The following is a 144,179-nucleotide window of genomic DNA, read 5'->3' as shown; positions in this document are numbered from 1 at the left end:
AAACCAGCTTGATGCTAAGGTTAGTGAAAAGCTTTTCGATATAAAGAAATATATGTATACATGCACAAACACTTTGTATTTACAATGAAGCACTTCTATTATTACAGAAATAAATATGTCACATCCTCCTACTGCAGCTCATGACATTTCAGCACAACTGATTTTGTAGATACCCTTGGCCACTTAATAGAATTCACTCCAACCACTGTAGCTGATCCACCCCCCACAACCCTCCTACAATGAAGGCACTGTAGTAATTAAAGAAGCTAGTAGTAGAAGTTACAGCTATGTGTTAGTGGGCTTCATAATTTATTAAATTTTTAGTACTAAAATAATAATAATAATAATAATAATATTTCTTTAAAAAAGAATGAAGATAGTTCAGTCTGTCAGATTGGTGATAATTTTTAAGTTAAAAGCAATTTGATTGAGTCAACATGGAATTTCAATGCTCTGTGTGTACAACACAGTCCTACCTCTTTGGATATCTATAGCTCGAGCATAAGTAAAAATTTAGGTTTCTAAAACCTAAATTAGATTGTTATTTGATATCCACAAGATGTTGCCAAATTCTCTCTTATCCAGAACCATTTCTTCAACAATTCCAGCAGAAGGTTAAGCTAAGGCAGTTATGGCAACTCACTTCCACCTCAAAATCCATGTGTCAAGCTAGGTCACACAGGTAAGCTAGAAGACATGGGTATGAAAAATTCCTCATACGATCCTAGATCTACTAACAGTGTTGGGCTCAGTTAAATAAAAGTCCACAGTGGGGGAATTTTCTGTTTTCTTCAGCGTTTATTCAGAACTCACAGTTGCCTTATATTTACTCAGTTATGTCTGGATGAAAAAGGATAAATATGTCTAGGTAAAAAGAATGGTATATTCTCAGCCTTTTGCCTACAGGTGCTGCTAGGTGACCCATTAATGCTGCTGTCATGTGGGTTTACTGCCTCATGGTAACTAAATGGATTAACCCAACTCATTTAATCAAAGTAAATGAGCAATTGCCAAATGGTAAAATTTGCATTTTGACCTAACATGACTTTGAGCCACTCACCTGGATATAAAGAGCTCTATGTTCTCCTGAACTGCTCTTGCATATATCTTTAATATCACTCCTCTTTATAAAAAAAAAGTCCTATTATATGTTATATTTTATGAGTAAATCTTCCAGCCATGGGAATTTACAATTAAAATAACCTTCACATTAAGGACATTTCTCTTATTAGCTCTGTCCCTTATTATCTCACTTCTGTGTAAACCTCTTAGATGTGAATTTGAAATGGTTAGCTGTACATGGTAAAACAAGGAAAATCTATTTCCATTTCCAAAAAAGATGAACCTTTCTGGTGTACTGACTGGGACTAAACTCAAGGGCGGTAAATTTGCAGGATGGTATGCAGGGAGTTAGCTATATGACTCATTAACATTAATTCCCATCTGTAAATAATTTTGAAATACTTTAACTAGCAGGGGAGCTATTTCATCTTTTATACTTAGCTGATTGTAAAAATGTATGCAGAAACCATCTGGCCTTAGTGTTTTGTTGGACTTCAGACTTTTAATAGCTAGTCTGATATCCTTCACTGAATTGGGGTTTTCTAATCCCTGGCTCAATTCTCCTTCCAAACCAGGTAATACTGTGTTGCTAAGTTGCTTGTCAGTCAATTCCTATCTCACCAATTGAGATGAATAACAGAGTTGCTATAAAAACTTAGGGAGGCTTTGGGCCTAATTCTCATTCATGCTAAAGTTACTTTATACTTCTCTGGTTGTTCATTTACTGGGTGTAAATGCAATTTACTGCCAGAGCAATATAAAACGACCGTAACATAAATGAGAATCAGATCCCCTATGTTCAAAGCATCTAACAACTTCAAATTGCTGAGTGCTCTTTTCCCACAGGAACGAGTGTACCAGGATTTCAATGCATATAAAGAATGCAACAAGCCAATTAAAATGAAGATATTAAATGAGAAATTGAATGGTTATTTCTAAGGTCTGTTTAGAGACAGTTTTTCTAAACAATGGGACTGATTAAGCCTGGCTGTTAGAAACATGCCAACTTCATCTAAAGTTCAACCTTGCATGAAGCTTGGATATTTGCCACAGTACATGCAATGAGTTCTCCATGTTGCTGGGACAAGGAGGACTGCATTTCAGGGTTGTGCACAGGTCATCCTGAGTTCTCTGATGGTGAGCTGACAGCCAGCCGTTATCAAGTAGTGATGTGCAACAGAATGGGTGAGGTAGTAATGATCAAAGAAACTTTGATAGAAGTTTTTTATGTAACTGTAGTTATCACAAATGTTAAAACAAACACTGCTACCTACCTACTTTCCCTGCTTCTGAAGTCATGTGTTATATTGTTTTATAAAAAAAAAAAAATTGTTAAAATGCCATGTAATGACTATCAGGCTGATCTGTACTTAAGGAAAGCATCTGATGGCAAGGTGACTCTAGAGTGGCCTATTTCAGCTTGGACAAAGGTGAGTCATCCCCATGTTGTTCTTTCACTCCTGCTGTATCAGTCTGAATACCCACAGAGGAGCACTCTTCTTTTGATGTGAGATCCTTATTCCTTTTCTCCTCTCCCCTATTTCTTTTGTTCCGCTAAAGACATTTCAGCAACCCACACGCTAATAAAGAACAGCTCTATTGTGGAAACTACAGGCAGAAGACTGATTTACTAATAAGTGCATTTTTATATGCCATAAGTAAATTGTTCTTTGCATTCTATTCAATGGCTCAGGTTTGGAAATCTTGTTCCTAGTCCACTCTAACTAGCTGCTAATCGGCTGATTCCAACCTTACCTTCATCTTACTGAAGAAATAGGTACCGTCTTAAGTAAAGATCAGTGGCTTTCTGTGGCTGCTAAACAGCAAGTTGGTCATCTAACCTAGAGTTGTGCTAAAGTGTGCATGTTATAGAGTACATACTTCATCTGCTCTATCAGTATTCTTAGGCAATCTAGCATTTTTTCAGTACTCCTCATGCTAACTAGGTCTCCAGGCTGGAAAACCCACACAGTTCCTTGTCTGAAGGCACTCTAGAAGAAGAAGGCATGCTGCTGTTGCATTAAGAAATGTCTGCAGGCTTTGCATTCATCTCAGCATGGAGAAGACTGAGGTGGTGATCATATCAATGCTTGTAAACATCTAATGGGTGGGAGTCAAGTGGTTGGAGTCAGGCTCACTTTGGGGGCATCTGGCAACAGAAAGGGGAGCAGTGGGCACAAACTGGAACACATGAAGTTCCATCTGAACACAAGGACAAAGTTCTTTACTGTGAGAGTGACAAAGCACTGTAACAATGTGCCCAGAGAGGTTGTGGAGTCTCCTCTGGAGATATTCAAGACCCACCTGATTACTTCCTGTGTAACTTACTGTAGGGAGGCTTCTTTAGCAGGGGAGCTGGACTTGATTTCCAGAGGTCCCTTCTAACACTGTTATTCTTTGATTCTGTGATCTCAAGGTGACTTTAGCACTGTTCTAAGGAAGATCTATATCTAAAATTATTTTCGAGTTGTTAATCGAAAGCTAAAAACAATCCTACTGCTCCTGTGCAAGCATACAGCAGGCTTTATGATTGCTAATAAACAGAATCTTCTTATTCTTTGGCACTGAAAACTGTGATTTCAACTGATGTAATTGAGAGTGGAATGCTTTTCTGCTTCCCAGTTCAGCTAAATCATTTTAAGTAGGAAAATATTTCTGAGATGTTGCTTCTGCTGTTGTAACTGCTTATTTTGGTATAAGAAAACAAATCCATATAAATGTTTTAGAGCAGAGCTGATCATCCTACATTACTTGGGCATTTATGATTATTTTTGCATATATTAAAACAGTATAACATTATTTAATGTTGTGAATGCAGGATTTACTAGTGCCATCTATTGTTGAAAAATGTAGACCTGTTAATTTCCATGCTCTACAGTAAAGTCGCATTAAAAATTTAACATTTTACTGAATTTTACTGCAAAACAAAATAGTTTATGTAATCGCATGTTTGGAATGTTTTCACTTTGCATTCTCTGAAATGTGCTTATTGTCAGTGAGAATATACCTGGCTGTTATTTTCACTACAATCTGGCATCTGAAACCAAACTCTGTTTTAGTTTTGGACTGTTCAAGAAAGCCTGTAGTAATTTATTGTACAGCAGGAGGGATACCAAAGCTTTGCTTGCAGGACACAGTTAATTTTTAGTGTAAGAGTTTTCAAATGTACACAGTAATTTGATCCTCAGCACCACATTCCAAAGCATTCCTGTGATGCAGGATTCTCAGTTTCACTGACAGACCGCTTCTCTCACTGTAACTTTTAGAAAGTAAAGACCTTTATTTACAGTAGAGTGATGTGAGGCATACAAGATGTCTATTCTGCCAATAAAGAGGTGGGTAGTTCCAAAAAGATCTCAGTAGACCTAACCAAAGTTCCTGTCTTTCACCACTGATGCAAAAGGAAAACTCAATGCTTCTGATGGGCAAAGTTCTGCTAATGACTACATTAATTGACTACAGGTAAAGAGATTTTTCTCAGTCTCATCATCCATAGGAGCTGTTGCAGCAGAAAATGTTTTCCTAAGAGAAGTGTGAAAGCTGTTTCCTTCAGCCAGGGGAAGCAGAGAACCATAGAATAGAATCCTAGAAACACTGCGGTTGGAAAAGACCACTAGGATTATCTAGTCCAACCATGAAACCATCACCACCATACTCACTAAACCATGTCCCTAAGTGCCACATCTCCATGTTTCCTGAAAACCTCCAGGGATGGTGATTCTAACACTTCCCTGGGCAGCCCGTTCCAAAGCTCTGATTTTTTTTTCCTAACTAGTATTTTCCCCAGCATATGCAGAGCTCTCTGGTGTCAAAGATGCCAAACCAAGTGGAGAATCTTGATCACATTTTAACATTCATATCTCAATGGTGGGTTTTTTTTTGTTTTTTTTTGTTTTTTTTTTTTTTTTGTTTCTTGTTTGTTTTTTGTTTTTTCTGTGCTGCAGGTTTTTACTGCGGATGCTGAACAGCCACACTACATAAAAAATATCTTTTGTGAAAGAAGGATCAGTCATACTCCAGTAGTATTAATCTGTTTCAGTAACACACACAGCTCATCGTCTGGCTGTTCTGGGACACTGTTGTTATTGTCCAGCAAATCTAACTGCCTCTTTGTGTCCCACTGCAATTCCTATGCAGGCAGGCATTCATTTGAACACTTAAACACCCTAAACACACCCCAATTTTTAGACACAATCAACTCGTAATGAATGTACCAGTGTACAGATAGATATATGAGGATTATGTGAAAGAACATGCTAGCAAAGACAAAATAAAGGTTTGTGATTAGTACAATCATATATCATAGTATGACTTGACTGGATGGAGCTTTGGAAGGACCTTAACACCCACCCAGTTCTACCCCTGCTGTGGGAAGGGTTGCCTCCTGCCAGATCAAGCTACTCATGGCCCTTTCCAATCTATCCTAGAGCACCTCTATGGATGGGGAATCCACAGCTTCTCTGGGCAGCCTGTTCTAGTGAGATCACCCAAGCAGAAAGAAATCTACATTTTCCTGAGCAGGCTCCTCAAAGACATAAGCACTTTACATTAGACCATTGTATATTTAAAATACAGGCAACCCTGATCATAAGGAATAAGGCTTTCTCGCCACACTTCAGCAGAGGGCACTGAACACTTCATATTTTACTACTAGGAGTTTGTTTGTTGGTTTTTCATGGTGTTTTTTTTTGGTTGTTGTTGTTGTTTTGTTTTTTTTTTTTTCAATGTTCACTTGATGAAAAGGGAAATGTAAACTTTGAAAAGTTGTAGTACTTATTTCCTTATTACAGGAGTAATTTTAACAGTTGCAATTAATCATGCAAGAAGGAATAGATTTATCATTGAATAATCAAGATAATGTTAAATGAGAATTTATGCATGGAATAATGGCTTTCTTAGAACAAATCGGTATTGCTGTTTTGCCTGTGGCAAATCACTCCATAAGAAAAATACAGCATTTAAATACAGATCTATTTACTCTAAAGTTACAAACAGTATGCTTTGGCTTTAAATGAAATGCAAAATAATCCCTCACTGCCACACAAATAAATAGTTTTTCCTTCAATTTGCAACACAGAAGCTATAACATTTTGGAAACAACACATTATTTTTTCTTACGACCATACAACAAGAATAAAAACCACACAACTCAGTATAGATGAATCTTGAAAAGTTAAGCAGTTTGAGAATTTTCAGATTATTTTCCCCCTAAAGCTGATTTTGCATCAGATATATTGGTGCTGTAATTCTGTTTATTTTACAAAATGTATCTTGAATCGTCTTTTCCTGAATGCAGTGGACAGTAAGAAATGGGAGAGAGTTTTTCTGCATATCTTTCTCCATAAACAATTTTGCTCCAAGTTCTCTGGTTTGGGTTGGTCTCTAACATGAAATAATTAATTTGCTTGCTGTTTCCTTTTCTTTCAAATTTGTTCTTGTTCCTTCTGGCGTACACATGTGCATGCATAGTAATTTCAACTCAAGTCATGTACTAATACTTAGTCTAACCTTTAAAAATGACTTTCCTTTGCTGTCTGCTGTTTATAAAACAACCAGAAATTTAACTGTTTCAGTGTTTGGATTGAATGAAGTCACTGGTGATATTAAACACATCTGCTGTTTAAAATCCACGATCCTCTATCAGTTAAAGACAGACAGTTATAAGCCATTCAGCTTCCAACAGAATAGTGAGTTATGGGGAAAATAAAATAACAATAATTTAAATTTTGCAGTGCATATATATTCGTCCATACATTTTAATGCTGTTAAGGGCAATAGTAATGACAGACTTGAGTGTATACAACGTAGATTAATGATAATAATATTCTAGTTATGCCATGCCACGTTTCATAAAGAAAAGGCTTTTAGAGACAAAAATGAATTCTTAAGTTTGAAATGGTGGAAGCAGGGACAAGTAACCTGGGGAATATAGGGATGCTGCTGGGCTGTGCAGGGGAGGCGTTAGGAAGGCCAAGGCCCAGCTGGAAGTGATGTTGTCAAGGGGTATAAAGAAGGATAAGAAAGGCTTCTATGGGTACATCAAATGGAAAAAGAAAGTCCAGAAGGACATTCCCTCCCTATTGACCAATACAGGGGAATGAGGGAGTAAATGCCCTTCCAGTTTCACATTTGCCACCACCTGAGAAACATGATCATCCATAATCTTTGGCTCTTAATAAGATGTATCCCAGAGTCACAGAATCACAGAATTGTAGGGGTTGGAAGGGAACTCTAGAGGTCATCGAGTCCAACCCCCCTGCCAAAGCAGGCTCCCTACACCACGTTGCACAGGTAGGCGTCCAGGTGGGTCTTGAACATCTCCAGAGAAGGAGACTCGACCACCTTCCTGGGCAGCCTGTTCCAGTGCTCCGTCACCCTCACTGTAAAGAAGTTCTTGCGCACATTCGTGCAGAACTTCCTATGCTGAAGTTTCAGCCCATAAGTCCTGAGGAAACTGACTGACATAGTCGCCAAATCACTTTCAGATATTTGAAAAGTCATTCCCTGGTGACTGGAAAAAAAGCAACATCACATCAAAATTTAAGAAGGACAGAAAGGATAACACAGGGATCTGTCAGCCTCACCTCTGTGCCAGGATGGGTCATGGGCTGGTCCTCCTGGAAGCTTTGCTATGGCATATGGAAGAGAGGGAGATAATATGGGATAACCAGCATGGATTAACCAAGCCCAGGTCCTGCCTGATCAACCTTCTCCCCTTTTATGATGGTATAACTGCATCTGAGCCACTGACAATCTATCTGGACTTCAGTAAGACCTTTGACATGGTACCTCATAACATCCTCCTCTCCAGATTGGAAAGAAATGGATTTGACAAGTGGACTTTTTGGTAGATGAGGAACTGGTTACAAGATCGTAGCCAGAGTGGTGGTCAGTAGTTCAGTGTCTGGATGAAGATCAGTGACAAGTGGTATCCCTTGGGGTCAGTACTGGAACTGATGCTCTTTAACATCTACATCAATGACACTGACAGTGGGACTGAGCGCACTCTCAGCAAGTTTGTGGATGATGTCAAGCTGTGTGGTGCAGCCAAGATGCCTGAGGGAGAGGATGACATTCAGAGAGACCTAGACAGTTTTCAACAGTGGGCCCAGGAGTACCTCATGAGGTTCAGCAAATATAATTGCAGTATTTATAATATCCTGGCAGTATGAGCTGGAAGATACAAGGATAGTGTAGCCCTGATGAAGAGAACTTGGGGGTGCCGGTGGATGGGGAGCTGGACATGAGTCAGCAGTGTGTCCTTACAACCCAGAGAGCCAATCATACCCTGGGCTGTATCAAAAGAAGCATAGTCAGCAGCTTTAGACTAGATGACCTTTAAGGGTTTCTTCCAACTCAAATGATTCTGTGATTCTATGATTCTATGAAATATAAAGATACAATGAACATTCTAATCAAAAAATCAGAACCTTTTTGAACAATCTCTGCAACAAACAGTAACTTGTTTTTTAACATCATGATGAACTCTTTGGCTTTAGTTATTTTCAATTTGTGAACCACTGTTATGCTGGGATGCATTAAAAAGAACATGGCCAGCAAGCTGAGGGAGGTGGTTTTCCCCCTCTACTCTGCCCCAGTGAGGCCCCATCTGGAGTAGCATCCAAGTTCAAGAAAGTCAGGGAACTACTGAAGAGGGTCCAGCAAAGGGCCACAAAGATATGAGAGGCCTGGAGCATCTTCCTTATGAAGAAAGGCAGAGAGACCTGGGACTCTTCAGCCTGGAGAGCAGATCTTATCAATAATTATAAATACTTAAAGGATGGAAGGTCCAGAGGTCCTTTCCAACTCCTACAATTATGTGATTCTGTGATCCCATAATATAGAATAATTGTATTTCAATAATATCTTAAAAACAGATATGTAATTTCAAAAGTGTAAAACTTAACTGTTTAAATTAAAACAACAACAACAACAAACCCAAGAACTTGACTGACTTTCAGTTGCCCAATTTGTTTTATATTATTCTGAGATTGAAGGAAAGTTTGTTGGGAAATATTCTTCACTCTGGATAAAACTAAAAATCTATTAAGCTGTTTCAGATTTTGATAGCTGAAGTTATTAGGTGTTGCTAATTAAAACATGGGTTGCGTATAAGGGCAATAAGGAATCTGAATTTTATGGATGAAAGAGACTTTTTGTAGGGGGAATGCAGGCTCAAAGTCTTGTGCAGTGTTTAATGGGTAGGTGTCTGAAAAAGTGGTAACAGAGGCAAAATTTAAAGGAATCACAGCTCTCACAGTCTCTTTTTGTCTTAAAAAGATTTTAACATGTATTTATCTGTGCACCATGTTGTTTCCAAGCTAAAATAACAATGTGTTGCTGTTTGGATCTTTTTCTGGGCATGAAGTTGTATCTAGTAAGAATGAATAGAATGGAGACACCAAATTGTGTTACAGTTGCTTTCAGTGCCTCAGACATCTAATGGAAGAGACTCTGTGATATGCCAGGCGTGAATCTGTCTTTGGAATACCACAAGGCAGACAAGCAGTCACTTAGAAATTACTCAGACATCTGGACAGTCCACATGACTGGATACTGCATGTGCCTCAGATCCATTAGAGTCACTTCCACATATTATGTAAATATTTTTGACAGGTTTAAAGATACCACTTAAAGATACCTAAGGTAGGTGCCGTTGAAATATCTTGTATAACTAGTGATGTTGTTTGTATTATCTTATAGTGGTATAGTTTGTGCTAGTATCAGAGTTCAAACACATTGTCTTTTGTATATTTGTTCCAAAGCTAAGGGCAGTGTTTAAATATATCACTATCTGATGTCTCAAATTGTCAGAAATGTGGGTGAAGCTATCCATGCAACCACGCTTGATTTAAGGTGATGATGGCAGGCTGCCTGAGCTGCAGAAAGCTACAGGATGATACGGACCACTGCCTTAGCTCTGCTTAGCAAGTGTGAATCACCAGCAACATTTCAGGGACTTATGGACAACATATTAATGTTGGTGTGGTTATGTATTTACATCTCGATAAAGGCTACTCTATGCATACATCTTACAGACTGAACAAGTACTAAGAGCAAGAATTATTTTTCAAAAATTATTCAGGGCAATGGTATCCATTTCCATTCCAGCTCTGTAATGGAATACGAGCAATGAAGAAAACTACTGAAGATAACCTCTGGGAAATTAAAAAATTACAGGGTTTAGAGATAAGATGCATCATTCACTGGAGTGTCCTGTTTTACAAAAGTGGCAAATGAAATCTTTCATGGATCTTGCTAGAGACTACAAACGTTCATGCACATGTTTTTAATAACTTTGACTTTTTCAGTGAATTCATCCTGATTAAAAAACCTCCAGAAACAATATGCTGGTTAACCCTGACTGAGAGGCAACATCCCACCCAAGCACTCTCTCCTCTCTCTGTGGGACACAGAGGTAAAACAGAATGAAAAAGCCCTGAGGATGACAAACAGGGTCACCACTTACCTTCACAGACAAAAGAAACTCGGCTTGGGAAGGACTAATCCAATTTACTGACAATTAGAATGGATTTGCATAGTGATAAACAATTAGACAAACACTAAAGAAGCACCTATCCAGCCCACCACTTTCCCAGGCTCTGTTTCACCCCTCTACTCCTGTTATTCCTCTGTGCTGTGCAGAGAAATTAAGGGATGGGGATTGCAGTCTGCACATGACAGTTTCCTCTCTGCTGCTCCTGCCTTTATTTTCCTTTTCTCCAGCATGATCTCTCTATGGGCTGCAAGGGAATCTCTGCTTCAGCACCTGCAGCACCTCCTGCCACCCTTCTATGAACTTGGTGCTTGCAGGATTGTTCCTAGTGCTGTTTTTCCTCATTCCTTTCATTGCCTCTGTGTTGCTTGTCCCTTTCTCAAGTACATTCCCTGTGGTGCTGCCATCTCAGATGCTGGGCAGAGGCCACTGCAGTCCCCCTGCTGCCCACAACTTTGTAAAAGCAGACCATAAAATTGGCAACAGTCCTACCAAGATAAATCATGTAAGCCTATTAATTAAAAGCCCAGAGTTTACTTCTGCAAGATTTTCATAGAGGGAGATTTAGACAAAATATAAAGAAAAGATTTTTACAATAATAGTGGTAAAGCACTAGATAGTTTGCCCAGACAGGAGGTGATGACCCCACCCTGGAGGCATTCAAGGTCAGGATGGCCAGGATTCTGAGCAACCTGATCTGGCTGTACGTGTCCCTTTTCATTGCAAGGGAAACAGACTAGATGACCTTTAATTGCCCCTTCCAATTCAAGTGATTCTATGATTCTGTGATTATTTGATTCTATATACCTTCTCCTGAGTAAGGCTACAAGATAGCAATGACATTTTATGATCAACTCTGCAGTTCCCATTGTTGAAAAGTTTTTAAGTTAATGAGAGTGGGGTATTTAGAACATGTTACTTCACTGGTAATTGGCACTTCTTGTAATATGGTCTATGGCTTTATTGACAGACATTAAAAACAACAACAACAACAAGAACAGATAGATATTACTTGTAATGAACAAGTGTCTGTCTCTAGCCTAGTGCAGACTTATAACAATTATAGGTGTTACTGGGAGCCAAGAGGGCAGATGTTTGTTCAAAAGCCTCCTGAACACTGACAGGCATGGGGCATCAACCAGTTCCCTTGGAAGCCATTTCCAGCGTTTCATCACCCTCACAGTAAAGAAAATATTCCTAATATCTAGTTTCAGCCTCCTCTGGTATAGCTTTGTGCCATTCCCACACATCCCATGGTGAGTGACCAGGGAGGAGAGAATGGCAACTCTTTGTCCATTTCCCCCCTGCCAGAAGTTGTAGAGAGCAATGAGGTCATTCCCTTTTCTATGTTTCAGACTATGCAGCAATAATGCTGCCCTTGCATGTGGCAATGGATTGTGCTATGGTTATATTCTACAAAACAGAAGATAAGATGATTTTAAATGTGGAAGCTATCTGCCAGGTTGTAGAATTTAATTTGCAAGACCAAACTTCCTCAATATTGTGTTTATGTTGCAGTGTCATTTACTATTTAATAGAAACATTCAGAATGCCCTAGTTCCATCTGTTATAAATAGTGAAGGCTGATAAATACTGTGCAAACACAAGATGCAGCTTTCTGGCAAATTATGCCTCGTACAGCCCCCAAACATAAAGCAAGATTTATAACATTTGTATCTCTCTCTCTCTCTCCCTCTTTTAAAAAAAACAACTGTACAGTAATTACTCTAGAGCTTTGAGCAGACATATAAATAACACTCACAGATTTATATTTAAATTGTGTCCCTGAGAAGACAGGGACAAGTGTATATACACACACAGAGACACACGTACATTTCATACCTTCACTTGTATTGCTGTTCCAAAACCTATTATGGCTGCAGACTTTTTTATACAACTACTTGCAAATGCATTTTTATCAGACAAACACGGTTGAAAGGCAAGCCGCATACTATTTGCATTGCATGAACAAAGCTCTCAGGTTTTGATTAAGAAAATGGAGATGAATCAGACAAATAGCAACAGACCTGCAAAAGGCACTTCGATGAAGAAATAAAGATGGAATTACTTCTATTCCCTGTTCTCAGAGAAAGATAGAATTTTTTTAGCAATAGGGCGAGTCACAGAACAAGGCTGTTAAAAGTTGTGGGTGAGATGTGGTATCAAAAGAAAGCCCCTAATACTGTTGTTTGGGCATGATACTTCATTATCTGCCAGGACTCAAAGACTGAAAAAAAAAAACCCCAACAAAACCCACAAAAAAAAACAAACAAAAAAAACCCCTCAAATTATCCTACATAGCTAAAGAAAAACAAACTTGTGGTTTGAAATAATGAAACATTCTACCAAATCACTTGAAAAGATGCAGTTTAAATAAGTTTATGCTTTATTTTGCTCAAGCTGGATGCCAGTGCGTGAATCATGCATCCAATCAGGAAGTGTAAGGAAGATGTTTTTATTTGTTCTATTTTTTGAAGCAGATATATTTCAAAGGAATTAACTTCACAAACCTTCACTGCAGTCACTGCTGACAGTCTTTAAGGTTAATGACTATTTTCTCTGTGGCAGAAAATATTTGACTTTTTTTTCAGTTGACTTGCCTAACTTTGACAAAACCATACCCTTTCCAGATCGTATCCATACCAATTAAATGTTCTAAATTATCTGAGCAGATCATGTTCTACCTTGGACTTTTGGAAAGCTAAGCTAAAACAGTTGCATTTGGAAAGAGAAGGTGTAAAAACTATATTCCTGTGTTTAATTTCACACATTCAACTTCTCATTTATATTTGAACTCGTAGGAATTAGCAAAGGGAAACTTACTCTTTAAAGCTAAAGGTATATTCTAGAAAACAACTGCCTCCCAGGCTGTCACCCTGAGACAAAACTCTATTCATATCTAGAGCTGAAATTCAGTATCCCACAGCACAAAACCATGACACCCACAGAATACATTCACAGTTTCATTTTGATTGGTTTTTCCCAATGCTTTAATTATTTACTTTTGAAGTCTTTTTCTTCTGTCAATATAAGTATGTGACTTTAATGTAAGCCTCAGAATGCAGAGGAAAATGAAGAGGAAGATGTATATATTTAGAACAAAGCAGCACATTTAGGTACAACTTCATCAATAAACCCTGTTTATTTCTAACTTTTCCCGTAATACAGTGTTTAGTCTGTGTGAATATTAAGTCATGACATATAACATAAAGTGATCATCTGGAATACAGCAAAGTATAAAATAACAAGATTTCTACTAGAAATAAAGGGAACATTTAAAGAATACCTGGGTCCCTTATCCCTCTGGTCATTTTTTCCTTCTATTGTGGAATTTTTAAATGTGTACTCTGCCCATTCTTTGTGACCTTTCTTGTAAGGACAGACATTTCCTTATCTTTTTCTTCCTGGAGTCAAGTTAATTTAATTTACTGATCATATCAAAGGCCTAATTCTTATGTACGTGTATTCCACTGGATAAGTTTAACAGAGTGTAAAAGAATGTTAACCAAAGATAATAGAAAGATCCGATTGAACACAACAGGTACAAATTAAGTTGTTAACTGTATTATATACATTGCATTGCTTATCATGTCCGATAAGGAAGCTCAATAACATTTAGCTTTGGCACATCTTGTAGTCTCATGAAGAGTATAACTTTTTTGTACCAATTTTTAGCAGCAATGAAAGCATAAAAAAAAGCTCCTGATAAAAAATTGTTTTTGCCAATGCTTTCTTTTCATCTCAACTATCTCTCCTGCTGCAATAAGGAGTAAGTATTTAATGCAGCAGCTTCTACTACACTGCTGGAAATTACAGCACTGTCTGTATGAGGAACTTATACTGGTCTATTCTGAAAAACTGAAATAGTTGCTAGTTTAGAGTACTAGGTTGGGCTGCAAAATGAAGTAGTACAGTTCAAGCATAAGAAAGGGGAATGTCCACAAGGAGTATGACGGGACAGATATTCATCTGTTGTCACAAAAACTATTATTTGCTCACGTGCATCCTGATAAAAAAATTGTGTTCCTACTATCATATATCACGTACGGTCTACAGAGAAAAGCCTGTACTTCATGACTAAATTACAACATCATTGTGGTTTCATTATGGAATTAAAATAGTAGAGATCATTAACTACTCAGTGTCAGAGAGATTTAGACTAGAAGGAATCTCCCTCCCTACAGAAACCGCCTGATCCAACCCACCATTTGGAACAGAAGTTACAGGGTTGCTCAAGGCCTCTTCTAGTCAAGAATATTCCCATGAGTGCAAGTTCCCCCACCTGTCTGGGCAGCCTGTTCCCACATCTGGCTACCCTCAATGAAAGTAACCTTTTCTCCTAACATTTTATTGGAATTTCCTTGGCAGTACTTTGTGTCCACTGCATCTTTCCTTTTCACTGTGAACCCTCAAGGTGTGCCCCCGGTGGCACAGTGGTATAAAGTGCTGCTTGTAGCACCGAAGGGCCCGGGTTTGAATCCCCCTTGTGGCGCAGGGGGTAGAAGTGCCGCTTCGCTACACAGGGGGCTCGAAACCCGGGAGTTGGACTCAATGATCTCTAAGGTCCCTTCCAACTCGCACGATACTATGATACTATGATACTATGAAGGTGAATCCAGATTTATCTTCCCTACACCCATTCATGTAATCACAGAATCATAGAATCGCTCAGCTTGGAAAAGACCTTAAAGATCATCAAGTCCAACCACAACCTAACCATACTATACTAACTCTAACAACCCTCTGCTAAATCATGTCCCTGAACACCACATCCAGGTGGTTTTTAAACACATCCAGGGATGGTGACTCAAACACCTCCCTGAGGAGCCTATTCCACTGCTTAAGAACCCTTTCAGTAAAGAAGTTTCTCCTTATATCCAATCTAAACTTACCCTGGCTCTGTAGACAATAATTCCCCTCTAGCTTTCTCAAGACTAAACAAATCCAGTTATTTTAGGCCTCTCCTCATAAATCATGTACTTCAGGTCCTAATCATTCAAAGTAGATAAACAGTTTATCAAAACTTGTATGTTAAACACTGCATAGTGTTTATCTCTTAGAATTCTCATCCTAGATATACAGCAAACTTATCTGTGTGTTCAGGAGCCAAAGAAACCAAATCAAATTACAAGATTTATCCCAGATGCATGTAAATTAGCAGGACAACCTAGTATTTGAAGTGTCTGAATTAATTGTTATGATCCTTAGATAAATTATCAAGAAAATTACCAAGGTCTGTTTGTACACTTATTTGTGGCATGATCACAGATATGAGTAAGAAATCATGTTATTTTCTTTTGTCTACTCTTCAAAATTATGCAGCAAAATTGTACTTGCAGGTTTCTTCAGAATCTTTTTAATTGGACAGAGTTTGGAAAACATACCTTGAAGCCAGAAGCTAAGTTAATGATCTTCATTTAATAAGTTTAGCCAACAAGAAAGTCACTGATTTTTTATCAGTCTATCAGGACGTATACTGGGAAGAGACCTAGATCAGAGAATACATGATTCATTAAGATAACACATGACGTGGTTGAAGACAAACATGTAATTTCAAGATAAAATAATGTAGATAATATTAGCATGATGGAAATTTACAATAAAAACAACTTACTTTGGGAATTAATGAATTTACCACTATGTGAAGCCTTCAAATTATGACTGTGTGTCATTCTAAGAGGTGCCCTCCATCCCAGTCTGAAAGTATAGGTCATGAATTACTGCGAGAGGTATTGTGACCTCCATTATGCAAAAGCTCAGAATAAATTGTCAGCGTAGTTATTGCATTTTTTAACTCTGTGGATCTATAAAGCAGAACCAGAGTGATGTGCTATAAAGTTAATCCTCAGTGGCTGCCTGGAAGAAAACTCCTTATTTTGCATTAGATATGCTCTTCATTTTCCAAAATTCTGATCACTAGCATTCATTTTTTTAAGCACTTGTGCCAAAAGACAACAGGAAGGAAATATGTTAAACATACATATTTTTTTATTTTGGAAATAAGTTTGAATTACTTTCTTTTATGTTTGAGGTAATCTGTGTTGTCCCTCCTATACTAGCAAACAGCTATTTTTTAGGGCTATTTCTGCCCACTTCTTAAGCATAATGAAAATAAAACTCATAAAATAATCTAGGTGGATAAAAATCCCTAATCACGTTTTGCTTTCTGATCCTCAGAATTTACATGTTATTTCTTGGATCTATTGCATATGAGATTCTATAAAACAAACAACTGCCCTCCCCCCATAAAAAACAACCAACAACCACCAATGTAAATAACTTTAGGATAGAATGGAGAGAGCAGAGCTTTCCAAACCTGTGAAACAATTTGTCTCTCTCCTTTTGGCTACGTGTGGAAGCACAGGAAAAATTAAATCACCCAGTGAAGGCTATTACAATAATTATGAGCTAAAATCTCTGCACTTTAAGTCATGTGCCTACTTGGGGGAAAAACAAACAAACAAAAAATTAGTATTAGGCTTCAATTTTCTGAGATTTCCAGATTTCCTTTCAAAAGTCCTCTCTCTTCTTTACTGGGATTCCTTGTGCTTTGCAGAACTGGGCTCTTAGTCCCTGGAGCTAGATATTCCATCACTTTTGTAGTAGCATACCACGCACATCCCTTGGCCTGCTTACACAACAGATTGCAGTAAATCTTCAATTTAATATCCTAAAGCCTCTTTTATGAGGCATAGAAATAAGCTTTCCTACAGTAAGTGATACTTCCTCAGCTTTCCAAAACTACAGCCTAACTTCAGAAACCTAAAATAAATTGTATGTGTGTTCTATAGAAATCTTCTAAACAAATAAAAAGGAGAGACGTTTTATAGCAGTAATAATTTCTTACTTGCAAGTGTTTCAAAAGACTCCCACAGCAGCAGGTGTTAAGGAAGTATCCATCTGTTCTTGTTTCTCTGCGCAGAAGTATATTGAATAGTTGGAGTTTCTAAACATTCAGGGTTGTCATTAAAATGGGTTAGCTGTGATCGTCACTTAAGGCATTCCTGATATTGAAATTAAAATGAAGACTGTCTCTGGTTCTGCTGCAAGTTGAGAATGCGATCAATGGTTCCCTGAAGAAACATCCTGTCAACTGGGTACTTTTTAAATTATCTTCTGAAAACCGCTTCAGTATTCCTCTGACGGATCTGGAAATGCTGCATCAGCAGCATTACTGTTCTCTGAAAATATGGATCAAACCCCAGCTGTTGCAGCTATGTTAATTGATGAATAAGGTTAAAAGATCTGAAGCATTCATACTACACTTGAAACTTATGTTTCTATTTAAATATTGAAGGCTTTTCAGCTTTCTCCTCAATTGCAAAAAGTTCTTGGAGTTGCTTTTAGGTGACTTGAGACTTCAGGGTCTCTGAACTTGAATGCAACAAAGACTGGAGGATTGAAGTTTCGCTGATATAGCCCTGGAGTGAGTGTGAGAAAGGAGAGCTGCCAGCAAAGCAGAGACATGCAACGTATCAGTGTTTTCTGAGGTGAAACAGAAATGTGTGGCACAGTAATACAAATGAATGTATGAGACATCTACATACCTCAAGTTGATATACCTTGGGTACTTATGTTTAAGCTATCACATTGTCACATATGATCAGAGTGCTGGAGCACCTCCCCTACAAAGACAGGCTAATGGAGCTGGGCTTGTTCAGCCTGGAGAAGAGAAGGCTGCAGGGTGACCTCACCGCAGTCTTCAAGTACCTAACAGGAGCCTACAAACAGGAAGGGAGTCAACTCTTTACAGAGATAGATAATGCCAAGACAAGTGGAAATGGTTTTAAGTTGTGGGAGGGAAGATGTAGGTTGGATATCGGGGGGAAGTTCTTTACCAAGAAAGCAGTAAAGAGCTGGAAGAGGCTGCCTGGAGAGGCTATGGATACCTCGTCCCTGGAGGTGTTGAAGGCCAGGTTGGATAGGGCCCTGGGCAGCCTGTTCTAGTATTAAATGTGGAGGTTGGTGGCCCTATCTGTGGCAGGGGGTTGGAGCTTGATGATACTTGAGGACCCTTCCAACCCAAGACATTCTATGATTCTATTATGATTCTATGATATTTAGATCAGAAATACATCTTGGCAACCCGTATGAAAGTGTTAAGAAAGAAAACTCTTCTCCTTAGCATTTTATCCCAATAAAAGCTAGGAAACAAAACGATAAGCAATTTTTTTTTTGTACGTAGAACATAAGCCAATTACAATATTTTTAGAATCACAGCTAAAGTAACAGAGTTATTAAGGTTTTACATTAGGGCATAATTTTCAGTGGCTAGTAGCTTCCATATATAAAAACTGCTAGCAGATTTTAGTCTAATGATGAAGTCTAATTTGTCCATCATATTTTCACTTTTATTTCTACATTCCTCTGTTTTTTTCTTCTCTCATGAAGGCATGTTGGTTCATACCCTATGGAACATTTTACTATTTGCATGTGATGGATTTGGTCTGAATAGCTGATAGCCAATAATTCTCATTTTCATGATGCACAAATCCTGATGTCGTCAGGTGCAACTTTCTACAGCTGAATCAATACGCAAAGTTTCAGGAACTTAGCTTTGAAACTATCCGTTAGAAAAAGTAATATTTATTTCAGAGCTTGTGTCTTCCAAATAATCCTCTCATACAAGTAAAAGCTTGCCAGCCTCCAGCTGGTATGGGATCTTTTCAGATTTAAAATCCAGCCTTAACTGCGGTTACAAATAAAAACCTTGTCTTGGCTTCTTTTTGTGGGTTCTGAATGGCTTTTGGTGTTCTTGTTGACTTTACTGAGTCTTTTTAGATATACCAAAGAGAGAGTAGAGAAAACTGCTTTCCAAGAAAGCGGTTCATTAGGAATCTTGCATTAAAACTAAGAAAATTGCTGTTTTTTTTTTTTTCTTCTTTCCAGAAAAACAAACAAACAAACAACAACAGAGCATACGATACACTAATTCTCTTGATGGGAAAATAGAGACTGTACTAGGATTGCCTAGGTACCAGGCATTTTGATAAGCCACCTGCCAGGTTAAGACATTCTTAAATTGTAACCATGGTAATACTGCTGGCGTAAATGGGAAAGAGTGATTTGCACAGCCAGTAGGGATCAGGCACCTTAATGCATTAACTGCAACCTGTTAGGAAATGTTTGGAAATAAATGTGTAAAATAGGTATAAAAGGTTCTTTTAGATTGTTTACTGTTTTACTTCGGGCGGTATTTCTTAACAGCAGGCTGCCCTGTTTGTAGGACTAAGTGAATGTGGTTGCAAGCACTGGAACAGATAAAAAATTGCTGGTAGAATTTGCTCTGCTGCTTTGCTTTTTGTGCTTTGATGGGAAACAACTGTTTCAATTTTAGCAATAAAAGTATGGTAGCCCTATGCCTGCGTATCTGCTGATGTAAACCTGAGACCTGGAGCAGTAATTGAAGAAAATCTGAAAACAGACAAACCTAGCAAAATTGGAAAGTTTTAATTAGGCTCTGCAAAAACTGTCAGTGAGCTGGCCAAGGCACTGATACGTTTTAACCCTGGTCTCCCTGTTCCATTATTGTTTTCCTATGCCCTTCTCCCACGTTTCCTGTCCCTCTCACATTTGCCTTTCACATGCCCCTCAGTCATGTGTGTGCCTCACACCTCTAATTTGCAGCTGCACTGCTCCACAAATAACGGCTTTGTTTTCTCCAAAGAGGCGATGATCTGATGATATACTGTCTTCAGCATCAGTGCTGACTTAATTAATCTCTACCCCTATGTCAACACAAGTGGTTGCAGGACTGCAGTGTGAATCAGATCAGGAAAGAGACCCCCTTTAAAAGAAAAAAACCCTCAGTATCTTTTCTCATCTGCTCCCCTTTTTCCAGCAAGGCTCACATTATAGCCCCACATACATACACAATTGTAAGCATAATTAAAGGAATATCTCAGTGAATTTTACAGAGGGTGGAACTGAGTACTGATTATTCCTGACTTTGCAGGCAGATGAGGGAAAATGTAAACTTAGAAAATTGGTATTCACCCTCCATGCCAAAAGGCAATTTGTATGAGGAGAAAGAAGGGAGCCCTTAACGACCTATCTGTACATTTGTACGTTGCGCTTATTTTGCTTTGGCTTACTAGCAGCATCATGTGACATATTATTGTTTCATGATAAGAAATTGTTCTGATTCACTGCACCTTATTTTAGTGGACTGAATTCCCACTGACACACATAGCCCAAATCATTGCTCCAGGCTGCAGCCCAGTTATTGCCATCTTTTCTTTATTCTCTCCATTTTAATTGTCTTTCTCTAGAATTTTTTGTTCTGTCCTCTCATTTCCCTCTTTTTTTTTTTTTTTTTAATCCCTTCCTGCTCATTTTTCATGGTGAATGCCAGTTCTCAATGGTTCACTAATTTGCCAGACAGCACTGTGCTTTCTGGAGCGTACTTGTGTCCCCCAGGCTGTCATCTGTTGGATTCTGCATAAAGTAGTTGCTGAATTAGCACGTGTTCGCTTCTGAAGCAAATCAGGGTATTTCTGTAGGCTGAGGAAGAACTGAACTTTTGTATAGAATTAAGGGAGCCATGGCTTTTAAAACAATTGTGTCAACGGGAACACACTTGCAGATTTTGGGGCTATGCAGCTTCTTCTGTCACTGTAGTTCTTTCTTTCTCTCTTATCACCCGAATGTTGTATTGAGTCTATATCTTAGGCAGTCAGGATAAATATCCAAGCCAAGGAAGTTCAAAGAATATCTTTGCAAGTAATGAGAAGTTGCTCAGGGCTCCAGTATTTCTGCTTCCTTTCATTCTTCACCTCAGAGAACAGCAGAATTTAACCTAAAAGTTATCTGAAACATATAGCTAGAAAAAGAATGTTTTGCTTTTAATAACCTAAAATATGCAAGGCTGCTTTAAGGATGATTCTATCCCTCAGAATTCTGCATTCACTCACAATTTAGGGCACAGTTCTCTGTTGAAAGTAGATTAGAAAAGTACTACAAAGATCTGCTGATTCTTTCAAATTCTCTTGGTTTCTTGTGTTTGCAAAGGTGGGAAACAAGGAGCACTGAGGGCAGAACAGTAACTAAAATCAACAGAGACAGAAAAGATATATAAATAAACGCAGAATCAGAAGAGAATGGAATTGAATCATTTATAAGCAAAGGTCAGCAAATAGCATGCCTAGTTATTGCATTTAATTACTGTAAGTGTTACAGAAGTTGATTTTGCTGCTTCTTGAAAGCCGTTAAGAAATGTAGTTATTTTTCCGAACTGTGCAGGTTTGGGACTGCAGACTACAGGAGGAAAGCAGCGGTGGGCAAAAGCTTCCACATCTGAATAGGAAAGATACATGACCCAGTGTATTTTCACTGCCAGGAAGTAATACAAAAACATTCCTGCCTGTTTAGTGTGTGTTCAATCAAGGATAGAAAGTCAACTGCTTAGCTGGAGCCTGACATAGATTTCCAATAACTTGCTTTTGCTCAAGCACAAACATATGACAGCACTTGAGGAAAACCACAGTGCAAATCTTTTATGGTCTGAACATAATCTTTTTAGATTTCTGTGAGAAAACATTATTTATTTATTTGGTCATCTTCTCTCACCTTGCAATTAAGTCAAGTGCTGACGCAGATTGCTGGATCATTTGTGTTGGAAAGTAAACATAACAAGATGATGTCTTCTCTGGCACTGTGGACATAAAAAAGCAAAGTGTTACTTTTTTAGTAGTAACAATAACAAAACCAATACACCAAATTCATGTACAGCTATGTGTATAATACAGCTACGTGCATAATAGGTAGTCACTGTTTCACTGTGCATCTGTAAATTGCAATCTAATTTATGTTAAAAATGAAGGCATTGTCAGTGCACTATGCGGGATATTGGTGCCTGTGTAGGTTGATCTGTGCTTCCACCACCTGCAATGTTTTGGGCTTTACTGACCCTTGGAGGAATGGGCATGGCTTTAACACATATTAGTGAGGGTGGATGGACAACTCTAAGATCTTCCTTCCATGCTCACATCACAGCTGTTTTACAACATCTGGAGAGATCCCCGACATTGTATGAGGCACTCTCTTGCACAACACCTATCTTACAAGGCCTGTATCATGCCTGGGATGGCACTCTGAGTGCTTTCCTTATGTTATTTGTTCATACACATGCTGTGATTTCACCATGCAGTCCTTCATGAGTAGTTCTGCATAGCAGCACCTGTCAGTATCAGCTTCAGTTTCACTAAGACGAACTGTGATGACTTCTGCTCAAATGGCAGGGGAAGCATAAAGAAAGCAGAAGTCCACAGAGAGCACCAGACATTCCCTGCCTGCTCTCCTGCTTAAGGGCATTATTGCTGCTTTGGACACTGAGAGATTGTATAGACAGCAGCTGGCCTTCAGCACTGTCTCCACTACGACTGACTTTAGTACAGTGCCTACTTCAGACATTAACTGGATGCCAGCAGAACACTAATTTCTTGATGGAATAGACCAAGTTCACAGCTCTGGGGTAGTAGCTCTCATGAAGCAGCGTGCATGTTCTGCCCCACAAGAGAAAGCAAGCTAGGAGCTGAGGGTGACAGCAAGGTAGGCAGGGCAGTGAGCTTTCCAGGGGCACAAACCTACAGCATGTCAACAGGCACCAGGCTGGTGATGGGTCAGCCAAAATTCAAGACCACTAAACAGATCTGCAATGACAAAGTGAGGACATAGTCAAGCCATGAAGTCAAATAATTGCTTTGGGATCCACAAGGCACGTGACCAACCACAGACATAGCTCAGGCTTGAGGATGAAGACCTAAATTTCAATGCAGCTTGCATGCAAAGTGCAGGAGGACTCCATGCAGTTTCCCACAGCTCCTTCTCACATAGCTCTTTTCTCAGCAGCCTGATCCAGGGCTACAGCTGCACCTTATCAGAGATGTACTGGAGTACAGGCAGCCAAACCCCGATGAGGGGAGGAAGAAGCTACAGAGCCTCTGGGTGCATGCAGAGCCCTGACAGCCGCATGCTTATTTCCAGATTTCCATCCAGTCCAGAAGGTATCACTCTCTTAAAAGTAATCTTGTTAGAGACGAGGCACAGATGTTAAGGGCTGGGATGTTTACTGCAGCCCAATGAAAGTCTGCGAAGCCATATGCTGTTTGATCCTCTGCTCCCTGGCTATTTATCAATTCAATGTCCAGAGGACCAGTAGGTTGAGCTGTGCCAGCATCACTGACAAACACAAACCCTTCTGCTGGCCCTCTAAGGGGGCTTGCCAGTGTCATAATTATATGATATTGCATTCTGCTGTACTCAGTGATCCATTGTACTCTTGTAATCATTGCAGTGGTTTATCTGTGCTAACGTTCAGATCACAATTGTCCACGTTTTGACAAGCAGCCACGCATAGACTTAGGAATAGCATAATTATGTCATATATAAATGGCCTTATCCTGACAACCACAGTGCCTAGATAATTGTCTTTTGAAACCAGTGATGCTGCATTTCAGACTGACACACTGCCAGCATGGACTATACCTTTAAAATCAACATAACCTGCATGCATTTAGTGATTTGAAGGAGAAAGTGGGGATTGTGTTCAAACCAAATAGATTCAGAATCAAGCAGACAGATGACAAAATAAATTAGAGCAGCCTGACAAAAATGTTAGCTGTGGCCTTAGTGGAATTTATAGCTCCTTCTAACACCACCTTAGCTACACAGCCTGCCACTGCAGATTGTGTTGTTATGCCCAAATTTCATAACTCTTAACAACTTATAGGTTTCAAGATGTGCCTACTGCTCATCTTTTTCCAGCTCCTTTCCAAGCCTCTTCTTCCTTCTTTTTCTTGATTTAAAATTCATTACTTCTGTAATTTTCCCTTATTCTCTTTACTCTGTGAAAAGTTATCTCCTCCTTGCAGAATGCAGCACTGTGATTGTCCTGAGATACACTGGTCAGGGTTGGTTCCTCACTTCCAGTAACCATCTCCCATTTGCTACCTACAATTTAGAGACGTTAATGACAGAAGTACAAGCATAAAGACCTACTGCTGACTACCATCCTTTCCCTTCAGACAAAAAATGAGAAAACCTCCACAAGCAGCCCTGAATATTTTGGTTGAAGTGCAGCAACAATACATGCAGTAAAGCTGATCCTTCTGGCTGCATCCAAATCAGATTAGACTCTGCTCCATCACAGGACACCGAGAGACAGTCACGTTTGTTTACTAGGGCCATTTAGAATGCCTCTAAAGTTTAGCACACTTGCAAGCTCCTTTAAGCTATGGCCCACGGCAGTTATTTCAGAGAAAGGGAAAGAATAATAATAAAGAGGCTCATGAAAACAACTGAGAAACAGCTCTGTAACCCCAGCACAGTCCTAGAAATAGAGTGACATAAAATGAAGGCTGTTTTACCTTCAGGATCCAGATCTTTTGGGCTATAGGTCCAGCCCTGGTAGGGATTTTCTCTTTCTGTGTTCAGTAAAGGGATCTGTTATCTTCAGATAATGTAATGCAGACAGCATATTGAGGAAATAAACTTTGAGATGAAAACAGCATTCTTGTCCTCATGGGAGCCTCCCACAGAAATTGCTGTTCAGAGTCTTCAACACACTGTTGGTTTCAGCACCATCAGGTTGAGGTGCATAATGCCAAACCAGTGTTAATGCTTTCAGTTCTTGCCTATTTTTGGAGGTACAGTCATTATCTTCAACTTGCCAGGTCTGTGGATCTACTGTGGATCTACACAAGGTTGGGGCTGGCAGGAGGTGGAAGCAGGATGAATCAAAACACGGATGGGAACCTGTAGGGTTGATGCAAAAACTGACCACCTAGGTTTTGCTGCCTTGCCTGTTGTACTAGTTCTGTCTGTTCTCTGCCTCACCACTGCCCAGAAGGAGATCCTCAAGCAGACTAAAATTTCTCATAGCATTATAGAAATAACCTCTTTGTCACAGATTAAATTGTCCCTGAAATCAGGAAGTACAGGATTTTAGGCACATATTCACATTCCTGTCATTATTTTCTACTGCAAAAGAAGGGCTGTCTCATCTATCACCATATCACATGTTGCACACATTGTGGATTTTGGAAAGAAATCACAGGATCTGTTTCTTAAAATAAACAGAAGGTAGTTGATATCTAATTCAATTTCCCCTTTCATATTTCTAATAAGTAAGGCAGATAAATACAAAAAACACCCAAATTGCACTGCATAATTAAACACAGCTTAGAGGCAAAGAAAGCACAGAGGAGGGGTCACTATTATTTTGGTCTTACATGAGACTATTGGACATCTTTTCATACTTGCAGTTATATGAGACATCATCTTTCTCCGTTTACTTTCTCTACCATTTTAAATAGCCATGTCATACCTTGAACATATATCACATCTAAAAGGTAAATTTGATACTCTAAAACTTCATGAAACAATTGTATTAAGATCTTATTAAAATATCAAAAAACTTCATGTATAGCACATGGAAGTTATGAAGTACTTGTTATATTTTACTTATTTGACATAGGTATTATTACTCCACATCCTGGCTCCTCACAGTGAGGTTACTGCTGCTGCCTGTCTTGTTATTGCTCTCCACTCCTGGTTTGCCTTCCCCTGAGACACAACCAGCCCTCTCTGCTCCATATCTTTCTGTTTCATACTGAGAAGATCTGGTTGAGGCAGTTCTTAGAATTTAACATAGGTGATTAACACACAAAGCATTCTTGAGTAGGACTGTCAACTACTCATGCACGTGGGTGCATTTGTGCAAGCCATCACAATAACTGAAAATTACCCTTTTTTCCTCTGCTGCTGACATTTTTCAAAGGTACTGTAAAAAGTTATTTTCTATAACAAATTATGAAGTTTCATGTGTAAGTTTAACAATGTTATTCCTCACAGACTTTGTCTTTTAACCTCATGCTTTTCTATAGCTAACACTTTGAAACAGATGCTTGGAAAGAGAAATTGGAATGAGCTTTTCAACTTCACTGAAGTAATATCAAACTAGATTATGGTTTGGACACAAGAAGAACAGTGAGAGAAAGCTATGCAGACACAGAGCCCCTTACAGGTGTGCTGGAGTCTAGGCTCAGTCCCTGTACAGCCTCAAGTACATTGAAGCTCATTACCTTCAGCAAACTCATTTATTCTAAAGGTGATGGATACAGAGATCTGCTCTAAGAATGCTTTATCATGAACAGTTGGTGCAGAGGGTCTTATCCCTCCAATTTGCAGGTTTTTGACTGCCTGGCAGGCATTGTATCACCTTGTGTTTTACAGTGGACCTAATTATTTACCTCACATTGCAACACAGCTGTCAGTAGCTAGGAAAAGCAAAGATCAGGCAGTGCCCTCTGCTCATAAAGAGAAACATGCACTAATGGGAACTTATGTACAAAAAGTATGTGTGTATGTGTATATATATCTCAGCTTGAAGATGACTTTGTTAGAACAGATGCCTGCAGACCTTTATAAAACACAGCACTGGTTACTACATTTACTTTATAGATGATGTTCTGTGCCATGACATAACCATATGCTGGCTTAAATGGTCAGTATAATTGCCTGGTGATTTTGATGAATATTTAAGCAAGCAAAAGTTTCCATGCCTTAAGCTAACATGAGGTAATGTATAAAGTTGGTAATTCTCACTACGCTAGAATGACGGAATCACAGAATCATAGAATATGAGTTGAACAGGCCTGAATTGAAAAGGACTTTTGAGTCCAACTCCTGGCTTCATACAGGACCACCCAGATTTCACATCCTACATCTCAGAGCATTTTCCAAACACTTCTTGAGCTCCATCAGGCTTGGTGTTGTGACCACTGCTGTGGGGAGCCTGTTCCACTGCCCAGCCTCGCTCTGGGGAAGAATCTTTTCCTAATTCCCAGTCTGACCCTCCCCTGACACAGCTCCATGCTGTTGCCTCAAGTTCTGTCACTGTCACCAGAAAGTAGAGATCGGTGCTGCCAAACTGCTCCCCTCACATTGCCCTTGTGAGGAGCTGTAGTTACTATGAGGTTTTTCCTCAGTTTCCTCTTCTCTGGGCTGAACAAACCAAGGGACCTCAGCAGCTCCTTACAATCTTCTCCTCCAGCCCTCTCACCATTTTCACAGCTGTCCTTTGGACACCCTCTAGTAGTTTTATGTCCTTTTTATATTTGTAATGCCCAGAGTGCTCAAGGTGATGTTGCACCAGTGCAGAGCAGAGTGAGACAACCCCTTCCCATGCCCAGTTGGCAGTGCTGGGCCTAATGCATCTCACGGTATTGTCCTTTTTGGCTGCCAGGGCATACTGCTGACTCAGATTCAACTCAAAATGAAACAGAACTCCCAGATCCCTTTCCAAAGGGATCCCTTTCTCCAGCTTCTTTTCTCCCTGCCTGCACATATACCCAGGGCTGTCCTGTCCTGGGTGCAGAATCCAGCACTTGCTCTTGTGTGGTTGGTGATTTCTCAGCACTCTAATTCATCAAGATTTCTCTGCAAAACCTGTTTTTCCTTGAGGGAGTCAACAGCTTCTCCTAACTTAATTTTATTTGCAGACTTACTTACCTAGTATGCATTCGAGTCCTGCATACAGATCATTTATGAAAATGTCAAAGAGAACTGTCACTAAAATGGAAACCCGCAGAACCCCACTAGTGCCTGGCTGCCAGCCTGATGTAACTAACCCCATTTAATATAAACCTCCAAACCTGGCCTGTCAGCCAAGTGCTCACCCACTACATTATGTTTTTGTCTAGTTGTATGGTGGACATTTTGTCCAGAAAGGTACTGTGAGAAGCAGTACTGAAAGCTAGGTCATGCTCCATCCTTTACTAATTGGCACCTCTTTTTGAGCTACAACAATGTTTACAGTCTTTTCTTGATCATGTAATGTGCAGTAAGGTCAGACTCTAAATGAAAGGTTCTTTTATTTCCATTTATTTTGCATAAGTGAATGAACTGGCACTACAATTCAAACTATCTGCTGGTGCTTTTCCATGTCAGCAGCTGCTACTGTTCAGTGTGCAGCACTGCTGAAATGAAGGGTGTGACCCAGAGTGAATCGCTTGCATTAGTATACTAGTTTAATAACTTAGGTACAGGTGTATTATTTTAGCTCTTATTAGTTCTTCTTGGCATTATGCTTTACAAGGCTCATTTCATCTGGAGTCTTGCCGTGATAGAGGACTGTACAATCTTTAGAAATCCCCAAAAGTCATATGGTTATTCAATTCACAAACAATATGGCTGGTTGGGTTGGCTCAACAGAAAACTATGCAGGTGGCTCTGGCGACTGCTACATACAACATACTTCAATGAAAAATGTGTCACTTCAGTTTCCTAATTAACATTTTATTTTTTTAATATGATGAGCACGTGGATTAAACTTTCTGTGAGTGTGATGCCTGTTGCTTTGAGATTTTGCTGGAAGAGACAGCATATGTCAATCTACTTTAAGAAGAGATTGATTATTTGAGGGCTAGAGTATATTCTTCCTGTCAGTGCTCTAGAGCAGAAAATCTTCAAGAGTTATTACATGTACAATGTAATAAATTGCTCACATTCACCTGAACAACATAGGTTTTATTTCCTTCTTCTGTGTCAAACTTGATGCAATTGACTTTAATAATAATAATAAAGAATTTTCTTGAAAAACAGCAGCCATCGGGGACACCATATGTACTGACGACAAAACTTTTGTCTAAGATTGTGTATGATATATAAGAAAATTCAATGTAGCATGAATGAAAGAGGGAGGTGTTGGTCAGTACAGAAAAAGTTACAGCTCGTCAGAAGTAAAACGTCGGAGTGATTTTTATTAAGTACAGCAAAGCCAGGCTTTCAGGTGGATAAAAGAATAAATAGCAAGCTTTGACTTGGAGATGAAAATTAAAACATCCCAAGGATGAGAGGTTTTAAAATCTCTGTATGCTACCAGAGAACTAACATTTGGCATTGACTGGCGACAGAATTTCCTTGATATGACAGACTAATGTTAACCTCCGGTGTTTTTCAGAAAGTAGTTGCACTCACCTGCAGGTGGAAACCTTGAGCACCAAGACTGGGGTTCGTCCTTTCTTAACTCATGAACTGCTCATGTTGAAATTTGGGTTACTTCTTTGAACGCTAGAGCACACAGGAATGGAAATACAGGACTCGTTGTTACTGATGTAGCCCACATGCTTGCAACTGAGGTAACTAGATAACTTTAACAGCAGTAACGTATCACAGAATTGTAGGGGTTGGACCTCTAGATTTCACCAAATCCAAACCATTTGCTAAAGCAGATCCCCTAGAGTAGGTTACACGGGTAGGTGTCCAGATGTGTCGTCTCCAGAGATGGAGACTTCTTCCTTCTACAGAAGAAGCAGTCTGTTGGCCAACACCATCGTTTCTTGGTTGAAACACCCATTAGGGATGTGTGGAGATGCCTTACTCCTCCTGGCTACACTGACCGAGAGGCCCCAGACCTGGGATAAGCCGAGGCAGTAGACATGAGGCGCAGCACCTCAGCTCGGCAGAGTTCTCGGTTCCTTCTCCTCCGCCCTCAGCTCTTCCCTTCTCCACCATGGCGGCGGCGGCTTCCAGGCAGGCGGGCTTTCTCCTCCACGTCGCGGCCGCACAGGGGGAGGGAACAGGGCTGGCGCCGGTCGCGGGCATTGTTCGTCTCTGCGTGCGCCGCCTCCGCCCCTTCCCTCCGCCGGAGAACTGGCCGGGCCGGGTGCCCGGAGAGGGCAGAGGGGTGGGGGAGACGAGTGGGCCCGATTCTCTCCTCCAAGCACCGAGATCCCCGCGGTGCCCAGCCTTGCGTTCAGCGGGTGAGCGGCGGCGGGAGGCGCCATGGCCGACAGGGCGAGGGCGGCGCTGTCGGAGTCGGGCTGGTAAGTGGTGCGGCTGGGCCGGCTGGGCCTCCTCGTCCTGATAGGCCTCGGCGGGCCCGGCGCCATGCTGCGAGGCTGGGGCCCTTTTCTTGTGGGTGCTGGGCTGCCTCGGTCACGGCTGAGAGTTGTGGGTCTGTGTGGGGAGCTCAGGGCGGAGATGTGGGGCTGTGAGGGGTGGTTCTCGTTTCTTTTGTTTGGTTGGTGACTCGCTTCTCGGAGCTCCCAGTTCTCTTCGGTGTGAAGCTCTCACGGTGACATTCTTCCTCCTTACAGCTTGCAGGCAGGAGCCAAACCCCTCTGTGACGGGGCTTTTCCCTTCTTCCCTTGGGTTTGTCAGGAATCCATTTGTGCTCAGGGTGATGGGGTAGGGTCTTTGGTGACCCTGCAGAGTGAGACCCCCACGGGCAGAGCTCCAGACAGTCCCTCACAGCCCTCCTGACCGAGAGGTCAGTGTGGGCTTGGGCTCAGCCCACAGTGGCTGGGCCTCATGTGGTCTAGGCTGGGCCCATCTGTGGTGTGAGCGCAGCTCTGCCTTACGGCGTGTTGTAGGGCTCAGGGCCTACGTCTCCGTGGGCTGTGTTTTGCTGAGATCTGCGTTGGGTAGGTGTCAGTGGGATCCCAACTGAAACGCCAGGAGGGCTGGAGCTTTTTGGTAACTTTGTTACTTTTATTTGTTTTGTACTGTTGGAACCCTTTTGGCAGGGAAGGTAAGATTGAACAAGTGGAGTTAAATTAGGTTGAATACACACTTGAGGCTTGAATCCAAATATTCAGTTAGTCCTAAGTTGGACGTTTTATCTGTTGTGGCGTTGTACTCTCCAGATGCTTAGTGCAATCTCTGCATCTTATTTGCTAGCCTGGAGGTGTTGTGGCACTGTTGACTGGAAGCCGATTTATTTCTTCATTTATTTTACTGATCGATGTGATTCACTTACTAGTTACCGCTTTGTCACCCTAACTACTTGCAGGTCTTTAACAAAACAAAAGCTTATTGTTGACTGCCAAGGTACAAAACAGCTGACTTTGGCTGCAATTGAGAAAAACCTTTTAAAGAGAAACATCGTTGTTTCCAGTGGCATTTTCTGGATACTTTTACTGTGACGTTAAACTTAGTGTTTTTTCTGAATTGTATTTTCATTTATGGCTAATGTGGAAGGCATTAAAACAGGCATTGAGTGGTTTGGGTAGTTTCTACAGAATTGCTTACTGATAATACTAACCAGACAGGGAAATTTATTGTCTTCAGGCCTTACTGGGTGAGTGCCTCATGTTTCAAAAGTCCTGTTCTAGATTCCTTGCAACTGGTGAATTGAAAGAATCAGAACTGTGCTAATTTTCATAATATTAGCTTTCTTAAAGGGAGCTGTTGGCTGTAATTTGACACACCTCTGTTGATTGAGCTCCATAAAAGAGGAAGTTTCCATAAGAGTGATTTTACTTTTATTGTTTATTTTCTTACTCTCTACTATATATCCAGAGTTTTATCACACAGCTTTCAGTTATTAGGCGTCTTACTACTTTGTCAGTTGAAGGAGTGCAATTGGTAAACTGCTTTTAGGTTTGGCAGCCCAAATATGAGGTGCCTCTGAAACTCTGTTACTCCTCAGTGTTTGCCTTTATCCCCTGAGGCATATTCAGTTGAATGGCAATAAACATTTGTTATTCTTGCAGTGCTGCCAGGTGTGAGCCAAAGGCAGACTGAAATATGATCTGGCGAGTAAGTGGGCTGATTTCAGGGTCCTCTGGAGTTGTGCCTTGACCTAGTTGCATTGGGAAGGGGGGGTATGAAGGAAGAGGAAATGAATGCATATATTTCTGAGTAGAAGGAGGTGTAGTGTGTGTGTGTGTGTGGGGGGGGGGGGGGGGGGAGCGCTTCAGAAACATTGAGCTAAGTTTATGTACTTTTAATAACCTAGGTGTCCATGTGTTCAAATGCTCTGCTGCTCTTACACTTAAGGTTTGTCCTTAGATTATTAGTAGGTCTTAAAGTCTTTTAACAGAAGTATGACTAAGCCTTCAGTTGATTTTTAGTTGATTTGTAGTGTGTTCCTGATTAAACTACACTGGTGGATAATCAGTTCTGTACCAAACTGGTTGCCACTGTTGCGATCAACTTGTCACAGTGCTACATTTTCTACTGCAGAAGCAGATCTGAGTTTACAGGGTGAATTTTCTACTCATTTATTGAAGCACCATTCTGCGTTACAAACTATTTAGGAAGCTATCGTTCTTCCAGAGTTGCAAACCCTCGGGTTTGTAAACCAGCTGGATTTTAACACAACTTTCTTAGGCCTGTGAAGGGAAGTTGTTGATGCAGATGCACATCTGTCTTTGTTTCCGCAATTAACTTTTGTTATTTTACCTTCAGATATGAGGGAAAGTTGTTTTTCAAATAAGATAGTAACATAATGTAGTTAAAATGGTAAAATATCTATGTATTTTTCAAATAGCTGTTGTTAAAAGTGCGATCCATTGTAAAATGTCCTGCAGATTTGTACTGTTTGCCTTTAACATTTGCTTCAGTATATCAATTATATGCGTTAAGCTTCTGAGAGATGAAGTTCCCTACATAGTAAATGTAGCAGTGGTATCTAAAGTAGGCCATGTGGCTTTAATTAAAATATATATATATTTTCTGATGGTGGGTAAAGAGCCCTATACTGTGTGAACAGAGCTGTTTTCCTGAAGTGAATGCCTAAACAGTGTGTACTTCTAAAGAGAGCTGCAAGTACATTTCCTTGTGTGCTGCTTTGGATATTGCACCTGAGAATATGGTACTGGCTCCACCTTTACTTTGCAATGGAAAATATAGTCTGTCTTGGAACAAAAGTTCTGTGTTAACTTTTTTTTTAATGCAGAGAGGATTGCCCTGTTGTACTGCTATGGTTCTGTTCATAAAGTTTGGAACAAATTTTCCAATATTCTCATTAAAATATAGGCCTCAGTGGAAACTAGTAATTGAATCCAGGTTTGTTAGCCGTAAAGTCAAAAAGAACTGCAGATTTGTGCCCTCCCTGTGTTAACCATGAATCACAGAGTTTTTCATTTGCTTTTGAAAGTCACACCTAGGTGGCTTTTCACAAGAGAAAATGACAGCCCATAACGTTGTCCGCTAGATAGTTGTGGAAGTTTACAATTTATTACATCAAAATGTGTATATGTTTTTTGAAGATAAACAATATGTTGTTTCTTGCAGTAGATTTAGCCTCTGGTCCCACTGACCTAATTTCTGGTGACTGATATCCAATTGTGGGAAAGCAAGACATGTCAGCTGGATAACTAAAGAGTTTCTTAGTATAGTGCAATGTACAAATGGGTTCCTTGTCAGACAGTACATGTTATTTTTATCACAGTGTACAGTGCCATAAAAAGTAGTAAGTCTGTGGCAAAAAGTACGCAGTCATAAAACTCCATATACTTTCAAAATAATTTAAACAACATTTTGAAAGGGAAAAGATGGCCCAAAGGCTAAGGGATAACCATGTTTCATAGGAGAATCATACAATGGCCTGGGTTGAAAAGGACCACAATGATAATCTAATTCCAACCCCCCTGCTATGTGCCGGATCGCCAGCTACTAGATCAGGCTGCTCAGAGCCACAACCAGCCTGGCCTTGAATGCCCTCAGGGGTGGGGCATCCACGACCTCCTTGGGCAACTTGTTCCAGTGTGTCACCACCCTCTAAGTGAAAAACTTCTTTCTAATCTCTAACCTAAATATCCCTTCTCTCAGTTTAAGATAATTCCCCCGTGTCCTATTGCTATCCAGCCTGGTAAACAGCCGTTCTCCTTCCTGTCTATATGCTCCCTTCAAATACTGGAAGGCCGCAATGACGGCTTCCCAGAGTCTTTTCTTTCTCCAAAGGTGCATCTCTGTTTTGGGTTACTTGACACTCCTGTAATGGTGTATGCACTTTTATGGATTTTGGTTGGTACTATGAAAGCTCGAAGCGCCATACACAGTGAAAGGCTGCATCATGCGTTTTTATTACTCATGTGTATTCCTTTCTGACTGGTGTGACCAGTTTAAGTTTTGCTTGATCAGGAACAATGGGTAGATAAAAACAGAATTTTTTGTTGCTTTCACTCTGGAGGAGCAGAGAAGGTCCAGTGTTGTACAAAGTGTTGTGCCAGAGGTAACAAGCCCAAGAAACTTCTAAAGAAACTGCGAAGTGGTTAATAAAAAAGAAAAGAAAAAAGAAAAAGGTATGCGACTAATTAATTATTGAAGGAAGTTGTTAGGAATTGTTCACAAAGAAGAAAGTAATTGTTAGTTTATTAAGTATGTCAATGGCGTATCCAAATTCTTAGCAGTTCACGTTAGTGTAATCAGCACAGCAAAGATTTTGTAGATAGTGAGAAAGTGAATAAGAGGTGTGGAAGATTCTCAGTGCTAGGAAGATGGAGATCTTTAGTCTGGAAAGCAGAATAATAGAGGGAGAGGTGACAGAGGTCTGTAAATAATCTGCAGAGCATACAGAAATGATGAATAGAAAGCAAGGCAGCTATTTTTCTTAATACAAGAATTAGGTCACCCAGTGAATTAAACCTGCTACTTGATGAAAACTAAAGTAGCTTCTCAAACAATGTGTAATTAAATTGTGGATCTGAAGTGGAACATTATATTTTGCAGCAGAAAAATATAAGCAGGCTAAAATATTAATTAGAGTAAATCAGTTAGGAACTTCGAGGTAGGGTTTAACTGCCAGCTCTAAAATGGCTGGTTGCTGGGAATGATTTGTAAAGCAGCACATATTGAGAGGCGCTTCATTTGTTGCCTGAATCATCTACTTCTGGCCACCCTTGGAGAAAGGGAGCTGTTTTAGACCTTGGCTGGATAAGTGTAAGCGCTGTTTGTGTTCTTATTTTTACATGGTAGGTAAGTACTTTTCATGCTGTAGATTTCTTGGTTGGAAGAGGCGAAGAAGGAGTGGGAATTTTGAGACAAATGAAAATGACTTTCAGAAACAGGATGGAGAGAAGATAAAGCAAGCATGACAGTCCTGTTTGTACCTCATCTCAGATGTGATTTCCACTGTCTTTGCATCTCAGCCTCCAGGTTTTCATTAATTACTGACAGAGTTTCCTTTCACCTTCTTATGCCGGGTATCAAATCAGGTTATACATTTTTGGGGGGAACATAGCCTTTATCTGCTGGTTTCTGTGACTAATCTGAGATGAGGCTGAGGTACCAGCAGATGTCCTGGATTTATAGAATTGTTGCAGTTTAGGAGTTACTGCTGCTGTCAACCCTTTGCTCAATGAATGAAGAAAGGAGGAAAAAAAAAGAAGACTTAAACCTTTTCAGTGGCCCTGCTTTTCTTGGTATAGTGTTTCCCAGGTTGATTCCCTGCCATAAATGTTCTGTAGGAACATGTAGATTTTCCATGGATCGTATCCTTTTTGAAGTCCTTGGTTTCAGGTATATTTAATGTTGTCTCACAAGGTGTTTACATAGTCTTGTAGCTTTTGTACATGGCTTTGCCATCGTTCTGAGATGCAAATACTTTATTAGGTTGATGCCACTTACTGTATTTGGCTAAGTGAAGTAGTAGTTTCCTTCTTTCTGCCCCTTTTTGCTCTCTTGCCTTATTTAATAACAGGACCGTGTTATCTCTGAGAAAACGACTGAAGTTTTAAAATGTCATTTAATTAGGTTGTCTATTGATGAACTAATTTATATCAATACTTGAACAGAATAGATGGGTAGAACTTGTGACACAGCGACCACAGTGGCTTAACTTATCACTTTCTTCCCACAAATCTGACTTCTAAGTGTAAGTGGAATATGCAAAAAGGTAATTTTTAAAGGGGTTTGATGGAAAGACTGGGCAGGATAGAATACCAGCGTGCTTCATTGTTGTTGGCAACAAACCTAAACAGACTTTCTCATGTAAGAATCTGTTAATGAAAGCATGTTTATTTAGCATGTCAGCATTTTCATGATGGTTACTATCTCTTGCAGCTCATGCATAAGTAAAGGTAGGAGTGTTTTGAAGTTACATGTTGCTGGAGATCGAAGTTATTAGTCAGAAAGCCTGCACTTTCAAGAGAGTGGAAATTTGATTAATCTGGACTAAATATTGGGTATAAATGATCCAGGTCTTGGGAGAAAGCTTTTTGCAAGGAATTTGCCTTCTGAGATCATGTTCTTCCAAATCTAAGGATTCTGTGATTCTGTTCCATGATTTTGAGACCCTTGAGACTGATGCTCTATCCAGTGCTCACACTTGCCAGGTGCAGGCCTCCTGAGCAGCAAGCTGCTGGGGTAGCTGGCAATTTTGGGATGAGATGTTGTTCTGATTCATGTTAGTAATAAACTGATGTTCAGTAGGTTTTCAGCTTTGCATATTTTTCTTAATTGTCACTCCTGGGTAAAATATAGCTTAATATAACAATACGTGTAGGAGTACATAAAGATGTGAAGCTCTCCTGAAACTTAATTTAGCAGAATTATGCTCAGAAACACTGGCTTTTAAATATCCTATGCAATCAATTGGTATTTTGTGGACTGCTTAATCTGTGATAGTTGTAAAAATACGAATTAGCCTAAAATCTATATTTATTGTCAAGCTTTTCGTTTTGTTCTTATTTTCAAGAGTGGCACACTTTTCTTTTGGAGGATATTTACTTCCAAGAAAGCTGATTTTTATACAGCTGATGGAAAGAAGGTAAGGCTGTACAGGGGGACTACCAGTATGCAAGTGTGCAAGTGTTTCTGTCTGATTGTATTTAATATGATGCTTAATTGTGTTGTCACAATTTATGAGGACTATGCAGCTCCAGAACTAACACAGAACCTTTGATGGAGCTGCTTAGCACTCATTTGGGGAAAAAATAGAAAAATAAAAAATGAAGGAGATACTGGCTTACGTGGTCTTTGTAACTCAAGAAAGTAGTTGAAGCTTGTCATGCATTCTTGCATTGGTACAATGTTGTGCTTTTCACTTTGAGAAATGTAGCATATGTATTAGAAATGGGAGTAATGGCATTAAGTGACAGCATGAGAAGACTTATTCCAAGTTAGGAAGCTGACTGCTGAACCTGCATCTTTGACAGAGGGCACTGTCTGGGGAGTATGGTCAAGATGAGCTTTTTCTTTCCTGTTGTTTGCCTTGCATAGTGCTCTGGGGTAGTTAGGAGCTTCTTGTGTAGTGACATGTCTGGGTAAAAAAAGCTATTGAGGAAAGCCAGAAGAGAAAAGGCTATGTCTGTTCAGACAGTTTCAAGATATTCTCAGTGCAGTGGCAGCTGAGTCTTTGGCATGAACTCATGCTTATGTGCTGTTTAATGCTTCAGGGTAGCAGCCAACATTTTCCTGAGGAAATATGAGTGAGAAACAGTATTTGCAGCTGTATCTCAGCAAGATAGAACAAAAAGACCAAACCAAACCAGAAAAAAAACAACAACTCACCAACAACAAATAAAGTAAAATAATGGATTTCAATAGATGAAGGACAGTGCTCTTTACACTGTGTCATTTGTAGCCAAATTGCTGTGGCCTGCTACAAGTTACGGAGTGTCAGATCTTCTCAAGGAGCAGAGCGTGCAAGATTTCTTGTCCAGCACATTCTGATTGCAGGGGCTGTTCCTCACATCCACTGTACAGCAGGACTGCCACTTGCTAAAATATTATCATACTGAGGTTTGGAGTTAGTGAGCTTATCTGCGGCACGTCTCTGAATGTTACTTGGTAAGATCTCTAGAAGTAATGTGAAGATTTAGTCTTGACAGTTTTGCATCACCTCTATTACTTCCAGGTAACTGTGTGTGTACTTAATGCTAAGTCTGTCCTCAATTAAGTGGTTGTATTGACTCATGTTAACATTTTTAGAATCTGTGGAAGTTTCACTTTGTTATATTATTTTACTGTTTTAAAATTCAATTTGTAGTTGTCTCAACTTGTAAACCATTTAATGGATGTAAATCAGGATATGTCTTTAAAACACTGGCTGGAAATATGTACTGACTAAGATTCCCCGGGGGCCTTAACAATGTTATTTTCCACACTTTGTGAAAGTAGAAAATCACTTATTTAACTCTGATGGCAGTACACACCACATGGGGAATTCAGCAGCTATATTATCTTCTTATGTATTACTGCTTCATAGAAAAATAGAAATTGAAACACCATTTATTATGGAAGCATGTTGATACTTCTTTCTTTCGGTTGATGCTAAAATAATTGCTGTTAGAGTCATTGTACAGTGGGCGTGGGGAAGGCTTTCAAGGCATCAGGATAGTGTTTACTGGCAGGTTCCAAGAACATTCCTCTTTATTTGTTACATTGTGATCCTGTACCTAAGCTTGTTTTAAAAACAAGGCAGAGGTGTTAAACTCTTAATTACTTTTTAGAATGGTAATACTAATGAATCATGTCATTTTTCAGCTTCTTAGAACACTTTCTGTTTTATAGATGAAAGTACTTGAAATTGCATTGGTTTTCCCTTAGCTGTTATTTGGAGGCGAGAAAGGAAAAAGTCATTGAAGAAAATGAAGAGAAAGTGGGTGGTTTCTGAGGGTCTGGTTCTGGCTATGTGCAGAATACTGATTTCTGAATGAGGCATATTTTGTGTTGAAGTGATGAGCTGCTGAGAGGATGCTTATGTAAAAAAATATGATCCATCAAACTACTGCTCCTTGAAAACAGAATGTATAATGAACACAGCCATGATTCTTGGTTTCAAAAACTTGTTCAGTGGTTTGGTTTTTAATTCAGATGTAATGTACGTATCATATACAGATAGAAATCTGTGTAATACATCATTACTGATAGACTTGAGATTTGCATTTCAGCTAGTCTAAGAAACAGCTTGAAACTCTGCCTTGAGACAAGCACTTCTCAAATTCCTTATTTTTTTCACTTAAGTGCTGTCTACAGGGGTTTTCCTATTTTTTTTGGTATGAAATAATTTTTTTCCTAACTGTGTAAATTAGAGTAAATGAAGGAAGTAGACATATCAAAGTATGCAGTCAGTATTTTACGTGATATTCAAAAGCTAAACCAGTTTGAGCTTGTTTAATAATTAAGCATTCTTGAATAAGGAACATACAATGATTTCAAAGCAGTTGTGTCATTAAATAAAGTTAGGTATGTAAAACCTTTATTTACTTATTTTTAATGTCTCGTGAAATCTATTGCTGTCAAATTGGCCCTAAAACATTTGTTGAACGTTATTCATGGTTTGCTGTTGAAGATTTAAATAAACTGGAGAAAATCCATGTGGGATGAGGAAATGGGAACTTGGAGTGGTTTTTATGGTTGAGATGCTCAAGTTTTGTTAATTAAGTTTTTAACTAAGTTTTTAATTTTTATCAGACATTTGTTACAGAAATTCATTGCTTATTATGATTTTGGATTCTTCTAAGGGCAAAGAAAAATAAAAACAAAACAAACAAACAAAAACAACAAACCAACCAAACAAAAACCCCAAAAACCTCAAATCTCTGTTGAATATTTTTTGGGGTGGAGAAAAGATTTCCTTGGAATATGCTGATAGGTTTTACTGGCATATCACATCCACCAAGTTTGGCAGTGGGAGGAGAAAGTAAGAAGAAAGTTCTTTCCAGTTGCTTCATGACTGTCTTTTTTATTTTCTTAGGTTACATTTTGATTCTTAACCTGACTGTTGCCATATGGTGAAAACATGAATAAATGGAAAAGTTGTAATTCATCTAGAAAAGCAATTGCTGGTCTGCCCTACTCAAGAAACTTTATGTTGCTCTCCTGTTGTGTGTCTGCTGGCTGGCAGTTTAGAAGCATTTCTTTAATATTTCAATGTGAAATATAAATCCCGCTGAAACTGGGACTGTTAATTCAAGCCATATAGTTTAAGATCTTGAAAACTTGTCTTTTACGTGTTATTTCTAAGGATGTTTAAATTGTACAAATGTGAGAAAGTGAGCACTGTTTCTTTTCTTCCTTGTATTTATGAGTAGCGGTGACATGCAATGCAGTTTTCTTCAGTGAAAACTAGGCTTTTAATTATTAACTTTGGACAAGTGTTTGCTCTCGTTAAAAAAAAAAAACAAAACAAAAACGCTCCTATAGCTGCAAACTTTTTAGTTACAAACAATGCCACTAGTGAGGAACAGTATGTGTCTATATATTTGTTCGAACTGAAATTACAAGTATTTTGTTTCAGCTATAATTTAGCTGATCTTTTACAGACCTGTATTTGTAAGTCAGTGGTTAAATTAAGAGTGCTCCATAGCTCATGCTGCTAAATGGATGTAATAGTGTTCTTTCAGCTCTGGAGCTAATTGTCTACAGTGGTTCATATTTGTTCTTTCTTTCATTGCTAGTAAGGCTACAGTTTGTAAATTACTGGTACTCTTCAAGCTTTTCAAATAGTTGATTGGAAACAGTTTTTATGTATGTTCTTTTGCAGTGCTCAGGTATACACATCTATAGGTATGTAGCTGCATGCAAGAACAGTTGAAATCTTGAGTTAAAATTATGTTGTTACTTGTAATAGATTAATATTTTAAGCAGAGATGACCACAGAAGTAGGAAAAAATATTTTCTACTTTGCAGTTTTGGGAAAGGATGTGATCAGGGTGTCCTCAAAAGTTAGGGAATTTGTTAGTGTGTTATAGCCAGTTTTGTAAGAACAGTACCCACTAACTGCAGCGGCTGTTCTTGAGGACTCTGGGTTGGTGATCAAATTCTGTTTTTGAATATTTCAAATAGAACTGAAGGCTTTTGCTTAGCAACTTGCCTTGTGAGTCAGCAGGCACTGGGGATGCTAAGCTTCTATTATTTCTGAAATTAATATGAAGTGTCTTGACACAGAAGTAGTCCAGGTCTTTGACAATGATATGGAAGACATGCTTTAATAACAAAATACCAATTAATAATATTTCCAAGTTTCATTTCGTGGTTTTACGGTTCAGTGCTGTTTTTGTGTGGTAATAAAGTGAGATTTTTATAGCTTGAATTGAGAAATGTTAATTGTTTCCTTCATGAATACAGTTGATAAGCTAAATTAGGTGATTAAAAATGATTAAAATTATATTTGAACTCCTAAAAATATAGCCTTTTCTTACTCATGTACATGAATATTATAAGTTACTTATTCCAGTCTCAGTAAACAAACTGTTGAGTGTCATTACTGGGAAAAATACACAAGATGTTGCTTGGAGAAGGTATTTTGTGGAGTTAGTTCTTAATAAAGATGCCAAGCTTTAGCTTTTTTTTTGAGGTACTCAAATTTATTAAAAACAACACCAGAAAAATACAAAAAAAAAAAAAAAAAAAAAAAATCCAAAACCGAAAGAAACCTAATAAAGTTAAACAACTTGTCTTGGAAGAAGTTTCTGGATAGGTCCCATCTGGTACTCAAGGCAAACTAACTCCCAAGCCTTCTCCATTCAAGCTTTTGATATTAGCACGGTGGCCTTCTCCTTTGCTTAGCCACTCTGTGAGAACATTCTTTTTCTCCCTTACAACCAGTGGGAATTTCACTTATGTCGCTCTTGCATTTTGTTATTTCGTTTTATGTGTTGCCTCTTTAAACCATTTCAGGTAGTGGGAAGGAAAAAAAATTTCCTTTGGCCTTTTCTTCTCCTGACTGTAAAAACACATCAAACTCTTAGTTTCTCCTCTTATGACTTCTGGTCCAGGTGCCCTGTACTGTCTTCAGGTTGTGGGTCTTTTCTCATGGTGGAGAATCCTGAAACTGGGAGCAATATTTTTAAGTGCCTTTGTGCTGGGAGGAGGGGAAACTGTAGCATCTCTTGATATGCTGACTATTATCTTACTAATGCGCCTGATTATGTTGTTAGTCTTCTATCAGTGTATGGAAACACTGATTTGTGTTTGAATTGTTGAATGCACATCTTTTTCTTTGCTTAGTTTTTAAGCAGTGTCATCTTAGTTAATGGTTTTGTACTTTTCTTTGCTGTGTTCATCTAAGTTTTTGTCCCGGTGTTCTATCTCTGATCATGTCCAATAAGTGATGCCTGTGTAGAAGCCTGAGAGTATGACAGATATACAGAGATAATTCCTCAGAATGATTTCCCAGCTTTTAACTACTGGGTGTTGAGGAATTTCCATGTAGGAACGTTTCCTTTCTCTTAAGTAGATTCTGATGTGCGAGTCTGTGCAGTTTTTTTTTTTTGTTTGTTTTTTTGGAAGTATATAAAATTTTAATAGCCACAGAATATTGAAGAATAACTTTATCTCTTGTATTAACAACTCTTTTCCTAAGTTTGCTGAATTTCTCACTTGCTAGTTTTGAGACAGTGAATAACCGATCTCTTTAACATTGCTTGTGACCATACAGTTATGCTAAGCCCCTTTCCCCGTCTTTTCCACAGCGAAGAATTCTATTCTTTGTAGTAAATCTTCAAAAGAAAGATGATCTGTATGTTTGACCTGCTTTGTATCTGTTGAATAAAGAAAGGTAGGTGGAAAACAAAAAATCCTGAAAGGAGGGAGAATTTAAGAAAATAAGTGATCTGAAGAAGTCAAAGAGAAAGAAGAAAATTCTGACAAGTACACTGCAGATGTGTATAATACAATGGCATTATAGTCAAAAGTACTGAAAATGAAAATATGTGAAAACATGACATAGTGCAGAAGTGATGTTTTTCCTTCCCCCAAGAAAGTTAATTTACAGTTTACTAAACTTGATAAATTACATCCAAGTATCAGAGTTGGTAGTGTGTGGCCTTTGAGAGTGTGGTTCCTTTTAGCCCCTTAGGTATTTGAGTCTGGATAGAAATGTGGATGTAACTGTGGGCAGTCATTTGCAATTACAAGAAGCAGGGCGTAGCTTATAGGGGCTTTTGTGAGACTTAGTGATTGGATATGGGTATGTTCATAGGTCATTAAACATGCAGAGTGGGAGATGGACCTTTGTCATACTACTGTTGCCTGTTAAGACCACATACCTGTTCTGTTGCCCAGAAGCTGAAAAGTGTTGTTTTTTCTCAGCTAAGATTCTTGAGATGTCCAGTCTCAGTTCTTGCATGTCTGTCCACATCTGTCAGAGTCCTGTTTCATCTTACACTGTGACTTATATATTTCTGCAGAGTACAGATGGATATTTTGCTGTCTACTGCTCTAGTTTTGAGTCAGAGCATCATGTGATTACTTTTTAAAATTAAAGACATTAATGTAAACTTTCTCCTCTCACCCCCATGACTACCTACTACAAGTGTCATTAGTGCTCTCCAGTACCTGTGTGCCATCATCTATTCCTTGTTACCTCTTCTACCCTATGTTTGTCTTCCTGTATCACTCTGGCGTGCCTCACCATGTGTGTTATGGCTGATTTGTAGCTAAGCAGGTTCTTCATTTGACTAGTTCATGACTGATAATCAAGTAACCAAGAGCCATGTTTTATCTCCCTTTTCTGCAGTGTAACTGCTAGTTTGTGTGTCTTGCTTCTATCTAGCACCCAATTTCTGTGAATTCTGAGGAAACTTGGTGTCTTTAGGACCTCTGTTTTTCTTTCAAATTTAGCTGAAATTTACTGGTCTGACTGGGATTTGTTAATGTGTCATGACTGCTGGAAACACTGTATCAGTATATAACCGGTGTTCTCTGTAAAAAATTGATTCAACTGCATTTTAAAAACTTTCCAGCTTGTTCATTCAAGGAAACCAGGCTTCATGTGAAAAGTTTTGTCTGAGGAGGTTTTTTTTTTTTTCCCCCAAAGCACTGAATACAAAAGCATGGTGGAGAAATATGGCGAAAGTATTTGTTTCTTCCACACACTCATTAGGTCAGCGCAATGCTTTTCTCACCTGTTCTCAGAAAAGGTGAAATGGATACCAGCTCAGAGCTCAGGCTCTGGGGATTTCAACTATGTATTCTGTCTCCTGTGGGAGAGTATTCTGGTGTTCTAGAAGCAGTCCTGTTTCTTTGATGACATTCCACTTCTTGAAAGTAAGCAAACTTCCTTACTTCCTTGAGTTTTTCCTCAAGAAAGCAAACTTCCTTACTTCCTTGAGTTTTTCCTCAAGAAAGCAAACTTCCTTACTTCCTTGAGTTTTTCCTCAGCATCTCAAGTTAGCAAATCTGTCTTTTTTCTTTTTCTTTTTTCCCTTTTGTGTAGTTTTTAACACTTGAACAACTCAATAGAAAAAAAACATCAAAGACTCACACATGTAGCAGTGAAGCAGTGGAAGAGTGCTAGTGTTCATGCAGGGAATCTGAAAGCAGAAGTTAGGAACTTAAATATTCTCTTTATCCTTCTCCATTAGATTTTCTTGCTAGTACTCCTCTCTTTTGTGGCAGAGATCAAGGGCAGGTGTATGCTATGGTGTTTAGCTTTTAACACTTTGGATGGAAGTAGATTGGAATTTAACTGTAAAACTATAGGAAAAGCGGAATCTGAAGTAGGTGATGGTAGAATTCAAAAGGAAGAATTGCAAGTTTCATTTAATGTGCAGTACACTGAAAAAATAACAGGATCATGGGTTTCCTGACACCACGTTTTCACGTTTGCAGGTATATTAACTCCTATCAAACAGCTCTAAAGCGAAACAAAACAAAAACAAACAAACAAAAAAAGGAGACTAGGAGAGAAAAAAGCATTTAATAACAAAAAAGGCAAGAAGTTATCTGACCAAATGACTATTTACCAGCTTATCATAATAAATACTTAGTTTTTCTCCATTCTTTTTGGATATACTTTCTGAATTCTGTTAAAAAAAACACTGGGCTTCAGAAGACAGCCAAATGGTCTTTGTTGAAATGATACCAGGAAAAAGTAGAGAAAAATGTACTTATTTTGCTAACTTCTTGCTTTGCTTTTCATACTTGTATGTCACTTCTGTGTGCCAAAGCTTGCAGTGTTCTCTTGGAAGGGGCCTGTAAGGATCACCAAGTCCAGCTCCTGGCTCCACATGGGACCACACAAGATTCAGACCCTCAGGGCATTCTCCAAGTGCTTCTCAAATGCCATCAGGCTCAGCTCTGTGACCACTGCCCTGGGGAGCCTGTTCCACTGCCCAACCACTCTGGCAAAGAATCTTTTCCTGATTCCCATGATGCAGCTCCATGCTGTTACCTAGAGTTCTGTCACTGTCACCAGAGAGTGGAGCTCAGAACTGCCCCTCCACTTTCCTCCTCATGAGGAGCTGTAGTTGCCATGAGGTCTTCCTTCAGTCTCCTCTTCTCTGGGTTGAACAAACTAAGGAATCTCAGCCAGCTCCTCATTTCTCTGAACCCTTCACCGTCTTCATAACTGTCCTTTGAATGCTCTCTAATAGTAAAGTTTATGCTGTTTGTGGAAAAGCAGTATGGTGTTTAGTTCAGCAAAGAGTCAGTAAAAAGGGACAAAGCCAGTTTGAGATCAGTGCTCTGTGTGATGTGGCTATTTGAGCAGTCTTAAGGACCTGAAAGCTATATTTTTTGGTTGTCAAGCCATTAACTTCTAACTTCTTATGGGTAAATAGCGTAACGACCTTGCTAAGTGCTGGAAGCACTTTCAGACAGTTATCTATAACATCAAAGAGATGGGGACAGTCCTTTTTGTGGAGAAGGATGTGGAAATGCTCTCATGAGGAACATAGTCTTTTATTTTTGAGGATAAATTGAGTTAGAATAAATCCTCAAAAAACAAACAAAAAACCTGTAATGACAAATCATTAAGTATAAAGAGTAAGCGCAGTCTGTATACTGCTAGATAGAATCTCTTACTGTGCTATTTGGGTAGGCATTTACAGCTTTTTAGTGAAATTCAAAGTATCTAAAAGGGAAGTGTCTTACATTTAATTTTTCAGATTGTTTTTCAGAAGGCTGAGAAGTGAAAGGGTAGCAGTTCTGTGTAGGGAGGGTTACAAGCAGGGCTTAAGGAGAACTGGAGTCTGAATTTCCATATGTGCAGTGCTCGTAATTATTGTGCACCCAGTTTGTTCTTAAAAAGCCATAGGAGAATACTGAGTCCTCAGAGAAGAAGCCATGCAGTTATTTGAAGCAGGACATTCAAATCTCATGTTTCTTTTAGACACTTCTAGACAAAATCTAGCTGTGTTTAATTTTGTATTGTAAAAGGAAGGTAATTCCATCTCACCTTACAGAAGCGCTTAAAGGCGGGTTTAATTATTTCATATTTCACTCAGATTCTCTAGATGCCTAATAGTAACAATAATAATAATAATAAAATCTTAGGGGGAACATAATTTTGTATTTATTGTGGAGTACAAATAGCAGCTGTTGAAAATATGAGTGCATATTATGGTTTTGCCTTTGCCTGGAGTGAAATGTGTATGTGTGAGATCCTGAGAAAATGGTGCTATGTCATGAAAGAATAAACCATACATTCATAGGGGAAATGACTTCAAATTTGACCTTAATGTTTTTATTTTCTCTCTCTTCTGGTATAGTCTTTGAAGTCTTAGTGCACTTTGAATACACTTTTTATGTAGTAATGGTTTTAAAAGCAACTTGTAGATTTTTCAGTACATCCCCAATGGAAGTTATTAAGAACCTCATTTTTCTGTTCCTGAATTTTCTTCCTAACTGTGAGAGTACCGTTAGAAGGTTGACTTGAGGAAAGCATGGGAGGCTTTGCGTTATTGCTGTTGTTATCTGACTGCATACCACTTGCTGCAGATTTGGGTTAAGCAAAATAGAGATTCATGTTGGCATCTCTTCAGTGGAAAAAAAAAACAGTAGCATTTTTTGTTGAAAACAAACACCTACATTAGTAGGAGTCTAGAGGCATTACAATTATGTTCATTAATCAGTTGTTATAGATTTATTTCTGTAATAGTTTTTTGTTCCAAGGCAGTCATTCAGTGAGGGCTCATCTGTTTGTAGGGCTTTTTTGTTGTTGTTGTTGGCAGGGTGGGTTGGGGGCAGGTTTGTGTATTGCTTTTATTAGGATTGCTTTGGAAGCAGCACATGAGCAGAAAAAATAAAATCTCATATAGGAGAATAAGGTTTGGAGATACAGGAAACAAACAGGATAATTACTTATGCAAATAATATTTTGAAGTTCCTTGATTATTTTTTATTTTTTTTTCTTTTCAGGATTACATTTCTTGGATTACGTAGATCTATATGAACTCTTAGAGTTGTTATTTCTGGGCAAAGAATTCCTCTTTCCTAATGCTATGATTTTGCCCATTTTGTGGACTGTATCTTATTTTCTGCCAACTGAAAGGGCCTTTTGCACTTGCCTTCAAATACTGGGTAAATCTTTCCTTGGCCTTCAAAAGGCATAGCTCTTGTATAGATGCCTGTTGTAAAGAATGTGCAGTTAGGAGTTACGATCCCACAGCAAACATGAAGTTTAATTCTCTGACCAAATTCAGTTGTCTAAAAATCTGGTGCCCGTATTGAGCTAGTTGCTCTTAAGTCTCGGTTAAATTTACAGAAATAATTACCTCCAAAGGGCCATTCATCTCTGTGTAAACTAGGTGTCCAAGATAAGAAAGATAAATTGTTGTGGTGACTGCAAACAGAGCAGTGAGCAACTCGTTCAAATTCAAATAGCTGGCGCGGCCCCAGCAGCTGAGGTCACCAGATCACATCAGAATTGTATACGTGGTGCTAATATGGCTGCAGACTGCTGCTTTCTGTTTCTAGCTGTGGATATATACAATTTTTTTTCAAAACTCAAGTCAGCCTTTACTGTTTTCTGTGGAGGCTCTGGAGTTTTGGATGAGTTACTGCTGTTTGATTCACACTGTGGTTCTGAAGGCCCAGTTCAGGGGGCCGGTGGTGATTCATGATGTGTTCCTTTTCACCTGATCTGTTTTTAAAGCAGTACTTGTTTTCTGATTTGTTTTGACTGCAGCTAAGATGGATGTATAATACAGTTGAGTGATTTTAGTAATTTATTTTTTGATCACGGTAGACATGAATTAGTTTTGATTTTTAATTATGTTTTTAATTATAGCAGCACGTTTAATTGCTATATGTAATACATTATTTTTTTCTTCTGCTGTTGAGGATCCAATGGTGATGTGGAAGAAAACGTATTTTTTTGCATGCATGATCTTTGCAATGTTTCTGTATGTGAGCTGTAATAACCATGTTGCGTTAGGTGTGAATTAGGATTACACATTTACTCATTAAAAAAAAAAAACAAAACATATTCTGCTTCTGCATGTTTCCCCTCTTCAGATTCAGTTTCTCCTCTTAAGGGCTCTTAAGTTGGTCAGATGAAGGTTTCACTATTCTTATTACTGGAATACCTCAGTTTTTGATGTGTTCTTGTAGCATTTGAATGCCTTGGTTCCCTGAGGGAAGTACAGTCTTTAGCCTGAACTAAAAATGTTTACATGATATCTTTATTAACATTGTCTAGGCAATGCAATATTTCCTTTTAATAGAAAATTCCTAAAACAAAAGCATTTATTTATTAAGAAAGCTAGTTTTTCTCCTATGTAAAAGCCATATAATATTGTTAAAATCCTGGTACATTTTGATTTAAAGTATAGTGGCTTGGTGCTGAAGTTTTTGTACCTCACAGTGTTATGAGTTGGCATGATTGATGTTTCTGAGTTTTATAATGGCAGAAATGAAGGGAAAAATAGTTGTAAATAAAGTAAATAATTGTCTTAATGTATCTCAGTTTACTTTCACAACTTTACATGTTTTTACTTTTTCTCCTGTACTTACATAAGACAACTTAAGACTAACCTAAATATGAAAATGTCACTTTCTAAGTTGGCATAATTGAAGTGACAAACCTTCTGGATGTGTAGTTTGTAGAGGAAAGGTATGCAATGGGTGTGATTATCTGAGAAAATTATCAGATTGCTTGTGAAAGTAGGAATGATTCTCCAAGATTGTGTCTTCATAAATTTGGAGAAATTTAAAGTTGTCTGGACGGTATTGAGGAAAACTCTTTGACAGTGTAGTTCCTATTTCCACTTCATTATGCAGAAGTGTAAAAGTGATGCCAAGATTTCAGGGTGCTATCTGAACGGGGTTATGACAGATTGAGGTAGGATCCCAATAACCAGCGAAGTTTGTCTTTTGTTCCTTCGTTCCTTCTTTGGTTAAAAAAGTTCTTGACTGCAGTCATAAAATTGATCTGGATTTCACATTGAATACTAGACATGAAGCTGAAAGATATGTTTAGTTGTCTTAAAAAGCCAGAGAAGTATTAGGGTCTGAAAAGTGTAGTTCTTTGGGGGGTTCAAATGTTGCACTGCTAGAAGGACACCTGTTTGTGTCTTTTTGGCATATCTAGAGTATTTCCAGAGGAACTCAGGGTTGACTTGAGTTAAATTTCCAAACATACTTAGTTTTCTTGCTGAGAAATATCTAAGCACTGTCTGTTGTGCAACAAATTTGATGCCTCTCACTGTCTGTCCCCTCTTAAAGAAAAGACTGTTTCATATGAACTGGCAGTTGGACTTTTTTGCTTTATCTTGTGTTGTGGTTTTTTTTGTTTTTTTTTTTTTGTTTGTTTTTAATACTCTGAAACTTTGTGTTTTGTCTTTACTCTTTTATCTATATTAAATGTAGCTGTATTTTCTCATCACAATGCATGCACTGTGGAAAGAAATGAAAATCCAGCTAAGTAAGTAATTGTAAAGGATTGTTGCTCTTTGTGGCATTAGCTTCCAATTCAAGGATCGGCATGTTGCTGCCAAAACAAAGTTTTGTTTTTTTTTTTTGTTTTGTTTTTTGGTTTTTTGGTTTTTTTTAGCTTCTGAATCAACCTGTTCCTTTACTTGCAATGAACTGTTTACTACTGGTTCACTGTTAGCATCCATAGTTTGTATGTGTGAAATAACATTTTCATAGGAGGATAAAGCTAATATGCATTTAAAAGTAATGTGAAAATATTTTTTGGAAGCAGATGATCAGTGCAGAAGCAATTCCTGTAGTGTATGCTTGCTTTTCTCCAAGAGGACTCTTTGATACTGCATTATTTCTGTCTAGAGAAATAGTGTTACTGTAGATGGGCCAAGGGCAAAGAAAATAAAGTTTATAGAAAGAGATAATGAATTTGGAAAAAGTAAACAATCTTTTGGTCTCTGAATCCTTTCATTAGTTTTTAGCAGTGAGCAAAGTCTGGGTAAATACAGACAAATGTAGGTACACTTTTCCAGATCAGCACCCAAGCGTTTATACTTCAGGTCTTCTGAGAGAAAAGAGAATTTAGCACCTGAGAGACAGGGAGAGAAACATGGCAGCAGGGTCAGTCTTTCTTTGGAGATCGTGCCTGAGACTTTGAGGTAGGTGATTTATAGAAAACGTTCTCCTTGGTGTCTGGGAGTTTTTGTTATTGATTGCTTGAATTCTTCCTGCAATGCAGTAGTTTAGTTCTGTCTGTAAAGCTTTTCCTCAGTATGGTGAACCTCTCAAATGTGAATATACCTTTGCTTTGTGTGTCTTGGTTTCTGGAATCAGATAAATAATAAACACTACATCTGCATTACAAAAATGGGGAATTGTGTTCTGAAGTGTTTTGCCATGGTATCATCCTAACATAAGAAGATAAACATTAGTGTACAGGTGCAAAACTCCACCAATGCAAGGCTGTTACAGTATGCTGAAAATTAACTTGTGTTAGTCTACTCCTTTCGTGTTTTAGTAAGGTAAGTGGTAGCTCTTTAACACAGCTCAGGCTTATGTGTGAGATCTAGGAGTAAGTCTGAGCCAGAATATTAGATCAACAATGATAAAAAGCTTGGCAAATGTCCTGTAAGAAGTGCATGGCAGTTCGGATCTTCCAGTAAAAATCATTAGCTCTTGAGACTGGGCTTGTGGAAACAAACTGAATTGTCTAATGATCTTACAAAAGTGTTTTTACAAGCTGTGATACTTTATAGTACAAATACACTGCTTTCTTAAATGTAGGAAGGGAATGAATTTACCTTTTGGAGCAAAAGCTTTCTGTGCATGCTTGAATATGACAGTATGCTGCTATTTTGATGGCAATTCACATTATGTCTCCATAGAAAGGATTGGAGCTACCACTGAGAGGTTCCAAATAATCTTGGCCTAAATTTCACTACTACAGATAGGCATAGTGTCATTTCTTTTTTTTCTTCCCTCCAGGGAAAGACACATTCATTTTTCTCTATTGTACTGGCTTAGCCACCTGAATTTGTCATAGCAATAATTTTGTTGTAAGATGCTGCCAGCAACTACTTGGCTGTCATCCTGCAACAAGAATAGCCTGCATCCAAGTTCTGATGCTAACTCCTGTGTAGATTAACCTCTGTAACCCTCCTCAAATAAGCACATGCTGTCTGTGTGGAACAAATCTGGCCTATTTATAGGAATATTCTGCCTGTATTAGGTAGCTTGTGTGAAAGGTATGAAGTTAATGTCCCTGGCAGTTGTTGCTGAGAAGCTTCTTCACTTTGAGATAATGTCACTGAGAAACTACCCTTTGAGAAAGTAAATCCTCTTTTTGTCATGTGCATTAGCAAACAACAGTTACGTCAGTTCACTTTCATCTGACATATGACATGATAACTAGCAACCTTTAAGTGCAAGATGTTATGACCAGTGATCCAGGATGTCATGGGAGAACTGGAAACACTGCAAAGCATACTGTAAGCTATCATCAAGTTAAACATAGGATACTGTACTTGAAAGCTAGCTCTCAGGATAGTCCAGTGATTTTGTATAGGGAAAATTCAATTGAGTGTTCTCCAAAATGTGAGGTGTTGAACAAACCTTTTAGGAGAAACATGAGAAAGTTAGGAAAGTGTTGCTTGCTTCTTTTCTCACACCTAAATCCACTTTAATAGTGAGAAATAGTCTTTCCCTTCCCTTCCCCCCCCCCCCCCCCCCACCAGTCCCACATACACACACACACACACACACAGAACGTTTCTTTGTGTCATCCAGAAAATACGAAGTATCAGAAGGAACATGATAAAGTAGGAGTCTGTATGATGTGCTCTACCTTTCTCATTTAATGTCTTTGATTTATCTATGTGGATTATCTTTGCATTGAAAATTCTTGGCTAGAAGTTTGACAGTATTACCTCTGAAATGCCTTCTTTTCACTATTTGTAAAAAATGTATTTGTACTTTCGTGCTTTTGTGAGCCCAGTGGTAGTAAACATTCATATGCTCTAGTCATTGTTACTGCCTCTTTAGCCTTTTCCATGTGAAAATGAGAATCTTAAAACAGACAACATTATGTTCTGTAAACAGTTTGGTAAGTTTTCTTTGCTTTTACAAACAAGTACAACTGGATGACAGGCAACAGCAAACACAAATTCAAGAACAAGGCATGACAAGTTGTGACAAGGAAAAAGAACAGTTTTGTCTTGTATGTTTAATAAAGCTTTTGTTTTTTTAGGTACTTAAGCGCAAGCATGGCTTATATACAGCACGCACAATTGTTTGTAAGATAGGGGAGTACGTACAGCAAGAGACAAAGTCAAATCTGGACGGTTGCTGACACTTTGAGGCTTCAGGATTTAAAATGAACTTTGAAAAGGATACAGAATGGAAGGGAAAGAAAGGGAATATTTTTGAATAGGTATGTTGCAGATTGTTGTATGTGTGTACATAGGATAGTCAGCTGCCAAATAAGATTCAAAAACAGCAGTCCTGCAAAAAAAAAAAATAAAAATATATATATATTTTCCCTATAGTGTATTGCACACCTTACACTATAGTGTATTGCACACCTTACACAATATGATGTAATATTATGCAGTTGAATGGGGTACAAAACAACAACTGGTTATTAGTTGGTTATGGTACTGATGGATACCGGAAAATGTTCCTTCATTCTGGTCAGTACTGTAAGACATTAACTGGAGTTAATTTGGATGCAGCACTCTAGGGAAGATGTATGGGTGAGGAAAAGGGGAAGAGAGAAAATAGTCTGAGTAGAGAATGAAAAACCCCAAAACAGTATGACCTTATAGGGAAAGGATAAAAGAGTTTGGACTGTATAGTTACAAGGGGAAGCATAAGAAATTTTAAGTCTCCAAATAGTTAAAACTCTTGTAGCTGTAAAATACTTTTAAGGGCAATAATGGTCAAGGAACATACACTTGACTTTTAAAACTACTTCTAAAAGTATATCTGGAAAATATGATTTTGCTTTTAGAATTAATGTGTGACATGAGAGACAAATATAGATAATATTCAAAATGATGCTGGAAAAATTTGGTACTTGGTTCATGTTTGTATTTCTTTTGGAGCTGCTTTTGTCTTGTCCAGGTTTTGGTATGGCTAATGGAATGTAAGTCCTCCTGTTGTGTTTCATGATGAAGTTTGTAAATGTTTCCATTTGTTTTGGCAGAGAACAGATTGTTGTCTGATGGTAGACTTGTCTTTTCTAGGTAGTGGAATGCCAGAAGCGTTACAGCCTCACTTTGTACCTTGCAATAATAATTTAGCATAAACACTATAATTGCTGTATTTACCTTCATTTCGTAATCTAGAAAAACATTGTTATAAATTACATAAATTTAGAAGGCTGTAACATCAGTTTGAGTGCAGGAGGAAAAGAAAAATGGTACTAAATTGATTTTAAAACAAACAAAAATAACCAGGGTGGTTCTCATTCAGATTTTCACATTCTGCTTTGCCCATATTGAATAAGAATGATTTTTGTGGGTGGCGGATTCTTAGCTTTTATGTCTGGTCAGCTTTTTCAATTAAAGCCATCTGAGAGGGTTATTTTAGGGGTGCTCCGTGTCACCAAACTACAAGCTTCTATAATATAGGCAACTAAATAATGATGTGATCTTAGCTTTTGATGCCTGTTAGTGCTGGTAGATTGGAATGAATTAGTTTTTTTTCTATCTGTTATTGAGGAAAACTACCTTAAAAAGATAGCCAAGAAAAAATTCTAAGTATAAATAACAAAATTGCATTTAGTTTCTTAAGAGTTGTTATATAACACTTAGAAGCTGTGCTTGTGACCGATTAAAAAAATAAATAAATAAAAGAAATAAAATCAATATCAGTAACACAAGGATTCAATTGCCTACATTTATCTGTGTGATAGTTTCTTGCAGGTCTGTTTCAGCACTGGAACCATTATTGATTCTCAATTCCTTCCCAAGTCATTAGTTGATGAAAATACATACTAAGTTCCTGTACAGTAAATTACCACTTGATTAGTTCTATTGTACAAGCTCAGAACTGGTCTTGTTTAATTCTTGTCTGGCTTTTTATAGAACGGTGAGCTCTGTAATCGGTCATATAATCAGCTTGGTTACACAGAGGCCATGTATGTCTTGACTGTTTGCTGTTTGTCTCACAAATGTCAGTAAAGCGGGTCATTAGGTTGCAACCCTTTTATAATTTTGGAAGACATATGCCTTTAACCTCTGCTGAGGCAGCAGTATGAAATAAAGCAATTCTTGTGCTCAGAGGAAAGATGGAAAACCTACCACACAAAACTATTAGATGTATTCTGAATGAGGGTTTAGTATCTTCATCTCTTTCCTACCAGTGTCAGAAACTGACTTTTACTTTCTCTTGTACTTAAATGTAAAGTGTACGTGTTAATTACTTGTTAAAGGATTACCAAATCAACCTGAAGAAGCTTTATTGCTTTTGCTCCAAGGTGTGAAAGAAAAAAAAAAAGTGACCTAAATGACTGACATCAACATCTGTGAAATTGTGCCATGTTTCCAGTTGAATTTAAAACAATGGAAATAAAAACAAATATATGATGAAACAAAATATACACTGAAATGTGATTAAAGTACATTAACTGAAATGCATAATTTTAAATTATTTAATGTTAGAATAGTTCATTTGGAAGGGGTCTAGAGAGATCCAGTCCAACTGTCTGACCTCAGCAGAGGTAACTAAAAGTTAATTGCACTGAGGTTATTGTCCAAAAGTCTCTTGAACTAGTTGGTTTGGGGCATCAAACATTTGACTGGGAAGCCTGTTTCAGTGTTTACCACTTTAATGGTAAATAAATTTTTCCTGATGTCCAGACTGAACCCCCTGTGTGCAGCTTTGTGCCATTCCCATTTAAAGTCAAGACTACATTTGCATATTCAAATATAATGTAAATGCAAAATACATTTCCAGATTGATTGCAAGAGATCTTTCAAATTATCTTCATTCAAGCTTTTGTTACGAGTAGGACTCTAGATCAGAGTGGATCTCAATTTACCCAGCTGCGTGCTGAGGAACATCCTGTGTCCAAGGCTGAAGGCTCCACTCTGGGGAGCCTGCACTTCATAACCTGTAGTGGCATATTGTATTGAAAATTAAGCAGCTCATAATTTCCTTTGACATTTATAACTGAACGTTATGTACAGCTGCACTGTGTAATTCTGATTTGATTTGTGTGGTTTTATAATGCCTTGTCTTGTGTTGTTTTGAAAACAGATCCCAGTATTCTTTGTGTGTTTTGGACTGCTGTTGTGCCATGAGTTAGTGTCCAGAAAAGAACAATATGACTGCATGTTTTTTATGAATGATTACTAAGGTAGAGCACAGTACTGAACTCTGCAGTGTTTGTAGTTTTTTCTTCTCTATGTGCAGTACTTTGGATTTATTGATGTTGAAATTTACCTGACATCTCATTGTGTAGTCACAGAGGGCAGTAAGCTTTTAGATTTTGGTATATTCTGGAACTCTGTAAAATCATCACCAGCTGTCACCCTGCTGCCTGGTACTTTGTCTTAATGCTTGTTGCACACAGTGCAGACCAGTGTGATGTATCTGTTGTTAATTAATCCTCTACAGTAGCACCCATTCCATTCATATCCTTCCTTTCCTATATTTTGTATGTGATGACAAAGGCTTCTTCTTCTTCTTCTGGCTTAAGTATTCAATTTTTCTAAGTGCCTTTGGTGGAGGATCTTGTCAAAATCTATTCAATAGTCTTTCCTTTCCCTCCCTCTACCCCATTGTTCTCCCGCTCATTTTCTTCATCCTGGAAAGAAGTCTAGTGTCTGCATGAGGGGCATCTTCCATCTCCAAGAAATATGTCTTCAGCCAAGCGCTCCCGAGCCCACAAATTAGTCTTCCATTTTGTCTACGCAGCATGGTTTGCACGAAAGGGCCTTTAATTTCTAGGATTAAATGTGATGTCTGCTTTAAAAATGCTATGTGACGTTTTAACATTTTCCTTTCTATTCGCAAAAGTGTTGATTTAACGCAGGTCAGCAATTTTGTGTTTGGGCTTTAGTTGAGCTCTTGGGCAAACAGTTTTGTTATTGCTGCTGTTATTCTAAACCCTTTCCTAATGCAGTATTAGTTTAAGAAACTTGCTGGGATCCATGTTTCAACAATAACATTAGTTTGGAAACCTTCCAAATCTCAGTTATAGAGATTTATTTTAGAAGTAGAAAAAACCATTTAACTTCTGTTATTACAGCTCTTGCTTTCTTGATTGTTCCTTTTGCATGTCAGTCATTTATCAACCTTGTCATCTGTCAGGCTTCTTGAATCTCCTTTGAAAATTCTAATTTGTTGTTACCTTTTATCAAATTAATCCTACAGAATATTTTCTTGATCAGTCTTTCTGCTGACTTCTTTTTGTTTGTGCGGTTGGAATGATTAATCTCCCTTTTCCTTTTGAAGCATGTCAGGTTTTGCTTTTTAAATGTATAATTCACTACCACTTCACTGCTGGCTTGGGCAGAATGATAACAATGGTATTGGAATGAAGTTCTTTGGGAAACCACAAAGATGGTAAATACATTTTTCATCAGAAAATGTTTATTTTTCTCAGCTTAAAAGTAATTCTTGATAATATGTTAAGTGTTGTTGTTTTTCAGCTTTTGTCTGTTTCTTGAAATTGATAGAAACTCATTTTCTGCATCTGTGAGATTCTGTTTGTAACAGAAAATGTATATAGCTCTTCACCTTGTTGTCTTCACAATAAAAAGATGCAGCCGCTGGAGCGGAACAGAGTTCTCAGTATGACTCAGATGCTCCCAGCCTTACATACGTGGTTGTGAAATAAGTGATTTCTGTGTCTGCGTTTTGCTGTGATTGATGATTACCTCTGGGTTATGGCACTTGAGTTGTTACCTCCAGTGAAGTAAGTTAGGCTCTGTGTCTCCTGTGGTCACAAGGGACTGAAAAAATGGGAATATAGTCATGTGAGAGAGGCTAAAACTCCTAGACTGATGTTAAGCAGCTGTTGCAGTGCTTCATATGGGGAAAATTCGATTGGGGGAAAGATTCTGTTGTTTTTTTTCCTTTCAATCCATTTAATTCTCTGATAAGAATACTTTAGATTTTGACGTCTTTAATATGAAATGTTCATATGTTGTTGGATAATTTTTAATGTGAACTGTTTGTCATAATATTGATCAGTAACTTCTGCTATAAAACTCAAAATAGCTGTTTATTTACATTTATGTAAGCCTTGAGGGTAGTTCCCTTTGCATATACTAGAAGTGCTGTTCATGCAATTTAGAAATATATCACAAAGCACCTCAAATATGCAGCTCTACAATATATTAAAAGCTATTACATTCAAATCTGACAACTTTGTAGTTTTTCTCCTGTCCTTCAGTTATTTCCTTGCTATTTGATATTTCCCATGTTTACAAGTGTCAACTAAGAGGCTGGCATTACAGCATTTAATGAATGTCTACTTTCTGCTTTCTGAAGGCGTAAAGAAGTAAATTCAGCAGCAGTGCAACTCTTTCAGAGAGGAGCCTGCTTGGTTGTCTCCTGTTCACGTGAGACTTCACCCTTTGCATTCCACCGTTTTGCTGCAGCTCCTTGGAGAATGATGGGGCATCCTGAGACCAGCCTTTTGTAGAGCTGTTTGATGAGATGTTCCAGTTCCCAGGATTTCTGTTTCTTGTTCAGGGCTTTACAAGTGATCATCTTCTCTTCTGTTGGAAACTGAAATAAAATAAAAAGGAAGAAAAAGAGTTGAATTGGGTTTTCACGTTTTCTTCCACAATATGTCTGAAACATGGCATGTGAAATAGATCAGATTTGGGAAAAAGAAAATGTAGAATCTGTGTCTTTAGATAACTACTACGGTGTTGCTTAGTCTTATGTTTTGTTTAACCACAAACTGAAGTTCCACTCTCACTTTTTTACTGTAAAACACTAGTCTGATAGGATATTTTTCATTATATAGTTTTGAACCCCTTCCTTGTTTTAAGAAATAAAAAGCATTTCCAGGAGTAGGAATTTCATGAGGAAACTTGCAAGGATCAGAACATAAGTTCAGATGGCACGCTATGGGATTTACTGTTATAAATACTTGGTTAATACAAGTGTTAAAATGTGTTCTCTGTTGTGGAAGAACTTGGATAAGAAGTGTGCTGAAAGCATGTTTTATCATACTTCATTTCTGGAACAGTTTTAGGGAGGCTATGGATGGAAATGTGCTAATAATTAAAAAGAGTTGTGTGTGGGTCTGGGGAGGTGTAAGTAGGAGTCAGGCTAGGCTAATAATAGTCTAATAGTTCTGTTTGCATGTCAATGATTCTGAATAATTCAATAATTCTGAAGCTATCACTAGTTAATAGAGGTTTTTATAAAATATTCCTTCTCTTTGGAAATGACAGTAAAGCTGGCTAAAAGGGATGGCATAAACAACACAGACTTTGAAGCACTTGACATTGCAGGCAGTGCTGGGGTGCTCTGTCTCTGCTGACCCCCAGCAGGGGTCTCCTTATCACCAAATCCCATCTGCTTGGGTATAAGGCAGCTTTTCTCCCCTCCCATGTTGTAGAAGGGGAAAAAAAATGCTGTTTTTAAGGGCCAGTGGCTATTCCTGACTATACCCCTCTCTCATGTAGGCAGTGGCTTGGAAGTGAGTCTGCAAGAGGAGGAGGTAGGAGCAGAGGTGGCTTAAAGAGCTTCTCAGTGGGTATCACTCACTCAGTTAAATAATTTTTGTGGTATCTGGTAGTGTGAATGTTTAAGACCACAACTCTGAAGTTATTGTTCTTTGTTTTTACTGAAAGTTTTAGGCAGGAGTAACCTAGGATGAAGCTACCACATTGATTTTGCTTAAAGCACTTCAGGCTTTAATTTTTTTATTTTTTTTCCCTTTTGTATGCTCTGAGCTTTCTTTAGGTCATGATTTCATTGGCAAAATAGACTTTACTCTAGGATAATTAAGTTGTGCTTACTTTCTGTGGTGGGGAAGGGGGAATCAATGGCAAATATCTTGCTTTTACTAGATCCTATATATATATAGGATTATTTATAGAATCACAGAATCACCAAGGTTGGAAAAGACCTAAAAGTCCAACCATTTACCTGCTACCAATAGCACCTACTAAACCATGTCCCACAACACAACATCCAATAGTTCCTTGAACACCCCCCCCCAGGGTCGGTGACTCCACCACCTCCCTGGGCAGTCCAGCCTGAATCTCCCCTGCCATAGCTTGAAACCATTCCGTCTGGTCCTATCACTAATGACATGAGAGAAGAGGCCAACCCCCAGCTCACTACAACCTCCCTTCACGAAGTTATAGAGAACTATAAGGTCTCCCCTGAGCCTCCTCTTCTCCAGGCTGAACATGCCCAGCTCCTTCAGCTTCTCCTCATACAGCCTGTGCTCCAGACCCCTCACCAGCTTCGTAGCTCTCATTTGAACGCGTTCCAGGGCCTCAATGCCTTTCTTGCAGTGAAGGGCCCAAAACTGGATACAGTACGTGAGGTGCAGCTGCACCAGTGCTAAGTACAGAGGAACAATCACCTCTCTGCTCCTGATGGCAACACTGTTGCTGATGCAAGCCAGGATGCCATTGGCCTTCTTGGCCACCTGAGCACAGTCGGCTCATGTTCATCTGTGCATCAATCAATATCCCCAGGTCCATTTCCTCTACGCAGTCTTCCAGCCACTCCGCCCCAAGCCTGTAGCGTCGCCTGGGGTTGTTGTAGCCAAAGTGCAGGACCCGGCATTTGGCCTTGTAGAACCTCATCCCATTGGCTTCATCCCAGCTCTCCAGCCTGTCTAGATCCCTCTGTAGGGCCTCGCTACCCCCAGGCAGATCCACACACCCAGTCATATATGTATAATTTTCTGTTTCTAAGTTCTAAAACTATGTTGGCTTTCTTAGATGGTGTTTTTATTGAAAGTCAAACATTACAGACACCTGAAGGGAGGTTAAGGCCTTGAGGTTTGTCAGCTAAAACAGTGAGAATTGGAGCTTCGGAATGTATTTTTCATGAGTGCCTTGCTGGAGTTTCGGCTTGACCTGGGTTAGAGACAGCACTTAGTGTTGTTATATGTCTAGGACTGAAAACTTAGGGAGCTAGGATACAAGTTTAGCTGCCCAGGGAGCCCACGTGCTGTGTTGGCTGTGCAGCAGTTCTATGAATGTCAGTAATGTTTTAAAAGTAGAATTGGTATCAATTCACATGAACAGCAACCTAATTGCAACCGTGTTTCTGTAATTCTCAGTGAGCTTTCTGGATGATGTAAAGAAGTGGAATTCTACTACTAATTTCCAGCCACCCCCCCTCCAATCATTACGGGGTAAAATGAAGAAACATTATATATAAAGTTCATTTACGGCAGTTATATGTCTGATTGGACCATACTAGGAAGAATGGCTGTGGAAGGCTCACTGTCAGAATGTGAGGCATAGTCTAGGTCAGGCTTTGTTTGATACTCTCATTAAGCACCTGAATGGTGAAGCATGAAGCTCTGGGCTTAAACACAAGGTAAAGCTCTGCAGGAATGTGGAGCTGTTAGTGAGCTGTATTAGGATTCAAGGTAAAATTAACAAACTGGAGAAGTGACGGGGGAACAAAAAAAGTCTGGCTAGCAGTGATCGTCTGTGTAAGTAAAGAGAGTAAGGCTCAGGAACTGCAAAAAGGAAAGGCGCAGTCTCTGCCCCACAGATGTGGAGAAAACAAAAAGCAACAGGAGGCAGTGTGGCAAGGCTAGACATTGGGGGAAAAAAAAAAATCCCTTTTCCGGATGTCAGGATAGTAATAGCAAAATTGCCAAGAATGCTACTGGAAACAACAGTGGAGGTTATTTGTCATTACTGACAGATGTTTGCCTTGCAGATGAAGAAGTGTTTCGCCCTAAGTCGGTCAGGAGTTAGGAATCCTTTTCATAACTCCTCTGTTCTTCTTCACCTTCAAGTTCTGTTTTATTTTCTCTAGTAGCTTGCATAATACTGCATCATCCTTTCAACGTCTGGGCTTTTTATTTTAAAACAGAGCAATGTCAGTTGCCTACCCAGCATTACGCAGGTTATAGGGCATGAAGAAGCCTTATTTTTAAACCTGATTTCCATGTTTAGCATAATAATGTTTTCAAATGTGTTCTGTGTTTTTTAAAAAACAGCTTTAATGATAGTGCCTCAGTAAAATTTGTACTACTGCGGTATAATTCCTTTATACAACTGTAATTCGGCAGAACATTTTGAAACCCTATCAAAAGACTACACCACAAGTTTAAAATACGTAATGTGAAGGTAGGGTTCTTTTACTGTGGAGCAATACTGGCACCCACTGGTGGCTTTGTACTATTGCGTGAAGCTCAACTTAGTTAAAATTGTTCTCCCCCTTCGTGGTGTTACCGACTATCAGAAATGCGAATTCTCTCTACAGTGGTTGTTCTTTGTGTGGCGTGACTGCAGAAATCTGTTTTCTTCGGGAAGCAATGGGAAGAACATTTTTGTTACTGCACACACACATTAAAATCAGCCATGTTAAATTTGCTTTAAAACTCCAGAGTTGTTTCAGGTGGATGCCAGAATTGCAAGAAGTACTGTTAAAGCAGCTTGCATTTTTGGTTCCTGTTTCAGTGTTTCTGTGGAGAGATATGAGCATTAAAAAATACACATTTTATTGAGCATGCTTATTAATACTATTTTCCTGCCTCCCTCCCTCCTTCCTTTCTCCTTCCCTCCTTCCCTCTCTCCTTCCTTCTTTCTTTCTCACCCCAAGGGAAGATTTTTGGTTGAATATGGACTTTTAATTGCAAATAGCAAAAACAGACTTTTCAAGAAAGCTGCTAGTAGAAAAAAATAGCATTAGGTAAGTTGTTTACCAGGTGGATTTAATTCTAGAATGAAGCTTTTAATTTAAACACTGTAAAATTTCTACATGCACACATGCACATTTGCTTTCATATGAGGTACTTGATCCAGCAGTAAAGTGCAGGCAAGCACAAATATGCATCTGTCTTTGGTAGCAGGATTTCTTTAATGCTTTAGATGCAGGTGGTTATAGTGTGGCAGTAACAAATCTGTCTGATTAGGGTATGTCAGGTGTAATCTGTTCCTGATGAGGTAAAGCAGAAGGTAAAATGAGATGGCTAGGGACATAGTTGAGACTGGTACTGCAGAATTACAGCCCCCAACAATGGGAAATATCAAAGAGGAGAGTGTGGGTGTCTGTGGGAAACATTCAAAAGTGGACTATTAGGTTGATGTCGCAGTTGATATGAAGGAGCAGTGGGGAAAAAAGCTTTCAGTGTTACCACTCTTATTTATTTTGTTAGGAGGAATTGCCAAAATTTGTTTTTCTTAGGATCTAATAGAGAACATTTTGACAGAAAAATTACAGATTTGGATTTATATGTGAATGGTTTCCACAAAATGCTGATGTGTTACTAGTGGCTTTCTCCTTGTAATACTGCCACTGCAGTGTCTCATTCAGAAATGTAAGAACAGGTGCCTTCTGTTTAAAAAGGAGTTGCTCTTCTGACAAAAGCTGTTGCTAAGAGGATTGTGCTGCTACATTTCTCAGATGAGCGAAGCTGGATGCGTAAGGGAGGAATAGATGAGACAAATATCCCTCGGATTCCAGCAAATATAATGTGGAAGAATTGCAGGAGAAGCATTTATTTTCCTTTCTCTTCTGGTCTACTCTCCCAAGAGAATGATCCGCTGATAAACATCTCAACCTTATGAGGCAGCTTGGAGCCCAATTTAGTTGTAAACCGATTTTATTTCTTATTTTTAATTTGTATTAATGTTTCAAGGCTGCAAAATCCCTGTGTGACTCATAGAGCATTACTTGGCATAATTCCTTTGAAATCGATACAGTTGTCTGATTACTTCAGTTTATAACCTCTGAGATTGTTCAACTCTAGTGAGTATTTTTTTCCTTAGAAACCGAAAATTCTTGCAATTAATGCTGTTACAATTACCAGCTTTCAGAAGTTCAGTCAGTAACATGCACACACACGTGCTGTTTCCTCAAAAGCATTATAGAATAGCTTGGGTTTTAAGAGACTTTAAGCCCATCCAGTTCCAACCCTGTGTTGTGGGTAGAGCTGCCACCCACCAGCTCAGGCTGACTAAGTCCCCATCTAACCTGGCTTGAGTGCCTCCAGGGTGGAGCATCCACAACCTCTCTGGGCAGCCTGTTCTGCCACACCACCCTCTCAGTGAAAATAATTGCCCTGACATCTAATAGTGTAGTATTAGGATGTTTAAGCACATCGTGGATAAAGCCGAAAAATAAGCTGCAAGTTGGAAGCTTAGTTGCCTTCTTTTAAGCCTTTCACTTGCAGGATATCTTGCAGGATACTGTTATTTGCACTGCATGTTAAGAAAATAATTTGTTTCATCACTGTCTATGTAAGAAGATGTCAGTGGTCAGCTGTTGCCTTGCCTTTTGCTTCTTAAAAGCTTTACTGAGATTGGCTTTTCTCACCCATTTATTTCATCGTTTGTATACTTTCTCTTTAAGAACGTATGCATAATTCTGACTTGTTCGTTTAGTGAAAATACAAAGGGAAATTTCTTGATTGTGACAGCACAATGTTCCTGTGCTGAATTCCAGTTCAATGTGCCCCCCCCTCCCCTCCCTGTTCAAAGAAGAGGGAGAAGCTTGGGATTAAGGTGTGCAGAACAAGATCTGTCCCAGGGTACATGAATCTGTACAGTGCTGCCAGCTATGTCTTGGGGATTCTGAGTTCATGAGCAGGTTCCAGCAGTGTAATCTAGTTCATGGACAGCTTAGGAGTGCTTCCCACCCCTTGGCAGTAGGAATCATGTTGGATTAGTGTAATGGGATCACTTTGTAGTTCACCTTTCATTATGTAGGGTTGTGGTAGGTCATGGTATCTTGCAAAATGTGCAGAATAGTTAATGTAGGTGCTGTGAGGCACTTGAATGACTGTAATGCAGGTGCTGAGCTCCAGGGCTCCTCCTGAGGAGGTTTTCTCTGATTTTGGTTTTGGTTCAGGGTCAGATTTTCTTCTTCTATATAATACAGGGGGAAAAAACATGAAGTGTCTTTTGCTATGTGCTGTACATTCAGCACATCACACACCCTTATTAAGAACAGAAAGAGGGGACTTTGAACTTAGCAAAGGAATTTCAGGCCTTATGCCAGCTAAAGAGCTAATTTGGTCTATCATAACTCCCATTTCATGCTTGAAAAATGTTTTGTCTGTACAATTGCATTTATTTTAGAAGAAATTTCTAAGAATTACTGTTTTTTTTTTTTTTTTTTTTTTTTTTTTTTTTTTTTTTTTTTTTTCTTAAATATATTGTGGGCCTGTAGCAGGAAATGTTCATAACTTAGGTGGTTGTTACAGGAGGCAGTATAGACAATAAGGAGAACAAATTTACTTATTTTAAAGAACTTTGCAGAGTTGTGAAGAAAATATGTATTAGGAATACTACTTGTATGAAGCAGCAAGAGGGTTAAATGGTTAAAACATCATTAGCTTGACATGCACTCATTCCAGGCTTCTCTCTGGGTAGAAGAAATGCGTGTTTTGGTTTTGTCTGGGTGTACAGCCTTTTCTAATCACAATTCTTCACTAATCTCCTGACCATTTCTGATGATTGCTTCACTTATATGTTCTGTTACACAGAAACACCACTTGAGAAGTTATTGGAAAGCTGTTTTGTTTTGGTTGGCTTTTTTTTTTTTTTTTTTAATTTATTTTAGTTTGAAGACTACTTCAAAAGCTGTTTATTGTGTCTTTGCTGAGATCCTGTAGTGTTTGCTTAAATCAAGCCAGAAAGTGTCCTCAAACGGCATTTCATTATTGTCACCTCTGTAACATGGATGGAGATTTCACTCTGGTGTGCAATGTTTTTCTTAAGTGCTGTTGTTAGCTGACATACTAACAAGTCAGAAAAGAAAAACCTTTTTCAATGTGCATATGTGTATTTATCATTTTGTCTTAAACCATTTGAAGTATTCAGAGGGAGGTGTCACACAGGAACAGGTTGCCCAAGGAAGTTTGTGGATGCCCCATCCCTGGAGGCATTCAAGGCCAGTCTAGATGTGGCTCTGGGCAGTTTGATCTGTTGGTTGGTGACCCTGCACATAGTAGGGGGGTTGAAATTCCATGATCACTGTGATCCTTTTTAACCCAGACCATTCTATGATTCTATGAAGTAATGAGACAAAGGAAACTATGAAATTTTATCAGCTGTGTTTTAGCCTTCACTTTTAAGTGAGAAATGGAAACACGACTCAGCTGTGAGTTTTATGGTAGCAGAAGTAATCAATTTTATCCTATCTAGGGAAAATTTAATTCTGGATCAGGTTGTTGTTTACTCACTCTCTAACAAATATATTTTTTTCCTGCTGATAAATCTTAGTGCTTGCATCTCAATACTACACTGCGTAGCTCATAATGGAATTGCAGTTCTGCTAGCTTCAGCAGAACTGAAGAATTACTTAATTTGCACAAGAGGAGGAATGTTTCCACAACTTGTCTGAAATTCAGCTTGTGGGGTTTGTATTCCACCCACTCCTGAAACAACCGATCCTCAACTTTGTACTAAAGATTATAGGGTGTAGACTTGCAGATTTTATTACATTTCTCTTTATGGAAACCCTACTGATGTCATTAATCCACAGCTGAGGCCCCAGGTGTGTAGCGCTGCCTATAGGATATACCTGTTCCCATTTCCTCTGGTAGGGAGTGTGATTTCTGTTCTACTTTACATTCCGATTCCAGCTAACAAGTCTGTCTGAGAATTCCAAGTGGGAATTACCACTTGAATCTTCACAGGTGGTGATACCCGAGCTCAGAGGCACTCAGTTGAGAAATCTGCATTCCTGTGTGGACTAACAAATCCTGCCACCTTATTCTCTAGTGTATGCTCCGTATGAAAAAATAGGATCGCTTCTTTCACATTATAATATATTTATTTATTTATTTGTCGAGTTCTGGTCCCTCAGGATTTGCTAAATGTCAGTGTCTGATTTGAACAGCTACACTGCTATCAAGTGTCTGGGTCAGAGCACAACTGGGATCATTAATTAGTCTGGCAACACTGCCAGGGCAACGTTCATGTTAGCTGAGCTAGAATTAAGGTGTATTGAGTCTGCTTTCCTTCAAATCTTTATATAATTTTATTTTACACTTGGGAATGTTTTTTCTTTAAATATTTCTTTAAGTGTTCTGGAATACTTTAATTATTTTATTTTATTTATTTATTTATTTATTTTCTTTAATGGTTATTCCTTGAGGAATAGTGGTTTCTTGTTAGGTAATTAGTACAGGAATGTTATTTAGGCAAGTTCTGTGTTTCATATTCAGGGTCTGACAATTATCAGTATAATGATTGTTGTTGATGTTTTTAAAGAAACAGCAGAACTGTGCAGATAAAGCAGATCTCCATCTACGTGGGAATGAAAACATGAAAACTGAGGGGTTGTAGTGAGAAGTAGGAGGCAAATTGAGCAAAAAATGTCAGTTTCTAACTGCTCAAGTAAAACTTACATTCTCCTTAAGTGTTTTTGAACATGAGAATGTGTCAGCCCTTTTAAATAGACAATGCACATCCTTTCAATGGATTGTCTTCTTTAATTGCCAGGTGAACAGATTTTTTGCATGCTGACAAAATTTTGGCAGGAAGGTGGTGATCCTGGACTGCCACCGTGAAAATCTCAAATGTTGTTTTTCAGAGATGTTCTGTTTCTAAAATTGTTCATCACATTTGACTCTTGGGATATGTGGTGATACAAATACACTTTTACAAGTTATTTTGTAGGTTAGGTGAGCAAGAAGAAAGTCTGTAGAATGACAGTATAATACTTGTCTCCTTAAAGTGTTTGAGTGCATCGTCTTGCTCTTTAGAAACTGATGTGGTTGTTTGTGGTTTTTTTCCTCCTGTGTTTCATAACATAGAAAATGCAAACTAAAAATGATCTTTGCATACAGAACGGGTATTCACCTATTACATACATCATGTAATATTCTAATATGTTTGTTTTTTTTTTCTTTAACAGGTATCTTTCAGATGAAGGAATTGAAACTTGCATAAATTCATCTGAAAAAGTCAATACGAATGACATTATCCTAGTTGCACTTAATGTAAGTTATGATTGTGAACTTTTCCTCTGACAACACACTGAAAACAATATATCTAATGGCTCAGGTGGAAGTCTATAACTCTAATTAAATGCACTGTTGTCTGTGCGATTTACATAAAGGACAAAGCACCTTTCTCCTTCCCAGAATGTATGAGTTATTTCTGAATTTCATTTGGAAATGATGCCTATTCCAACCTGAAGCCTAATGGGGAGAAAAATGAGCATCATTTGCAGTAAGAAGATATTTCTGTGTTTAGGAAATGTAAATCTAAAGTTGAAGTATAAGCAGTACTTACAATGAAATCAGATGTGCTGTGTACGGATATATGAAATTATAGTAGAAAATATGAGCTTACTAGGATTAGTAAAACACCCTTTCTTAAATTGACTTCTGGGTATGCTATTTTTAAAATCCTGATCAAGCAAACATTGAGTTTCCTATGATGTGTACTTATTTATGTAACTACAAGCAGTTGCTTGAATTACTGTAGATATCTTGTTTTAGTAATTATTTCTGCCACAAGGAAATAAACAAATACTTGTGTTGTATTTCCAGCTTGTCTGATAGATAACCAAGATAAATCAGAAATGTTATGAAAGTACCCAAAGCCAATCTTAATGGATCATCAATATTTTTGTCATTAAGTTAGTTGTTTAAATTCCCAGGAGATTATGTTTCCTGTTGGATAAGTAGGGAATACCATTGTGTTTTGAAAAGCAGGATACAGTGAGTTGAGAAGCCAACTGATGTTTTTTTGTGTATTGCTTGAATAGGAATGAAAGAAATGTAAACGTGCCTTCAGTTCTTCAAATGCTTTTATTTTGCCTAAGATCTTGCAAAGGGTTTGTAAAAGTTCTGTCTCCTTCCTTGTTGCTGTGGTTGCAAAGCATCTTTCTGGAGACTTGTCAAATTCTGTACAAATACAGATTATTGCAGGGACAGTTCAAAGGAGTTTCTGTGCTGTTCAGAGGTAAATAACAGGCAAGCGACAGATCGGTTTCCTTGGGTGGGCTCAGTTTGAAAACCAAATGTACTTTCTTATCACTCTGTGGCTATATTGTGCAATAGAAAGTAAGCTGAATGTCTATCCTCTCTTTTGTGGTATGTGCTCTGAATATCTGTAGAGTATCCTTATTGTTGACATTACAGAAGCCCTTCTTTTTCTTTTATGATTGTTTTCTTTGAAACAGGATATTTTAGATTTATATTCTGTTGTCTTCTCTATTAATTTCAGACAGATTTAAGAACGATTGGCAAGAAATTCCTCCCCAGTGACATCAATGGTGGAAAGGTGGAAAAGGTAGATGATATTCACTTCTCTTGTTGCTGTTTCTTTGTGATGACAGTTATCTGTGTTGCATTAGTCTCTTTTTGGCATTATTTCATGTACAAATTAAACTGATATTTGAGGATAAATATGTTAACATATTAGCTTGCACACTAGACTATATAGAGAGGAGTCATCTATTTCTAAATTTTGAAGTCCTTAAACAAATGTGATTGATAGTAGCAGCTTCCTTTATCACTCAGAAACAGTTTAATCTGTTGGATCTTGAGTTAGTATCAAGTGACTTGCTTTTTTTTTTTTTTTTTTTTTCTTATTCACTCTTGTGAGAACAACAAAGCATGTTAAGCATAAAACAAAGTAGCTGTGTGATTATGATACATAATGATATATATTGATAATGCCTTGAATTATCCACTGATAGACATGATATACACGATAATGATCAATTATGCACTGATATCCATACAGACTACTGGATACACAACAACAAAGTATGGATAATCCATGTCAGATGATACAGTGCTTTATAATCTGTATAATATTCTTGTTTTCAAAACTTTTATGTTCCAGATTTTTGATTTATACTGTATCTTTATGTAGTACTTAAGTTTTGACCTCACTGGTGTGCTCTTCCTGTGTTCCTCCTAAAATTCAGTTAACAGATAGGATAAATCAAGGAATCTTATTTTAAAGGTAGTGTTAGTTCTCCATTCAAGTAATTATTCCTACATTCCAAATATTTATGGCCTATATTGATGATGTCAAATTTCTTGAGAAACAGATTTCATTACTCTTGAAATTGAGTATGGCTGTAAATCAAAGGAGAATTATTTTAAGAAAACAAGCTTGATGAGTGAGGCTGTTAAGATCTGTCCAGATTTATTTTTTCTGATGATACTGTTCTCAAGACCAAGTATGGTGAGCATCAGTCCCACTGTTGACCCCCTGAGGGGTACCACTTGTCACCGATCTCCATCTGGACACTAAGCCATTGATCACCACTTTCTGGGTACAGTCTTGCAACCACTTACTCATCCATCGACCAGTCAACCAAATTAGTATCATTCCAACTTGGAGAGAAAGATGTTATGGGGGACCATGTCAGAAGCCCTACTGGAGTCTAGATAGATGATGTTAGTGGCTCTTCCCTTGTCCTCAGTCATAGTTACACCATCAAAAAAAGCAAGGTCAGTCAGGCAGGACTTGCCCTTGGTGAATACATGCATATGCGTACATCCTACAACATCTCCTCTTCCATATGTCTTAGCATAGCTTCCAGGAGGATCTGCTCCGTGACCTTCCCCAGTGCATAGGTGAGTCATAGAATCATAGGATATCTTTGGTTGGAAGGGACCTCAAAGGTCATCCAGTTACAAACCCCTCTTGTAGGCTGAGTTGCCAACTACTAGGTCAAGCACTAGATCTTGGACACTTCCAAAAATGAGGCAATGGCAGCCTATTCCAGCACCTCACTTGTTCATTCTTTCTGCCCTTCTTAAGAATGGATGCTACGCTGTCTTTTTTCCAGTCACCAGGTACTTTACCTGACTGACTTGACTTTTCAAATATCATTGAGAGAGGCTTGGCCGTTACACCAGCCATTTTCCTCAGGACTCTGGGGTGCATCTCATCAGTTTATAGAACTATGGATTTTTGGGTTCTTCAGGTGAATGCCAACCTGATCTTCACTTACAGTGCAAGGGACATTGCTCCCCCAGTTCCTGCCTTCCAACCCATCCTCTTGAAAGGTGTGTGAAGAGCAGTTGCCAGTGAAGACTGAGGCAAAAAAGATAAGTAGCTCAGTTTTCTCCTGTTCATTGTTACCAGCCTGCCCATATTCCTCATGAGTGAGGATGTGCCCTCTTGAACTTTCCTTTTCTGAGTGATGTACCTGTAAAAGCCTTTCTTGCCCTTATTTGCATTCATTGTTAAGTTCAGTTCTAGTTGGGCCTTCTCCTTCCTGACCTCATTCTTACACAGTCTAGCAGTATCTCTATATTCTTCACAGGGTACCTGTCTCTACTTGTATTGCCTGCGTCTTCTTGCACTTTGGTTTGACCAACAGATCCCCATTCAGCTATGCTGGTCTTTTGCCATTCTTCGGGGACTCTGTTCCTTCCTCAATGTGAATGGCAATGCCTTCTCCCCTCCTTCCTCACCTGTCCTTTCTGAACAGCTTGTACTCTTTGATAGCTGCACTCCAATTGTGGAAATCATCCTACCAAGTTTTAGTAGTGGCAACTATGTCATGTCCTTTAAGTACAATGGTGGCTTGATTGGGACAGGAGTGACTTGTTTGTATAATCTGTTGGTAAAGGTAGTCATTTGTGGTTCAGAAATGCTTCAGAAGGGAACAAAAATTACATGCTATAGTTTTTCCTCTGATACAAAATTTCTATCAGCATTATGTATCTGTATCTCAAGAATGTGTGATCTGTTTTCCATCTTGCATGGAAAGTAAATTTATTTTGTAGTATGAATGCAATAGACAAAAATTTTTAGAAAATGTATGGATACTTGACCATCATAGGTGATTGTCATTAATACAGAAAAATCTTTTATCACTCATTTACATCTGTCCTTTATGGCTTAAAAAAATCTATACTACCAGCACTAGCCACAAGATGGCCATATTTGCATAGGATTTAAAAAAGCTGAGCATTCATTTCCATCTAAATGACTGTATACCATGAATATTTGTAAAGCATTTTAAGTGGAATAAAGATGCAAGGAGGCCTTACAAAAAATTAGAACATGTAATTCAGCAGTGATGCTACATTTACTTCATTTTCTTTTGAGTGTATGAGTTCCGTTACAATTTAAGCATTAATTCCTCAAGCATTCAGAAATAAAGCATTTATCTGGTCAGTGAAATCCTGAGTACTGATAAGCTGATGGTAAGCAGTTTAAACATAACTCGTCACCTATTCTAATTATTCTTTGAAGTTGCACATGTGCTTCCTGATTCCTGTCAGTACATCGGTATAACTAACAGTGCTTAGTTGCCTTCTGCTGTCTTTGTGGATGTCTGTTGGTTTCTTGCAGACTTTTTTACTGTAAGGTATGATTGGATTTGTTATTTCGGCTACAACTGGTCTCCATTAAGTTCCAGTCTAGAGATGCTTGCATTTACTGTCCAGTTCTATATCAGACATCCTGCTATTTGGAGTTGTGTATGTAAAAATTATTCTATGTATTCTTTTCCCTGATTTTATTTTATTTTTTTTTCCCAGCAAGGATGATTTTGACAAGGCTTAGTTCTGTCAATGCATGCAGTAATGCTGATGGATCAAACAGAGTAATAGTCATTTTATAGCTGTTTATCAGCTTTAAGTTAAGCTCTTGTCCTCAAACTCTCCTAATGCCTGTTTCAGGAGCTTTAAAGAGTCATTTTCCCACACGTATTCTTGAGGAAAAAGTATATAGCGCTAGCTGTGTTCGGTTTAACCTTTCTACAAGATTGGGTTTTTGTTTTCAGATCATGTTGAGTGTGTCAAAGTAATGCCTCTAGGAAAGCAGTGTCTTGAAAACAGTAGGATACTATCTAGTTGTTATATTGTTATAAATTATTAGACAGTTATTGGGCATTGTTTCAAATGTTACTCTTATAGTTTTCAGATCAGAAGGGAGTGATTTATTAAAAGGTTATGTTCTGTTGCAATCACAGTGATTTAGAAAGTCAGTTGGCAATGGATGTTCTGTTATCCTGTCTTGATCTGGAACATCTCTTTGTTTTTTCTGAGGGTTCAAGCCATTACTTCCATGCTTTGTGTGCATTAGTATTTTAACTGTCCCTGTGGCCAGTATAAGCATTTTTGAAAGACAACTGGTATCAAATACTTACTTTAAGGATTTGCTGGAAATGTTATTGGTTTGTTCTTTGTGGTGTTTCCAGCTGTTGATGAAATAGTCCCCTCCAGTGAGTGTGTAGATCATTTATTTATTTATTTACCCCTGAACAGTATCTGAGGCCCTTATGCTTACTCATGTCGAAGAAACTTCTTAACTAACTGTATATGAGTGAATAGTCTTCCTGAACACAATTAAGTTACATTACCTGAGTATGTTTTATCACTGTGGATATTTGCTTACTGTTTGTTTGTTTTTCTGTATAAGAGTCATGTATGTTCTTGAATTAGCATTGCTGGGTTTCGTGAATAAACAGGAAGGAGTAATAAGTGCTGATGCTTTATACCACATCTATGAAATATAAGTTGAGGAAATCTAGGCTTTGTCTAATCATGGTTTGCTTGATAATCAGCTCTCTAAATAAATAAATACACAGTGATGGAGGCATTGCAAGGTGGTCTGAATTTTACTTCTGAGTGTGATTTTGACAAATATTTTGCTTAAAGTCTCAATAGAGTGGGGGAAAAAAAAACAACATTACTGACATTAGGCAGTAACATCAACAAGAAGGACAATGCATGGAAATAGGGAAGCTGATATGCTCTAAAAAGAACAACCCAAAACAAACAATAGAACTCACCACCACTGAGAAACAGGATCCTGTCATCTTTGCACTTTCTGGATTACTGGTACTTGATTTTAATACAGGCTGTTGTAGAAAACAGTAGCTTACACTTGAAATTCATTATCGCATCAACTTTCAGATATTTCTTTGTCTATTTTTCCTCTTTCAAGTTCACGTGTTCTGTCTTAATAGTTTTCACAGAAATTAATATAAAACATATAGTATGAATATTGAAATGACGTTATATAGCACAATACTATATGTAGTGTAAGATGCTCTTATTCTATTTTTCATCTTAAAAAGCTAAGCAAATTATTCATAATGGGATTAATAATGGCTAAAGCTAGACCTCAGTTTATTTTACTTACATTTTGTACTCGTATATGCATCCTTTAGATTTAGTCATTGAAAGCTCTTTTGTACAACTAGTGGTCTGGCATTAAAAATGCAGTGTATTTATTTTTATACTTATTTCTCTTGACTTTAATACAAGAACATCTGAACTGTGTTTCACAGCATTCTGGCCTTAATATGCACGTTGTTACTTGTCCAGTCAGTAAATGCTTTCAAAGTGAATGTTTTCTTTTATTCAATCCCATATTGTTTAGGTGTTGCCTTCGTTCTTATGGTCCAGGTAGTACAGCTGGAATTTTAGAAAATCATTTAATGAGAACTGCATATTTTTCATCTCTACATTAGAAGTTAGCAGAAGTGCTAGAGAGAAGAGAGAATCTGTGGCTTGAAGGAACTGTGATAAAGCACAGCAGAGTGATCTAGGGAGCTTTTAGTGTTGGGCTGATGAATGTAGAAATGGTACCTTCAGAATCTAGCTGGTACTGGGTTTGATGGGACTTCTTAGCACACTCAGCAAGATCCAGCTACTTGGTAGTTTAAATATTAAATAGCACTTCTGTGTAATTTTAACTTGGTCAAGTTAAAATGGTTTTTACAGGGTGAGTAGTTATGACTCTTTAAAGTAGTCTACAAGGTGACCTGGCATAGGTTGATGATCAGAGGACTGGAGTACCTAGCCTACAAAGACAGGCTGAGGGAGCTGGCCTTGTTCAGCCTGAAGGAGAGAAGGCTCTGGGGAGACCTCATCATGACCTCAAATTACTTAGAAAGCTTATAAGAAGGTAAATAAGTGTTTTATGTGGGTAGAAAGAGACATAACATGGGGGAATGGTTTTAATCGGAAAGAAGGGAGGTCTAGATTAGATGTCAGGTGTAAATGTTTCTCTGAGAGGATTCTGAGGTGCTGGAACATGCTGCACATAGAAGTTGTGAAATATTTCCCCCAGGAGATATTCAGGACTGGGCTGGATGAGGCCCTGGGCAACCTTATCTAATACGTGACTTAATCACAGAATCGCAGAATCGTAGCGATTGGAAGTGACCTCCAGAGATCATCGAGTCCAACCCCCCTGCCAAAGCAGGTTCCCTACATCAGGTCACACAGGTAGGCGTCCAGGGAGGTCTTGAATATCTCCAGAGAAGGAGACTCCACAACCCCCCTGAGCAGCCTGTTCCAGTGCTCCGTCACCCTCACTGTAAAGAAGTTCTTGCGCACATTCGTGTGGAACTTCCTATGCTCCAGTTTCTGTCCGTTTCCCTTGTCCTGTCTCTACACACTGCTGAAAAGAGTCTGACCTCGCCACTTTGCCCCCTACAACTAAGATATTTATGGACCTGGATCAGATCCCTTCTGCCTGCAGAGGGATTGGTAGTAGATGAAGCTTGATCTTCCTTGCAGCCCAAGCTATTGTATGGTTCTGGATTCACCTACAATTTTGTGATGGTGTTTCTTCTTCTGTGGGAAGATTAGCATTATTTTCTGCCATCGTTATACGATCTCATAAGATTATATGAAAGCTAAAATATCAAGTGAGCTGAATTGAGACTCGGGAATGAAGAAGCTCTATGATCCTGCTGAAGTCCATAAAAATAATTTTGTCTTTAATATAGGATGTATTTAAGAAAACCATATACTTCTATTCTTCTTTTACATCTGTTTTTTTGAAATAACGTGATTTTCTTTGTTAAGGAAGCAGACACCATTGTCTAAGCTCAACAAATGTGCAGCTGTGCTTTATTGTAATGCGTGCCTGACACAGTAGATAAGAAAACCTGAATTTATTTGCATATATATTCATAGTTAGCCTAGCCTTCATTTCTTTGCACTCCAGATTTCTAAGGAGTCTATCAAGCATTTGTTAAAAAACAAAAGCAAGAATCCAGATCTAAAATTTTCTGTGTTCTTGTTTGTATGATTTCCTGCTTTAACAGTATTCCAGTGTAGCTTCCCTTTCTCATCTTTGCTTCCTTTATGAAGTTCCTGTTTCCTCATCTTCTTTTTTTCTCCTGTCGCTGCTATTTCTATTATTATTATTATTATTATTATTATTATTATTATTATTATTATTATTATTATTTTGTGTGTGTTTTATTTCTTTTTTAAAGGGAAAAATTGTGGAAATGTGCATTTTTCATCTTTTCTGTTTCCGGGTACTAGAGCAACAGATATGTTTTATTTCTCAGAAGAATCAGAGTGAACCCTACTTCCTTACGAAGTGAAGAAATAGAAAAAAGCTATTGCGACTATTTATTCAGCTGTAACCCAAATGAGAAAAAGTAGTTTTTTATTTCTTTTTTTTGGTTGGTTAGATAAGTTATGCCATATATTGAAGTATGTACTGCATTTTCAGATAGCCAAGAATCTCTCATTTACCTCTAGGTAATTAGGTGTTCCTAGTTGGTGTTTACAAAATTGTTGTACTTGTAGTCCTAATGCACTAAGTCTTCAAAGCTGTTTTTTTGTTGTTGTTGTTATTTGTTTGTTTTAATTTAGAACACTTTGTCTATGAAGACTCGTGGTACAGAATGTAAGATCTTATCTGGACTCCATAGCATTTAGAAGAGACAGTATTTGTTTACTGTTGTTGTTTTGTTTTGCTTTTTATTTTATTTGTTTTTTGTCCCTTCATCTCCCCCTTATCCCCATTAGTCTTTAAGTTCTTGTCACAGGTTACCTAGATCTACCTGTGCCCGTGACACAGGGCAGCCTCCTCGTAGGTCCCCCGGCCCAAAAGGGAAGGGAAAAGGGGAATGGGAAAAGAGAACAGCTGCAGCAATCTAAGGAGGAAAACTTATTTTACTAAATATGATATCGGAATACAAGATAACACGGTATAATACAATATGATTGAGGCTAATAAATCGAACAGAATAGAGAGAGTCCCTGAAAACCGGGAGGCCTACTGTGAGCTCTAGGCGACACGGCTGGAATGCTTTCCACTCTCCAAGAGTCTGAGAGCGAGAGCTCCAGCCTGGGAGCGAGATTATATATGTGTTCTCCTCCCGTGACTTACCTCTGACCGCGAAGTCCTCTGGGATATGTAGTTTTCTTCTGAGAGCTGAGTATTCAGAATGTTGTTATTCCACGGAACTGGATTATGAAATTTTTAATGATCCATACTGCACATGATGTTATGATGTGGAATATTAACAGCAACATTACAAAACCATGACAGTTCTTTTCCATAGTTAGTATTGCAGACATGTATGAAACATTACAGCTGTTTCCCAGAAAACACCATTTTTGTCATATTTTACAACATACAGTATGAGTGATAGGAATTGTAAGTGACTGATAAAATTGCATTTCACGTTTCCTGGGGGCATCTGTTAGTATGTCTTGATATTGTAGGGTGTTTGCTTCATGGTGTGAACTTTTTTGTCTTCTCTGTTTTGCATATGTAGCTGGAAGGTCCATGTGTTCTGCAAATACAGAAAATACGCAATGTTTCTGCACCAAAGGATAATGAAGAATCTCAGGCTGCACCCAGAATGTTACGTTTACAGATGACTGATGGACATACAAGCTGCACAGCTATAGAATACAGTAGCATGTCAAAAATAAGGTGAGCAACTTTCTTTTCAAAGTTTTGCTTTCATACTTAAATGCCCTAAAAATAATAGAATTAGAAATATGTATGGAAAAAAAATCCTGGTTTTTTTGAAGGAAAAATGGAAATGCAAAAGATTTGATTATATTATCTTGTCTATCTCGATCTTTTTCTTTACTGCTTTCTTCTAATATAAAAATTAATGTAGTTTTGCTATCTGACCTCTCTGATAACAAAATACTTGCATGTTCTGCTGTGTCTGTTGCATCTGAAACTCCAATGAAAGAAAGTCTAAGGTTAAGTTGTAGCATATCAGTAGAGTTCTACCTCTATATATTAAATAAGTAAAACCGAACCAAAACAACATCTCATTCGCTTCTGTGCACCTCAGCTTTTTTATGAGGTACTGATTTGTACTCTAGCTGTACCCAGGTATCTAAAAATATATGATGATAAGTAACATCTAGAGTAAAGAAACGTCAAGTGAAATTAACTCTTCTACAACAAAATCTAGTGAAGATGTATGAAACTAGTGAATACTTCAAGTAGTCATAGTTTTTGGTTTATTATTGTTTCCTTCTCAGATTTTTTTATGTACAAGAGAACCTTAAATGTAGCATGTGAAGCTGGAATTGTAATGCAATTTATGGAATTTACAGTACAGTTTAGTCTGAAATAGATAGTGCAAGAAAGAAATTCTGCAGCTGTCTGCTGAGTCAGACTTAACAAGGCAAGCAGGCTTTTTGGTGTGCATGAACCTGAGCCAAATTTCCATTCTTAGTAGATATTTTGTCTGGCTTGGTAATGAGCATATCACAGGACTGATGCACCTAACTTCATGCATCTAGGAATGCTTTTCCCTGACCAAGATTTTAACTTAGAGTTTTTTGTTTGTTTGTTTGTTAGTTTGTTGTTTAAAATGAACCGCAAGAGAACTGAGTATGGAAATTTCTTGTTGTTTGATCATTAAGATGTTGAAAACAATTTCCAGTGTGTAATCTCTGGTGTTATGGCCTATTTTACTCTTAATTCCAGATTCTGTCTTTTTCTGCTGGATGGACTTTTTATGCTTTGTTTTTAAATGGCTTCTTTTACTGTTAAACCGCTCCTTCTCAGTAAGAGACAGTTTGCAGTTCAGAGTAATACTGTCTTAAAAGTCAAGCACTTAATAATACTTCGATTTTAGTTTATGCAATCACAACTTAGAATATCAGATTCCAATATGAATGTAAAAAGAAAATGTAAAAGTGGATTCTAGATGAAGACCTAATCTGAAAGCTTTTAGATAAGATCTCCAAAACATCACAGTTCATCTCTTTATATAGTGTTGATATGAGCTTTTTCCATTTCTATTACTATGTTTTTTTTATTTTCTTTGCTTCTATTAGAACAATACAGAAAATTCGTTAATATTGCTGAGTTTGAAGTCACTAGAATTAAAATTGGCTGACTCCTCTGTGAGTGTTCCTAAGTGTGTGGCATTTTTCTGTGATTGCAGTGATCTCCTTATGATATTTTGAAGAAGTTACTGTCTCTTATTTGGAAAGTTATAGTTGACTCTGTCTTCCTTTGTGTCTTGCAATAAAAATAATTCCAGATTTTGCTGCTTGTCATTGCTTTCTATTAGGAGATATAAATGAGTGATTCTTTTATGCAGCTGCTGCTGTTCTTCTTACAGGGTAGATTCAAATAAAAAGAAGATAGGTGCCTACCTGTGGGAGCTGTCCACAGAGAACATTTATCTGAGTTTAAATCAAAGAATAATGAGAGAAGAAGCACCGCAAGGTGCATAGTCTGTATTTATTCTGGAACAGTCCTGGCTGTTAGTAGTGTATAGACAGCATCTTTTCTAAATACATTTTTGTTTTCTTTTAAGCTAAATGTCTAAAACAAATGAATTGATTAAGCAACTAGAAATTGTCTGTTGCTCAACTATAAATGAGTACTAGGATGAGAACTTAGACATCTGAGTGTGAGACATCTTTTGTTAGGCTAGGCAAATCACATCCTTAGTTTGGTACTGTTAAATTGCATTTTAACCAAACAGATAATTTGCAAACATTCATCTCTGTTAGAATGTAATTTGCAATATGGCATATTTGTATAAGGAATTGGAAGTGTTCCAGTAAAGCTACTGAAAACTGCTGTGCTTACTGAAAGAATTATTGTGAAGGTTTTTGATACTAATCATTCATTAAGGAATGCAACAATGCTGAAGGTATAATGGAAGTGTAGTTTTCTATGCTTTTGATGGCAGAATATTCAATAACATTTTTGAAATACCTGTTTTCTTTCTGCTTCTAGCTTGAACACTCCACCTGGAACAAAAATTAAACTTTCTGGAATTATTGAAGTAAGGAATGGATTCTTGCTGTTGGATGATAGTAACACTGCAGTTCTTGGAGGTGAAGTGGAGCATCTTATAGAAAAGTGGGAATTGCAAAGGGTGAGGTAACACCACTGGAAATGCTTCGTTTTACAGGATTCAAATTCTGTTTAATGTTGTAAAGCATAACATGTTGGCTGTGAACCTTTCTGTTACAAGAACTTAGACTTTACTTTCCAAATATTTGTAGGAATTAAGCCAAATATGTGTCTTATGTATGATGTTGCTGATGAAATTATAATTTGTCATTGCATGGGAACTGATTCCTTAAGTAGCCCGCAGGTCTTGAAAACATTTGTCAACCATACTGACTGCATTATGCAGTAATGGTTAGTCATTTCTCTAAATAGCATTTTTGATACCAAAATATTAGAGAATTCAACTTTTTACAGTTACAGTCTAGAAACTGTATAACTTTTGATGCAAAAAATACAGGAGTTTTATAAGAAGTGTTGAAGTTAGTAATCTCAAGTTACTACATTAAGAAATTATTATTAATTTAAGAATTCTATATAGCAATTTTAGTCAGTGCTTTAGGTAAGTTGTGATTAGAAACTGAAATTGGAGGCTTTTAAAGTCTTTCAGCAAGCCACAAATATTTATAAGGTCCTTTATATGTGTAGCTACTACCTTAATAAAATAGAAGTTGCATCAGGAAAATGACTTGTTGAATTCCCTCACAAATGAGTGGAATGCCTAGGACATGAAGTTGTGGCTGATACAGACTAAGCATAGATTTGTCTTTACCTCTGAAGCAAAGAGTTGCTTCTTATGAAGATGTTTGTTTCTGTATGAAGCACGTTTTTTGATGATACTAAGATTTACAGGTTTGTTTGTTGTTATGCTTAGCTTTCTTTGGTGGTGTTTTGCATTTTAAAGATTTGAGCAAATCTATAAATTGCATTTTGTAGATTTGAGCAAAAAACTTGGACAAGACTGGCAGAAGATATGAGTTAGCCAGAATGGATAGTATGCTTGGCATTTTTTTTTCCCCCCAGTTATTTCTTGTTTTAAATGATACTGTCTGCCTGACTAAAATGAAGGTTCTGCGACCAGCAACGGAACCATCTCATCTTATCATTTTTATTCATATTTAGTAGTATAAATCTTGTGGATTCTCTCTCCAGATAATAAGAACGTGGAATTTTAAGGTTGATAAGTAGGAGAGAAGGGACACACACGGAACTAATACATTTTTAACAATGCCAACTAATTGGAAAGAGAGGAGTCGGTAGAATCAGCTAGCTTTATTATTAATGTTTTGAACAGTCTTGTTTCTATGTTTGTTTCACCAGTGACATTTTTGAAGGTCTGTTTTCGTATTTATTCTACCTGTGTTTCCACAAAGAAATATTGTACTGTAAATACTAATTTGCTTTTGAGGTGAATGTCAAGAAATGACTATGGAATACTTCTTGTTTACAAGAAAGCAAACCATTTTATAGCCATAATGCTGACCAAAGCAAGTTTTTTCAGCATTGAAGCCAGTATAATTGGCTGTGTTTTAAAGAGTTTGTTTTTACTTACTTTTGTTGTTGTTATTAGATACAGTACAGTAACTTAATTGTTCCCTATTGCTATCCTTTTAGTTCTCTGTTTTCATTTTGCAGTTCAAATGGAATAGCTGAAAGGGACCTACAAAGAACAACCAGTCCAACTGCCTGACCACTTCAGGGCTAAACAAAAGTTGAAGTGTATTATTGAGGGCATTATCCAGATGTCTTTTGAACACTGACAGGCATGGGGAATCAACCACCTCACTAGGAGAGGAAGCCTGTTCCAGTGTTTGACCACCCTTGTGGTAAATACATTTTTCCTAATATCCAGTGTGAACCTCTTCTGGCACAACTTTGTGTCATTCCCAAAGGTCATGGCAGTGATTCTCCTTACTCTCTTAAGGGAACTGCAGAGAGTTTGCCAGAGTTTCCATTTATTTTTCTAGCTGAACAACATTATCAGGATTGCAGTGAGGATGTGAACATATCAGCAGCAAAACTGTAGGCAACAAGAAATCATTTTGGACAGGTGAACCATTGCCACTGGAGCTCTTAGTTGCAGGTCTCAGTCTGGACTGACAACTAGATAGATAGGTCTGAAATAAGTCTATAGAAGCCAGATGCTACTTTGATAGTAGTTTACACATGAGCTTGATGTTTCCTGTTCTGGAGGCTTTACAAAAAAAGGAATGACAAATAGCAAGACTGTCAACTCTCAAAGATATTTGAGTAAGGATGTTGCCAGTCTTAATCATGCCAGTCAAGGCTGTGTGAAATACTGAATTGTGTTTGCAAAGAAAGTCAGAAAACTATTGCAGATTACTTGTTTTTGAAGCCAGTTCTTTCTCTCCAATGAGTGCTAACTGGTCTTCTTGTGTAGAAGATGGAATAAGTTGATTTTATACTTGTTTTAAAAATTAGTGTCATTAAATCAAATATTTCTACACATTAGTATTAAAGTTGTTTGTCCACAATTAAATGATTGCCCTGGTACCTGTTTGTCTGCCTCTAGATGCAGATGAATTACTGTTTTGTGTAATTTGATATGACATTGGTAATTGCTCTGGGGAGTAATCTGGGGAGGTTTTAGTAGGAGAAGACTTACACTGTAAGTATAGCACACATGGAATTAATGCAGTGTTATCAGGCAATATAATGTAGTTCAAGTGGAATAAGCGTGATATTCTTTGTAGCATTCAAATTTATTGTAAGGTAGTTCTCACCGAGAAATTTAATTGTAGAGTGTTGCTTTTTGAGTGACAGTGAATAAAAGAGTGAGGAATTGCTGCCATATAAGCTTTTTGATTACTTGGAAATAGAAGACAATATGCCATGGGTGTATTTCGATATTTTGATGAGAATGCATTTGCAATAATCTTTCATGCATAGTGCTCCCAGTTTTCTGGTTGTGATGTTTGTTTGTTTTTTGTTGTTGGGTTTTTTTCTCCTTTGGTATTGCTTTGGCTCCAGTGGCTTCAGGGATTAGCACAGTTTCAGTAGAGCCAGGCTTTGGGTGGCTTATGCTCTAAGGATAGCATTCATTAGGCTAACCTTAGATGATGTCTATAATGTGTCTATTGGATTTAGACACATTTTACAGTCAGTAGGGGGGATCAGGCAGGTTTTAAGGTGTGATGCATGTGGGGAGTGACATAATCCCTTAGAAGATCCCATTTACCTTCTTTTCTGAAAAGAACCTTATGTCACTAACTCAGATGTAGACATTTACATTTTAGATGCTGTAAAAAGCAGGGTGAAATTAATCCTGACTGAAATGCTAGGTGTGTGCTCAGGCACATGAACAGGAGCTTGGCTGTAAAGGCTCATTTTTTCCTTACCTTGCCCATGAAATGCGTGTTGTACTGTGCAGCTTTAGTTAATAGCAACAGGAGTTTACTGCAGTCATCAGCCATTGGTTTGCTTGTAATTCAAAGAGAACACTTAAGTGAACCAATTGGTGCTAAAGCATTAGAATTTTATGCTTTCTGCACTTGTAAGTGCTTTCTTTTGAATAATTCATTGTATATTTTATCAAGCTTTCTTCTTCTCCAGGAAAAAAAAAAAAAAAAAAGAGAGAGAAAAAGAATTTTATTATTTTATTTTCTGCCTGGGATGCAGTAAATGATCACAGATGATTTAGGAAATGTAGTTTGCTTCTGGAATAAAAGTAGCTTACCTCAAAAGAGTGAACAAAAAGCCTGAGTGTATTACAAACTTATTGTAAATAATATTTTACATGCTTTAAGAAAATTTCCGGTAAAAACAGTATAATGACTTAAAATATCTTGACATTTATACTGCAGTTCTCACATGATGGAGTTAAATAAAATTTACATCAAGATTATAAATACATTGAAGAATTTTTTTTTTAAAAATTAATTTTTTAATTAATTTATTTATTTTTTTTGCAAGGGTCTTTGTCTGCCAGTGCAGAGTGTTAAGTGATCCATGTAATCATGCACAACTGTCCCAGTGTTTAAAAACAAGATCAAACAGCACCGAAAAAAATCTCCCAAAACAGATGATAATAAATAGATTCAGTATAGGAAATAAAATTTTAAGGTATTTTAACAGCATTAAGGATCTACCTTTTTTATTTTTTTTAATTTTTTTATTTTTTTTTCCCTCCTGGTTCTGAAATGAGATACATAGGTTGCTCTGAAGGTAATGCCTCCTCTTTATTTCCCTGGAAACTACAAGAAGTAAAAAGAGCAATAACACTGGTTGGTAGAGCAAAGCCTCATCTACAAAACACTACTTTTCAGTATAGTCACCACCATTAGCTACGCATTTTCACCAGTGATGAAGAAGGGCCTGTATATCATGTTTGTAAAAACAAATCTGCATGGCCTTACAGAGCATGTCTTATCTTTCATGTTGTTTTTGCCACTTCTGAAATGCAGCACCCAGCACATCACTGGCCCCTGCTGTTTGCTCTCCATATTCAGTATGTACTGATGAATGAATGTTACTGGGTGCAAATTTTTCCTCATGGAGGAATTCAGTAACGCACCTTTGCTTCATATGCACTTCCGTGTCAAACACCACTGCCCCTCTGCCATCATCTGTCACATGGCCACAAAATGTAATGGAATATTTGTGAGAAGGTTCATTCTCTACTGTTTCATCACCAACATCCATCTACCTCTGAGTTCATGGGCCAGTGTAATAAAATAGGAGGCATTACTTTCAGAACTGCTGAAAGTAGAAGTGTAAGTGCAGTATCTTGTTTCCAAGAGTGGCAAAACAAGGTGTTTTTCTAGGAGTGGACATATAGCCCAAGCCCTTACACACACCTGACATCCAGAATTGTTGTATTATGCTAACTAATCCTTTTCAGCATTTGTATAATTGATGAACCTAAATGTAAACAGAATGTTTGAGGTTATCAGGGACCTCTGGTAATCAGTCATGTGATCCAATCCCTGCTCAAGCAGGGACAACCAGAGCAGGTTGCTGAGGACTACGTTCAGACTAGGACAACTTAGGATCTCCAAGGAGGAAGATTCCAGAGTCTCTCTGGGCAACTTGTACTGATGTTCAGTCACCTTGACTTAAAGTAGCTCTTCCTGGGTTTTAGTCTGTGCCCACTGCCTCTTGTCCTGTCAGTGGGTATTGCTGAGAAGAGCCTGGCTTTCTGATTCACACTCTCAGATATTTGATAAGGTCAATAAGACCTTCCTCTTCTTTAAGCTCACTTTGTATGGACCCTATTTAAACCTGCTAGAACTACTTGTATTTAGAAGCAAATGTCTGCTGCTATAAATAGATATTTAAAAAATTTGCTGCCTATTTGTGTGCTGCCTTATTCTATTGTTGTAGAATTGGGATAAAACTCAGTTTTCTCCATTTGCCATATCTATTGCTTTCATGATTCTGCAATTTTGAGTGTTTTCTTCCTCTCTGTGCCCCTCATTCATCCTTCTACATGCATATGTGAATTGCCCCAGGATTTGAAATGTAAAATATTTTATTATTCATTCTTAAAATATTAGTCTTGCACATTTTATGTACTTTCTGAAACGTCTATCAAGTTACATATATATATATATTTATATTTATATATATAATATATATATATTTGCAATTTCTTAATCAACGACTTTCTTTTACAGAGTTTAGCAAAACATAGTAGGAGTAATATTGGAACTGAAGGTGGCCCTCCCCCTTTTTTGCCTTTTGGACAGGTATAGTATATTTCTTAGTACTTCAGGTATGACATACAAGTTAAAGCCATGATGACATTTAATGAAACAGTCTGTATTAGGATATCTAGAGCTAGTTCCATTTAGATAAAGGCTATCTGGGTACCTTGTACTATGATGATTTACATAAAAAAAAAAAGATCTTGTTTAAAGGGAGAGGAGATGTAGGTTTCAGTCATGATGATTTGAGAGGAAAATATTAAATATAAATTGACTGTTTCAAACTTAAAATTTAGTTTGGTTTATGCGATTTTTGATTCTTCCTGCAATATCTTGGAGGAACCAATAGAAACTCTTAAACGACAAAGCTACTTACAAGAATCATGTTATCTGTTTCATGAAATATATTGTAAGTATTAGCATCATTCTTTCTGGCATCCATGGTGGATGAGTTGCTTTTGCTTTCAGCAAAGGTATCTAGATGTCCACAGTTATCTTTCTAAAGTTGTGCAACTTTAGTGGAATAATGCTTTGAGTTTGTTTGTTTGTTTGTTTTCAAGTGACCGTAGATAAGAGTCAATTAAAGCTTTGCTTTGTGTTGTCAGAAATGTGCGTCACACACACAAGTGGATAGCAGAGAGCTTGATCGCAGAAAGACTCTGCAGATGACAAATACTACAAAACCTGTTGCTGACAATGATGAATTTGAAAAACAAAGAACAGCTGCCATTGCAGAAGTTGCAAAGAGCAAGGAGGTTAGAATGCATTTCTAACATTTTGCTTAGTGTAATTGATCTTTTCTTGTAATTTTAAGTGTTTGTCTCCACACCAACCAGTACTTTGATGTTTGCCTTGTTAAAATTCTGTGCATGTATCTCTTTAAGAATGAGTCAAAAACTGAATCTTTTCAGATTGTTAAGTTTGTTTTTAAGTATGTTTCCAGTATGTATGTTTTCATTTGAATAAAACTAGTAAATGTATCATAATTTTTAATTGTAGATATAATTTTTATTTTGATATCTTTATTATTTATAAATATTTATATATATATATATATGTTTCACCATTTAACTGAGAAAATTAAAGTGCAGGTTATTGAAACTCATTTGCTTTTTTCAGTTCTGAAAACCCTGTGATTTTCTCTGTTCTACCTGATAGAACAACTAGGAAATGTTGCTCTAATGTGGCAGACTTTTTGCCCTCCCGTGGCTTTCCATTTTAGATATAGAAATTATGGTTTGTTTTTATTATTTGCTTGGTAACTCATAAAAGCTAGAATTATGTACACATTTTACAGCCTCATTTGGACATCGGGTAATAACTAAGAAGTCCTACCTAATAAATACATCTTTTTGGTGTATGTTTGTATATCAGAGCTTTACTTGTTGATGCAAAGTGTAATTGTTACAAATACAGCTGCATCAAATTTACTGCACTTCTTGTACTAGCTAAATATTAAGGCTTATTTTTCCATTTGCTAAAATGTTATTTTTATGCTTATCTAAAGACCAAGACATTTGGAGGAGGTGGTGGTAGCAGCAGAAGTAATCTTAGTGTAAGTGCTGGAGGGAATCGAAACAGGGAGCTTTTCCAGAAGGAGAAGATAACAAAACCTGAGGGAAAAAATGAAGGTGTCTACAGAGAACTGGTAAGATATAAGATTTAAATGAAAGCATAAATGTTTCTATTATTAAAAAGCAAAAGTAACAAAAATTAAACCAAAAGAATAAGAGCATTCCATTTGTACCTTCTGAGGTAGTTGAAATTCCACATGTTTTTTGTGAAGTTTTAATGTTCTTTTAGTGTCCTTGCAATAGGAAAGTAGTTTTGTGTATGGTATAGGTCATTACAGTCTTGTTTTAATTTTGTTCTTCAAATAAGCTCAATAGTCTTTTGCTTCAGTAGTTATTAATTCATGTTAGACAAGAGGACTTTCATCTTTCAAGTTTAGTGCATCAAATGGTATTTCAGTGTAGCTTCTGAATTAATATTATAGAATTTTAAACTGTTCATTTGACCTTGAGAAAACTAAATTGTACTTGTGACATTGAAAGTACTGAAGTAGAAATACTTCTGTTGTGACACTTCTACGTAATGTTTACATAGTTACAGATAATGTTTTGAGTAAAGCGAGTTACCATTGGAGAATTTGAATGGTATCTCAAAATTCCAAGCAATCACTTTCAGAGCATTTCATAATTTCATGCTTACTGAGAAGTGGTTTTTGACATTGCTGCATTGAATTAATTTGGTGTAAGATGAGCAGTCATTGAAGTTTGCTTCGCTTGCTTTAGCAATCTATAAATTTGATGGAAGTGGCAGAGTTAATCCCAAGTACGCAATGACAATTAATGAATATGATTTGAACGATGAAAGCAGACTGACTGAAATAGATTTAACAACTTAATAATTCAGTGAACCAGTATTAAAATATTGACCATGGGTGACTATAAATTCAACAATAAATAGCTGAAATGTCTTCCACCTTACTTGACTTTTACCAAAGATTTAACAGTCAGAAAACACTTAAGAACAGTACATGCTTAATTTTGATTGTCATATAGGTGCTATCTCCTTGCAACTTGAAAGATTCCAGCAGTTATCTTCAGTATTATGCTTAGAAATATACAGATGCATTAAGCCTTATATGTAGAATTGTAGAAACATGGATCGTAAGGGATCTTTTAATCATCCTGCTATTTAATATATACTTTGTTATTACTGACAACTGTTTCTACCTAATAGACTTTAAAAGTAAATGGGGAAAACAACAACAACAACAACAGTGCCCCTCTTCCATATAAATTGGGCAATACTTAATTTCTATTTTTCCTCTGAACTGCAGAGGATTTGCTTTACATTGCACTGAAAAATGGCAGTACTTTCAGTATTTGAAACTTAATGTCATTTAACGTTATTTGAAGCTGTTTAAAAGAATATGAACCCACAAAGTCTAGATAGAAAGCCTTCTTTAGTTGTAAATGATGATTTTAGGGCTTAAAGCAGCAGTTAAGGGGTCTTTTTTAGTTGTTTTTAGAAATGTGATATGGAGTTGATTTAATTGTTTATGTTTGTAGTTAATTTGCATGTAAACATAAAGAGAGTAAATGTTTTTATTCCATCTATCCTTGGGAGAAAGTTGAAACACTGTGTCATGGGAGAAGACACAAAATAGTGGTTTCTCCTATTTCTTTGTAGATAGGCAACAGATTGTGCAGATTTATAGGATATGTCCTATAATTTTCCATTCCTGTTTTGTGTAGTGGAACTGGCAATATATGGGCTGTGTAAATGGAGTTGAAGGGGAAATTTCTGTTGTCCAAAGATAGTCTGGATATTCCCTCATTTTTCAGTCTTTGTTTCTGAGAAATTGCTTTTTGTTTGGGTCTCAGGGTGTGACTTCCCAAAGATTATTTTTGTATTCAGTGCTTGAAGTACAAGTAATGTACATATGAGCCCTCACTTCTGGCTAGTCTTTGATGAACATAACTGTTGTGCACAGGATTCCCACCAGTGAAAGCCAATGATACAGAATAAGCTGGAATTTCTTTCCTGGTTCAAAGCAGCTACATACCTTCAACAGGGAGAAGTGCGAAGCAGTCTTGCTGAGGCTGTAGAAAGCAGCAATTTTGTCTGTTGGATCCTTGTTGCCATGCAGAGAAATCTCAGCAAATGGCTCAGATGAAGAACCATTATACTGTTATAGCAAGATTTTATTTAGTTTACTGAAAATTGAATTCAAGTGGGTTGATGATTTCATATAGGCATTCGTGTCATGTTTCATTGCCACTGGATTATGAATACGTTTTAAATGGTATTCAATCTGTGGACGATAATTTGAAGAATACTGTTAAATTTTGAAATTAAGAAGTGTACAGGAAAGCAGTTAACATAACTGTGTTTTGCTCATTATAGTGATTTTTGGGTTTCAAAGCATAGTTTTTGAAGTTCTTAGAGTTGTTATACCTCTTGGCTTACTGAAGTCCCAGTACTAATACATGGACACCAATTCTGTGCCATTTCCCCAGATAGGAGATCTGCTTATAGCTGTTGTCCCAGAGCATATATTGTAACTGAACAAAAAGTGAATGGATCAAAACTTTTGGAGAAGCTGTTGTAGAGCTGTTGTAGTAGATGTATAATTGGCATTGTTTTGCTTGAGTATGGGATGAGGAAGGGCAGAAAGCCTGGCCCCATTTTGTATTTAATGCTTGTCCACACAAAAAGAGGCAGTCCCAGCTGAGGCTTTTAAGGCTCTCTGATTCTTGCTTTGCCTTTTTCTAATCATACTATGTGCAGCTCAGAATAAGAAGGCTTCTATTAATGAAGAAGGAAGTTGTATTTTTTTATTTTATTCCTATTCCTATTGAAACCTTTTCAGATTACATTTTCTCCTTATTTTAAGAAATGTGTAAATGATTTTTGTATTGTTTATAAACGTTATGAAAGGGTTCAAACAGAAACAAGGACCAAGTTTTGTATTAGTGTTGCTTGGAGAGATTCCTTTTATTTTTCATTGAAGAGCAACTATGTTACACTCTGTCAGATTGTTCCACTGTACAATAAAGAAAGAGGCAAAAGAGGGGAAATTCTGCTTTGAATTGCATAATATTAGAATAATAATAAGAAAAAATCAATGAGTTAAGTAAAAATAATTGGAAAAAGAAGCCTACTGTTTAATTGTTGATAATTAAAAGAGAACTGATCTATGAATGCCATACATTAATCTAAAATGTTTATCATGAATGCAACATGGAAAAAAATAGTTATTAATGGAAGCTTAAAGTAATATCTGGTGGTTATATAGAGTCTCTGTTGTAGCTTATGATTATTTGTTCGTATCTTTTATTTCAGGTTGATGAAAAGGCTCTAAAACACATAACAGAGATGGGATTCAGTAAAGAAGCAGCAAGACAGGCACTTATGGATAACAGTAACAACCTGGAGGCAGCATTAAATTTTCTCCTCAACAGCAATAAACAAAAGCCCCTTCAGGGACCACCACCTAGAGGTATAACTTACAATGATGAATCTTAAAACAAAGTGTTCAGAGCAAAGACATTTATTTACTATGTTATTACTAAAGTATGTGACATATATAAAGTATATCTATGTTTGTTTTTTTTTTAAGCAGTTGGAATACATTGCAAACCTGAGAGAGAATACTTTGAGAAGTCCTTTGTGTATTATCCTTTACAAAATTTCTGAATTTGAAATCACCTTTCATGGAAAATATCTCTCTTGTGATAGATTTTTTTATTTTTTTTTTAACAGAATACAAAATTTCTGTAATATAAGTCTAATAATGAAAAATAAATGTGTACGTAATGTTGTTGTTTTTTTTTTTCCTCCTCTTCCCTCGCCCCTAAAAAAGTCTGTTTAATGTTTACAGGTAAAGGAAAGGGCCGAGGCCGAATAAGGCCTGAAGACGAAGAAGAGCTAGGAAATGCCAGGCCATCTGCACCAAGCACACTGTTTGATTTCTTAGAATCAAAAATGGGTACTTTAACTGTAGAGGGTAAGTTATTGAAATTGAAGTATCTGGAATCAATATTTGCCAGAGTTGGTGGATGTTTTATCTTCTTTATCTAGAAACTGGCTTCTAGAAGTTTCACCACAGTCAACAGTAAAACGAGTGTTTGAGAGCTTTTCCTCTCCTTTGAAGAAAGCTCAAATAAATTGCACTGTGGTAGTTTGTGTTTCTGTTTTGGCTGCCAAAAAGCTGATAGCTTCAGGCTCGAGTACCTCGAGGTTAGTAATTTTGAAATCAGATTAGATAAATACCACTTATTAGTAATAGGTTGATTAAATACACTTGCAACTTTAGTGGGCATTCTTGTAATTCAAAGGAAAAATTCGGAACTCCAGTCCTCCTTTCTCAGCTTCTACACAGCACATTCTGCGTGGTGCTCAGTTAAGAGCAGTAAGCTAAGTAGGTTTTTTATCAATCAAACAAACACCCAGCATTTTGCTATAGTATATTAAACAACCTTTTTCTCACAGCTTTCCTGTTTAATAACTGTATGGAGTGAGGAAGGGGTGGTATTTTAGACAGAGAGAAGCCTAACAGTATTTAGATATAGCACAGAAAATCTGGGCTTTTACTTTTGAATGTCTGCATCTTTCTTGAGAAGCAATAAAAGAATGCAGTCTACGAATCTAGACATCTGGTTATGTCTAAATCACTTCATACTTTGGAAGTTTTAACAGACAGATCCATTAGAATGAAAAAAGTTTACACTTTATACATCCTGAGGTCTCTAGAGGCTGCTGTGATATTGAAGTAAAACTCGCAGTAAGCTGAGTAATAAAAGAAGACTGTTTTTTTGTCTTGGAAGTGTTTCAGTAGGCAATGTGAAATTGAAATATCTGTTTCCATTATTTAATGTCAAGTTTTGTGGTGGAGCTGTAATTTTTTTCTCTCTATAAAATAACACTTTATTAAAGAGTGAAATAAAGGTCATGCTAATTTACATGAACCGGTGTTTTCTAGTTAGAGAGTGAGTGCATTTAAGGGGTCTCAGCATTTATATACAATGATTTCAAACTGAGTTTCCAAATAGTCTCTGTTGTCTCTTAATAATGCTTTGTTTACTTTTACTAGATATGATTAAAAAAGAAGTGATGCACTAAAAGATGGAAAAAACTGAACAAAAGAGGTGAAAAGAAAGAAAGAATGAAAATACTTAATGGTGAAAACAGTTATTAGTTTTATTTTCCTATTGCAATGCCCAATTCATTTTTTCTGCTACACATTTTTTTTAAAGAAGTCTTTCAAGGTCTGTTACTGATTATCCCTACACCTGAATGGACAAGATGTAATGTTTCAGAATTAATTTAAAATTTCAGAAATAACTAATGATGCAGTGCAGCCATGTGAGAAATACTAGCAAAAACTGGAATGTTCTAAATGAGATGACAGTTTCATAAAAAAATAACACTGTGGTGACTTACACAGGAAAGCTGAAGAATAAAGTTGTTTCTAATTCCAGTGAAAAAAAAGACTGTTAGCCTATCCAGGACCTTCCAAATGGTCATTGATAAGAGAGATCCTATATCGCCTTTTCCTCTATTTGTAATTTGGAGCCCTTAGTGGTGTTTATTTTTTGTTTGTTTTTAATATGAATCTAGGCTGTAAATTACAAATATCCAGTCAATAACTGAAGATTAGGTGTGTGCAAACCAAACCTTCTTAACAGTTTAAAGGCTGCTAAAATTGTGTGGAAATTGGCAGAGATGCTTATGTTGCTAAAGGATGAGAGTATAGAAAAACTAGGATGGACAGAAGAATACGTGTATAGTAAAGGTAAATCAGCCTTCAGGACTGTTACAACTACCTTGTTCTTCACCACTACTGAGTCTTTTCTGTCTGGAGTTCTGGTTTCTTATGTCACAGATTTAGAAGCATTTCATTCAATGCAATGTTATGTATTGCCCTTTTTGAAAAGGTCATACTGCTGTTTTTCACCAGTATCTACAATAATTTCTTGCAAGGTGTGAGCTCTGTCTGAAAAGAGATGACACAGTATATTGGAATTCTCAGAGATTATGATGGGAGTGAAAATAACTGTGAAATGACAAATACCTGGAAAGTAATCTAGTCTTACACAGGGACTCTCAGGGGATGCTTAATTTGTATTGGACAGAGAAATCACTTAAATATGGAAGAAAAATAGGAATTTATGAAGCATTAGTTTATCCCATTGACTTCTGAAAGTATATAGATATATATGTTGATGTGTGTGCCTGTATATATGTGCATACATTTAATCGTAATAAATGTATATTTATAAATTATAACAAATGCATACAAATGAGTTTGGGGGCATTGATATTAAATTTTTGGTGAAGAGGTTGAAGTCGTTGGCTGTTACAGGTATGCAGGAAATTTCATACGAGGAAAAGCTCCCTTGACCAGTGATGAAAGCATTCAAATTAAAGAACATTTAAATATCAGTGCTGAAACATATTTCAGTAGTGGCTGGACAGGTGAGATGCAGTGGTCCCTGATATTTATTTTCAGAGAATTCTGATGGCATACTTAGCAGCAGACCGTTGTTTTGCAAACTAAGGCTTGAGTTCTGTACCTTAGGAAGACTCAGAACACTTAAAGCCAGTAAGCTACTCCTAGAATATGGAAATGCTTCAAATGGAAAATGTGCTTGGAAGACAAAAAACAAGTTTAAAAGGATGTTTACAGTATCTTTCTAGAAATGATTATCACTCTTTGCTATGTTAACTTGGAGCTATCCATAATCTCCATGGCCAAGACTATAGGACTTTTATTTATAAGAAATTTTTATAATTTACAAATAGAAATAGAAAAAAAAAACACACAACTGTAAAGTTTATACACTGATTCAAGTTAGAGCCGGTGTGTGTGCTTAAAAAGCAAGTTTACAAGTGAATTAACTTGTCCATTTAGCATGGGTGAAAGTGAACCCTTTTCTATGCTTGAATTTTGCTAGAAAAAATGGGAACAGTTGTCATGCACTTGAAATACAAGCAGAACATTGCCACCACTTTGGTTAGTCAAACCAGAAGCATTTTTTCCCCAGTAATTATTTTTGCTAGTTGTTTTTGAAGCTGAACATTTACAGTCACTACTTGCATATGCAGTAATGTTTTGCTTCAAGATGTTTTAATAGTTGTGGAAGCCTGTAGCAATAAGATTTCATCATATTCAAATGAAAAGATGCAGAGAAGTTTAGAAGTTCAGTCTTTGAGACTGCACAGACAATGTTTTCCTTCAAGAAGCAGGAAAGAAAAAAGGACATCCATTTTGTCAAAGAAAATGCGTGTCAGCAGGTGAGCTTAGGAGCCAGTGAAACTACCAGCAAATCCAGAGGTCTCTTGCTAGGAAGGTACGGTTATATGGACTACGAGCAATGTCAGAGTTCACCAAACATTTTTGATGTGCTATGGTTTAAGCTATTAGCAGAAAAGCATTCACTTAATAAATTGTGACAGTTTATAGTTCTTTTGATAGCAAATATAAATTACTATGTAATGGTTTTCCCTGTGATGAGTTTCATTACATCAGTATCTTTTTCTCACCTATAAATTGTGCTTTTTAGTAGCTAATTATTGGTTTATATTTTACTTGGCTCTAGGTCTTACAGAAATAGTTAGTAGAAAGCAAGCAAAAAAGTACATTGGAATTGCTTTACTTAAGTGTTGTTTATGGTTCATTTATGGAATGCATCCACAATCTTATGACTTTGTTTATTAAACTTGATTAGTGGTAGATAGAGCATTTGTATCATGCCTCTTCACTGTATTTTCCTGAAATTTAAAGTGTTGGAACAAAATCCCTTTCAAATACGGAAGCATTCTGGATGTGCAGATCAAATTTTGTGAAATTGTGTTCAAGTAGTAAACATGATCATATTTTTAATAGCATATATAAAAAATTAGGTTAGAGATCTATCTTTTGGCTGCTCATTTTGTTGACTGAAAATGAAGTCGATTTCTGCATTGAATAAAAATGGAGAAATGGTAGTGCTTTTTCCTCTTCCGTAACAGACACTGATTTTCCTTGGATATGTTCTTGGGTATCTTATCTAAGAGATTAGAGAGAAGGTTAGATATTGAGAGAATTCTCTTATGCGTGGCTGTAAGGCATTTAAAGGAAACATAACAAAAATAATCCCTGTGGGATATATGCCTTTCTTATTGTTACTAATTTAACAGTAAGTAGTAGTACTTTACTAAGAACTGTGAAAGGACTGAATTGCTTCTTTTAAAATGATATTGCTGGTGTGTAGCGAGTGTTTGCTTAGCAGGAATTTTATGATTCTTTTGGTTTAGTGTACTTGTTGCCAATGTACTAGAGTGTATTAAAGCGTGGTATTTTTTCATTAGAAAAAATGGTTATAGTAGCACATGTTTTTCAGCTTAAAACACATAAATGGAGACTATAAAGCTAAATACAGTTCACTTTGTGCAATTTTTCCTCTCTTAACTGAGGATAAAAACTTTTCATAAATGTCGTAAGAAAAATGTAGTGCTTCATAAAATCATAAAGACTTCATGCTCAGTTGCCAAAAAATGACATATTTTGTGACATGTCTTGTTTTTTAATGTGGTTTTTTGTGTGTGTGTGTGTGTGTTCTCTGAATGATCAGTGTGCAATTTGGTGTGCTTTTTTTGAGTCATGCTTTTCTGAAAAACAAAAAGAAAACCCACGCTCTGATTACCATTTTTGAAGAGTTGAAAACATTCTTCATTTTTTTTATTTTTATTTTTTCCATAAAAAAATCTCCTTTCTTCATTCTAGAGAAATGATAACAAGTATAATTGTACTTCCTGTTATTTGGAAGTCAGCAGACTCTAGACTAATTGTTTAGTTTCATTTAGTCAGTTCTTATTTTCCTTACTGAATGTGTCCATCCTTTAAGAGCACACCTCTGTTCTTATGCCAGACTTTAATTTGTCTTGCAGACTGCCCTTCACGTACACTTTCCCAGAAATACTTTATGCTTATGCTAAATTGCAGGTGTTTTCTGTCTCTCAGAAATCTTAGATTTCTTTGCCAAGTTTGAGAACACCTATGCAGTCTGAATTCAAACACTTATTAGAAAATCATTTAGTGAAAATGCTAACGTTCTGTCATTTTTATGCCTCTGTTGTCACTGAAAATTAACTCATTTAAATTTTTAAATATTACTTGCCTTAATCTCCTTTCAAGCTGAAATATTGCCATCTCCGTTCAAGCTGAAGTGACATGTGTGTTCAGTGTTTGCAATGTCACAGTATGCCTACAGTGATTATACTTAACATTTTGAATTCTTTCTTCAAGAAATCTGTATCCAAGTGTTTTCAGAAAATGGTGTATATTACCAGCAGCTTTTTCATTTCATTTGGTTCTGTAAGTTACCAGTAGAGATATGTATCTAATCCTTAGTATTAATAAGGTAGTAGTGGTAGAAGACCTTGCCTGACCAATCTGGTGGCCTTCTGTAATGGAGTAACAGCTTCGGTGGACGGGGGAAGGGTGATGGGTGTTGTCTACCTGGATTTCTGCAAAGCCATTGACATGGTTCCTCACCACATCCTTCTCTTTAAATTGGCGAGGTGTAGATTTGAAGGATGAACTTTTTGGTGGATTAGGAATTGGCTTGCTGGACGCAGCCAAAGGGTTGTGATTAATGGTTCTGTGTCAGGGTGGAGGCTGGTCGCAAGCAGTGTCCCTCATGGGTCAGTCTTGGGACCAGTGCTCTTCAACATTTGCATCAGTGAACTGATGATGGCATTGAGTGCAAAGTTTGTGGATGACATCAAGCTGAGTGGTGCAGTCGGTGCATTGGAAGGAAGGGAAGTCAACCAGAGGGACCTGGACGAGCTGGAGAAGAGGGCCCATGAAAACATAATGAGGTTCAATAAATGCAGGGTGCTGCTCTTGGTTTGGGGCAATCCCAGGTATTTATACAACTGGGGGATGATCTCCTTGAGAGAAGCCCTCTGGAGAAGAATTTAGGGGTCCTGGTGGATGAGACGCTAGACATGAGCCTGAAGTGTGCGCTTGTGACCTGGAAGGCCAGCTGTGTTCTGGGCTGCATTAAAAAAGGGATGGCCAACAGGAATGGGCAGATGATTGTCTCTACTTGGCCCTTGTGAGGCCCCATCTGGAAAACTGCATCCAGGCCTGGGGCCCCTAATACAGGAAGGATGTGGAGCTCTTGGAGTGGATCCAGAGAGGGCCACTAAGATGACCAGAGGGCTGGAGCACCTCTCCTATAAGGAGAAGTTGAGGGAACTGGGCTTGTTTAGCTTGGAGAAGAGAAGGCTCCAGGGAGACCTCATTGTGGCCTTCCAATACTTGAAGGGAGCATATTATCAGGAAGGTGAACTGCTGTTGACAGGGATGGATAATGATAGGACAAGGGGGAATAGTTTCAATCTGAGATAGGGGAGGTTTGATTTAGATATTAGGAGAAAGTTTTTCACGCAAAAAGTGGTAATGTACTGGAACAGGTTGCCTGAGGAGGTTGTGGATGCCCCATCCCTGGAGGTACTCAAGGCCAGGCTTGATGTGGCTCTGGGCAGCCTGGTCTGGTGGTAGGCAACCCTGCACATAGCAGAGCTGTTGAAACAAGATCGTCATTGTGGTCCTTTTCAACCCAGACCATTCTATGATTCTGTCAACTGCTATAAACAACTAAATGTATAACATATATCGCCAGGAATTGTGATGAACTATGGAAATCCCAGGCAGGGAAGTTTTTCTGCATTTATCTTGGACATCATACAACCTCCACTGAATAAAGAAGTTTGATTCTTCTGCAGTATTTCTGGCATGTTGCTGTCTGATGTGGTCTCTAAAATGCCATTTTTTTTTTCTTTTTAGATGTTCAGAGACACTCCTTGGGTAGAAACAGAGGTTTCATATATAGTTATACAATGAAGTGTATGTTCAAGCACATAGTTACCTACCTGTGATTCCATATTTATCATCATTACAAGTCTTAGGCTTCTGTTCTTTTCAGGCAGATATTAATTTTTTTTCTATATGGCTCAGTGTCTGCACAGAAGGAAAAACAAAAAGCAATTTTTCTGAGCTGGGATATATATTTTTTTTTATTTCTTTGCAGCATCACTTTTTCTTCTAAAATAGTTTATTTGATGTAGAGAGAAGAATGGTGTCACACAAAGAACATTGATTTACTTTTCTTTGTGCATCTTTCCATGCCGTAGTGTTTCTGTCTGAAACTTCAGTACTACTCATTGTTGAGAACTTCTAAAATCACTTCTGAATCTGCAATTACCAAGCTAGTTACTTCTGTCTGTGAACAAATACATGGGCAGATAGTAATAAGACAAGGAAAATAGTTTTTAACTAAAAGAAGGGGAATGGGGGGGGGGGGAGGTGGGTGGGTCTTGAGGCACTGGAACAGAATGCTGAGAGAAGTTGTGATGTCACATCCGTGGAGGTATTCATGGCCAAGTTGAATGGTGTCCTGGGCAACCTGATCTAGAGGTTGGCAACCTTGTCTGTGGCACAGAGATTGGAGCTAGATAGCTTTTAAGATCCTTTCCTACAGTGCTATTCTGTGATACTACAAAACCAGTTGCTCAATTTGTTGTCATTGCTTTGGTAGGTTTTCTCTAATTTAATTTAGACCAATAAGAAAAACATGTACAAGTTAAAATAGAAAACTATTTGCTTAGTTGTTTAACATACGAACAAGTTAAAATATGGTGTGATAGTCTTATGTACGTTAATATCTTGTGGGCTTTTTTAATTTTCTTCTTAATTTTTTTCAGTTACTGATATATTATTTTTACTTCTAAGTAACTATTGCTGTCAGAAGTGTTACGAGTTAGACTCTTGCATGAACTACTATTTCCTTAATTGTTAAATGTAAAATTCAGTTACTAAAGTAAAATGCAAAGAATTCTTAAAAAAAAGCAACAAACCAAGAAAAAATACACAATAATTTAATACTACAGGTTTATGTATTACTTATTTTTAATTACTAATGGTTGAAGAACAAATAGTATCAAGAGCTCTGACTTAATTAATGAAGAATATAAAATTGCTGAGGACCAGGCATGTTTTCATATACGGTATCTCCCTTTGGTTCTTAGGGACTGAGAACATTTAGATGCTTCTGTCTTCTCAAAATCCAAAGTCACAAAAAACTCACAGACACCTTTGGAAGATTCAAGAAAAGATGAAATTTAACAACTATTTTTTTTTGCTTGTTTGTTTGTTTGTTTTCAATTATTGGTTAGGAGAGTTGGTGATACTTTTGATGCAGCAAGCCCAAATATTTTCCGTTTCAGATTGTGCAGAATTGCCTCCTCAATCTTCCAAATGGATATACTGAGCTTCTGGTGAATGTGTCATGTTCTTGCTATTAAAATGAATCTTCTGAAAAACAAATTACAAAAATAATGGGATCACAGAAAAAGCAAGTGTGAGAGAGGTGGCGTGTCTAGGTAGTCTTTTAAAAAGAACTTGGGAGATGGGAGCAAGTCACAGGCTATAGTCTCTGTTTCTTGTACCAACAGCTAGGCTTTGACTGAATTTAAATGTGTTTTGTTTGTGAGCGCAGGAATACTTGTCTGCAGAAGGTGCATGACAAAAAGGTGCTGACCAAATAGTAAGGTTAATAAACATTTCCTTGAAAGAGTTTTTTTTCTTTTTTTTAATTTTTATTGTTTTTAATTTCTCTCTCCTTTTTGCCCAGAGATCATCCCCTTGTCATTAATTTTGAAATGGAATTCTGTGGTTTTAGTAACAAACTTTTTTGTCATCACAGAATCACAAAAAAATCATAGGGGTTGGAAGGGACCTCCAGAGATCATCGAGTCCCCCCTGCCAAAGCAGGTTCCCTACACCAGGTCGCACAGGTAGGCGACCAGGCAGGTCTTGAATATCTCCAGAGAAGGAGACTCCAGTACCCCCCTGGGCAGCCTGTTCCAGTGCTCCATCACCCTCACTGCAAAGAAGTTCTTGTGCACATTCATGTGGAACTTCCTATGTTCTAGTTTCTGGCCATTTCCCCTTGTCCTGTCTCCACACACTGCTGAAAAGAGTCTGGCCTCGCCACTTTGCCCCCCACACCTCAGATATTTGTAGACCTGGATCAGGTTCCCTCTCAGTCTTCTTTTCTCAAGGCTAAACAGACCCAGTTCACTTAGCCTTTCTTCACAGGGGAGATGCTCCAGGCTCTTCACCATGTTTGTGGTCCTCCGCTGGACTCCTTCCAAGAGATCCCTGTTTTTTTTATACTGAGGATCCCAGAATGGAACACAGTACTCCAGATGAGGCCTTACCTGGGCGGAGTAGAGGGGGAGGTTCACCTCCCTCAATCTGCTGGCCATGCTCCTTTTAATGCACCCCAGTATGCCATTGGCCTTTTTGGCCACGAGGGCACACTGCTGACTCATGGCCAACCTGTCATCCACCAGGACACCCAGGTCCCTCTCTGCAGAGCTCCTCTCCAGCTGGTCATCCCCCAACCTGTATTGGTGCATGCAAATTTTCCTCTCCAGGTGCAAGACTCTACACTTGCTATTATTATACCTCATCCGGTTTCTTACCACCCAGCTCTCCCGCCATGAGTGTCATGTTTTAGCTCATTTGTTTCTTGTGTTTGATCCTCTTTAATTCATTTTGATCTATGACCTTTGGCTTTTCCCTTTAATGTTTCATAAGAAGTGAAAAAATTCACAAGTAAAAGTAAAATATCCACATTAAGTTTCACAGAACTACACGGTCTTCTCCCACCACACAGTACAGTAGAAATTCTACTCATTAGGTCCATGATAATTTTGTTCCACTTAGCATCAGTTTGAGTTCTGAGTCTTTTAATGGTTGCACTTGAATAATTCCTGCTATGGCTTATTGATCACAGTCTTCAGAATTCTGGACTTTTTTGCTATTCCCATCAGATCTTGTTTGCTGTGTTCATTCTATCAATTCTGTTTCTTGCCTTTATGTTAATGCTTAACAGCTGTTAGCAATTTATTTTTACTGGATTAAAATTTTCAGATGACAGCTATTTCTTTTTTCTCCTCATTTTCCTGCCTCTTTGCTTCTTCACATCAGAATTCGTCTTTCTTAAACAATTGCTACTCATTTACTAATAACTAATTTAAGTACCACCAAGACATATGTGTATTTTCTATTAATCGGTAATTGTAGTTCAAATATCTGCTAAACTTCAATGGACAATTTCATCTATTTATCTCACAAGTAAATGCTACTTGTTTTTCTGAATAATACTGTCGCTTTATCATTTAGTATCTGATCCACTATTTCTGTATTATATATACATAATTATTATTCTTTTCTCTTTATAGAACCAAAATTGCAATTTCAACCACCATATCAAGTACAGCCCAAAGTTATGAATACGGAACAGAATGGCATCAAAGAGAATCATTCAAGGCATATTTCTCGCAATGACATGAGACAACCAAGGAATGAGAAGCCCCCTCGTTTTCAAAGAGATATTCAGAATTCCAGGCAAGCTTTGGAAAGTGGGGGATTACCAAGAAACAGAGGTCCTGAAAGGCACAACTCTTCAGAACATTGGACAGATGAGAAAATCAAAAGTGACAGACATTATCCTAGAAATGATAGGCCAAAGGATTTGGGTTATCCCGTAGCTGCTCACCAGAGTGATATTTCGTTTAAAAAAAGAGATAACAATATGCAAAACAGAATAGGAAAAGGGGTGTCTTTCACAGAATTCAAGGAGAACTCTGCTGCTCAAGATACTACAGACAACAATAACCAGAGACGCGGGAAAAGGGAAAATCAAATACACAATTCTGAAAACTTTTGTGATAGGAAAGCACGAACAATAAGTAATGAAACCTTTATGGTAAAAAGTGAGCAACATTTTGGTGTGAATAATGATTACCAAAACACTTGCAGAACTGATAATTTTAATTCTATTCCGAATGGAGATACAGAACATCATCAGAAAGGAAGACGGGTAGGGCCTATCAAGTTGTCAGGACCTAATGTGATTCCATCTTATGATGACAAAATTTTGTATTACAACACTGGACCCAAAAGGAGATCTGGACCCATCAAACCAGAGAAAATAATAGAACCATCAATTCATGCAGAGTACGGAAAAACCTGGAGACCTGGGGATGAATGTTTTGCTCTTTATTGGGAAGATAACAAGGTATGTGTTTGCCAGACATTGAGTAGTTCAAATTAGCTTTCTTATGTACTTGAGGGAGACTTAGCTCACCAGCACAAAGACAAAGGGCTTTGTTCATAGGTGTATGATGCTCTGTTATCCAGAGTAGTTTTTAACTCTAGATATGTAATTCCTTTTGCTAGAATAAGACATCATGTGGCCTTCACTAGTACAAGAGAAGACTGGAGTCTGCAGGGATGGAACTGTTTAAAGCAAATTCCACTCTTATTTCAGTCATTATAAAAAGATTGGATTTTATTATCAATAGTAGTCTCCTAGCTGAAGAAGTTGTGGAACAAATGGAGTGTGATGCATGACAGTTCTGTTTTACTGATTTTTCAAAGCTTAAATTGTTCCCCTTCCAATTAATAAGATTTATTTTATGACAGGAGGCTTTCCTTTTGTCTACAACTCCTTTGCTTTGGGAAAAAAAAAGGTGATTTTGTAATCTTCTGTTCAGGCATTCTGTGTGCACTTCTTAGTTGTTTCTTCAAGTTTTTGATCCTTTCTGGTGACCTTAAATATTACTGTTCTTTGAATAGGTTTTATTCCTACCATTTCTGACTTTTATTTTTTTTTAAGTTATTATTTGTTATTTAAGTTTATGCTATTAAAGTTTTTTTGTTTTTTTTTCCATGTTCTTTTTTTTTGAGGGGGGGTGGTGGTGGTGGAGGGGGAGATGTAGATACTGTTAGCTCAGCAGTGTAACTTTTTCTCTTTTATTTGACTGAGATAAGTCATGCAACATTTTTGATGGCAGTAGCATATAGTTAGTTGATGCTTTAATATGAATATATATCTCAGAAGGAAGGATTCGTTTGAAATAAAATGGCATATTAAGGAATTATTTCCTGTTTTGAGAAGCGCTTTATGTCACTATGAGATGTGTTGTTGAAATTCTAAAAAGCATGAAACTTGCAAAATAAGCAGATACGACACTGCTGCCTGGGAAGTATCCAGTGTGTTTTGATGATGGTTGTTTTTTTAACAGTTACAACAAATGCTGCTGCTTGCATCTAGCATTATTTTAAAATAAAATGATAAAATACAGCAATGAATTTTAATCTTGGTGTATGAAAATGACTTCTATGCGTTCAGAAAGAAAAATATATTCAAAAGCAGTTGATTTCTTTGCATAAATGACTAAAAGAAAGTGTTGAAAAAAGGAAGAATTTTAGAAGGATCTTATTTTATTATGTGGCTAAATAGTTAGGTGTTATTATATACTTAAAATAGTTGTATGTGTGCAAATGCCTTCCAGGCACTTAGACAGTAATAATAATTAAAAAGAAGGTCTTGCATTAGTATTTCTTATATACAACATCATTTGTGTTAATGATTAATTTGTGTTTTAAAAAAGATCTTTTAAATGTTCAGCCTAATGTCCTAAGTAGCATATATTTTCAGCGAGTATTCTAAATACATACAGCCACAACTTTTCAGTCATGGGACATGTAAAAGTTTAGTAGACAATTATCTGCAACAAATTTTACTGAAAATTTAATGCTGACGAAGAACAAGAATGGGGAGGAGAGTGAAAATGAAGAGATTGTTTTCAAGCTGTTTGTAGCACATCAGGTAGTATTTTATGACCTCTGAAAATTTCTCTTTTAAGTTCTACCGGGCAGAAGTTGAAGCTCTCCATTCTTCTGGAATGACTGCAGTTGTTAAATTCTGTGACTATGGAAATTATGAAGAGGTGCTTCTCAGCAACATCAGACCTATTCATGCGGACACCTGGGTATGTGATAGCAAATTGAATACAAAGATATAAATTCCATAGTCTGTACCAAAATACGTAACTTGGCAAATGAATGTCTGTTCCTGCGAAGAGTGGTAATTACATGTGTAGAAAAATAGTTAATAAGTGAATACAAGCAAAATCTTTTAGTTATCTATATGAATCTACTTAATGTTCCTAAGTGTATTATCATGTAGTGTTCTTTATATATAAGACATTTAAATTGTATTGCTTTAAACTGAATACTCTAATTGACCTGTCAGCTAAACAATTTTATGCATACATTCTTTCTAAAATTTTCACTTACCCTATTAAACACAGATTATTATTGTTTTATTTTGTGTACATTGTATTTTCTTCTGTAAAGTTTAGTAAACAGTCTTTAAAATGTATATCCTGAGGACTTATACTGTGTGTGAATGTATGGCTAAACAAATACATCTGTGTGAATCATTTTATTTTGCATCATGATTTTATTTTCTTCAGCTAATTCTTTGGTGAATATTAAGGGGGAGGTTTATGCCTGGAAGTCTGCTTTACAAGATTAAGAATGTCTTAGCCTTATAGTAACTGAATTTCAGGGAGCTTTATTTTTGAATGTCATGGAAGTAAAAGAACAAAAAGGACAAGAAGTACAAAAACATAAACAAAAGAAATAGGATTATAGTCACTCACTGTTTGCTCATGATAGAAAGATGCACAAAAAAGTATACGAATCTGTGCTTTGATTCCTTAATGACAGGCTGATGGTGCTTCTTTTCATTTCTTACCTCTCAGTCATATAGCCATGTAAGTACTGCTGCAGAGGCTGTTAATAGTCAACTTCTGTTTTCTGCCAGTGGTCTTTTAATTTATGTTGTTGCTTTTAAGTCTCAGATGCTCTCATGTCCTCTGAGATGGCCTTTTTATACTTAGAAAGGTCTCTGAAGCACTTCTGAGTTGAAGCATTGCAGTCTATGGAAATTAACTTTTTTTTTTTTTTATCCCACTAGTTGAGGTGCAGTGATAAACTGCTTTTTACTGTATGACTGTGCTTATTTTGATCTTATTTCTAGGTTGTTAAAGCTAGAAATGATTTTATGATTTTTGGTTACTGATATTCCACATCATAACATCATGTAGTGCACTGGGAGTCAAACATTATTGCCTCTTGTCTTGGCACTAGGCATCACTGAAAAGAGCCTGGCTCTGTCCTTATTGCACCTTACCTTCAAGTACTTGTGTATACATATGCTGATTAGCTTTCCCCCAAGCCTCTTCTTACTGAGGCTGGACAGGCCCAGCAGTCTCAGCTTCTCCTTAGAGTTGCTCTTGTCCCATCATCATCTTCATGGTCCTGAGCTGCTGGAGTCTCTCTTGTACTGAGGAGCCCAGAACTGGATGCAGTGCTCCAGGTGTGGCCTTACCAGTACTAAATAGAGGGGAAAGATTACTTCCTTGCTGCTGGTAATACCTTGCTTAATGTAGCACAAGTCACTGCTATACTTTTTTCATCATCTTTGATGATAATCTTAAGGATTGACTTTTATTTAACTCTCTGAAAATTCTCTCTTGTTTTGAGAACTTGACCTGGTGTCAAGACTAAGTTAATCTAATACTGAGGTGCCAGTGTGAAGAAGTGGCCTTTCTTCTTATTTGTGCCAACGCTTATTAATCTCTGCCTTTTGTTCTCTCTCCCTCCATGTTGGATCATCAGTCTAATAGCCACAGGATGTGCTGAAACAGACTGAATGCTTTCTCATCAGCCTTGTTTTATTTTAGAATTTCTTGACATCCTGACACAGGATGGTGGGAGAAGGTATGGAGAGACGATTCTGCCACTGAAATAACATGATTATAATGCAATGCTGTATCTTGGTCTAGTCACTGAGGCTTTTTCAGTTGTTACTCAGGAGAAATAAAGTCCTTCAGTCTATTTAGAAATAAGGGGTATCTTTCTTAAGGTTTTTCTCTGTCAAGAGAACCTAGATGAATAGCTTAGATTCAGACAACTAAGTGTAGATCATTAAAGTTACGTGACAAAAATGCCAACCATTAACAGTAAGCAGAAGTTTTAAATTTTCTTTCTGACTTTTTTTCTGCTTTGCTGCTTAAAGTTCCTTACCCCTATAGGAATTTTCTGGGGGAAAGTTAGTTTGAATCTTGTTCATCCCCTTTATGTTTTTAGATACTATGTGCAGTTTTCATTCTGTGCTTGCAGTTTTTGATCACATGATATTCAAGATTTCCTTTTAGGCTGAACACTGTTGGTAATTTTTCTGTGTGTTGGTATTCATGTTAATACATTGTGACTAGACAACATAGGCAAATGCAGAACAGTTCTCATGCTGCTCGATGACTACTTATATCTTATGACAAAGAATTAACTTCATATTTCCTCTTTACAAGAGAACAAACAAAATTTAAACTGAATGCACTAATTAATTCTCTTTGACCAATGTTATTAGAAACTTGTTTTATTAGATGATCTTGTTCCAGTCTTTTCTTTTTTTTCTCTTTAAGAAGCATTATGCTGAGTTTTATTTCAGTACATCCAGGTGACCGTAGTGAGCTAAGTCCTTAGCCATTTGTATTGAAGACCTGTTGTTATTAATGTAGAAATACATAGTGTGTGAGTTCTGATGTCCTAATTTTCTAAAGCTTTGACTTAAAGGCATGTATTTATTCTTAGTTTTAGCTTATTCTTTACTGCTTTCTCCAGGATACTTTGTAGAACTGATATACAGAACGTTTATCCAACAAATATAAGCTGTTGAAATTTGTCTACTGGAGTGGACAAATATTTTTACTTAGTTATTTTTACTTAGTGCATGCAAAACGTATCTGAGGCATGCAATTAAAAATGTTTCTAACAATAAAATTATATTTGGATTCCACTGTTTTAGAGCTTTTCTACTGCCTTATGTGTAACACTGAAACACTTTGTTCTTCTATTTCTCTCAATGTAGTAGGAGTCACTTAATGAAAATAATATAATCCCAACAACAAAATTCACCACAAAGCCACAGTAGAAATAAGAACTACATATATTTCTTCTTTGTGTGTGTGTGGTTTTTTCTTACTTAAAAAAGATGTAAGATTATAATAACAACTGAAAAGCACTAAAAAACAACATTAAGGCTCTTCCTAACTTACTTAAGTAATCTGTTCTGTGGAAAAAAAAAACGAATAAATAAAGTCAAGATAATACTTTAAAACTAAAGTCTTAATTTTATTTTCTCACTTGTAGGACTTTTTTCCTCTGTAGGTTGACAAAAATATATGTATCCTAAGTGCTTATATTGTGACTTTTTTCCCCTAAGCTAGGTCCTTGCTTTTACAGAGCCTTATTCCTCCATTTGATAAGCCATCTTCCTCTGTTTGTCCTGTGATTATTTTACCATTTTCCATGGTTGCATGAAGGAAGTTTTTCCTACTACATATATTATGGTCTTACTCTGTCCTCAAAAAAAGCTAGATCTAGATTTTTAAGTTTTTTACTTAAAAATGGTAGTTATAAAGTGAAGTCTGTTGTTTAGCTTAATTTTCTCTTCCTGAAGCTTGTACCGTGTTTCTGCTTCGAGATAAAAAAGTCAAAATAAATTATATATAATATTTTTAATAATTTATTTCTTTAAATTATTATTTATATAAAAATATTTTATATGTATGTAAGTAAAAGTGAAAGTATGTGTAATTCCAGTTCTTCTGCAGTCTGTTTTGTCCTGTGGTGGCCTTGCAACTCACCTGTGTTGGACCCTCCAGCAGGGAAGGCATTGAGGAAACAAAGTAGCAGGGAGTCTTGATCTACAGCTCATTTATTTTGGCAGACATTTTATCTTGTTATGGTGATACCTTAAATTTCATAGTGTTGTTTATTATAGTTCACAGAGCTATAAGAGTTTCTAAAAGTACTGAATTCTATTAAATCAAGCTGTAATTTAGGGCCTTCTCATAACCATCCCTCATTTCAGGTAAGTGAAGAAGTAAAGCTATGTGAGCATTATGAAGGTGTTGGAAGCCTTCATCATGGCTATGTTGAAAATAATGGTAAAGGGCTACAGCTCCGTGCTTAAGATAGAGAAGACGTATGCTGTTATGTGGAATTTTTGAATCCATTTTAGTATCTTGATTAATATCAGTAAAATACTTACTTTAAGGTGCTTTTTTCTGTGTCTCTGAGTTCTGAACAGTCTTATCATCACACTATGTTTTTTTCTTTCTTTTTTTTTTAAATGAGTTTTGTGTCAAGCAATAAGTTTTTCTATGTAAGTATTGAAGTAGGTGCAGTAGGTAAACATCGCACTTGGATCTCTTTTATCTAGCTTCTCTCCTCATTGACTACTGTGAAAATGAGGATGTTAAAAGAGAATTGTACCAGCTAATTCTAAGATTACTGTGGAAAAATTGTCCATAATAGCAGCAGAACAAGTTAATATTTCTAGTTGTTTGGCTTCTGTTCTGTAAGAAAACTTCTATAATAATTTTTCAGTTTGTAATTACTGATAAGCTGTGGAGTCTCTTTTTTTTCGTATTTTGGACGATGCTTTGTTTGGGTTGCGATGCTGCATACTTATAATTTTTTTTAAATCTAAAAAGTTATTAAGTTGGTTTTCATGAAAGTTTTGTCCTCTCTCCTTTAAAGCATTTTAGATTTAGGTTTTTATTTTGTAGTGATGTGCCTGATTTTTCTATATTTGCAATACATGGGCTTCAGTTTCCATTGTCCTTTTAGACTGCGACAGAACTTAATAAACCTTAGGCTTCTTTTAATTTTATTTATTTATTTTTGCTTTCTTACATATAATTTTGCATTAAGTTTAGAGACAAGAATTATGATTTTTTTTTTTTGTCATGATGAATCAATAGTATTTTTCCTTAGCACCTTTGAGAAACTAGATCATTTTTCAGACTGCAGTTTCCTGTGTATGTGTTGGAGTACAGATGGATGATTACAACTCAGGTTGATTGTTCCCTTGGAAGTTAACGGCCCACAGCTGAAATGTAATAATGGATGCTTAAAGGTGATTAAGGAAGCACAGTTTAGTTTTTAATAAACTAAAAGCAGGCAAATTTCAGTTGAGAGGAGGTAATTTGCACTAAGTGGACCTAAAACAATGGCTTTACATTTTCTGTCTGTATCATTAGGCAAATGTTTATCAGACATTGCAGGATGTTTTAGTCTCTTATTCAAGTCTTTTGTATTCATTAGACTGTAAAATATTGCAAATTGTCAGATGTATAAATCCAGTTAAAGATGCATTCTTAGAGTTTGTGTAGCTATTATAAAAAGTTAGGACTGATAAAATAGGATACTTCATTTGTCTGCTATTTTTACCTCATGTTGTTAACATGTTGTTAAACGTAGTTTCATACAGTGATGTTTTGGAGATCATGCCATGTGGTCTCCTTTAGTTGTTTATTTTGAGAGACTGTTCCTCACTAACACTGTCTTTTAATCTGACTTGTGTTGTGGATTAGCATGTCTGGACTTATTTTAAGTACTGTATTTTATTCTTTTATGTGAGAAATATTCTTTATTTTTCATTATGTGACTTTCTCTATATTGAGTTTTTTGAGGTTGAACGCTGTTTAGGCACTGTTGTTCCTCTTGAAATATGTAAAAGAGGTTAGTTGTGTAAAAATGGCTGGGCAGTGCTTGCCATCTTTCTTCCTGTTTTAATTTCCCCGCCTCTTTCACATTTCATTGTTCCCAGTTTATCTGCCTTTAAATATTGTTTGAAGGTATTTTAAGAGGAAAATGGAGAAGCTGTGTCTTAATATAGCAATGATATCTTACCTAACAATATCATCAGGGGAAAGACTTGTAGAATTACCTTATGTGCTTCTTTTACTTATTTTTATTTATTTATTTTTTAATGAACAAGTCCCAACATCTGAGTGGTATACCTTTCCAACACTTATGCTGTGTAATCCTTGAAATACTAATCATATTCCTGTGAAAACTACTTTTGTCTATATGCAGAAGAATAAATTCTTATCTGTCCCAAACACAGTTCTTGCAGAAATGTTGCTATATTTAGTAATGCATATTTACTGATAATGCAATTGTCTGTTGTTGTGTGTTGCCATCTGCTGAAAATTGGAAAGATTCACCTAAAATGTCACTGAAGCTCACTGATCTCTTTCTGTTTGGATTTTTGTGGCGGTTTCATGCTCCAACAACAGGGCATAGATAATTACTCATATCACCACTTAGTGGTTTTTGTTTGTTTTTTTTCCCTGAATATTTGTTGGCAGAATTTTCTGATTACATACTACATTTTGCAGAACAGTAAGTGCTGCTTTTCCCCTCCAGAAGTGAATGAGTTGCTTAAGAATGCAGTTAGTGCAAGGAAGCTGAATGCTGAGCATAGAGTTTCAGGTACTCTTTGTGTAAATATGTTTAGCTCTATTACTGTATAACCTGGATAAACCAAACCTTTCTTGAGGTCATCTTTCAACTTTATGTTCTGGAAAACTGGATGGATAGTTTATTTAAAGAAACAAATAAGAGTGGAGGAGGGAAGAACTAAGTGTTGACTGTGGGAAAAGAGGGGGATGTGGATCCCTAATTTGCTGTTATAGTTTAAAAACAAAAAAAAAAAAAAGATTGTTTACTCATGATAGTAACGATTTCATGTTGCTGTGTGTTACATGCTGGCTATTTTTTAAATACATTTATTGTTTGTAGATTTTTTTTTTTTCTCATGCTGAATTGATAAAATTTGATGTGTCTGCTGGGTGAATGTCCTTCCTGTGGCAGAGTTCACTCCAGTATCTTTTCATTTAAAAATAAAAATTTCTTCAAAAATAAACTTTAAATATGCATAGTTGGATCTTCACATTTTGCTCAGTGTGAACAAGCGCTTACTAGTAGAATTTAGTATTTTTTGTTGCTTTTGTGTTATGGTGTGAGTGGCTCAAATATGTTTTTCAGAGGAACTTTTAACATTTATGACTTCTTTTATGTAGTGAACATAATGACAACTTGCATGAGAGGATGTCTGCATCACAAGCCCAAACCTTACAACAAGGGTTACAGATTTATTTTTGTGCTATAGAGAATAAACACAATTGTGGATAATTTGTGCGGTACCCTTAAGGGGAACAGATGAGCTAACAAATTGTCCGTAGGATGATCGTGCTCTAGCTTTACACTATCCTAGTTTTATGGGAATGTAATTGAGATGCAGTTTATTTAGAAAATAAATGAATGTTTTTGAGAATGTCTTCAGAGTTGAAGAAAAGCAATGAATTACTAGGAAGTTCAGATGTCTTAGTCCAAGCTAACTGTTAGCTGTATCACATCCAATATGTATAATTCACCTCCTCATTCATCTGTTTTGCGTTCCTTGATTTTTCTGGAGAATCAGCAATTTTTGCATCATTTGATTATCACATGTTTCTTGATTCACTCAAAACTCAGAACATTTAGTTAATTCTCAGAACTGTTAGTTTATCCTAACAGTATCTATTGAAAATGAGCTGTGTTCAGAGCTCTTCTGATTTTGTCACAACTTAGATTTTCAGCAGAGGAAAAAGAAAATTAAATTCAATTGAAACTTTATTACTGCATTTTTTTAAGGATTTCTGAATCATTTGTTATACCCTTACTATCTTAAGTTCACTTAAGATAAATTGCTTGATCTGAAGTATGCTTCGTAGAACCATACAAGAACTAACCATTATTTGGCTTCTAACGTTTGTTTAGTGAAAATGAAATGAAAAGATTTATTATCATTCATTAATTTACTTCTGTTTTTAAAGGAGTGACTGTTCAGGGAAGTGCCAATGGGAGGTTTTGGTTTTGAAAATAAAAAGCCGCAAATGTTAATGTGTTATTTCCACACCACCTAGTTTTATGTACCAAAGTTAGGAGTATGTTTTCTTTGTTGTCCATGTATGTTCAGAAAAACATGTACCCTCCCAAGGTTTTTATGGGTTCTGTTTTGTTTTTTGTTATTCGCTGACATTATGGCAACTTGATTTTAATTCATTGTCAGTCTTTTTTGAGTTTGGCTGTTCTTACATAATGTAAAACTGAATTTATTGTGTAAAAGATTTTGCACAGGGCTTGAAGGTAGAGTGTAGTGTTGTATTTGTAAAGTGCATCAAAATTTCATCCAATTTAAGAAGAAGAGATGAAGATAATCCTAGTTTAGTATGTTGAAAGGATATGCAAGTGGTGGGCATTCTATTTTACAGATTCTATGCAGAAGTAATACAGTACCGTGCTGCAATTAGCATAACTCATGAAGAAAATTAACAACAAATATGTTGAGTTATTCTGTAATTGATGCTTAAAAAATGCTCTTGCCACACAATAAGTCCTTGATTAAGATTCTTGGAAAATGTACATCAATGGTAATTTCTTTTTTTATTTGTACTTTTCATGCCTCAATTTTTAAAATGATGCCCTAAGGTGCTTTTAAGAAGATATAAGTTTAAATTTAATCTTTTCCTCCTTTTTTTTTTTTTTTTTTTTCTTTTTTTTCTTTTTTTTCTTTTTTTTTTTTCCACAAAATCCTTTTCCTTCTGTAATTTGAAGAATCCATTTACAGATTCAGATAAAGCCTTATTAAAAGCTTAAGGGAATATGATAGACAGTTCAAACAACAAGTTTTCTTCCACATATCAGATACACAATCTATTGCAGTTTTAAAGATTACTTTTAGCTTTTTGTAGGAAAATTGTGATATTTTTTCTTTATGGCTATGGTATGATGGGTTTTTGTTTGTTTTTGTTTTTACTTTGTGTTTTTTAATATATCTGGAAAATCCTATGGTCTGTTTTTGATTGATACAAGCATAGGTAAATAGAAACTACAAAAATCAAGACTTAAAGTACTCAAGATCAAAACTCTGTGATTAGGCAAGAGAAACAAGATTTAAGAAAGGAATTAAACAAAGCAAGCGGTCATTTGATGTGTTAACAGCAAGGTACAGCTGTTGCCAGCACAGTGGGCAGTACAGAGAGGCATAAAATCTGGCCCAGGAAATGGGGGCTGAAATGCAGATGAAAGAGTGTAGTTCATTTTTCAAGAAAGGAAACACTGTGGGTTTTGTACTGATTCCAGCAAGTTTTCCACACATTGAGTGTGTGGGTGAAGTTAAAATTACAGCTTAAATTCAAACAGTCATTTTATAATACTGAAAGAGAAAATGCTTTCTTGGGCTAGTCTCTTCTTTCTCCTGTGATTTCTGTCTTTGTGCTGCTCCTTCATCCATCCTTGTGTAGGCTTTACTATTCATTCTTAATAGCCCACAGAGAGTTACACACTAATTTTATTTTTTTTTTTGAAAACTTCTCCAAGGATCAATTGAAATGTCTTAGCAGAAGAGTGCAGTAGATTTTCTGTTCTTAAGTAGGAGTAGATGGAGGCAGCCTGTTTGAAGACAGCAAACTGATGGAGCTGATCAGCTGTAACTTGCAACTAAATAAACATGAGCAGAACATGAGGCAGTAAAAGCATATGTGAATTCAGTCCTGCTCTTTACTGTTGTCCACATAATTGTTCTTGGAAGTTATACATGCTATAGTAAAAATATATAAGTACACTGATAAAAATATATAAGTACCCTGATTAAGATCTTCCAGTTCTAAGTCTGGAGTTGCTAATTTCATATCTGTGTATAAAGTCATCATCCTCTGAAAAGTTCAAAAGAAGTTGTTCAATAATTTCTTTCACAAGCTTTGAATTCTTATCAGTGTTCAGTGCCAAAGTACTTGTGGATCTGACTCAAAATAAGTATTCACTCCGAGAACGTTATATGTTCATTGAAAAACCTTTTCGTATTTTCAACTGTTCATATATTCATTGAAAAACCTTTTCACGAAATAAAAACCTACTCTACTCAAGTACTGATAATTTTAAAAGTAAATTAGTTTTTAAAGTTTATTAAATGTTGGATTTACAGCTTCATTCTGCAGCGGTGAAATCCATTGAATTTTCAATGTAAAAGTAAGCCTAGCTGATAAAGTATGGTGCAGGTAAAACCTCTTGAGAATACGTGGGTCCAAAATAAAAAGCACTGTGTGTACATATTCTCATTTTACACTTATTAAGCCCTTATGTGTCTTATGAGAGGGAATTAAAATAGCATAAGCATCAGCAGATTGTTTTGGCAAGCCTTTGAACAGAAGCTGAAATTCTCAGTGATTTATGCTCCTTTATTTGCTATCTCATTTCAAATACCTAAATAATGCAGTTATCCATCAGTCTCTGATGCCATCTGAACCTGTTACTGGAATAATTTTTTTGTGCTTTGTTTTTTGTTTTTTGTTTTTTTTTTTTTCTACAAATCTGCCAGTTGCTCATATTTTTTGCCATTGTGCTTGTAGACAGAGTTTTGCTTGCATGTTTGCTACCTACATAGCTAAGTACTAGAAAACTCAGTCCCTGATTCCTGAGTATTTTAACAAATAACTTTTAATAAGCTGAAGGAACAAGATAATCAAATTTACTCCACGGAGGTAGCAAGTGTCAGAGGTGGTGGCCAACTTAAAAGAAAGAAAAGAAAATGTATTCAGATCTTTAATGTATAAGTAGGTGGGAAATTGTATAATTTAGAATGAGTCACAAGCAGCTGATTTGAAAGCAAGCAGCTAGCTAGTAAGGCTTCAAGATGTGTGACCTAAGAGACTGTCGGATAATAATATTTGGATGGGTGAAATTTTTAACTGGAAGAACGTAAGACACAAAGATGAACGCACTTGAGAACTTCATTTTAGCCTACAAAGGCTAGATACGGTTCCAGAATAGGGAGGATAGTTTTGAGCATCGTCTGGAGAGATTCTTTTGGAAAAAATCTTGAGAGAACTTGTGGTACTGATGTAACTTCATGCTTCTATCTTATCTTTTTATTTCTTGACGCTAATATAATTTTGTTGGTGGTGGTGATGGGAGATGACTACTGCAAAATGTGTGGTTTTTTTGTTTGTTTGGTTTTTTTGTTTGTTTGTTTTGTTTTTTTTGCTAGACCTCTACTTTCATATATCTTTCTTTTGTGTAATTAGTCTCCCTGAACGTTTTTGTATGTGGGAGTAGTGCTGAAAAAAAAAAAAATTGGAGAAATGCACTGGGAAAAGTAAGTTTTATAGCAAAATTCAGTAGTTCTCAGCCTGTGGCTGCACTGAAACTAAAATTATTTGATTATTCCCTATTTCACTGTGTTAAAATTCTGTTTTTTACAGTTATTGCAGACTTTCAGTAGTAGGGAAATCACTTGCTATATTTCCTAACCTGGAATAATAGCTGTTCTTGAAATGCAGCAATAACCACAGACGTGTCTTTTAAATAGCTGATCTTGCCATCAGGGATAATATGTGGCACTGTTAGTTTCAAAATGTGTGTTGACCAGCATTTAAGCTGATTCAGAGTGAGGTGCGGTTTCTTGAAGAAGACATGGTTTTGTTTTGTTTTGTTTACAAAGAAACCTAGGTTATACATCTTTCTTTCAGCCTCTTACAGTGAAATATTTTTCTGCTCTAGTTTGCTTGTTCTTCATTATATGCACGTTGCACTCTATTACCACTGCTTGATGTTGAGGTTGTTGATGAATTCATAATTATTAAATATTCTTAGTCCGTGTTTCTCTACATTCTTATATCGTGAGTGAAAGGAAATTAAGAATTATATACTCAATACTTTTCCCAGAAATGGTTTACCTACCACACTCCTAGTAAGCCACATGCTTCTTGGAGTTTGGTTTTAGGATAGTTAATAAATAAATGAAAAATAATAGCTACTTCAATGATAAACTATTTGAGAAACTCATGCTCAAGAATGAATATATATACATGTACATATATATATTTACAAGCAGTGCATAATTTAATGTTTCCATTTGCCTTTTTTTATAAAGTCTGATGCTCTTAAAAATCTCAACCAATTATTTCTGGTTTTTTTGTTTGTTTGTTTTTGTTTGTTTTTTTGTTTTTTTCTTGAACTCTGTATAATTTATCAGTGTTTTTCTGGTATTGAGATTCCCAGGAGTGAATGCTGTATTACAAATGTATAACACATCTTGTCTCATTATTCAGAGGTTATATTTAGTATTTCTGCTTGTAGCAAACTCATATCTAAATTGCTGTCCACTATGATTGTTCCTTGGACTTTGTTCCTTGCCTTTCCGTTCTTTAATTCTTATTTAATTTCAAACACATTTCTAAAGTCCTGCAAACTGATATTTCTTTTCCTCTGGCGGGTTACTAAGGTTATTTTTCTTCTTGAGTTTGCCAATACATCTCTTGGAGATTAATTTCTGCTCTAACATATGTGCTATTTTTTTTTTTCCTGAAAATATTTAGTGACTTCTACTACTGCCTTGAGGACTGAGTTTTGAGATTCTTTTTTTTTTTGTTAGTTTTCCTCAGAAGCAGCAGTTCCTATGCGTGCATGCATTTGTTTATGTGTGTGTACATTTTTAAAATGTGTATATATATATATGTGTGTATATATATAACTACTCATGTACCTACTCTTACATTTTAAACAATGCTATTTACCTACAGGAGGATGAAGAAGAAACATATGAACAAACTCTAGAATTCCGCAGAGGAGGGGATGGTCAGCCAAGGCGGTCCACACGACCTACTCAACAATTTTATCAACCCCCAAGAGCTAGAAACTGATTAATAAGAATTAAACGGTAAATATACCATATTGACATTTTATTTATGGATTTTGATTTCAAGAATAGGAGACCTGAATTTTTTAGTACTTTAGTGATCTTCTGTCTTTGTGAGTTCTGTGAAAGAACTTTCTACAAATTTGCTGTTAGTTGGTTTGTATAACAGCCCTCAGCACTGGTTAGTAGGCTATGAGCATTTTGAATGAATGTTATTGTAATTACTATAATTACTATAATTAATATATGATTATATATAATTATAACACACACACACACATATATATAATACTGTATATATATATAATATGTAATTAATATATGATGTAAAATTCCTACATAACGTTTTTTTCCCTCATTAAAAAAAAACAAACGATCAAATCAAGTATGCTGTACCACATTCGTTATACCTTTTTTAAAATATTTAATTTTTAAATATTCATTAAATGTGTAATCTGAATAAAGAAATCATTGCAAAGTTGCAGTGCTTGATACCTACAGTGTCTGTGTTTTGCATCTAATTTTTTTATGTACCAGCTGATTTTTTTTATTTTTATTTTTTCCTAGTCTCTTTTAATTTCTTTTGTTTTTTTTTCATTCTTTCACCTCTGTCTGGCTTAATAGATGCTGCTGATCTCTGCAGCTTTTAGTTTGTTTGACATGCAATAATATGATTTTGCTTTTTTGACTATATTCTAGCATACTGTTTTTTTGTCTGGGGGATTGCTGTCAGTACAAGTACAATACTCTTAACTCTTCCCAAGGTGATAATTATTCTGTGTTTTTTCTGTATCCTAATATTTTCTATTTTAAGTATATGAATCACTATCAATAAGCATTTCATGAAATAATTTTAATTATGCAGAAATAACTTGGGTATATGCACTGACTTGGGTTCTAAACTAAGTCTGTCATCTCAGGGAGATGTCAGTGTGATCAGGCTAATGGAATATGCTCGGTATAGAGCATATTGACTGTCAAAACTTGTGTGTGTGTGTGTGTGTTTAGGTAATAATTTTGGTATTTTCAAATTGCACAGTATAAATCTGGAAGGCTGTGTTTGACTTTTGTGAGGTGGGAGGGAAGGATAAGACAGACATCCCAAATGGTAATTATTCTTGCATCTCAAGAAGAGTGAAAGATTTTTTGGAGAGTAGGGAACAAGTCTTATAAGACAAAGGTGTTTGCTCTCTGTGGGTTTTATTCCAGCTTTCTTTGAAAATGAAAATGAGCTGATCCCATTTACCTATTTTGGTAGATAAAGGAAACTTTCAGCCTGACAATGTGGTAATTATTTATCAGAAGTGGATTACAGTTATCCATAGTAAATCTCATGCTGCTGTATTTTTTATAATTAAGTGGAATTTGGAAGTGCATAATGTGACCAAAAGAAGTCATTCAAGACTGTGGAGCTGGAGAGAAATCAGTAATAAAAATCTATTAACTTTCTATTAACTTAACAAAAATTAAATGGAGGACGCAGTTGGTTCCTCTCATTTTAAATGTAGGAAGAAAATCAATCATAGTCCTTTCTGGTTTGTTTCCAGTTCATCTAAACCTGTACAGTGGTGTTAAATGGAAGGCTCAATAATATTCAATGTCACTTCATCAAAGTGGATTTTTATGTGTTTTTTCCTCCTTTTTATTCCATAGCTTCTGAAAGAATAACACATGCATATTTCTTAAAGTTCTTGATGAAGACATGATGTAGCAGGAGAAGTTTTTAAGGAATTTTGTTAAAGTTAATTTTACTACAGCTTTCCACTGAAAAATGCTTTACCAGGCCATTAATTCTGACACCTCAAGTCCCTGAGAGGTTTAATATCCCCTATACTTCTGTATTTTGTAAAGTAAATAACTTAAATGATTTTTCCTGAGAAGAGATGAAGAACATCTCTTAATGTCTATATTATAAATTGGTAAATTGTGTACAATTTTAGTATTGTAATACTTAATAATTAAAAATGTCAAGGTGTTTCCTATTTTCAGAAACAAATCAGGCAATTCTAAAAGTAAAGCTTGATGGCCTTACTTATATTAATTTTGATTGAGACATATAGAAGATAAAACATATGGTTCATGTAGTAGATATATCATCTCACACTCAAAGCTTACACCAGCCTGGACGATGTTTTACCACTTCACAGGATGAGCTTATTAGCACTGGTATAATAATGTACCACTTCCTCAATTAATTTCCAGCATACTCATTTAGGTATTGAAGTTGCCCTTGCAAATCTGAGATTGTTATTGACAATTACCATAGTTCGTGTCTACAAGGCAATGGGGTCATAAATGTGAGGAAATATTTTAAATTCCTGAGGTATTTTTTTGTTTTTGTTTTAATAGAGTTCATGTGCTTCTCAAGAACTTCCCACCTCAAATCTTAAGAACAGTTGCTGCACACTTGCAGGAAAGTCCTATCTTGCTTGTTAATATGAAGGCAGAGCAATGGAGTATTTGGGTCATGTCACGGGTTAGCCTAAAATCTACCTGCACCCATGACAGGGGGGCAGTCGGCCCGCAGGCCGCTGGCCCAGAAGGAAAAGAAAAACAGGGAAAAGGAAATAAATACAGCAGCAGCGATCTAAGTAGGCACACTTATTTACTAATACTATATTGGAATACAGAATAACACAATATAATACAATATAATTGGAATTAAAGCTAACGAATCAAATAAAATAAGAGAGAGTGAGTCCCGAAACCGAGAGGCCTACTGTAACTCTAGGCGAAACGGCTGGAACGCTCCCACACGGCTCTCCCCCTGGCTGGCAGGATCCAAGAGCGCAAGTCCAGCACTGAAGTGAGATTATATAGTCCTGGTCATATGACTGACCGTGGTGCTCCCTGGGACATGTAGTCTTCTTTCTATGAGCAGCAGATTCGCCAAAATTATCTATGCTTAACATGATGTTATGATGTGGAATACTGATAGCAAAATTACAACATTGCAAAACCATGACATTCCACCCCTTATTCTACATCATTACATTATGCTTATTACACACACACACACATATATATAGTCGTGAGCGATTAGCAACCTTATTTTCTTAACAATTTATAAAAAACAAAACCATGACAGGTCAATACCTCAGAATGATACATTGGGCCTAGAAGTGGTGGTTTATTAATATCCAGTAATGAGACAGAGAACAGTAGCTCAGGATTTTCTCAGAGCACTGCATTGGGATCCTTTGAATTCATTCTATATTATTTAGGGTCAGAGTAGTTAAATATTAGTTTCAGAAGATCCAAAAATTAATGTATTCCTCTTAGAGTATAAAGGTATGAAACGTGGGGCTAACAGTAACAAAATACTAACTGAGCCTACATGTCCTGGGTAAAGTGTTATGGTAATATGTAATACAAGGAGAATAAGTAATCAGAAATGTGCGTTTTGAAGAGTTATGGCTTTTGGAGGAGTTAGGAAGAACCTAAGAGGATGAAGCTATGAGTGCTTGGTCACTATGTGATTCTGAGGTCTTCCTTTGCTCAGTGACAGAATTAATATACACCTTTTCAAACTTGCTACAAAATGTGTATTAAAGTCTGTACTAATGGAAAATTGAATTTTGTAAGAAATCATTGTCAGCAAGTGTTCTTTCCTTGTGTTATACCAATCATATGTATATAACAGATATAACATTGAGGTGCAATCTTCTGACTTTATCTAAAGACATATAAGTACAAAGAAGCAGGAATGGAAAAAAAAAAAAATAGAAACAGCAGTGAAGTTGTACAAAGTGTTTTGGGGCTTATCTATTCTTGTTTTTTTCTTTTATTCTTTTTCATTTAGTGATCTTCTCTGGTTGAGGGAAAATTCACTGGCAGCTCCAACTTGATGAAGACTTCTAGAAGAACTGACTTTTTCCAAGCAACAGGGTGGGACAAAGAAAGCTGATATGAGCAGAAGGAATTTGAACTTGATACCACAAGAGACTTTTTTAAAGTTCTTAGTTAAATGAAGCTAAATACTTTTTACATATGAAAGAAGCAAATTGTCTTTGCTGCCACCAATAAAACCACAGTGCACTATTCTATTCTTTGCCTTGCCTTCTTTTTACCGAGCATCCATTTTTTTTTTAGATAACACAACTGGCGTGTTATGATTTTTATTCATTCTGAATTGATTTTGGTCTAATCCTGTCTCTATAAAAGTGGAAGTAAATGTCCTATTTCTCAGAAGCAGGCAGGATTCAGCTTCAAGTTTAGGCTTTAGGCGGCTAGCATTAGTGAAACGTTATGATTTTTCTGCTCATTATTGAGTGAAATTGTGAATAGCAATTGACTTTATTTTCTGTTTTTCTTTCTCAAAGTTGCTGAAGGCCAAAATTAACAAGTTTGCCTTTTATGTTTTTATGAGCTATGATTATAAGATTGAGAGGGAGAAGAAACTCAGTAGTTTCAAAAGACATTTTTCTAAATAATTTTAGGTAAATATTCTCTTTTGAGGAATCTTTACATTCTGGAAATAGAAACACATGAGAAGGTACAGGAAAGTAATTTAAGCAAAAACTAATACCAAAAGATGCACATGGGTACTTTCCCAAGAAAATAAAACAGCATAAATCTGTATATAGGTACACACACGTAACCTGTTAAATTGTGGTTTCTGACTTTTCTGTACTTTAAACTCTGTATTTATTGCTTCATATTGTTCTACTATTTCCAGTTATTATCGATGCTTGAAAAAAAAAAATTGTATATTGAACTGTACTTTTAAATCTAAGCTATATCTTTGAATCTTATGTGATTATGAAAAAAAAGTTGAAATTCTACTAGTTCTTTTACAGAAGCACCGGAAGACTGATGTACCTTGCAAGCCCCTTTTAAGCTTTATTTTGATGGTTTAATTGATTGATATGGTACATATGAGATAGTTTTGTAAAGATAGAATTGTGCTTGATTCATGTGTTGGTGCTATAAATTAAGTGGTTCAATTAATTCTGCTAAATTTCTGAATGCTTATACATAATTCTGTTTAGACAGATTAGTCAAATCTTAGCAAGTGCTGAATGTTTTTTATGCCTTAATGGATCCTTGAGAATTATAATGCATCTAATAAGCAACTTAAAAAACATTTGGAAACTTAGAACACAGGCTGCACAATGTGGAAGTTCTTAGCTATCAGTTGATACTAGAAGGTTTGCATAGTTTGTTGGATTTGAACTGGAGTCCATTTCTTAAAAACTGTAAATCACTGTGGTCAGTTCTGCTAAATTGTACTGGCAAGTAAATAAGTGCAGATGTGATGCACTGGGTGTTAGATGTTTTACTTCCAGAATTATCACTGAGACCACTTATAACAGCTATTCATTTCAATATGCAGTCGTAGCATTGTTTCAAAAAGCAAATTGGGTCTTCTTTTCAAATAGACTGTGCATTAAATGAGAATCCTACTATCAGTGTACCAAAGCAGTCATCTTAGGGTTCTTCTGGTATTTCATTCCTGCTGTGAACTAAATCACTAAATTTAGAAAACAGCAGTCTGATTTAGTGAAGTGTAAAACAATTGCATCATTCTGAAACTACCAAATGTGTGTGAAGCTTACTGTAGGCAAATGCAGTATATTTAAGAACATTGGTTTTGTTTGGAAAACAGTACAGCCAACATCCATGACCAGGTCTTCAGTGGTGCTGAGAAACTGGAAAGACAGAATAAGCAAAAAAATAGGCAGGTCTCTTTGACAGGAGATGCTGTCTTAGTCATTTTATTATTCTTTTCTATTAAGGTTTCAACTGCAATAATGTATTTTGAAAGCTCTGCCTGTTCTTTAGGGTTTGGAGAATCAGTGATTGAGTACATAAAAACTATTTGTATTGGCTTGTTCTGAAAAGCGTGAATTCATATATTCATGCCCATCGATTTCCATACAACATGGTGATAAACTTCATAGATATGTATTTTAAAATTTTAAGCAAACTCACGAATACAGTTATTTCCAATCATAATGGTTTACATACATGGAAGGAACATCAACTTTCAGCCTTTATTTTGAGAGGAATTTATCATTATCAGGCAGATCTGCTGAAGTCATGCAAAAGTTATTTTGCCAAAAGCAACTGAAACGGCAAGGTTCTGAACTTTGTGAGGCTACATTATTGTAGCTACAGAAAGAATGTGGAGAAGGAACACTGATCCTGGTGACCCACCCTATTTACCTAACTAGCTTAATTTCTGATGCTGCTTTTGACTGCTCTTGACTGTTTCCAAGACGAGTCAGTGACAAACTTCAACCTTTGCAAGCAGAACTTGAGGCAATCTGTGCCTCTTAAGCTGAGAACAAGTAGATCCATGGACCTGTTTTGCTTGAAATACAGATATGGCTTATGAGAATTTTCTTTGTCGAGTTTTAGGAATGTAGTTTTAATGAGAGACTTTCTTGCTATGGACTTGTATAGAACATTTTTACCACAAGAAAAGAAAACAAAAAAGTCCGAATTAAATTGTTTTTTTAAATGGTGTTACAAGCTAGTAACTATATTTAAATAAAATTGCTTCACATTTTTTTCTTGGTTTGAGGTATGAAGTCATTTTGAAAAGAAGAATGTAGATGCTCCTTTTATTTTAATATTTTCAGGATTTTATAACAATCTAATCAGAGCTGCTTTCATTTAAAATTCTGGTTTGGGCTAATATCTTCTGAGATACTCAGATGTATGATACTTATATTAATATAGGGTTTGTCACTAACAGCTATTTTCATGGTGAATCTCTGGAAACAACTGTACAAATCACTTGTTGAGATTGCTTTTCTGGGAAACACTGCAGGAATTGTCTCTGCAGAGACCGTAATGACTTGTACCTTATGCAAGATGGAGCATGTTGGAAATACGATTTTCCAAAGTAACAGTAAAAGCAGATAGTTCCATGTGGTGAAAAGTTATCAGAGGGGGGATAAATCTTAGCCTTTATGTGCATTTGGGATAAGACAGGAGATGGAAGAAAGAGATAGAACTTGAGGCAAAGCTGGAGAGAGATCTGTGAGAGAACTCCCAAATAGTCAAACTAATGAAGGGTTGGTGTAATCTTAGCGAGGTTGTTAAATGAATACTGGAGAGTAAGATAGACAGTCCCTTTTTATCAGTGTGGTTGAAGGGGACTTCATACAGAAAAATCTCTAATGCTTTTGTGCATGGACAGGTGCATATAATTCTCTTTACATGACTGTGCCCAGATTTAACTTTCAATCAACTATTAATATCGTATTGATTATTTTTCTGTAGTTATTTATCATATGAAAGATTTCAAAGATACAGAGCTCTTCTGATTGTAAATAAATTGGGGAAACATGATCTAAGTGAAAGGGAAATTAGTTTCTTTATAATAAAAGAATAAATGAGAGATGTTCTTTAATTTTGGCAGAGCACATTAATAAAACTTTTTCGTACCAAGGAACTAGAATAGCATATTCTAAGTATGTTAGTTGCTACATGAAAGAGTAAAATCACTTTCTTCAAAATTGAGGGTTTTTTGTTTTGTTTTGTGTTAATATATTTATAGAAATTAGGGTTGCTTTTGTTGTTGTTGTTGTTTTGTTGTTTGTTTGTTTTTTCTGCTGCTAATTGAAAGAGTAAAGGGACAATCCATCCCAGTTTCTTCCTCATCTTGCTATATTGGTTTTTTAGGTGTATTCTCATGAAATGCTGCAATGTTACATATTCTTGATAGTCAAATAACAAGTGTGTGTTCTACACCAATTGGTTGGATTCAAGCATATGTTAAAACTTGAGATTTAGCAAGTACACATCAAATGAGATCCATCACACAGCTGCAGTACACTGAAATCTAGTTATATAGCTCCTACTCCAGGTATTAGAATTCAGCCTATGCTGCTCCCTTTTCCTCACTGAATTCGGAACAGGAAGCTGATGTCTAATACAGTTTTAGGGGAGAAAGAAAGGAAAAGTTGCAACAGTTGTGAAAGCGTGCATGCACATCAGGTAGGAACTTTTGTACCCGGACTGTGGAATTGGATATATTTTTCCTTTTAAAAGCTGTAGAACAACTCTTTTCAAAACTCTGAACAACTCTTATATGAAATTGTCATAGTTAAAAACAGTTGATCCTAGTATTTTAATCAGTCTCTGTTCCCCATGAGAAATCTTGACTTTGGTTGCCTCTGGCACTCTTGCTCTCTCACAGCTCTTAGCAAGAAGTCAAAGAACAGCTGGATTCCTGGGTAAAAGCTGATACAGGTTTAGACCCTGAAGTCAGCTTACAGAGTCCCCCTCACTTAATGTGAGAGACTATATTATGTTGCTGAAAACATGGAAGCAGATGTGATATTGTGGCTTACAGCTGTTAACAGTGAATTCCAAACCAGTAATATTTTGAACAAAACTATGGTCGCTGCATGATAGAACAAAGACAAGAATGTGGGGAAAAAAAAGACAATGAAGTAAATTTTGTCGAATGCTGTGGCATTTGCAAAGTAATTTGCTGAGAAGGAGCTTGCATTAGGGTAAAATACACAATATTTATAGGAAGAATCTCAATTTCCAGTTCCTTTGAATGTGTTACCCAGCATGGCACCATTTGTTTGATTTTCTGTTCTGCAATAATGTACTCATCTTGCTGTGAATGTTTCAAAAGCCTTTAATACTCTTTAGCTCAGGTGTAGATAAGATGCTGTTATTTCCTACTAGGTCAGGGAAAGCAGCTTGACACTAGACTATTTCTGCCCTTTCTCTTGATTTGTTATTAGAGGCTGTGGTTATATGTTGTTGCATACCCTTGGTACTAATGGAGGTCACTCTGAGCCAGAAGCAATCCCCAAAGCCTCATGTAGAGGAATTGTGGGTCATATAAATTGGCCGAGATTCAGCAAATAACTGAATTCATGTCCTTGTCTGATCAAAGCATTGATGTCTGATCTCTTTGTTACATAGAATAGTATTCTTAGGGCAAGAAGTGCCCAAGGGATGGTTTGTAGTTCTCTCAAAGAAAATATGTCCAGTGTTTGTGTGAACTGCACTGTTCAGTTGGGCTTTTTCTATCCTGCAGTTTCTTCACCACTGCAATTAGTCTTTTTTTTTTCTTCTTTCCTTTGGAGGGGTGGGGGGATGGTTAAGATAGTTCTGAATTTTATCATATGGGCTGTAGATTTGTATCCTGAATTTCTTCAGCATTGTGAATGAGATGAGAGTCTCCTGAGTTCTCACGTTAGATATTTTTGTTAATTATTTTTGGACTATGATTAACTTATCTCTGTGAAAAGTTCCTTAGCTCTTGAAACCCCTTAGCTCGGTTATTCCCAATTACTCCTATTACCAACTTCCTTCAGAACTTTATTCCTCGGAAGGCTACAAATCTTCTAATTACAGCCTAAACGTATTTCATTATACACACTTGTTCTTGTGTCACCATTGACCTTCAGTATAAACAGGTTTCATATGACCCTGAGGTATTTGCAGGCAGTTTTTAAGTTGTGCTGAATGAGGGTATGGAAGAATGATATTCTGCAAATCCCTTTCAATAACCTGTTATTGCAAGGGGATTTGATGGCTTGTGGTCCTTCACGCTTACATTGTGAGCAGTGATTTCTGTTCACCTGTAAATGCCTTCATTGAGTTGATGAATTCATTAAACTTGGTAGTTTCATACACCTTTCCTATAGTTCCAGGAAAAGAAACATTGTATAATATTACAGAACACTTCAGGATAGAAGGGACCACAGGATGTGTATCTCTAGGTTGACATCCTACTCAAAACAAGGTCAACTGTGAGATCAAATGAGATTGCTTATGGCTTTATTCAGTCAGGTCTGGAAGACACCCAGGGATGCAGAAGCATAATCTGTCTGTGCAGTTTACTTCAGTGTTTCTGTCCTCATGGATGAGTCTTTCTTTACATCTGACTGAGCCTCTTCTGTTTCAGGGTATGTTGTTGCCTTTTGTTTTTCTGTCACATACCACAGTGAAGAGATTGACTGCCTCAGTATTATCTTGTGGGTGTGGGGAGGCTGCTGCTTGGTCCCTCTGAAGCTGCCTCTTCAGGATGAACAGGACCTGTTCCTTGGTCTCTCTCAAGGCAGCCTACTGCAGCTCTTGCAATAGCCACACACTGAACTCCTTCTTGTTTATTGATGTCTTTGTTGTATTGGGAAAATGAAAACATTGTGGTATACTGTGATCTAATGAGTAAACATGGCTGGTCTAGCCTATGGTACTGTTAGAGCATACTTGTTGAACTTCATGAGATTCCTGTTAGCCCTTTCCTCTAGCCTGTCTAGGTCCGTGAGAATGGTAACCATGCCATCAAGCATACCAATTTATTTCTCCACCAGTTTGATGTCATCTGCAACCTTTATGAGTAAGTACTCCATTGCCTCCTTCAGGAAACTGATAAAGATGTTAAGCAGGATACACCCCCAAGTAGAACCCTATGGCACTTCTGTTGTTATTGGCCTGCTGACAGAATATGCCCTATTAACCACAGCCCTCCGAGTCTGACTTTCCCACATGGTTATTATTCGTTTGATTATTCACCCTTATGGACGGTAATGTTCTAATGTGGATACAGAAAGATGTGAGGAGAGAATGCCAACGTGCTTGCTGAAGTCAAGGTAAATGACATGTTTTGCTCTTCCCTCCTATACAAATCCAAACGTTTTCTCATGGAAGGCAAACTGGTTAGGCATGGCTTGCCTGTCATCAGTTTGTAGTGCTTGCCTCCAGTCACCACCTTCTTTGTGCACTCAGAAATGTGTTCCAGGAGGCTTTGCTCCATGAGTCTAAAGTGAGACTAAGTGTACTTATGACATCGTTTTAAAATGTGTTCAATTTTTGCCTTCCTCCCCCCCAGTCATTGAAGATCTCTGCCAGTCTCTATAAACTCAAAAAATGTTAGGTAGCCTTACAAGGGCCATGCAATCTTTTCTCAGCATCCTAGGACACAGTGTTTCGGGTTCCATGGACTCTTAAGCGTCTTATGCCTTCAAAGAATTCCTGACTCAGTCTTTACCCACTGTTACTGATTGTTTTCTGTTTAGACTCCTTTTTTAAGCACAGAAGCTTCAGAGATGTTTCTGATGAAGACAGGATCAGAAATCATTATATATATGCTATTTATACCAACATGTGGTATAGAAATAATGTTAACCACATGTCTGAGATGCTGGATGACTATCTGTGAGAAATGAAAATCTGCAGGGCTCAACTATAGAGATCATCAACAGAGGCAGCAGTTTCTGGGTTCTGGTTTGGTTTGTTGTTGTTGTTGTTGTTTTGTTTTGTTTTATTTTATTTTATTTTATTATATCTTTGATTTTTCTTGAGGTTCTGTGAGACTTCCTGGAAATCCTCCAAGGATCAGGAAGGTGGCAGCTGCTGCCAGGTAAGCATAAGTACAGTTTACTAAGCTAGGGAGAATCAAGCGCCTCTTTTGGCTAGTTCTAGATAGAGGCATATATAGAACTCAGGCCGGGAGCACAGCTCATGGTCAGCCAACAGATATAAGCTCTGAGTTCAGAGCACAACCATTCTCATGTGCCAGAGGGCACTTTCCCAGCAGCGGTTGGAGCAACTGCCAATTTGTCCAATCAAACCTTTAATGCCCTTACTGCTCTTTTCTCACTCTTGTTCCTCCCAGATTCTCCGTAATTACCCTTATTCTGCCTTTGATTCATCCCATAACAAGTCCAGTGCAATTCCCAAAGGCTCTTCTCATCCAGCCCATTTTGTGTTCCACCCGCCAGACAGCAAACCTCATCTGTGTGAAAGGTGAACCTGAGAGCTACTCCATCATCTTGATGGGCTTCAACCCTGGGCAGTGGGGGCTGATCCTTACTGGAACAGCCCCGGAAAGGTCTTTGTTCACTATGAGTCCTTAATTTGAGATCCTGCCTGCCACTGTGCTCCTGGTGCTCCTCTAATGAGCCAGTAAGTAGCTTGGCAAGGAATTATTTTGGCTTACCTTCCTGCTGTAGTCTGTGAGCCCCTGTTCAGGTGCAGATGAACTTATATCACATAACATTATGGGAAGACTGCTGCAGCCCCTCTCATCCCAAAACTGTTAACTCATTAACAAAGCTGAGTGCAGTGGTTGCCATCATCAGATGGTCAGCTGCCTTCCAGAGGAACTTGGGCAGAATGGTCTTACAGGAACTTTGTAAAGTCCAACAAGGAGAAATTCAAAGACCTGCTCCTGGAGAGGAATAGTTCCAGGCACCAATACACACTGGGAGCCATCCAGCTGGAAAGCAACTCTGCAGAAAAGGCACTGAGTGTCCTGTTGGATACCAAGTTGAATGTGGGCCAGACACGTGTGCAAAGGAGGATAATGGCGTTCTTGGCTTCATTAGGCAATGTTGCCTGATTAGGCCACACCTGGAGTGCTGGGTTCATTTTTATGCTCTGGAGTACATAAACACTACTAGAGACTGTCTAATAAAGGGCCACAGAAATGATTTGACTTCTGGAGCACCTCTCTGTGAGGGGAGACTGAGATCTGGGACCATTCAGGCTGGAGAAGACTCAGGGTGGTTCTCAAAACCTTCCTCAGCATAGGCCTGGGCAAGCAGCTCTGGGTATCCCTGCTTGAGCCAGGGGAGTTGGACCAGATGGACCCAGAGGTCCCAGCCAAGCACAATCATTCTGTGATAGGGCAAGTGAAAAAAAGAGTTCCGACTTGTTCTGGACCTGTCACTTTTATGTTTCAAACAGTTATAGATAGTGAAACATACGCAATGAAAATTCTTTCCCTATGAAGTTATCCAATGGATATCACCTTCTAATGCAGAGTCTTCTAGTGAAGACACCTCAGTTTTTGCAAATTAACAGTAGCTGGGACAGGCAGCTTAATAGGTCTAGCAAAAGTGAAGCTAATGATAGAAGTATGTTTCTTTTTCTTCAGTGAAGTCATAGTGTATTAGTGCTCAAAATTAGAACCGTCATCTCCTTAATTACCATCAGTGACAAGGAACATTGGTAGGACAATGCATAGTATGTAATAATAAGAGGTCTCTTTTTCAGAGCAGGAGTTAAACCTTTTTTTCAGTAAGAGGGATTTGACTGTATGAGAGAAACTGTATGTATGTAGGATTGTATGTAGTGAGATGGGGAGTACCTAGCTTTACATCATACCATGTAATATTTCTTATTGTAACTACTTGGTGTGGTTTTTTTTGTTTGTTTTCTTTTGTCCTATTAAGATATTAGGAAAAAGTATTTTAACGTAGGAAAAAATAAAAAAATTAAAAAAAAATGGAAAGCATTTTAAAGAAAGCAAAGATATGGGTATAATTGAGATAGAATGTGACTTTGATCATACCTCCCCTAACTCTAGCTGACCTGATGCTCTTACTGTGAATTTTCTCTGATATTTTCTACCTATGAAGGATGACTGTCACTCAAAAGAATAACTGTGCTCTGCTAGCAGACATTGGTATTTCCTGTCAACCTGCTGATGTACCTTGACAAGGTGTCTCTCTGACTGGTTGTCTAACCCCAAAGTGAACAAAAAGGCAGGTGAAGAGTAGAGCATACCTAACATGAACTCAGACAGTAGTAACCAAACCTGGGGAAGAAAAGTTTGCTTGTTATGCTATTACCTGTCTGAATCTTTAAAATGCTGTTTAAAATGCATTAAAGTAGGGTAGGGAAGCCATCTGCTGACAGTGGTATGTTATCTGATACAGGAGGACCCAGAAACAAAGCAGTCCAATGCTCTCAGTAAAATCTCTGTGTTAGCTACTTGTATTTTCAGTGCAGAATAGAAATGAATGTCCTGGGTGACATCAGGAGCAGAGCCTGCCTTAGGCACAAGTTTAACAAAGTCTGATGAGCATTGACTTGGCAACAGAGAAGCTGGACTGATGTCTCTATTCCTGGCAGCAGGACCTGAGGAACAAGCAGCTCCTGGCATGCTTTCCAAACTGCCTCCAGAGAAACTTGGAACTGTACAAATCATAAAGCCAGGCATTCCCTGAAGTGCCCATTTAATGAAAAATAAATGTTCTTTTCCTCCAGGACTTGCTTTCAATGAGCATGCTTTAGTGCTAGTTGTTACTTGCAGGAACAGTACCATATATCTGTTTATCTCATAAAACTTGGAATAGACTGTACTGGTCACACAGTAATCTGAAAGTCTGGAATATCTTATTTTCTATTAGATTCCAATGTCAGTTTTAGTGCATCACTTCTCTATTCTTCTCTATTTTTCCTCTGGGCTGCACAATTACAGAAACACCTGAGGATATATGCAAGACTAAATTGTAAAAGTCTACATTTATTAGGGTTTTTCTTTTTTTTTTGTCTAGTTCCTTCAGATGCTTTGTCAAATGCACTTAATAAGAAAGTTGTTAGCATATTTGAAACTTTCCTTTGCATGCAAATTTACAAAGACAGTTCGTTTTTTATGAGCTATGTTATACTGTAAGATAAATAACCCAAGATGCCATACAATTCAACATCTATATGTGATTAATTGAAGGAGTTATGGGGGAGAAACCTCAGCTGTGCTTCAAAAAGTATTCTCCATTTATCTAATGCTGAGTAATACATGATGAACGAGATCAAATTATAATGCCACGATTCATTGGGAGTGGTTGATGAAGATCGCTATTCATTCACCTAAGGCCTATCAGTTAATATTTACATTGTTGGAGAAATGCATGATTTAAAGCCTAGCTGTGCTTCCCTTTTCAAAGTACAGCGTAGTTATAAATATCTTAGTGCAGGTACTTGGCCTTAGAATATACAGAAATGTGTTATCTGCATAATAACTAGATCACTTAAGGATATGCTTTTGCCTACTTTAGCTATTTATATTGGTAGAAAGACTTCTGTTGCAAAGACTGATGATTATTTGAAGATGATTATACCTACTGTAGGCCTTCCTTTTCCCTAATGGGAACAGATTAGTGTAAACACTAATGACTGCATGAGTACAGTCAAAGCTGAGTTATTTTTATTTATGTCCTTGGGCCACATGTCCATGTGCTCTGTCGTATGAGCAACGGAAAGACGTGCTCTCGAGAGCGTGTTGGACAGTGTTAGAAATAGACTGGCTCATCAGCTACAGGAGGTGTTAGAAATTGTCCTGTCCTGAGACTGTGGGCATGACTGACTCTGCCCTGTGGAAAAATAAGTGTCCATGCTGCTCTACATTCTTCATTACTCTAGCAACACAAAAATTAATGCAGTATCTTTGCAGTGAAAACCCTGACCGTGCTTCACTCCATATTTCTTTGGTTATCAGATAACAACAGTTTAAGAATTGCAGACCTATCTGTCTTGTTCCATCCACAATGCATTTCCTTGTGTGGATTGTACTAACCTAGTATGACACTGTTTTAAAGCTTCTATATTGGCAAGCGATCCTGTTATCAACAGTGTGCTGAGCTCATGTATTTTACCTTCTAACTCTTATGATTTTCCATTGCAATTAGGCCATAAATTGTCATTAAAAAGGAATGAATGTTGGCAGTATTTCACTCACTTTCCGGCTGAAAAATTAATTTTACTGTAGCAATTAATGGTACATCTAGAGCTGTCAAAACTGAAATGTTCATCCCTCTGTGCTCTCTCAGTGTATGATTTGTTACCCAGATTCTGTCCAGCACCTTTGCATACTTTCTGCATTTTTCTCAGTCACTTACAGTTATTCAGATTTATACTAATAGATTTGAATGCTCTTTTGAAACTGTGCAGAAATGGAGTTGGGGATTAATTTTTGCACTTGAAATGTATTTTAGGGTTCTACAAGGCAGCACAAAATATTGACTACCTAGAACACTGTGCCAAGACACTAAGGAGATTTTCTTTAATGCTAGGTAACTGTTACTGTATGTAAATAAGAAGGGTATGTTGTATGATATAATGAATAATGAAAATGGATGTTTCACTTGCACATAGGCATCCATAGGAAAACCAGTTTTAAAATTCTACAAATATATTGTTGAAATCAAAATTTCTGACAGAAGAATAAAAGTTGTTTCAGAAATAATGTTTGTCTTACTATTTGTACTCAGTTACGGCGTTACTTTTACTCTATTTTGATTCTTGTCTTTTGAATTGGTTTCTCTCTTACAGCAGCTATGAGAATCCAAGTAGTTTATATGATTCTTTTCTTTCTCTATATAATAAGAGTTCTTTGCATTCTGATATTCCTAAATTTCAGGCTTCAATATGTTGAACACAGTAGGGTATGCTGAAACAGTAATGGTAAATTCTCTTGTTCCTATAGTAATATAGAATTTGATTTTAGAAACAAAATCTAAGTGGCTTTAGTACTACTCAGCTGGTCAGCTTGAATGGTCTGGAGTGCTGGAGTGTGTATGCTGAACTGGGTTAGCTCAAAATTCACACTTCTGTGATGTAGCAGCAAGTGAATAACTTCATTTTCCCTAAGTAAAACCTACACTGTGTTTGGATCAGCATCCATGCCTTTTTCACTCTTTAAGATATGTGTTCTAATGAAACACCTGAAACAAGCTTGTTATTTGTGCTGTGCTGAAAGCACTGTGGAAAGGAGACACTGATTCCATATGTTGACAGATTGGCTAAACAAATTTAATACCAAAATATTTTAGCTCTGTTTTTGCTATTGTTTTGTTTTTTCCTAAAATAGCCCCAGTATTTAAAATGACCACTAATAATAGGGGAAACACTTTGACAACTTCTTTTTAAACATTTAATTAAGGAGAGCTTAAACTTAAACAGTCAGAATTTCATATTTTTTTCCCCCTGATATACATGGGAAACTGAGGAAACATTCATCAGCGTTCTTGATAACCGTTCTCTGCCAGTACCTTTTAAGAAGCTAGAATAAACAAAAAGAGATGAAAATAATGAATGTATATGTTTATGTGTGTGTTGCTTACTGCTAAGAAGTATTGTTCCCAGGAACTGGTAAGGAATCTTGCTTGTTCTTTTTAACACCCCCCAGAACAGCTGAATTAAGCTCACAGCAAAGTGTTCTGCTGGTAGGGTGAATTATTTTCTTACATATGGTTAGGATTCCATTCTTTGGAAGCTTCTGCACCAAAGTTCCACCTCTTAATGCCTCTTAATTCCCTGCGTATTGGAATATGTTGCCAGCAGGAGCAGAGAGGTGATTGTTCCCCTGTACTCGGCACTGGTGAGGCCGCACCTCAAGTACTGTGTCCCGTTTTGGGCCCCTTGCTGCAAGAAAGGCATTGAGGCCCTGGAACGTGTTCAAAGGAGGGCAACAAAGCTGGTGAGGGGTCTGGGGCATAGGCCATATGAGGAGAGGCTGAAGGAGCTGGGAATGTTCAGCCTGGAGAAGAGGAGGCTCAGGGGAGACCTCATTGCTCTCTATAACTTCCTGAAGGGAGGTTGTAGTGAGCTGGGGATCGGCGTCTTCTAGGCTTCAAGCTGCAGCAGGCGAGATTCAGGCTGGACATTAGGAAATATTACTTCTCAGAAAGGGTGGTCAGGCACTGGAATGGACTGCCCAGGGAGGTGGTGGAGTCACTGACCCTGGGGGTGTTCAAGGAACGATTGGATGTTGTGTTGATGGACATGGTTTAGTGGGAGCTATTGGTAATAGGTGAACGGTTGGACTGGATGATCTTTTAGGTCTTTTCCAACCTTAGTGGTTCTATGATTCTATATCTCATAACACAAGTAAATAGTAATTTTGGATCTCTTTGAAGGATTGGGATTTAAAATTACTTGTTATGTATCTGTTGTGTAGCTACATTTATTGAAATATAATAAATATAATAAATGCTATTGAATCTGTACATAATGAAAAAAGTCCCTTTGCCCTTTACAGGTGAGACATATTAATATGACAGCTTAATTCAGCCTATGTTTTCAGGGATAAAATTAATGAGTAATAGTGTTTATTTGGACAGAAACCATTTCTATACTATGTATTTACCTCAATCTTACCAATACAGTATGCCTCGCTTTTCTACCTGAGAGGGAAAGGGAATTGCTGGACTTTCTGGAGTCAACTGAAAATGGATCTTAATTCTTCAGTGATATTCTCATTAAATACCAAAGCTTCTGTAAGGGTCTCTGGTGTGTGCTCTTCAAAGTACTTATGTTGATTACTTGGATTTTTAACACCTCTCGACAGAACTTTGTAATTCTGTGGTAATTACTTTGAGAAACATGCAGGCAATCTTTAAAACTGAATCCCCCCAGTTCTAAATGAAAAAGTCTAAGTCAAAGATTCTCAGATTACATGGAAATTTAAGAGTACAGCTTGTTCATCAGGAGTAAATTCAAGCAGATGCTGCTTGTGACTACTGAGATGGAGTTGCCTGACACCTGCAGTTTCCTTTTCACCTTGGATGTTATGCTTCTGTAATGGCTTTCAGTAAAAGAATCTAATTTCTAGAGGATAGTTCTTTGAAATAGAAGGTACAAAAACATGGAAGAAAACACTCAACTGGATTTACTGCCTCTGTCCATGCTGCTTATAATTGCTCCAGTTTATATTTCAACACTTGATGTTCTGAGCACAGTCTGTAACTTTAGTATGTTTCTGTCTGTTGTTGTCTTATAAACCTCCTTCCAAAGTTTTTGTATCTATGATTATGCTTTATCTGAATGTATATTGTGCCTGTGTCTACTGTGTCAGTTAGAATACAGTGGCTGTCTTTATAATTGCTTTTAATTTAAGCCCTTTACTTTCACGGAAATGTTGTGTCCTTTATTATTGTTTAATAAGCAGATTGCTGTTGACTGGCAGTCCTGCCCTTAGTAAGCAGATTTTTCTTGCAAAGATGAGTTGGAATTGCTGGGCTACAAGGCACAACTGAATGGCTATGCTGAGAGCCATCCCCTTTTCTTCCCTGCCTTCCATCCCAGGCAGGCTTAATGAAAGTTAAGAGTGCAAGCCAGGGTTTTAGATCTTCCTAATGACAAAGAGATGATCCTTGAGTATCCACAGGGAATGATTGATTGTAAAGAAAATGAGAGTTGGGAGAACAGCTTATATTTCTGCAGATAAATCTATTGTAATTTGATACAGTGTGAATTTCCAGGTAGAAGAAGCTCCAGAAAAGTGGTTTGAATGGACTGTCCTGCCACAGACAGTAGAAGCACACATTGGTTTGTGAATTCTGCTGGTAGTACAGGCCTTATGTGGGAACTTGAAGGCCAGAGGTTCGTTGGCTCTTCTGTGTTAGTGCAGGATGTCCTTCTGGGCATCCATATGAATTTTCTGCCTTCTCTCCATGTTCAGAGTGTCACTGAGCCTTTTAGTCTGAAAGCACTGGGTGCCAACAGACTTTATAACGTGGCTTAATCTCTTGATGTGATGTACCTTACTGTTAAAGGCAAGACTGGAAAGGAATCTTCTGTGTTCTTTTACCACACTCTGCCTCATGCAGTAAGAGAGAAAGTGGTGAGTAAATACTTGTTGTATAATGTCACTATGTCCAGCAATGGTGCACAAAACATCTTTAGGGTCTCGGTTGAACTTATCATGTATTTTGGTAGAACTTTACGTATATATATTTGTAACTGATTCTATGTGTAAAATGAGGTAAGGGGAATGTAAACTAATATAGTTGCTGTTTGCTTTATCAACCTTGTATTTAGGATCACTGTTTTGCTAGTAATAGAACAGTAGCTCTTACTTCAAGGGTATGTTTATCTTTCTTCGTTATTGTTGGTTCCAGGAAACCATGAAAAATTTGGATAATTTGCTCTTTTTCTGCTACCAAATGTTCACTTTTCTCTAAATCCTTTCAGTCCTCAGAGAGAAAGTATTTCTCAAAGACTGGTGCAAAAGCTTCTGGTTATACGAGAAGCAAGGAGGAAATATATATTATTTCCATTTTTATTGCACAAAGAAACTATTAATCTCAACAGCACAGGACCGCTTTTCCCATCGTCTCTCTCATTTTAAGCTAAAACTTGTTTCTCTTCAAATTTTCTTTTATAATGATCTGCATTCAAAGGGAGATAATTTTCTCCTTTTTAGAGTTAGGACTAAATAATGGAAATGGATTTGTGTAATTTTAAGAGAAGAAATGCTAAGTGGGTTGTGTTGATTTGACTATCACAAATTGCTGAGTTTATGGGCACTTAATTAGTATTCCAAGCAGCATTCTTTTTTCAGTTGTAGGTCTTCTGCTCTTCAAAACAGCTGTAGCAAATCCACCCCCATGACTCAAATACAGCTCCATCAATTTTTTCCCCTACTGGTCCAGACCCTACATGAAGGGTCATAAAGAGGATCTGTGGAACTTCAGACCTGTCAGCTTGACCTCGGTGCCAGGGAGCGTTACAGAGCAGATCATCTTAAGTGAGGTCACATGGCAAATGTGGGACAACTGGAGGATCAGGCCTGGCCAGCATAGGTTCACAAAAGGCAAATCCTGCTTGACCAACTTGATCTCCTACTGTGATTGAGTGACCCAACTGGTGGTCAGTCAAACTAAAGAAACTTAAAACAATGATGAGTGACTAAAGACTGATCTCTGAGAGCATTAGAGAAAGAGAGTGTGAAAGAAAGTTCATTTCTCATGTGAGTTAAGTGCAAAATTGTACCTGTCCTTAAGTTCTATGGTTTGTAGAGTCAAAGTCCATGGTGCTGAGTTTGGACCTTGGGTTTGGTTTGCTTTCCATCCTTATTTCTTTTCTTCTAGTTCTTTCTGTTTTCTTATGTGCAAACTCCACATTCTGTGAAAAAAAACTTACACTGGTCTGAGAAGTTGCATATCCAGCTTTTATATTGCAGTGAAACATTCAATAACTCAAAAATACTTCCTTTTAGGCAGCACTGTTTGTTGAAGCATGGAAGAACTGTACACTCCAATTCTATTTGATTGGAGTTACAGAAGCCTCTGGAATGTACATAGCAATGTAGATGGACCTATAGATATCCTTGAGGACATCTAGAGCTGCTGGACAGCATCAACTTGCACAGCTGATAACAAGTAGTAGAGCCAGTGTACAATAGGCAAATACTTTGAAGTTTTAGTGTTTTAGTTCTAGGAGATAAGAAGAAGTTTTCAGTAAGGAGTTAGCCTTATGTACAGACTTGAGTCAGTTCAGCTTCTCGCTGGGACAAGAACATCTGTTTTTATTTTCCAGGTCTGGTCTGGTTTCATAGTTCTTGGGTTACAGTCTTCATTATCTTTCTGTTTTGCATCACCTCAAACTTATTCTGTATTCTTTTTCTTAGGGAAGACTTCATTCTCTCTTAACTCTCCAAGAAATTTGCTTGCAGATTTCTTTTTTTCCCTTAAGATTCACTTAGCTGGCTGATGCCTAAGTTTTCCATTAGCTTCTGGACTAGAAAAAGGCTCAGATCTCTTCTCTTTGCTGTTGGTTTGAAGTAAAAGCCAATTCAGTATGCTTTGCCCAGCTCTACAAAGTGAGATCTTTTTGTAATCTTGCTGTGTTACTTATGCAAAAAGGCAGATGAGAAAAAGTAAGTCAGAAACTGGATTTGAACTCCTGCCCACAGCCTTCAACAGTGGCCAGTGAATGGTGGCCTTGTGAAAGGCTCTTTGTGGATCAGCTGCAAAATAATCAGTCCTGACTATAAGACCCAAGCAGACTCTCCATCTTATTTGAAGAGTTTGACAGGGTTATTAGTGTGAGAACCTGATTTTAATTACCTAATAACTGGAACATGGGCAATAGCAATCCCTGTATCAGCAGATCATTAATAAAATCAAGCAACAAATTAGTATAAATTGGCTATGAATACATGTATGCTGGAAATTATGTGTTACCTAAATTGGGTTTAAAACAGCCCAGCAAGATACTGCTCTCGAGTTCATTGTGACCCTTGAGAAATTTGCTGAGACCTACCACAGACCCCAAATATCTTGAAGATTAAGAATATGCTTAATCTTCACCCCGAGGTTTAACACATTGTGTGTTTCCTGCCTCAGACATTTTCCTTGCCTGGCAACAGCTTTCAGATTCTAAGTGCACACAATTCAATAGAATACTGAGCTGTTTGGTCTCTATCCCTCGTCCTTAGTCAGACAAACCTCTAGACTAATCACATTTGAGATAACTGTTAACATCAGATAAGGGCATTTATAACTATAGCCTTATTTCTGTCAGCATCTTCTTTCATTCTGGCCATGTTGATCATGAACAATCTAACCTTTTTTCTACTCTCAGTAACCCTATTCCTAAACCCAATTTTATTTAATTCTAGCTTTTCTGGCTAGAAATAAGCATGCCAGTAATTTTGGCATTTACCCTCATTCTATCTAGGTTTTCCCTGAAGTCTTCACAGGTTCCTACCTAATTGTTCTTTCTGTACAATGATTATCACCAGACAGATTGGCCTTCCCACAGTTCAATGTCCCTGATGCTGCTGGAAATCATCTTGTCTCTGTGTGCTGCAGATGATTCACTAGTAAATTTAATCCATTCCAACCTTATAAAAATCTAAACTCATAGATTACCCATCAGAATTTCTTGTCTTCTCTGCCCTCTGTAATGTACATATTCCACAAACAAATTTCTGTTTCTCTGTTTCCAAAGCATCACTAAATATAGAGATTTAACTCTAGTCTTAGGCAGACTCCATCAAACATTATCTGTCTCAAAAATAACCAAAAATCCTTATGTTTTCCTAGTTCTGACCCTTAGATACTACATCAGATAGCTAACATTAAAGCTAGTTTTCCAAGCTCTTCTGTGAAATTTGCCAAGAACTACCATAGGCCCCCGAATATCTTGAAGGTTAAGAATTTTAATCTTCACTCCAGGGCTTAACACTAGAGTATATACTATTCCCCCATATTCACCTACGCTCTTCTATCTGCCCTATGAATGACTACAAGTCAACAGCTCTGCCGGGTCTTGCATTACTCTGTATAAATCTGCAGAAAACTGAAATCATTACCCTTCTGTGTTATGAACCCTAAATGTAAAATGAAAGCTTAACCCTAATCCAAATCCCCATATTCTGGATTTAAACTAACTTTGCTTTGAATACAAATATTTTTCTTTGATCTCTTTTTTCTTTCTAGGTTACTTTGCAACTTGAAGGATAAAATAGCTCTCTACCCTCCTGAGTTCTGGATTTCAGCTGTTAGTTGTTTCACTTTAATCTGAGGGAAAAGCCCCATGTAGTCAGAAAGGTATAAGCCATTTAACAATATCAACAAAAATATGCTTCCTCTCTGAACCTGCATTCAGTATCCAACAATAAATCTGATACTGCAGCCACATTCTTAGCCCTGAATCAGTCACAATAAACTTCTGTTGCAAAACTAGCAACTAAAATTAGCAAACTCAATATCACTTGTCCTAGTTCTCCTGACCTTGCTGTGAACCTACCCGTTTAGCTCCAGAGCTCCTAATCTTCATTGTACTCATAGCCTCAGGATTCTGATTACTTGATATTGGAAAAATCAAAGGATTTTTATTCCTTGTAGCCTCACAATGAGCCATACTTTCTCATATCAACCTTGATGTGAGATCTTGATTCGACTGTATTGACAATAAGCCATTTCAGCCATTCTGGAGCTGTTTCTAGTTCTCTTTCTAATGTTTTTAATTTCTCAGTTTTTGTCAGTATATCTCCTCTCTTCACACTCTTTTCCCTGTCTAACTTCTTTCTCCTTGCCATAGTTTCCCTCTACAAAATCAAAAGTGACTCTTCTCTGTTACCTGCCTGTGGCAGGGGAATGGATCTATATGATCTTTGAGGGACCTTCCAAACTCAAACTATTCTACAATTTTATTATGTCAGTGTAATATGTCTTCTAAATCAGTAACATTGAAGAAATCAACAAATGCATAAAGTTCATCTCAATACAGTGTATATATGGAGTTCAAACAAACTTTTGACCTTGTTGTTAACTCCAAGTTCTTTCAAAAACCTGAGCTGCTTTCGGTAAAATGGAACTTGCTCTTTTGGAGACATTTAATGTCTCCAAAATGATTATGAAATGAGGAATAAAAATAATTAGTTTTCCAAGAGGATAAAGGTCACTGATATTGTTATCAAACAGATTTACACTGTTTAACATACCCATAAGGACTGTTGAATAAAGGAGTGAATAGTGAGATAATTAAGTATGATAATGAGAAATAATTATTCAAGGTAGTTGTAACTGTTTTAACTAGTCATACCCTGTTATAACAGTGAAGCTGCTTAGTTATCAGTGAATGATACTGCATTTCTTAGCAGTACTAGATACTCACTAGGAACTAGTTAGGAACTTCTAAGACTGCCTGATACTTTTATACTCTCTTGATTCATACTGGTGCTAAATGACTCTATGCTCTTTCTGAGAGTTAAGGATACAAGGCATGAAAACTGCTTTCTTGCACCACTGGAAAGAGGGGACAGTCCTAGAGAAGGAATGAAACCTTGGAGTGCGTGGAGGGGTGAGAGTGAGAATGGTCGCCTCAGTGACTACATCACTGCTGTAATTACATTTTCTTAAGCAGAAAATACAGAAGGATGAGAATATTTGAGACAAAAATTATCTTTCTGTTTAGCAAAAGGATGCCAGTATTAAAGGAGAGCAGTGCTGTTGAGGGTGTGCAGTCTGAGCAGCACATGGCATAAAAGATAGAGAGGAAAGAAGGATGAAAGATTTTAATTTACACGCTGAAGCAGATCATCATCTGATCCAGATGAAGACAGCTCTGTGCTGCCTTTTCTACTCTCTGGACCCTGCTCAGCCCTCTCTAGTCTGGTCCGTTATAATTAGTATGTGTGAAACAAGGAAATAACACCAGAGGAGTGGAAGAGAATGACTAGCAGGAAATAAAAAAGTAGGTTCTTACCCAAGATTCTGTATATGCTTTTACAGAAGATCTACACTGCAATGTTGTTTTGATGAAGGCTGCTGTCTCCCACAGACTTAGGAGACTGTGGGCTGTCCATCCTTTTCCCCATTCACACTTTGTTTTCTTCTCCAGCATCATACAGTTATAGTGATCAGCAGAACAAAGCGAGTGTAGATGAGCTTCATGTCTGTGGTAAACACACTGTCCTCTGTGTATGGTGCAGAAAGCACTTGTTCAGATTAAGTGAGGCCCTGGTTCCCTCCTGGAGGCATGGGGAGGTGGGACTCGTGTTACTCAAAGTACTGTGGTAAGGAAGAAGTCACTTCTGAATAGACCTGGAATGGACAGGAGCCACTTTAATGGGTTAACATTCAGGACTGAGATTATATGTAGGGGTATCGAAATCTTAAGTGTTTTGTTTATCAGTGGATTCTGAGATCTTTACAGTGTTAACATGAATTTCTGTTCTGAAGAGGCAGAATCGGCCCTAGGATGATGATTTAAGACTGGATTAGGTTTGGGATGAGGGCAGCATGCTATATTTCATGTCTACTGAACTACAGAGATATCCTGAGGAAGAGGAGGACATTGAAGAGACAGATGAGCTGAAATCAAATGGGAAAATGAAGGTGTTTTTTTTCTTTAGACTTGCACATGTGACTTCATCTCAATTCATGTATTTCCTGAGAACTGCATTACCACAATTTAAAACTCCTTTCCAATTAGGAGTCTCAGTGCATTTATTTATCTACCATCTGTAAACATGGAGATGGAAGTGATATTTGAACCACCCACAATACACACTGAATCTTTTTAGTCTTTGCACAGCTCAAGCTCAATGATAGTACTTGCCCTACAAAGAATAAAAAAAACCAAAACCAAACAACAACAACAAAAAAAAAAAAAAACAAACAAAAAACATTTTTTCTCCTGAATCATTTGAGCAAGAGAAAAATGATGACACATTTGGAAAAATGTACAAAAAGGCTTAAAAATATCCATCTGGAGACTGAGAAAGATCTCACGTAGCTCACTCCGGGGATGAATTCTACCTGTTTTGCAATGCACAGTGATTATTCTACCTGTCCTTTGCTTCCTCTGAGATAAAGAACAGTGCAATTTTACTCCTATTCGTGCTGAATGTAGTAGTAGTATACCTAGGATGGTTTCATTTTTTCATACAATAAGATTCCACATTGTTCTAATTTGATTCATTTGTAGATTTTTATTTATTTATTTATTTATTCAATTCACGTCCTTTTGTCTTGTCTGAATCAATATCCAATCACTATGCCTTCAGAGAAGAATTTACAATTCATTAAATCTTGCCAGAAAGAACAGTCAGGGTTTTATTTCAATAAATTACACAACAAAGTTCACTGAATAATGGTTTGGTTTCCTTTGTTTTCCTTCTTAGCATGTGATGGAAATATCAGTTTGGAGTTGACGGGGAGGAAGACAACACGACTAGATAACAGCAAGATAGCAGAAAATCAATTTATTAAACATATTTTACATCTTAACAAAATATTTTCCTTCTCTTCATAAGGTTACTTACTGGATAACATAGCAGTCTCCAACATATTCTTTAATTTGTGAGTTGAATCTGTCTTCCTCAGTTCTCGTTTTACAGAATTTTTCAATATGCTGAAATGTCACAATAAAATATTACTGTTTACTTTTCTCCCTACCTGTTATCTGTGCATGAACTCTTGTTTTCAGCTCTGTAATGTAAGAAGGAGTTAAGATGGAAGCAGTCTCTTTTCAAGAGTTTATGCAAAGAGGGTGGGAAGAACAGACACAAGCTGCTTCTGGGAATATCCTAACTAGACATGAGGGAAAAAAATTAATGAAGTCAGTCAGATACTGGTACATGCTGCTATAGAAAGTGTGGAAGATCACAGAATCATAGAATGGCCTGGGTTGAAAAGGGCCACAATGATGATCTAATTTCAACCCCCCTGCTATGTGCAGGGTCACCAACTACCAGATCAAGCTGCCCAGAGCCACATCCAGCCTGGCCTTGGATGCCTCCAGGGATGCAGCATCCAGAACCTCTTTGGGTAACCTATTTCAGTGTGTTACCAACCTCTGTGTAAAAATCTTCCTCCAAATATCTAACCTAAACCTCCCCTGTCTCAGTTTAAGACCATTCCCCCTTGTCCTATCATTATCCACCCTTGTAAAAAGCTGTTAACCCTCCTGTTTATATGCCTTCTTCACATACTGGAAGGCCACAATGAGATTTCCCCAAAGCCTTCTCTTCTCCAAGCTGAACAAGCCCAGTTCCCTCAACCTTTCCTCATAAGAGAGTTGCTCCAGCCCTCTGATCATCTCAGTGACCCTCCTCTGGACCCACTCCAAGAGCTCCACGTCCCTCCTGTACTGGGGGACCCTGTCCTGGACGCAGTACCTCAGATGGGGTATCACAAGAGCTGAGTAGAGGGGGACAACCACTTCCCTCTCCCTGCTGGCTTGAGATGCTTGAGAACACTCAGAAGAACTCAGAGAATGCTTTGAGATGATATATGATCTATTCTTTGTTGTGTAGTTGGACCAGATGATCTCTCAAGGTCCCTTTCAACTTGAGTGTGATTCTGAAATACTCACCATGAAACAACCAAAACACCCATGATGACCAAAATCTTTCTTTAGTCAGTACAGGACTTTAAATGCAAAAACGTACAACAGTTTATAAGTCTGGGGCTGGTACATGTTGCATAATAAAACTCTCTGAGTTTATACGAGCTGTCCTTATCTCCTTAGTCATTGCCAAAGATGTGCCAGTTATTGCTTTGTGCTATGACACCTGTTGATTTTTATGATTGTGTGGTGAGGAAACTGAGAAACATTGTGCTTTTTTTCTTTTTTCTTTTTTTTTTTTTTAATTTTTATTTTTATTTATTTATTTTTTTCAACCATATGAATCTGTAATGTCGTTATGTTGGTAGAGACAAGAAGGAAAGATCCAGGCCAAGACTAGTTAAAATCTGAGTCATTTCATTTATTAATATACCAAAAGATGCACTAAAGACTTCTTGCTTCTTGTATTTTTTTCAGAGCTGATGAAACTGCGTTTCTCATGTGACAAATTCTGATGTAACAGTGCAACCCGTGAGACAGAGAGCTTATTCAGATTTTGTTGGCATTTTCCGGAAAATGTACTTCAATCTTCCAGAGACAAGGAAAACAAGAGCTGAGGCTGACTGTGACACCTGGGGTTATTTCTCAACTGTTTTCATGGAAA

General features: G+C 37.2%; 1 protein-coding gene across 2 annotated transcripts; it reads left to right on the top strand.

Annotated features, from left to right (window-relative positions):
- The first annotated feature begins 30,068 nt into the window (after nt 1-30,068).
- On the top strand, nt 30,069-122,692 carry TDRD3 (tudor domain containing 3). Of its 2 annotated transcripts, none has more exons than XM_072361081.1 (14): nt 30,069-30,384; nt 67,421-67,505; nt 68,740-68,805; nt 77,027-77,187; nt 79,477-79,618; nt 85,170-85,241; nt 85,805-85,954; nt 86,707-86,847; nt 90,054-90,210; nt 90,592-90,717; nt 101,013-101,851; nt 103,485-103,610; nt 116,106-116,242; nt 120,024-122,692. In XM_072361081.1, the coding sequence occupies exons 1-13, from the start codon at nt 30,344-30,346 to the stop codon at nt 116,223-116,225; spliced, it is 2,226 nt and encodes a 741-aa protein (XP_072217182.1). In that variant the 5' UTR covers nt 30,069-30,343; the 3' UTR covers nt 116,226-116,242; nt 120,024-122,692. The 2 variants fall into 2 exon arrangements, with proteins under 2 accessions (XP_072217182.1, XP_072217190.1); XM_072361089.1 differs by having other exon boundaries at nt 30,330-30,384; nt 68,744-68,805.
- Nucleotides 122,693-144,179: the final 21,487 nt, after the last annotated feature.

The sequence above is a fragment of the Excalfactoria chinensis genome, chromosome 1 (genome assembly GCF_039878825.1).
Source record: "Excalfactoria chinensis isolate bCotChi1 chromosome 1, bCotChi1.hap2, whole genome shotgun sequence".
Taxonomy (NCBI): Eukaryota; Metazoa; Chordata; class Aves; order Galliformes; family Phasianidae; genus Excalfactoria; species Excalfactoria chinensis.
This window is presented reverse-complemented; position numbering and strand designations above follow the sequence as displayed.

Coding starts and splice junctions, on each gene's coding strand:
- TDRD3 (XM_072361081.1), top strand. CDS start 30,344: ATGGCCGACAGGGCGAGGGCGGCGCTGTCGGAGTCGGGCTG. Junction 85,242..85,804: donor CTTTTTTGCCTTTTGGACAG/GTATAGTATATT, acceptor TTGTGTTGTCAG/AAATGTGCGTCACACACACA. Junction 101,852..103,484: donor TTTATTGGGAAGATAACAAG/GTATGTGTTTGC, acceptor TTCTCTTTTAAG/TTCTACCGGGCAGAAGTTGA.